Source organism: Drosophila montana, unplaced genomic scaffold (assembly GCF_035044405.1).
Source record: "Drosophila montana isolate Dmon_TW-CO22-7 unplaced genomic scaffold, ASM3504440v1 contig_3833_1, whole genome shotgun sequence".
Classification (NCBI taxonomy): domain Eukaryota; kingdom Metazoa; phylum Arthropoda; class Insecta; order Diptera; family Drosophilidae; genus Drosophila; species Drosophila montana.
In genome coordinates, this window is record NW_026998704.1 from 3,223,840 (window position 1) to 3,368,018 (window position 144,179).

Here is a 144,179-nt window from a genome sequence, read left to right on the forward strand (position 1 = left end):
GCTGAAGACTCATTCTGTGTGCCAATATAGTAATAAATATTTAAAATATTTACTGTATAAGTGCGCCATATGAAAAATGCAAATATGCGGCAATTAAAAAGCGCATTGCAAATGCAACGAATAGCAACAAATAAAAATAGAAATAGGAAAAGAGTGCTTAAATATTTAAAAAACCAACTTTTTTTTTTGGCTCGTTTTAAGGACCCGCCGTCATTTTGCCAGGGTTTTTTTGTGGCCAATAAACAGAAATTATTGTGCTCAAATAAGCGTAAATGCATGTAAATGGCAATTGGCTGTTATTGCTGCTCTTGGTGGTTTTGCTGGTTGTTGTTGCATTGTTGCCAAAAGTGTTGAGCTGCGTTGAGTGGGGCATTGAGTGCAATGAGAATGACGATGACGAGAATGAAAAATGCAGCAGAGCAGCAACTGTTAAGCTGATGTCGGTTGGCGTCGCATATTATTCCAAAAATGAAATGAAATGGAAGTTGTGAGCTGCACACGTTTTATTGGCATCAGCACACGAATGATTTGGCAACAAATCCGAAATCCGAAATCTGGAAGCCAGAAACCCAGAATCTAGCAACCACAAACAATGAAAAGAAGCGGGACAGATGTATAAAAACGCTCGCAATGAATTTTTATAACCAACAAACGACGCACAGGCAAATTAAATCAATCGAAACGAATGCAGTCAACGTCACAATTCACAATTCACATGAAAAATGCTATAAATCGTTGGCGGGTGAGGGGCATACTGACGCCAATGATCGGCTAGACGAACAATCGTTTAGCGGTCTTGTCTGTTCTTTTTTATACCCTGTTCTTGGTCGGCTAAAAGTTATTTTTTACGGCCCGTCAAGACATTGTAAGCATCAGCGCCCGGTGACAGGGGACAATAGAAGGAAACGACACTCAACTTTGAACTGTTTGTTCAAAAACTCATTTAAGAATTTTGATTAATGATTTGAGGACATATAATTGATATAATTGTATACCAGTCGACTGTGGTATACTCTATAATTAAATTGTGCAGCTATAGCTTTAAAAGATATAATCAAAAGACGTAAATATTGATACAATGCATAATTCTTATAAATATCAAGTGGATATAGTAACATGTTAGTCTCAGATCTTAAATGTAAATCTATACCAAATGGAAAAGGACATATTTATAAAAACGTTTAGATGAGTTGCGTTGTCATAGGTCGCATATGACTTAAGTTCTGAACTTGAACAAAATTGCATTAGTATATTTCTAATTAACATTAATGCGAACAGCAAAACATTGATATCAATCATCAATCATGCATTATGGCTGCCAGCACTGAAACTAAATTTAATTTGTAATTTGTAATTTTATTAGCCGCGTTGACAAAGCAAGTGCAAGTTTTTAAGCGAAGGATGCGGCCATTAATGTCAAAGACAGTTAGTGACTGCCTGCCTGACTGACTGACGACGGCCTGCTATTGATTGCTTGAGAGACACACTCTAATTCAATTAATCAATTCATTAGTATACGGCGTCGCACTTTGTCGCGTTGCTGACGTTGTCTGACGTCACAAGCATCTAATAAAGCTAATTTTTTAATGACAACTTAATGCATAATCATTAACTCGCCTCCTTTAATGCAAGACGCTGCCTGTTTTCCACCGGGAAAGTGCTACCAGCTGCTCGGAAAATTGCCTGTTAAAATCATTTGCTTTTTGATAGGCAACCGCGACGCAGCGCAATAATCATTTTTATGTCCAACCAGGGACCACGGCCTAGAAACGGGGCTCGAATGTGGCATTTTAGGATTTCGGCTCCCAATTGGCACTCGAGTATGTCGACAACCAATTGAAGTGGCCGGGAGCTCTTTTTATTGATATCCCGCTGTGGATGATCATTAATTTTTGGAGTTTCTGCTGTTAATTTGTGGGGTTTGGGCAGGGTTTCAGCTATAAAGATGTGACTGGTAAAGCGCTTGTTTTCTGTATGAATCAGTCTTTTACTCCTTTTACGAGGACATCTATGTTTCTGGAGATTAGGGCATGCGTTATTGCCTTTATTTTAATATATAATTTATATAACCTAAAGCTTTCTGACAAAATGGTACAGTAGGAAAGTATGAATAAAGGACTGCTAATTCTTTTTGTATGTGCTGCATCTTGTCGCTAGCCCAATCCCTGCTTTCAGCTCTCAATTGAAATATTTTATAATATATCCGCACTGTGATCCCATTTGCACTTATATAATATTCCAAATCAATTAAGTTACGTATTGAATTTTGCCTGACAAACAGCAAGCGAGAGTCACAGCTCCATTGGCTGGCTAAATCATATGCCACACACGCAGCAAATGTGAACAAAAGCTCAGTCCAATACGGAACGTAACTCGGGACCATTGACAAACCAGTGACAAGCGGGTTGGAGAGACAGTTGGGTTACCAGGCAACGCGGGCAAGAACGCAATCACCGCAATCAACAGAAGTAGACCGCATTTGACCAGAGTATTCCAATCAGCTGTAGTCGGAGACGCCTTCGTGTCCGGGACCTGCTGTGACTTTCGATCTGTCCTGAGACTGCATTCGAATGCCTCCAAAGCTGTGGCATAATGAACAACAACAATGGAGCCGGAAAACTTTCGCTCCATAAGCCAACAACTGGCACAATTTGCTGGCAATGCCGGATAATTAATATGTGTGTGTTTCTGTGAGTGTGTGAAGGTGTGGGTGTGTGGGTGTGTGGGTGTGTGTCTGTGTCGCCATCTCGCTCTCTAATTAATTAATACATGTCGCAAAATGCTTGGCAATAAATTAGGCAACCAGGTGAGTCGGACTATCCACGAAAATGACACATGAAGCTGAAAGCGTGCGCTCAAACTTGGCCTTGGCTTAAGCAGATTTTTTTCTGTTATTTGCTTCCTCGCTCTCTCTTTCTCTCTGTGTGTTTGTGTGTGTGAGCCAAATTTATGGCCAGGCCTTGTGACATTTGAGCTCACATCCTTCGTCAGCTTTTTGGGGGTAGTAAGGCATGCGATATGGGCACGACCCCACGCCCTCGGCGCGTGTGATGACATTTTAAAGTCTCCGCTGCCTTAACATTGTGGCATTGCCTTTAATGGGCTTAACGAGCATCCGTTCCCAATTCCCCAGCACAACGTTAATGAGGAGCCGCAGCAGCCATCACCAGCATCAGCGTCAGCCTCAAACATATTGAATGACAGCGCCAAATTAAAGGCAACCAAATGGGAGAGGGCGATCGTATGACAAACTGTACATCAAACACCTGAGAAGCGAGTGTTGCCGTTGCTTGCTTGCCCCACTGTGCACCACTGTGCAGTATTGACTGACGAGCATCCGAACATCCGAACAGCTGATTGACCTCGGGCAGCAGCGAGGACAGCATCTAATTAAATTTTGTTAAGGCCACTTTACAAGCTAGGTTTTGTAGCTACAACAGTTTTTTATTATTTTGTATTTCCACAGTTTTTTTTTTAATGGATTTTTTTCCTACTTGCAGTTTAGTCTACCGCAATTACAGCAATTAACACTAAGCAATTAAAGGCAACAACAATGCAAATTACGTGCTGCCTGCAACGAGTGTGCGAAATGCAAAAAAGAAGCAAAATATAGTTAGTAAAAATAGAATTAATCTGCAAATGACTAACGAAGTATAAAATACTCTACTTTGCGTTAACAAGAGCATAACAAGCCCATAAATTAGTCTATGAAATAATTTACTTATAAATGGGATACAATTCAACAATTAATATTAATATTAAAACTATACCATTTTAATATATTTCCAATTGTTCAATTGTTTTGCTGGCCGACTCTTAAGGTCTTCACCTCAAACGTGTAGAAAATGATTGGCCTATGCTCTAATCGACATCTGATCAAAATGATCGAAAAAAAAAACAAACTATTTCATTTATTTCTACGAGATTCGGGAAAATTGTGCATATTTGTGGCTAAGCCTACCTTTTGGAACATTCCAGAAATTTTTTAAAGATTACTGATTCCAAATGAAATGAAATGTTAGCAGGTTAAAGCTAAAATTGGTCCGTTCTGCCTGACTGTGGAGATTGTCCGAGCCGGGCAGCGTCTGCTCAGCTTTTCCTGAAAATATAAAATTTGAAACAAGGGTGTTCCAAACTTCTGTGTTTTGATTACAATATTTGCATTTGCCTCGGCTCAACACTTAGCGAATGTACCCTTCTCTTGCCTAGTTCATTAGAACAAATAAACAGTGTAGTGTTCGCAGAGTCAGAGGCAGTCCCTGGCGCTGCCGGAAGCTGTGCGCTGCAATTTTAAATTTAACTGGAAGCAACAGACGGACGAACGGACAGTTGTGTGGCCCAAACCGACGTCGACGTCGACGTCGACGCCAACTGCGACAGTGGCGTCTGTTGTCGGCTTTGGCGGTCGCTGTGTTAAATGCGGACCACAAAATGCAGCACATAGAAGCACTAATTAAGTTAAACATAGACACATGCAAACAGACACAACCCATCTCTCTCTCTCTGTCTCTCTCTCTCTCTCTCTTTCACACTCACACACTCAACACGGACACACACTTACACTCTGGCTGCTGTACGTGCTCGTTGCTCAATAATTAACTGGCAACATGCACGCAAATGTTTTCCATCCTCTGCCACAGCCGCCGCATACTTATGGCCCCCTCTCAGCCGACGTGCTTTTTGTTTACCGAGCTGTCGACTAAAGATTTCGGGCGGCATTGCACTTGAAATTAATTTTTAAAAATAAAACTAAAAGGAAGCAAGTTAAATTGAACAGTGCAAAGCATGTGTCTGCTGCCTGTTGCCTTTAAATATGCGCATTTCCAGTGCTAAGTAAATTAAAATTAAATCGACGCCCTGTTTGCAGCTTGTGGATCCTTCGAGCTGAAGTCATAGTCAAAGCGTAGCTCTCCCACTCGGTCTTTTAATTACGATGCATTTTACTTACATCCTCCTTATGAGGTCTCAAGAGATGTCAAAATGGCCGACAAGCATTTTGCCAACATTGCCAACTCTCGACTCGGCCAACTGCTAGTGGGTTTCATGGCCGGATGGCCAGACACCTGTTACTGCCATTTGCCTCGTTTCAAACTGTGTCCCCTTTGAGCTGAATTAAATGCCAAGAACAATTGTCAGTTGTTATGTTTATGTATAATTCTGTACTTTTCAAACTTATGCAATTGCAAATAATGTAGTAGGTTGTATAATGTATGAAAAATGAAAAATCTTCATGCTTTCCATCTGAAAATAATAGATTTTTGCGCTTTCATAACAATAAACAATCCCTTTGAATCATGCATTCAGTACAATTTAATCTTACATTTCTCATCTTAATTGAATAGGAAATATTTTAAAAATGTGTTGACTTAATTCGGACTTTTATTTTTTTTCTCTTTATTAAATCAATCGACTTAACATGACTGGCGCTCAATTTCTGTTGATTAAAAAATATAGCATTTTATTTATATTAATTCATTTCAAGCCTTTTATGCCTAAACAAAAAGATTACATTGCAAATGTAGTTGAACAAAAATCCGTGCTCCTATTTCCTGAAATATGTATTTTACACGTTCTAGTCATAGATAGAAGCGAATAAAATGTGCAGTGTATTAGTTTATTCAAAATAACCCGCCAATAAAACCCATCGAAACGTGTTGGGGCATATAAAAAGTTGCCACAATATGACAGGCCATTCAATAACTGTGTATCTATGGGGCAGTAAACAGCCACAAACATCACAAAAAACACATAAAAATGCAACAAAAGAATCACAAAAAAAAACCAAAAAAATAAATGAAATGGAAAAAATATGAAATGAAATGAAAACTAAAACAATGCTATGAAAAATGCGGCAAAGAGTTGCCCAGTCATAAATATGTATGGCTGAAAATCGACAAACGAGCGCTGGACTGGGGTTAGGATATATAAATCGCCTGCCTGCTAAGCAAAATGTCAGAGCTATAAATATCATAAAAGAATATTATATATATTATCATACGCGTGTGTGGGTGTGCGTGCTTTGAAATTGTGTGTTAAGAGCACTCCATATAGTCCCAAACTCAACGCCAGTTACCAGCTGCCAATTGCGTATCGGAATGCAGCCCACCCGGCACAAGAGCAACAAAAAACAAAAAGGAAATTTTAATACACGCAATAAAATTAGAACAAAATACGCAGTAAAACTAAATTGAAAAGAAAATCGTTATGGTTGACACAAACAAAAGGAAAGCGATTCGAGCGCGTTAAGCAAAACGCGTTTTAGTGCCAACAGCGACAACAACAATAACACAATCCATATTCATCCCATTCAAGCACACACAAATACGCGCACATACATATGTATAATATCTGAGCGAGTCCCCCCTCACAAGAAATACATTGTTGTTGGCTTGCTAACTTTTGCACAGTTTTTCTTCGGTTTTATTTATTTTTATCCTTTTTGTTGAGATTTTTAAATATTTTTTCATGTGCACTGAAAAAAAAAGTCCAGAAAACTTCTCGGGTTTTCCAATAATTTGATGTTGCGAACTTGTTTTGCATGTGTGTGTGTGTGTGTGTGTGTGTATGCTGGGTTGTTAGCTGCTCTACATATTTCATAAAAAGCAAACAAGCAACAACAATAACAACAACAACTTCTACTACAATATGGTGGCGGTTGGGGCGAGAAGCAAAACCTAAGCAGTTTTCATGCTTTGCAAGGGTCGCGAACTGTTGGCAGCAGTTTGTAAAATATATTTTTATTGCTATTGCACACACACAGACACACATCCAGTCACACACTACAACAATAACGGCGACTCCTTTCGAGCACTGCTAGTTCGTTGTTCGAGGAATGCGCCTTTCTCTCCGTCCCCCTACACCCTTTGACTTTAGCTATTAGAAACGCTGACAAAAAACAGCAACAACAGCAACAGCAGCTACAATAATAACAAAAAAGCATAAAAAAAAAGAACTGAAGCATGGTTTTTGTCATATTTCACTAGCTAGCCAACACACTCATACACATAGAGCAGCATCAGCAGTTAAGGAAGAGGCAGAAGCAGCAGAGACGCAGGTTGTGAGCAGACCACGCATGTTGCGTGTGCGGCTGGTACACTACACAAAAACACTTTCGTTACTACAACAAAGACACGCGCACAGTGGAACAAATAGAATTCGATTGGGACGACTTTTGAAAAACTCCCAAAGTTTAACATGCACTACAACATGTTATTATGCTATCTGCTTATCATATCTTGTTATATATATCACAACTGGGGAAATTCCTATATTTAGAGCAAGACGAATCAAAGAAAAGTAATAGAAATCAGATCTGTTAAATTTCCGTTTAATAAAAGTAAGGCATGCTGAACTATTTTTTTTTAAGCTTGACATTTAAAATCTGAACACGTTTTCTTTTTTGGAAAGCATAAATTCAAAGTTGTTTCCGTATTGCTCCCATTGTGCTTGCTCCGTTTGGGCTTGGACGAGGCTACTTAGTACTATATCGTACATTTAGTTGGTGTTATTTCATGCGCAAAAGTCGCTGGTGTTGTGTTTGCTATTAAAAATGACAGCAGTTGTGTGCGTGTGTGTCTGTGCTGCAGCTGTAAAACGTACACAGACACACACGCACACATGCAGGAAAGCGCACACCAACACATGGCGGTCAGGCAAGAACACGCTTTTAACGCCGAAATGAACTTGTACGCCATGTTTATGAGCTGATAAAAAACAGCTGACCAACATTTGTCGCTGTTGCCAGCTGCAAAGCGACTTAAAGATGTGCTTACTATTTTGGCCTTAAAGTTGCAAAAATATAAAATTCTTTTATAATGTGGCTAATTACTGCTGCTTAGCTGCCGTCAGTCCCTGGTGGTATTTGGCTTACAGCTGACTTATGTGGCCTACTTAACGGCTGGCTCTTAACATTTCTTTACACCTCTATGGTGAGCCATAAAAAAGCTTTACATTGTTTCGCCGAATTTGACACAGTTTTGCATAAACAAAGCTGGCGCGCTCCTTCTAAAGAGCAGAGCTCTGTTAAACGCAGAGAGGCTGTCTAGCGATAAATTACAGCTCTCTGTTAGTTTTTTCACAATTTTTAGCTTAATAAATTATTTATTGTGCTAGGGTAAATACTTTTATATATTACTTATTTATTTAGTTATTTTGTTTTATAGTTATAATTAAATAAAAGACACAATAAAGGTATATACTATTCGATTCGCATAAATGTTTGCTTAACAACTATTTGGCTATATTTTTGTTTTTCTCTCTTTACATTGCCTGTTGTTGTATTTTCACCATTTCAAGCGCACCTGCATTGATTGACAGGCAGGCAACGCCAAATGGGCAACAGGTGTGCATTTGATTGATGTGTGGGTGTCGATGATAATACCTAAATAAAAACAACATGCTTAATACAATGGAAATTATTTTTGTAGATAATTTAAAAATGAGTGCAACGTTAATATGAGCATTATAGTTATATTTTTAGCTTATACATTAACGCTAAACCGCACCTTTTGAGTTTAAAGAATATGTTAGGTCAAAAAGTTTATTATATATTTTTGTATATAAAAACCTTATAAGTAAATACGTTAACTATTTATTAAAGACATATATTCAATGTTTCGCAGTAACATTTAACTCACATTAACATTTTTAGCACAGAACACAGCTGAGTTTTAGAACAATCTGCGTTAGACTCTCTCGTGCAGAGAGCAAGCGCTGCGTGAGAGTGAGAGTGAGAGAGCACACGATGCCGATGGCTTTAGAGAAATGTAAACAAGCTGAGAGCTTGCTATAAAATATGAAATACATGCTTTTATTTGAGTATTTACATTTTTCACAATATCTATTAAGATAATATATACATTATAATAAGGGTTTCCCATAACTTGCCATATTTTGAGTACTTGTTGTCTGTTATGAGCGCTGCAAAGCTTGCTATAAATTATTTCCCTACGGCTGCTGAGTTAACAGGGCGGCAGTTAACAGCATGTTAGCAGCATCCAGCAAACAGCAAATTGGCTGCTGCGCTCGGCTCGCGCGTCGGCAATTTCGCTCTCTCGCTCGCCTCGCTCATTGGCGGCTCAATTGTGGCATTCGGATGCGCTGCTCGGGATGCTGTCGTCGTTTCGGCTGTGGGCACTTTTCTCGTTCGTTCTGCTCTGTGTATACCCTAAAAATCGTTTCAGTGAGAGTTTGCGATCCCGCGGGTACGGTCGAGACTAACGGGATTTTCGATTACTTTGGCGCAACCCGTTTCCGTTTCGAGTTTCGTGTAGTGCGTACCGTTGCGTGCAGCTGGGCACAAGAAATAATATTAGTATAAAATATGTAAAGAATTGCAAAGTTGGCGAGTGTTTCATTAATTCTTTGAGATGTGAAACGCATCAAAATGTGTCTGTCGAAATTGCGCATACGACGCGTTGATTACACTTGAAATCAAAATACATAAAAAAAAAACTCTAAAAGAGAAGCCCATAAAAGAGCCGAATTCCAAAACTTAAAACGTGTCGCGATTTTTGAACGTTTCTTTTGGTGCGTTTATTGTCGCGTGTGCCGCCTATACTTTACACTTAACTAGCTGGCAAAATGTAAGCAGTCGATTTGTTGTAAGCGACAACCAATTTGTTGTCATTGTCACAGTTGTCGTTATCGTTGTTGTCGTTGTTAAATTTACAAATCAACGTTTGTCGACTTTCGTGCGACGTCTGTCGTTGGGGCACTTTCCCAGCCGATCCAATACGATCTGAGTGCGACCCTCCCACGCTCTGACGTCGTTGTCGCCTCGTTCTCAATGAAAATCATTTTCATGGAAAACACTGCGAATGCCACCGAGCAGAAAATCACTGAAAAAAGCGAATCTCGGCAACGGCGTCGTTTGGATTACTTCCCAGTTAGCATGAATGTCGATGTGCGTGTGTGTGCATGGGGGTGTGTGTGTAAGCCGGCACAAAAAAACGATTTTCTGTACTGCTCTTTCAAAAAAGATTTTATTTTGTTAGCTTTAGTTGAAATAGTTTTTGCAAGCCTTTGTTGTTGCTCCCCATACAAATTGTGCAATATTTGTTATTGTTGTGAATTCTATTGAACGTGTCCAGTATTTATAGGGTATTTCTTATGCAACATGCATTGCTGTGCGCTAGTCAGGGTCTTCTCTTCTCGAGTGTTATCAAATTTCATAGCTCAAGTGCTAAATTGCTGGCATTGAAATCCACATAACAAATATGAACTATAATCAAATAGAAAAATGTCAAGCACTGAAAGTGTTGAGTGATGCACATTTGTTCAATTGCTAAATTGTTGAAGTGTGCGTGTAATTTCATTACACACAGCGATTTAAAGGTACTTGAATGCGACAAAAGGCAGCCGCAGCAGATAAATGGGAGATAAAATGATTAAGATTGTGCTACTAGAGGAAATGGATAATGGAGGTTGTCCAGATTGAAAATGGTTAAAATAGAACCGCATGAATTACGCAAAGAAATAAACAAAATAATAAAAAGGGCATTTTTTGTATGTATGCTTGTCATTTATTTTATATTTTTTTGAAAAATATATAATACTTTTAATTATATTAATATATGTATATAATTTAGTTTATTATAATATTCAACAACAATAAAATGAAATTATAATAAATAATGTAAATAAAGAAAACTTTTTTCTGCAGTAAATAATACATAAAATTGTTAAAATAAAACATGAAAATGAACTTAAATAGATAAAAAAAATATTAAATAAAATTAAAAATTTTGATAGCATACAAAATTAAATATCTACTTTTTGGTAGATGCTGTGACATATCAAAAAAAAAATATTTTTTGCATGTGAGTATTGTTAATATTTATGATTTTCAATTAAAAATTGGCATATTATCATACAAAAGTAAGGGGTTTAATTGAAGTAATTTTAACAGAAAAGAGGCATTTAATTATAAATATATTAAATAAATATATATATATGTATATATATACCTACTTACATACATACTTACTTTATCTGTCACTTGAAAACATTGTTTTTATTAGTTCGGAAAGCGGCATCTTTCATCCTATTGAGTTCTATTTGTGTATTTAAATTAGTTTAATATTTTCGTTAGGTTGATGTTTCTTGTAGTGATAATTACAAGTGATAATTTGTATATAAAAACTAGCGAAAGATTTAGCATAGTTTCGAGTCAGACTTTTATTACCTTATTGTCGCCAAAATTATTTAATAAAGTACGTGCAAATTAAAATTCACTTTGTGGCAATTATGTCGCAAGAGCAATCGCGCGCTTAATGCGTTTCCACTTGCACTTGCCAATTAGCCTCAGGCAGAAACAATAATGAATTATTAAAATACAACTAAAACCATTTTCGACACGATTAATTATAGTACGGCAAACAATTGTATGCAACCGATGGACACAAGAGACCACAATGCAGCACAGTGCATGACACATTTAATGGATGGGCCGAGCGCGCATTTGAGAATGGCCAAACATAGTGAATAAATTGCGTATTGAAATGTATTTTAACATGCAATTTATATTGCGGCCAGTGGGTAACCGAAACCCAAACCGAATCCGTAACCGAACACGTAGCTAGAGCAGGCAGCGGACGACAATTGCATTCAATTGCAATTTGCATGTGTCTGTGGCTTAAGCATATCAAATGACCAGCCAATGTTGCCAGATCGTGCTTAGAGTGTGGCAAGGTCACACGCCAAACTGGGGGCGGTAAAGTGTTAAGCAATGTCCTGACATGTCCTGGCATGCAAATGTGCGTTGCCTTCGCGTCCTCCGCCAAAGTACACAACTGAATTAGCAGCAACAACAGCTGCATACGATGATGATGCCAAGTGTTGAACGCTCTGATTGCTGCCACAGCCACTGCTGATGCTCTTTGGGAATTTTAGTATTCATAAAAATGTACTTGAACACACATAGCAAACAGCCAGAGCAGAGGCAGAGGCAGAGGCAAAGGCAGAGGCAGCCATGCATGGATTTTTATAGGCTCACTTAGCGCACATAAACCGCAAAAAGTATGAAAAAAAAAATGGCGCCGACTCTGACGCCTGGCACTTGGGGCTGGTACGAGCAGCATAGCTCAGGGCTAAGCCAAAGGGCTCTTTTGTGCACACATACACACACATATAGCACACACATGCAGCACTCGCATACACATACCTGTAAGGTACGCCATAATAATATTGTAACTTTGCACTTCAAATTGCATTTTAATGCAAACACACTTCATTACATTAGATTGCAACAAGAACAACAACGACGGAAATGGAAAAACGTCGACACACTTTTCAGCATCTGCAGCAGGAAAATACACATCCACATACACACACACACACACACACTTACACTCACACATACACAAACTTGCATACACAGTGCTTGGCATGTTTGTAAATTGAAGTGCACGTCGATCGAGCAAACTGGCACAACGTACTTTACGCAGCCAGGTTACGTATACGCCACGTTATGTGGACAACATCTCGAACCCATATTAGCTAAAGTTGCAAAAGGTTTTTTCTCTATCTTTAAGCCAGTATGAGGCAACAAGTTTTTAAATAAACAGATTTCTGATGCAATATCGCATTTTTAATTTTGTTTGCATTTTCAACATACATTATCAGTAGGGCATTGATTTTTTATGGGTTTTTTTTGCATTACGACTACACTTTCTTATAGCAAATTAAAATATTTTTCTAACGATGGATGATAGATAGCCAAAATTATAAGATCTCTTTCGTTGGGACACGTGATGAAGCTGTAGGGTATCCTTACGCTTAGAAGGAAATTAAATTCCTTATAAGTGGTAGTATTTAGCCACTCAAAGATAAAAATGATACCTAGAATGTATATGTATGTAATATTTAATGAAATATTAATAGTATTTGAGTTTGTCACAATAATTTATTTTTACTTTTAACATAATTATTATTTTAATTTAAGATCTGCCCGCTTTTGGGCAATAATTAATTTTTTTCAAACATTATAAAATCAAGTGTTATTTTTCTTATTGACTCGAGTGTGTATATTAAGGTTTTTGAGAGCTGATCGTACGTGCCCTGCTGAGAGCTTTACTTTCCAAATGGAAAATTTTACATAATTGGGGTGTATTTGTTATGTGAGGTCTTGTAAATATTTGTTGTAGGATGACACGCCTTCCCTTTAGCCTTTATTGAACATTATTTCAAAAATGTTAAGGTTTTTCTACGCATCTTATTACTATTTACCCAATGTAAAATCTGTGAGCATTTTGTGCCTGCTCTTGTCAATTTTGCTTAAGCGATCTACTCCACACCCAACTCTAATTGCTATGCATTATCAGGAACAGTCTAGCTCTTCTTTCATCTCGATCATTACTTCATTGCCATTTCCCCCTCTTGCTTCTGGCGGAATTCTTTATTTTAAGTATCCACGCCGTACCCATCTCAATTTGCTATGCATATGAGGAACTTCTTGCATCTCGAAAAGTAATTGCCGTGCCAAAGCTTCTGGCGTAATTCTTTATTATACATATTCCATTAAACATCAATTAACACCAACAAGTTCTATTTGTTTTATATATTTTATTTCTTATTTGCAGTTGTCGCCTCATATGTTATTCAAAGATTTTATGGTTTTCTAAATTGAATAAAATTTGTCATCCAAAAGTGACCAAATGTTTGACATGGTTTTCCTTTATTTATCAGAAAACTTTCTAAAATTTTATTGCCGAACACTTTTTTAAAAAAAAAAACAGATTTATAAATGTCGCCTGTTTTGGCACTTTTTGCCAATATTTGGCTTCAATTTGAATAAAAATGCATCTGCATATTTTCTGCATAGATATTTTTATGATAGATTTCCAAAAATATTTACATTAATCGCTTAACGACTGGTTGTTTTATTTTAAATATTATTTTTATTTTAATCCATTGGAATGGAAATCCATTTAGGCCGCGTCGAACGAAAACGGGGCAATCTGGCAGCGGGGCGTATGATAAATAAACGTATATAGATTTATTATGCGCCAGTTGCAAAAATTGTATTAAACGCGAACAGTTTTCGATGCGCTCGACTCTCAGCTCTTGGCTGACAGTTGCGGTTGCCACAGCCAGAGTCACATTCGCATTCACAGTCGCATAGTTTAATAAAATTTTATTTATGATCTGCTCTGCTGAGACCATACAAAAAAAAAAAATGAAAATAGAGCAAGGAATACAAATACAAGCTGAAATGGGGCGAGTTTGTCAACAGCGGCAAAATAAAATTAGTGCGCCGAGGGTAAAAGCATTGCCAGCTATGGCGACGTGGCCGATAAAACACAGCAAGTCAATATATCATAAAAGCACGTCGAACTGCCTCGAATGTCGCGCAAAATGGCGGCGCTGTCTGTGTGTGTGTGTCCGTGTAGACTACAAACATGAACGTATACAGTTTCCGATTTCCGTTTTCCTGTTTATCGTTTATTGAGTTTTTGCTACGTAAAAGTAAAAGCATTGCGAGCGCAAAAAACAAACGCCAAGTTTAAAGAGAAATTTGCACTCGTTAGGTCTTTGGCATTACTTTTGCAGTGTCGTCGTCGTCATCTTCGCCAGCTTCGTCATATTGAACTTTGATGCTGGCACGTTCTGTGCGCTTTCTTGCGCTCCTTTTAAAGATCTACACGCGCGCATACTTGGGCACATGTTTTGCCATTCTTTTGGCCCTGCTCAACTTTCCTTGATTCGTCCTTTTGCGCCCCAGCATGTTGCCAGTTTCCAGTTCCCAGTTAGTCCTTGTTCCTTGTACCGAGTGCCTCGTGTGTTGTTAGTCATTTATATGGGCACCATAAATTATAACAAATATGTACGCAAGCGGCATTTTAAATGATTTCCCACAATTCCCCCCTAGCTCTCTCTTTCGCTCGCGTGCCACCGCCGACCTGGACCCAAGTTATAAATATACTTTAATTAAAACCGCTTCAGTGTGAGTGCAATATGTTGTAAAATATTGAGGTGCGGTAGGCATTTTGTACGTGTTGCTGCTTGACGAGGCGCTTGCGGTTTGATTTGTTGCTGTCTAGGCCAAATGTATTGGTATATGCTCAGATGCACATAAGAAAGTTCCTGATGCGGCTGGTTATGTTCCTTGGAACCTGTTTTAGGTATTTATTTGCTTGAGTGTCAGCAAAAGATAATTATTTATTTTAGATATTATAAGACACTTTTATCTTTAATCTATCTTCAATTTAAAATATACCATAGTATACGAATGAGATAAATAGTAGGTTATAAGTTTTTAGTTGCCAGACTACAAAATAAATACTCTACCGAGCATTTGGACTTCCTTAGATACATTTTATTTCCATAAGCATATTGTTTTTTATATATTTGTTTAAATAATTTATTTTATTTGCAAACTGGAATTTTATCTAATAGGTTTAGCACGCATATTTTAGCAAATTTGTCGATTCGCTTATATAAAATATATTGAAAAGCAAACAATTTTCAATGGACTGCAAATACTGTAGCACATTTTATTTGCTTAACATTCAATAATAATAAAGTAAAATGCTTAGCATTTATTTAATTAACAAAAAATAAGCCGTATGCTGGGCCAATCAATAATTCTTTATTTAAAATATTGAATCAAATATTTCCCATCGTTATAATATTTTCCATTTGTTCGTTGGTATAGAATCAATTACAGTTTCACTTGTGCATCAATAAATTACGCTCTAATTTCGAGTGACTTTTTACCATGATGCAAATAAATAAATCGTAAATAAAAACCTTTTTAAAACAAAATCATACAATTTTGCATAATTTGTGAATTTGCTCGCAACACAACAACGGAGAACATAAATTAACGATTTCAGCCACATAAATAACACACACACATAAACGATATAAATATAAAAACAAACAAATTAACCCAATCAAATTCGTAAAATTCAGTTCCCAGTGTGAGTCTGTGTGTGCGAATGCGTGGGTATATGTGTGGGAAAGTGCAGTAAATCTGCTTACAAATTTTGGCAAACCAAAAATAAAGGCAATTAAATAAATTTCAACAACGACAACAACATATTCACTAAATTGCAATAGCAATTTTCCAAAAATATAGCACTACAATATATTTTATTTATTGACATGCCAATAATTTGCTGACCCTCGATCCCACCACATCTCTTTTTTGCAGCCTCCACGAAAATTTGTAAATGGACGTAAATAAAAATGTCAAATTAAATCAAATCAATATATGCACAAATAAGCCCAGTTAACAACAACAACAGCAACAAATGATTGTGGTGTGCGTGTGTGAATTCCAGTAGAGCCCGAAAGTAGGCAACGAAAACTGCCCGACGTATTGCCATTGGCATAAGCGAGCAGCAGCAACGGCAGTCGCATTTCAGACTGAGGCTCCTCTATAGCCATACTGTAGCACCTAGCACACACACACACACACAAGCACAATCAAAGAGCAAGGCAACCATGTGTCTGGCTGTCAGCTGCCTATTGTCCTTGCTGCTGTGCCTCGTCCTGCCCGCGTTCAACGGACATGCAGCGGCAGCAACACGTGCCCGCGTCAGCTCTTCAACGACAATGACACGAAATATTGAAGAGGAGAACGGTAAGTTGACTAATTTGCAACTCTTTTTAAGATCTTTTATTGAATCTTATACAAAATACCCTTTACTTCCTTTTGAAAAAGGGTAGTATTGCTTAAAGGCTTAGTATAAAGACAAATGAATAAAATTTTGGTATTACAGGTAAAAATTTAAATAATATTATCCTCTAATTTTTTCACAGTGTTTGCTTAATAAAGAAGCAGGTTATATTTTTTGTATACCATTAAACGTATTTTAAGATTCTTCTTATATGTATTGGTTGTTAAAATCCTAACAGATATTTTTTGTTGGGAAGAATTCTTATTTAATTGATTACATATTGCTGAAGACTGCATATCAAAGTTTAGCGCCAACGTTACAAAAAAATTTATTAATATATTAGATATACTAGGCAATATATTTCCCGGCTTTGCTCGGTCCAAGTTCTATTGCCTAAAAGTATGACGTTAATGTTCCACCCATTGAAAATACCCTTGTAAACTCAGATCTACCCGTAATATTTTAAGCTCCACGTCATTTTAAATTCATAAATTAAACCTGAAAAAGAATTCCTATTCACACACAAGGAGGAGTAGATTTTGTGAAAGTGGTAAATGCGTTTCAAATAAATTTTCATGAAGAACCTGTGAGTTTGAGTCCGACCGGATAACAAAAAAGTTTCATACAGACGTATTTAGTTAAAATTGAACAATTGTGCTATGCGTTGATCCCCAATCAGTTATTACTTTTATACTTTACTTTATTTATTCCCAAAGTCATATCAGATCATCAGACATAGCTTATACAATCGCTTATGGAATATCTTTTTATATAAGCGATGAACTTGGGCTATTTTTGTTGTATTTTTGTTGAATTTAAATAATTATTGAAATTTCAATTTTTACATGTTTTCGCAGGCTGGGAATAAATATTTATAGTTCACACATACATATAGCAATGAGATCACCAGAAATAATTTAAATCATATTATAAGTAGCGCACTTTTCACAAAGGTAGAATACCGCGCTCCAGCAGCCATAAAGTGTACATAATTAGGCTTACAATGAAAGCCAATGGCAGTAAAAATGGTTTATAGGTCCCTGCAACTTTGCGCCCCTTTAAATCGATAAAATCCGATTTGCATACGTAAATAAATAACGAATATTTAACATATATGTATAATAAAGGAGTCTGGAAATATGGAGCTCTATGTGTGCTTGAAAGTGTATTTAAGGTATGCAATTGGTGAATATGCCCCAAATACGAATGGTTAAATAAACGAATGATAAATTCATATATTTTTAAATAACTTTATATTTTTGTAACAGGGTATACCAAAGTCATATACTTTCGACTGCAGCTGCTGCCTTGGTTTTTTCGGTGTGCTGCCAAAAAATTGATTGCGCCTGGCGGCAAATGTTGCTCCACTTTTTCCACTTTGCGCCCTTGTCTCTGTGTTTGTGTGTGTGAAATTTAATTTGAAGTGAAAAGTTTGGCTGCCGTTAAGCCAGTCTATATATGCGCGAAGGCGTGTGTGTGTGAGTGTGTGTGTGTGTGCAACTTTTATTCAATCAACATAAAGTTTATTGTGTGTGAATACGCGTACGCCTTTGTGGCTGTCAAAGCAGCGTTTCTGTCGCTGCGTTATTGAATAAATGAAATTTCTGGTTTATTTTGACAAAGTTTGCGTGTAAATTTAATACAGTTTAAATTATGTGAAATTGATTTTGATGGCTGCAAAACTTCCCCGTCTTACGGCAGCCAAATGTGCCAAGCTCTTTGTAATCGTCTAATACTCCCCTTCCATTCGAGCGAAGAATAAAAAATAAAAAAAAAAAGAAGAAGCTGGCGAAATAAGCAAAACAAAAGGCAAGAAAACTTACTTTGCACGGCTGTTAATGGTCAGCAGCAGCTGCTGGCAAAGCAATTCAATGGCTTTTAGGGCTTGTTATTCTGTTTGCCTGAGTTATTGCTTGGAGGGGCCGAGATCACTCGCCAGCTGGTCAGCCACCAAAACTTTCGATGGCCATCACTTTCGCCCACTTGCAAGCCAAATAATAATATGTTGCTAATAAATAAGCCAAGCAGGAGCAAGAGACGAACGGAATGCCGAAGGACGCACCATATTTTTGTGTTGCAAGGAAACTTTGCAAAGTTTGTGTTAGTCTTCACTTTTTTTAGCCATCGAAAACTTGGCAAGCAAATTGAACAATAAGCACGACCATTGGGCAGCCATATAAACAAAGTTCGCCAAGTTTATGGATCGCAACAAAAAGAAAGCGAAGCCACCTTGACGCACCGCTAATTGCGCATTGTGGTGCGACTAATCAGGAAGTTAATATAATATGTCTATTACAAAAAGCAAAATTTAAACATTAAACACTTACAAATAATATACAACGGAAGTATGTACATGTACCTGGGACCACAATGCGTATGATTTACTTACTAAATGAATACACAGGCTGGCAGGCTGAGAATGCGGATAAAGAGATTCGCAAGTATTTACATAAACATGCCTCAACTGTGTTCGCTCACTTGACCGTGCAACATGACGTATGAGTTATATGGGAATATATATTTCTCATACGGCGCGTGGGCAGCTGGCAACTAAATTAGAGGCCAGACAACTTCGGGCCAAACCACTCTCGTCCACCACTTGCGCCACAGCACAGCCACATCCACTTGACTGAAGTCAAACGACAGCCGCAGCCTGCAATCGTCCAATTGGAGGAGCAACGCCTACAGCTGGGCTGCATATTGTTCCAGCAGCTTGGGCAATGTTATAGTTTTAGTGCTAAAGTTGGAAATAGTCGAAAACACTTCAGGGGCATAAGCTTATACGCATGTTGCAAGGGTGTAACGGGACGGGCGAGCGGGGATGAGGGATTTAATAAATTTAGACTTTATGTGTTTTCAATTGAATTTTGTTGTTGTTGGCGCTGGCACACAAACTTTTCACTTCGGCATTTCAATGTTTTCCAAGTTAACTGCCGGCCGAAAAACCGCTATGCCTCATACAAAACCACATCCTTTGCCCGCTCGTCGTCGTATTTATCGCATTTCTATGAAAACAGCGTACTCAGAATTTTGGGCAACAACTTTCGAATTATATTTGGTTTCTCTGCTGGGCGTTCGCTCAATTTGTTGTTGTCTGTTTGAGCTAAAAGTTTGCCATTTGTTGCCGCAGCGCAGCTTTATAAATGCTTATTTAGACGCATTTCTGATGAGTTAAGTTTCTGCTGCTGCCGCTGTAAACTTGGCCTGCTGCTCTCCATACATATCCATTGGATATAGATATCATACTATTGCACCATAAGATGCACTTGCCAAAGCGCCAAGTTGTTTGCTAAGCGGCTCGGCTGTGCAAAAGTTTTTGAGGATTTAATGGTAAATTTTCAAGATTTCAGAATCAAATAAAACATGTCTGCGCTCAAAGAAATACATACATATATGTAAGGAATTCGTGCCTAGTTGCGGAATTTGATTAAAGAAAGAAACTATTTTGAATTCGAATGCAAATAAAGAGAATTTTCAATGATACTTTACGGAAATGGATGAAAAAATAAAACTTTTGCTGAGTTTAAATAACATTCTTTTGATGTAATATTTGTGAGAATTTAAAAAAATGTAGTAAAGTATGTCTAAAACATACTATATGAAATATTTTCCTTAAAGTTCTCCTAAATTATCTTTGTAAATGGGTGTTTAGCATTTAGAAAAAAATTTTTGTTAAGCAATGGTTTAATATGTATTTATTTTAATATGCATTTATTTATTATTTTATTATGACCATTATTTTTTTAATATTTTAACTTATAAGTTACAGTTTTTTTTCATTTGTATTTAATTTATTTTTTTTCCTTTTGTTTTTACAGCCTTGCTAAATCTGTTGGCTGGTAAGTTTTCTGTTTGTTGTTTTATCAATGGGTAAAATGCCCGAGCTTAGCACACATGTTAAGCCTATTTTAAGACCACAAAAACCCAAAAACAATTTTCAAACATTTAACAACAATTTTGTGTACGCCATGGACATCAAAATATTATTGATGTTTGGACACCACCCAAACAATTTGCACACAAAATTGACCAGACCAAATAATGGATGCCGCAACAATAACGACAGCAGCAACAACAACAGCAGCTGTTACCACGCCCACCACGCCCACCACACACACACACACACCCAAAGCCAAGAAGCCGAAAGGAAAGCGCTGGTAAAACCCCAAAACAAAAATCAGCGTAGTAATGAAAGATATCAAAAGCAAAAGCCAAAAGCTTCGACATGAAATCGAACCGACTTGCTGGAAAGGATCCCCAACACAACTTTCTGCCGGTCAAAAGTGACGGGCAACAATGGGCAGCCCCGGAGTGCCGCTGCCGCCCGCTATCTACCCCCACTTTCTCTCTCACTTCCATTCAGTTTTATCTCTCTCCCTCCCTGTGCGTGTAGTTTTCGCTGCTAGCCAAAAACTTTCGCCACGAATTCGACTTGAATGGCAAAAATGCCTGCGCTGCTTAAGTCGCTGCCAGTGGGGCGGCATTTTTGGGGCAAGTTTCCTGTAAGCAGAAAGCAGAAAAAATCAGCTGACAGCGCGTTGAATGACAACGGCAAGGAAAAGTCGCCGCTGCGACTTGAGTTTGTCAACGTTTTTCTTGCGAGAGGCGCACATATACACATGCCGCACACACACACTTGAGGCCAACTGTCTGCATGTGCTTTTGGCTCTTGGTGCTCCGAGTAGCCTACTTAGGGCCCAAGCTGATAGCTGGCAGCCTTCCGGCCTGGCCATTCCACTTGAAACGCAGTTGACGCCGGCTGCCGCATGTTGTTGTGATTTCTTGCTGTTTGCAGGGGACATTGTCCTTGTTTGCCTTGGCTGGCCCAAATACCAAGGGGCACGGCCAGAGTTCTGGCACTCCTCATACTTATTCATTTCATGGCTTTACAAGGACATTTATCATTTTCCTAAGTAGACGGCGCGTACGTCACAAAAAGGCAGCCACAATTCGACCACGCCCTCCGCAGTCTATCGTTCATTTCTATATTTCTCATTGGCGAATGTAAAATAAAAAAATAAAAATTGAAATTTTACCCAAATGTTAAATAGAATTCATTTGCCTTAGTTTCAGATTTGCGGTTCTTATACATATTTTTTGCTTGTCTCATTCTATCTCTTATTTCTCTGCCACTCTGCCTTTTCTCTCTTCGTGTTTTTGTTATTCATAGCGCTTTTTGCACTGTTTGTCTCTTGTATTATTTTTGTATATGAATTTCTGTGGCTGTGTGGCCAAGAACTGTGAACGAGGCGTGGGAAAAGTGCCCAATTGGCAGGGCAAAAAAGTGGAAAATTTAAGCCTACTTGAATTTATTTGCGCTCATTAAGCCTGACAGTCGAGATGAGTTCATTTCTTATAGCCACTCGAGCTGACTGATTGCCAGACGGTTAAAGAGTTCAGCGCGCTGCCTATAAATATCTCTTCAAATGGTATTTAAACAGCCAACAATTTAATATCCTTTCAGTTCCATATGCATATGCAATAATATTTTCAACGCAATTTTGGAAAGTAGCCGCCGCCGCGCCTTAAACAGACTCACTAATGAACAAATAAAGCTTAGCGAACCGCAACCGAAAAAAAAAGAAGCAGAACGGCGCACAAGAAATGAAAGTAGGCCCTAATAAATCACGGCCAGAAAAGAAATAATACAAATACCAGGAAAATAAAGCCCCAACCGATGCAGAGACAGAGGCAGCGGCAGCGACAGCGGCCAAGCGAAATGACAAAACATTTTTGCATGGGAATTCATGTTTGACTTATGAGATTTTCTACGCAAATTCCAGCAGCCGAATGTCCAAATGCTATCACACAAAAGCCAAATGACAACAACAAACAGCACTGACAATTAAAGAGACACATCAAATTTATCGAAGTTGAAATACTCTTGTTCAGAATATATACAAAGTTTTTTTTGAACATTTTAATTTGGAATCATTGTGTGAATGGGTTTTCATATAGGCTTAAGCAAAATATTTTAGTCAAAAATATTTACCCCGAACAAAAAGATTTGCGAATAGATACATTTTGATTATATTATAATATATTGACAATTTATTAAAGTTTAGTTTCTTTATAGCCCAACAAAAAATTTTATGTTTTTCAGTTATTGCACATCGACTTACTAAAATAACAAGCAAGAAACTTGACAAAAAACTAGGCAAAAAGAAACTCAATTTTTGCTCTTATATTCTGAAATTTTTCCTATCTTAAATACGTTAATAAGAAACGTTATAAAATTTTGCTGATAACTGTGTAATTGGTGTGTATTTTGGTCAGGAAGTTTAAGATCGAAGCTTTAATAAAATTGTCCAAAATGATAAACTTATCTTTTGGAAATTTGTGTGGCCAAGCTCAGCTGGAAAATGTTTATCAGTTGCACACTGCAAACTTAATAACAAACTTCTAATACCCAACAGAACCAACAAGCGGGCATAGCTCAGAGTATATGTGGGTGTGTGTCAAGCTGGATTCACATAAAGTCAACAAGAAAAATCAAACAACTTTGTTGAGTCTGCTGCTGACCATTCCCTCGGTTCGATTGCCCTATGCCCGAACTCCGTTCCAGCACTATACAGAGTTTATTGTCGGTTTGGCTGTGAGAGTAAAGCAGTTGCCAGTTGCCAACTGGCAACTATTATGCTTTGTTAATCGGCTTAGGCATTTTTGCCTGCCTTACGCTCTGCGTGACGATTTACTTGACAAAGCCAGCAGCTCAGACAAGCAAGTTGGGCTGGTTGGAAGATGTTGCCATGTGGCCTAGGCAGATTGTCTGTACTCTTGGCATTTTGTTCATTTGTCGCACGCGCCATAAACTCAGACCACAGCCGTACAGGACGAGACTCCACCTGAGCTGGAGACAAACTCTGATGAGTTGGCTTTGTTTTTGCAGCCCTCCAAATTTGTGAGGCTTTTGCGGCCTGTGTCTTGCCTCATTTGGCTGGCAGCTTAGGCCAAGGAAGGCACATACACACACACACACACGCACACAAATATACACAAGCCTTAACAAATCCCATTCCTGACCCGATCTGATGCTCCCCTGTGACCTGGGCACAAAAAATCGTTTTGTGTGTTTTCGTTAGCATTCCGTGTGGAATTTGATACTTGATTATTTGTTGCCGCCCTCAAGCGTGCATAATATATCAAAGGAGCGTCAACGTCAACTCGACGAAGGACTCCGAATCAGAATTTACCTCCTAAATTCTGCCCACCCCCTCATCTGACCTGGCCTCCATGCATGTGTAGACGTCAGGCAGGCAGGCGTCGAATTTTGTGTTTTTAGTTACATTTTAGTGTCGGCCGCATGATAAATAAATAAATAAACAGTTGCGGCCTTTTACCTGCAGGCCCCAATATGCTTACGTGCATGCCCTGTCTCGTTGCGTATGCTAAGGAGTCCAAAGTTCTCTTAAAGTTTGTTGCCCCAAAAAAATCAAAATCTCTTAAACGCAAAGTTTGAATTCATTTTGGCTGTGTGAAAAAAATGCAAAAGTTTTCTATTAATCTCTAGCACTTCTCGCTGCTCTCTCTGCGGATTTGCATACTCAGACTGGCTACTGACTTTATAAACAGATGAATGCATAAGTATTTTCGCACACCAACGCAACAGTTGAGCCCGAACTGACCAACAGTGATTGCATAGCTATATGGGCTGTGGATATACATATATTTTGAACAAATTAAAAGTTTAGTCTGATTTTGAATTATCTTAAAGATTAACATTTGTTTATGGACTTAAATTTTAGACCGAATTCCATCAATATGCAAATGCATCAAGGCTCAATATCGCGCAGAAATGATCGCACATTTCTATAACATTTAAAAAGTTCTTTCTTAACGTTTATTTTGTTATTAATTAATTTAAATGATTGATATAAACAACTAATGCTAACTTTTATAAATTTCAATTTGAAATATTAAAACAATTATCTTTTATCTAATAAGCAGCTTGTTATTGAGCTTAAAAAAGCTAAGCTGATTGAAATAAATCATTTAATATTTTATATTTAACGAATTAAATTGGCAAAAACTGTTTACACACACAACTCTCACACACCGTTTAAATTGTCCAGCTTTTTAAAAAAAAAGGATACGTTTATTACATTTATTATAATCGATATCAATTTAAGATGAAATGATGACAAAAAAACGATTACAATAAACTGAGTTTTGCAATCAATATTAAAAATGTATAGATTTATATATTTGTATTATATCAAAAAACTTTTACACTTTTGCTAATACATATGTATTATGAGAGCGAGAGAGAGAGGGATTGAGAAAATCGTTGATAACATAAGATCCGATTGAATCAGTCACTAAGCCCTGTTACACATTGCCAATTAGTGCAGTTAAAGCCCCAAGTTTGAGCCTACCAATTAGCCAGCGCACTAATCATAAATGTTAAGTCGTTAGCAGCTCGACAAATGCATTTAACTTGGACACAGACAGACATTTGGAGGCAGAGAAAGGTCCTGTGTGCGGAGCAACACCTTAAGGGCTTAAAGGGAAAAGCTCCAGGATGCGGCGCCAAAGTTCTGCGTCTGTGTCTGTGTCTGCAAATGACAATCGTAGCTTGCAATTTCATATGTCACCCAAGCAGTAAGCCAAGCACACACACACACACACACACACACACACGCAGACACTCACATATGTAACAATTTGCTTGCTGTGTGTGTTGGGCTTTTCGCTTGTTATGCAACATTTAAGGCCATTTGCATACAAAATCCAAATTAAATTTTGACATTGACTAACTGACCGACACACTGGCGCTAGTTTCTCTGCTCCTGACTTCGATGTGGCAGCCGGAGCATTGCCAGAGCAACTGTGTTGCATACATTCGGGCGTTACGAATGCATGTTGCATGCTTCAGACGCAGCAGTTCATTCGCCTCTCAATTGCTTCTTCTGCTCACACTTTTCGGAGACCCTATACACTGTTGTGCACTTTTTTAATTAGAGAAGAGAATGGGCGAGAAACGCTTTTCTCTGCTTGTCATAACAAAAACTTAATTAAACATGTAATTGTTGCCACAGAGCAGAAGGCAAAGATTTTACAATGGCAGCGCTCATTTCTGTACTCCACTGTATTTGCAGTAGAGTAGCTTGAGGTATATTGGTTTTGAGAGATAGTTGGACACATGAGGTTAAAGTGTTGTCCTTTTGATTGAAGCTTAAATGACCTACTTATAAGCCCGCCTGTATATTGCTACACCTGCAACTCAACTATTTGACGTAGGGCATCATTAAAATCGTTATTATGTGCTCTTGAGCTGCCTGCACATTGCCCGCAGCGTAAAGTTTGATTAACTTGCACCGAAAACAGCTCGAGGAGATGCCATTGTTCGAGTCCTGGCTGGCTAGCCGGGCTGGCGTGGTCCGACTGGCAATTAGCAGCGCGGTTAGCCTCAGCGCTGGCGGGCGTTGCTTCTGGGTGGTGCTGTTCCTGCTGCGAGTGGGCAATGTGTGACACAACGCACCACTCGAAAAGCGCAGCGCTGTGGCACTTGGACCAACGGCCACACGGCACCCGCCAACCGCCCCTCGCCCCGACAGCAACCAGCAGGCACTTCAAAGTACAATAACAATTTTACAATTAAATTTCGCTTTTATTTCGCTTGCCAGATATTGTGGCATTTGCCTGTGTTGTAGTCCTCAATGTAGTTGTCGTTGTACTTAGTTGCTGTTGTAGTTGTAGTCGTAGTTGTAGTTGTCGTTGTCGTTGCAATTGTAGTTGTAGTAGCGCGAACCCTCCCGTCCTAACTCCCACCCACCCTTTGCATGCACTCTTTATTTTATTGCTTCAAATTGTTTGTAGCCATTTCGCATTTGTGCCGCCCGGTTGCGCATCAGCGACGTAGAAACATTTAACTTCTGGAACAAGGAAAAAAATACTATAAAAAATAAAATACAAAAACGAAAAAAAAAAATCAACATTTCGCAGCAACTAAAACCAACTACACTTAAACAAGTAGAACTAAAAACAGCGACGTTGGCGGCGGCGACGACAGCAAAAAAGTTGTCAACTCGCCGTCCACATGGGACAGCAGCTAGAGCTACCGCTCCATCTCTGACTCCGTCGCCATTTCCAGCTCTCAGCATTAGTTCGAGTTCCAGTACTAGTCGAGTTTCGCGCACTTTTACGGCGCACTATTTTGCCCGGGACACAGGACACAGGACACAGGACACGGGACACAGGACATTATAAAGGGGCAAGTGCGCACACAAAATGGGCAAAAGAAAAGCAAAAACTAAAAGCACATTTCAGCGTGAACTCCCACAGCGACCCGTACCAAATGAAATTGCCAACGTGAAAGTGTATAAAAATGCAGGGCCAAACGCACAGGCACGGACAAAGGCAGAGGCAGAGACGGATGCGGAGGCGGAGCGGCGTCTCTCCGTGTGGGCGAGCCCGAAGCATGTCGTGCGTTTGCCGCCTGTTAAACTGTAAAGTAAACGTACAAAATGTTAAATCAAAGCTAAACAAAAGAGGCGTAGCAGGCAAACGCTCCTCAGCCCCAGAGAGAGCCTCTGCTCCCAGTGCTCGCCCGGTCACCCATCCGCCTGCCAGACTCTGGCTTTAGGTACAACCAACAGAGCAACAAGGCGTGAGCAGTCCTGCTGCTTCCACTGGAGCCCTGTAAGTAACTGGACTGCAAGCCAAGTTTGTTTGGTACTTAACTGTGCTGAGTGGCAAATGTTGGGTTTTGTTGGCCTTTTGATTGGCTGCACTCCGGATCATAACAAGACGAACACCTTTAGTCAATTTGGTCTTAACGGGATGATTTCATATGCAAAAATATATATATTACGGAGAATAATAATTCTTATAAATTCAAGAAAATATCGATGTAACAGTGTTGACCATGTGGGGACTTACATTAAATTAAATCATTTTAAAAAAAAATAAAGACGTAATAGGAGGCTCTTTATTTATCTCTTATAATAATAGAAATATGAAAATATATCGATGACAAAGAATCTATAAAAATATCTAAATTTTTTTTTAGTTATTTTTTTTTTAAATTGAACAGCTAGTAATGCTATGCATGTGTAAACCTTATAATTGTAACATACATCAAAAAAGGCTCAAGTTAAATAAAAAAGCTGGGTGGCAACGTACGCGGAAAAGTTTTTATATGACGCGACTTCTTAAAAAATATAAAATATTTAGCTTTCATTATTCACATTTATTGTTGTTGATTTAATGTTCAATCTATTTTCTAGGAAATATGGCTAATATGTAAAATATATACATATATATAATTGAATATACTTTCAACTGTTGATGCAAACTAGTTAATTTTAATTTTATAAAATTAATACAATTTTTCTCATGGTTTAACAAAACCAAAAAATTCCATTATTTATTCTCAAATTAAAAGTAAGTTAATTTTTGCGTGGGTGTCTCTATCTATGTATACAAATGTGTGTGTGTTTTGGTCATGCATTTCTGAGCGCACATTAAGCCTGGCGAGGCATTATTAATGCCGGTTCATTATGAAATTGTGCAACAAATAATAAATCGATTAAGCAAATATTTGTCAGCGCTAAAAATATGTATTTTTCATAGTTTCCTTTCATTCGTTGTTGTTGTTTGAGTTTTCCACAGCCATATGCATTTGTGTGCCATCCATTTTAATATTTCAACAGAACCAGAAATGACGTTGTAAAACCGACTCGGCTATATGTCAAATATGCCACACACTCATACCACTCACTCACACACACACACACACACGCGGACACACACAGAGAGCAATGTGTAGCGCTCTGGTTTTTTAAATTTGCATGTAAATTCCATTGCACGGACATGAAAATGTATTTTGACTTTGCACTGGGATCTACTGCGCGCTGCTACTGCATTTTAATAAATTTATGATTTTATTTACATTTTTTATTATATTTTACTTTTTGCCCGTTTCAAACCACCCGCCGCTGGAAAATGTGTGTCAGACGCTTGACAATTTTACTAGGGCGCAAAAAAATGCGTCGCCCATAAATAACGCACGCATTTTGCTTAAATTTGTTGGATGAGATTTATAAATGTTTTGCCAAATCGACAGAAATTTCGGTGGCAACGATCGCCCGCCACAATTTATTGACAAAATGAAAAAATAATTGAAATATTTGCCAATCAATGGAGCAAACGATAAGACGCAACAAACACGGCGAATTCTCTGGAATTCCCAATAGCTGTCTGCGTCACGTTAATAAGCTCTCTTACCGCCATCCCGAGGCTCCCTTGGCGCGCTACTGCCCGCAGTGAATCCAGCCCAGGCGTTAGCCAAAGTTTTAGTCCTGACGCTCCTGTGACCTTTTGTCTGTGTGCGTGTGTGAGTGTATGCGTGTGTGTATTGCGCGGCTATCGTCGTTCACATTCTGCGCTCGCTGTCAGCCTGTCGTCTTTCGTGTATCGCATGTCTTCTGTCTTATGTCCTTTGTGCCGTTGTCCGGGTGCGCTGTCGATTATCGAGTCGAGATTATTAACCTGTCAGTTAAGCGCTTTATCCTGCCAGCAATAGCAGCGACTTGAACGCATGTCCCTATTGCCTTTGTTATTGCAAAGCTGTGACAGTAACTGCGCAAATAATGTAAGATGTTGTTATTTAGCCGAACGACAACAATTTCCCCCGAAATGCAGCCGCTCATGGCAAATAATAATTATAAAATATATTAAAATTGAATGTTCCTTAAAGTGAATTTAAAAACGTATTTGCAATCAATACAAAATAAATTCAATATGCTGTACATTATTTAACATTCATTGAAAAAATATTGATATTGATTTTGAAGATATGTGAAAGCTATCATAAATTTAAAATACCCCAGAAATATTAAAGAATTTAATTTAGGGGTTTCACATAATGTGCTTAGTTGCCAAAAAATCAAAGACACCTTATCTGAGTTTGATTTGCGGTTCGATAAGAGAGAGAGAGAGAGAGAGAGAGAGAGAGAGAGAGAGAAAAAGAGAAAGAGAGAGAGAGAGAGAAACAGAGAGAGATAGAGAGAGAGAGAAGGAGAGAAAAAGAGAAACAGAGAGAGAGAGAGATTGACATGTCTATATTAAATCTTCAGATAAAGCTGATCATGGTAGTTATTCTTAACAGAGTCAAGCATCTGTCAAGCATTTGGTACATGTACTAATAATTTAAACAATGATAAAGGTGCTAAAAGCATGATTGAAAGTAAAATTAAAGTCAACTGTATCCCAGACACACAACAAACTAAATTTGCTTCTTGATTTCTAATGAATATGTATAAGTATACACCTCTTTATACGGCAGAGTTAGGCTACCGGGTAGTTTGGTAGAGTTCAAAAGGGAGATGTGTGCTTGTGTGTAGGTACTTTTTGCTTTCTGACTGTTGACAGTACCCTCCTCGCCCAGCCCTGTCATTATAAATAATGTCTCGTATTCAATCATATCATTTACCTACACAGATGACAGACAGACGCCGCCTACGCGTGACTGTCTGAAAGGGTATTGCAAACATTCTGCAATTTTACAATATGTCGAAAACGCTTTTTATAAATGTATCTATCATATATCAAAGTTGGCAAGTGGGGTGCAACCCCACCGTATGCCAGATGCTGCTAAATAAAGTGAAATATGATATTAACTGCGTTGCCAGGTGGAGTTTTATATTGCATTCTGCGTGGGATTGAGTTATTTTTCAATACATATACGACATGTGATCTGTATGTGTGACTAAATAATGATTCATGCACCGGGTGAATGCACTTAAGCGGCCACAAATACGCTTGAGGGTTCATAAAGCGGGGTATGAGTTTTATGGCACGCCTTGAAGCCTGCACTCAAAAATTTAAACTACTTTCTTTTAGTGCTTAAGTCCTCGCTATAAAAAGACTCCCAACCCGAGTCCATAGCATTATTTTGTAGGCCGGCTGGTAAACAAAACGTTGAACATTGGACTCCGGACAACAGACATCGGACGATGCTTACCAAATGCAATTTGAGTGAACTCTTGTTGGGTTTCGCTTGCCTGAACAGCAACATGACGATGGCGGTTGTGTCGGGGATTTTCGTTGACCACACACAAATTTTGCATGTGACGGAGACCGCAGCACAGACAGGAATGGGGATAGGCCCGGCATAGGTTGGGCTACGGACAGGACAGCACATAGTTAGTTGTTTTGGCTTGTAGTCGTAAAAAGCCAAAAATGGGTTATATATTCTAGGCAGACACAAAAGCTGCGTTGACAAGGACGTCCACCTACAAACAACAGTTGAACTTTTGCACCCGCCGGCCAAGTGGGCGGGCGCCATCACAAAGAGCTGCCACTTTTAAATGCTGTGTGCTTGGGCAACAAAATGGAACACCCCCCCAAAACTGGACACTCGCTGCGAACTGGAATGTACGAAAAACAACAACAAAATAGAAAAATGAAAAAGACTAAAAAATTTGCATAATTTTGGATGCAGCTGCCTGTGGCTGAGTCGAGTTTTGAGGCCGTCGCTGCTAGCTGCTGTCTGTGCACTGGCTGTGTAAAATGCTCATAAATAAATGAACATGGCCCCAGCCTAGTTGCATTTTTCCTTCTAGCCGGCCAATGCCGGCTGGCTATGGGCCTTGTCTGAGCATGGGGCAAGGGAGGCGGACGCATGTCACTGCCCCGGCCCGGTCGCCATTTATGGCGCGTTGGAACAGCACAAAATAACATGAAATAAATAATAACTTTTTGCAACGACTTTTCCATGGTTATGGCAACGGCTATGGATGCGCATACAGCCTTTCCACTGCTGTTTGCCTTTGTGGTAGTAGCCGAGCCGTTGAGTTAATTAAAATTTAAAAGCCGACCGAGTGGCGGCGGGAATTGCAATTGCCATGTTCAACTTGTGCGACTGTTGTCATTATTGTTGCTACCACTATTATGGGCCCGCTTTAAATGATGTTCCAATATACACGATTCGGGACAGCAGTAAACATTGGGTGGGCTCACGTGCTTATAAATCATATTTTTTGCCGGTCACGATTTGGCTTAATTCAAGCATATTACATTTTGATTTTAAATTGTTGGTAAAATATTTTAATTAGTTAATTAAATGATTTAATATACACTACCAGATAATTAAATAGTCAACAAAATATATAAAATGTTTGACAATGGGAAGATAAGTCTTTCCGAAATAAATCCCGACTTCTTCCTGCTTGTAACCTTTTAGTTTTTCAAAAGCAGTCAGTTACCGATTATCGCCTATGTCTAGACACTGTACAATTACATTTAAACTCTTTTCTTTTCTAAGCTTTGCCAATGATGTTTCCTTCACTGATCCTGGCTATACAACCCTAATAACTCAATACTTGGCAGCGCTTTTTATCCACAGCAAAATCAACAACATTTTTTTACGCAATCAAAGCTGTTCGGCCAGACGCATTAAAATCAAATCGAAATTAGGCGCACAAAGCTATTATTCTTTTGTCCGCTGCACAAGCTTCACCCCACCAGCCTCTCTCTCGCAGCCAACCCCAATTGTGCGCATTATCAGCGCTTAAACATAAGGCCATAACCGAATATAGGAACAAGCTTATCTGCCAATTGCAATCTATACAAATGTCCATTCATATGCGAGCGTATGCGTCTGTGTGTGTGCGTGTACATGTGTGTCGCACACATACATACAAATTATTTATATGCGCAACAACATTTAAAATTGCAAAATTGTCTGTGGCTAAATCGTTTTGTGTTCTGCGTTTTTCGTTTTTTGCTATTCGTTTTCCGCTTTTCCGCCCGACATCTTTACCCACACGCGTGCATTTCTGTTAGATTTCATTTTGCGTGTGGGCCACAACAAAACACAGTCGTTTATGGCTTTTATGTGGTTTTATTTACTGTCCGTCTGTTGGCTTTGTTTTTGCTGCATTTTTAATTTGATGTTTATCAATTTTTAGACCGAAAATGCGAAACAAACGAAGGCGGGCATACAGCAGGCCGGGGCAAAAATATGTATGAGTATGCTAAGTTTAATTTTTCATTATCTGCTTATTAGCCGTCTAATGTGTGTCAACTCTGCAGACAGGCCACGCCCCAGTGGCAAGCACAAAGAAGAAGGAAAACTCGAGCCAAGAGGGGGAATTTACTCGTTTGCTTATATTTTTCTTGTCTGTAGTTCGCTTCAAATGTCATTGAGATTAAATTTTGCGTGAAAGTAGCATTTTAAAAATATATAACTGTGTGTGCGTGTGTGTGTGTGCTTGTGTTTGTGTGAGCTCGCGCGTAACAGCAGCAATTGTTGTTATTTTTATTGTTGTGGCTGGCATTAAAAGCAAAGGGCGCGACTGAAGCAACAGTCGCCCGGCTAAGGCTTAAGACGTGCCATATATTGTACTCTACTTCAAGGCGCACACAGGCAGCTTTATGAAACTCACACACACACACACACACACACACACACAAGCAGCACGTGACGCACTGAGCTTAGGTGGCAGGTGGGCTTTGGCGCACAAAACCAACGGCTCTCCGACTGGATCTGGCTTTGACTGCGGCTCTGGCTTCGACTCTGGCTTTGCCTCAGTCTCGGGCTTTATACTTTGTAAAGCGTTTCGGTGTGTGCGTGTGTGTGTAGGGGAGTGTGTGCCACGCACTTTAGCTGCTTTAAGCAATTGTTTGGCCCGGCTGTTGTGTTGCCTTTTGCTTTGGTTGGCCTTTGTTTGCAGCGTTTGGATATCCCACGTGCCCATTTTCAAGCTTTGTCTCCCACTACCCTTTGTTCACCCGCCAGCCTGTCTGTCTGCCTGTCTGTCCGTTTCTGGGTGTTATGTTTTATCCTTTTTACATTTGCTTGTCTACTGCGATCCCTAATGTGTGTTTGTTTGTTGCGTGTGCTGCTTCCTGTATTGCAAGGCCTTACGATTAAATTAACGTTTCGGATTTGTTAACGTTTAGATGTGTTTTATTTGTATCCAACGTTCGCGCAGCTTTTTGTTTTATTTTCATGTTTTGGTGGCTCGAAAATACATTCGCATCAATATTTTCTTATAAAAGTCCTTACAAGCAACAATGACATCTGCTTTAAATTGTGCAACGGTTAATTATTTACCTGAATTGCATGCCTTACTCAATGCACTTTTCATTTTAATAATATTTCATTTTATAATGTATGTTCTTTATAGGCATACATTTTCATGTTTTATAATATTTTAATTGGATCGAGGAGGCAAATTTATTGCGAATTTTACATACGTAAATTTCCAGTTTGAATTTTAATTGTCATAAATAAATATAAAAATAATAAACTGGTAAGCAGTGGAAATTTTTTATCCGCCTGAACCAGGTAGATTTTGCATGTAAAACGGATTTCATTTTAATTTGCTTAAACCAAATCTGGGACATCAGATGTGCCGGTTAACTAGGCTCGGGGATAAATGCTATTTTCGGTCGTTTTCAACAATTTTCTGTGAATTGCTTTATTCATTTTCCTCGAAATCAATGGGTACCAGTTAATTTTGGGATATTACATATTTGATTGTCGGTTTGCTTGTACATTTAACAGTAGCATGTATATTCTGGAGTACAAAGGTGTATTTGTCAGACCCTTTTTTTGTTAAATTTTGCGAGCAGGAACCTTTTGATAACCATATTTACGTCCACTTTGTGTTGTATTTCATGGGACGTTGTGCAGCCACTCAAAAGATGGGCAAACAGGCGCATTGAAGTGCCGTAAATCCCATATACTATACCATATACATACACATGTACATGTATTTGTATGTGGACAAACAGTTGTATATCGCAGCCCTACATGGCTGCACATTGTACGAGGTTATGGCATGTTATTTTTGTGCCCAACGGCGGTATTCCGTCCGCCTACGTGCATTGTGTGGCTAATAAAGCAAAAAGTAAAAGGCCGCCACAGCAACAACAATAGCGGTAACTATTCGTATTGGAAAAAGAGATATTATATTTTTACTGCATATACATATACGTGCGCGGACACAGCCTCAAATATTGGACACTTTAAGCGTCCCGTTTGTATTACCGCCGTGAGGGATGAGACCGCATATTGTATCCAGGGCCATGTGGTCACACAATACGCCTTTTCACACCTAAGCGACAGCGGCTCTACAAAAAAACCACAATAACAAGAGCAACAATGACAACAACAACGACAACGGCAGCAACAACAGCAACTCGTATATAGTTATTTATAACAATGACGCTGGTCGGCCATGTCAACTGCTCCACAATGGCCAACAACATGAGGCAAACAATGGCGCCTTTTGATTCCCTCCTCGTATGGCTGTGCGGTAAATAAAGATTTAAATAGAATATTTATTAAAAAGAAACATGCAACAAAAAATCGGCCTATGACAGCGGGAAGCAATAAGAAAGAGTATACAAAATGTTAACTAACCTGACTATTAATATTGGGGATAATGCAGGTATACTTAACTATGAGATTCGTCTTAACTGCTTTCAATAAAATTCGATTTGATTCACCTTTATTTCTTCAAAATGTCCCAGCTGTGGGATAAGGTATCGTAACGACTCGTCACGACTGCTAAAACTTTAAAAATTCAAATCGAATCAAGCTAATATTGTTTGACTAATGAGAGATTGATACCGTCCCACAATGATATTATGGTTAACATACAAGCAATCAAAATTAAAGATATGGTAAACGACTATAGAAAAATAGAAATGGAAAGATTGATAGCCTCTAACAAGGCTTTAATGAATAAAATCCTAGATTAAATAACTACGAATAGTAATTATGAAGCTAAATTAATCACGCAGCTTAATATCAAAGATTCCGAAATATTAAATATACGATCTGAGGACATAGTTAATACGAAAAATATGAGCTAGCTTCAAGTTGCATAGCTAAATTTCCAAATATATATATATATGCCTTAAAAGCCCCTGCCATGACGTGCTCTGTGAGTCTGATTGGTTTCGGTTGGGCTGTAGTTCAACATATTCAAGAGAATATTGAAAATTTCCCATGGGATGGCTATCGTTCGGCCTATCATGTTTATAGATCTGATCTGACCGGTTTTCTTATAATATTTCTGTGCAATTCAAAAGTGGTATTTCGACCGTGGGCGATAATTAGAAGACGTAAAATGAAAATTACTCATAATAAATTTATGAATAGCTTTAGCTATAGCAACCTTTGCAGATGAATTACTCGCTTGCTGCCGTGGGCTATGACCTTGTTTACTCCATACTCACACAGTCAAGCGCCAACACTAATACCATCAAAGGGCGTTTTGTGCGCCTCTAAAATGCCATTCCGCTCATTCGACGCAAATGTTGCGCTGTTGAAAAAAGCGTCGTGACACGCATACAAATGTCGCCCACATACACAGACACAGGCGCACGCACAGCGGAAGTGTGCCCTGGCGACATTAGCGTCATTTTGTCGTAATTAATGTGCGCCATATTAGTTGCTATTTGGCCATTTTTCACATACACAAGCACACACATAGCAGGGCTGAGGCAAAACTTTTGCAATTTTAGTTGAAGAATTTTACTCGGCAGCTGCCTGCGAACTTAACAAGAATAAGCGATGCCTGCTGTTACCCAATTCCAGATGGCTTTCTGTAGGTGTTTGCCCTGTATCTCTGTGTGTGAGTGTGTGTGTGTGCTTGTGGGCCTCTGCCGTTGCCTGAGCTTGTGTCTAGACATTCATCTCTACAGAAACATCACAAGCAACACATTTTGCGACTACTTTTCATGCTAAGCATAATTAGCAGCGCTTTGGGGCTGCTGGAATACAAATACAAAACGAAGCACTGGGAATGGTCAGCAACTGTGTCCTTGGAACGTGTATCAAATTTAGACCGCAATCTACCAAGAGGCAGGCCTGTATACATATTATGCGAGGGTTGCAATCAGACTCAATGGACGCCTCTCACAGGGGGCTGAACGTTTCAAGTACATTTTCTAGGAAAATTTATCTTTGAAATTGAATCAGGAATGTCACAAGATTTAAAATATTAATATCAATCGCCAGGTGGCATCCATGTTGCACAAACCACGTTTTTATTATCCCACAAACAAGTATCAAGTTTAAAGCAACATTTACCCAAGCATTTCGAGAGCTGCAGTAAGACTTTGCTTTGTATTTTTATGTGAGTATCATCATCATTAGCAGATAGTTAGGCTTTTCTTCAAAAGAAAACATTTAGATACGACTTACAAAAACATAACACAAATGCGTAACGCTTTCCTTTTACTAAGTATAAACAATTGACTCAATTGAAGATGCGAAACTGATACAAGTATTTGCAGAAATCAAATAAATCAGTAATAAAGGTCAAACCAAGATAGGTTGGGTGAAATATTTTCCTTTTAAGCCTCCATTAAATTTTTTATAAAGATTATTGAAATTCATTTTGTATCAGCCCTCGCAAAACTTTATTATCACGGGCAAATCCGCATATTGCCGTTGTCCGGCGGTTATTCGGCATCCATTGCCACCCCTCCAATTATGTTTTGTCTGCTTTATACCGTTAGTTAGTCAGTTAGTCGCTCGGTGGCTCATTTATGTGGGTGACTAAATGACAGAGGCGGGAGAAGAGGCAGAAGCAGCTCCGCTCGCTTCGCTTCTGTATATTTAAATGATTTGCTGCTAATGCGCCTGTTTATGTTTTATGCTGATGTTGATGTTGATGTTGGGCTGTCCGGCGTTGTCTGCGCAGCGGTTCATGTTTGCTGTGGGTATTTGTATGTGTTTATGTGTGCGCCTATTTGACTTTATGCAATATTTATTTGTGGCATACACACACCCACACACGCACACACACAAAACATGAACACCGCAGTGTTTATATTTCAGCAAACACATCAGAGAGCACCACCAACCGACACTAACAACAACAACAACAACAACAACAACAACAAGAACAACAGCAACACATGTGCGTGGAGCGCATTTAATTTCTATGGCGGAAGTTGACTAGACAGTCGACTGCCTCGCTCAGATTGGTTTGTCTATCCGTATGTGGGCTGTTCACTGTGCGTGTATTTTTTCTGCACGGCTTTCGTGTATGTCAATATTTGTTAGTGGCCTTGGGAAGTCAGACCAAATGCAAACGATGAACTCGAAAAAATGTCACCAACACACTATTGAACTCTTCTATCAGTGGTATGAACAGAAAAAAAAACAAGAAAAAAATAACTAAAACGTGAAAATAACATAATAATTTACAAAAATATTCTTTGATAATCTTCAACAAATCGAGTATCTATTAAAAACAAAGAATTTTCATTGTTGGATTAAAATTTAAGTACCCAAGCCTTTTTCAAAAATTGGAAAGTTATATTATCTACAGTGGGCGCCAAAAATAAAGATGTCATTTAATCTACATATTAAGCAATACATTTGTGTAAGACTCATATAAACTTTTTTAACATATGCGGTCCCAGCTTTTTACAACATATGATAAAAAGCTATGCACGTTGGGCGCCACAAAACATATTTGTGTCAAACACTTATAAAATTATAGGTCAATTTAGCCAGAACTACTCACTTAAATTTGGCTCGTAAATTCTCCAATAAAAACTTTAACTTTAAAGACCTATATAGTAGGCCAAGTCTAGAGAAATATTTGAAAGTTTCACATCGATTTATTTCATTTATTGACATCGGGTTTTTTTTCAATACCAAAATATGTTGCATGTCAGAATGAGACGCTTAATGGGCGCTGGTTGCCGAGCGACGCCACGCCTGTCATAAATCACATGGCAAAAGCCCCAAAAGAAAACTACTTAAAGCGCCATTACAACAAATTTAAAGCAATTTGGAACTTGGGCCAGCTAGCAACCAAAAGTTCAGCCAAAAAACGAGCAAAACTGAAATGAGAGAAGGAGAACGCAAAGGAACAAAAAAAAAAAAACAAATGTTTTGGACACTTTATTATGCGCATTATTCACTGTTGCAATGGTTTATCCCTTTGCTGGACCCGGGGCTCTGTTGTGCTGGCAATTTCTAGTCCATTAACTTTACCCAAAGGTCTACTCAAGAAAAACGCTTGAAGAAATCATTTTTGCTAAAATTATATAAATGTCAAGAGAAAGGCCACGGCAACGGAAACGGTCAAGCCCCGAGCTCCAAACAATGCGCCAACTTCAAGTGTGTCGCTTGTTGAGCCACACGCCAGAAGGGGCCATGCCCAAGACCCCCAACCGCTCGTTGCCCCTTAAAATGCCCATTGTTCAAATCTCTTTCCAATAGCGAGCCGTTTTAGCTTTGTATAAATGTACTCGGAAATTTAAATGCAAGCGGCTTAAAGAAGTCAAAGTAATTGCCTAGTCGCGAACACAATATGATACCACATAGCTCCATGCTCTGATTAGCTGACATTGTGTTTCTCTGTGTGCATTATGGATCTTTATCATGCACTCAACTCAGTTCATTGGCGTGTAAAATGCAACCGTAACCCCATTTCCGACTCGGGCTCGATCTGGGCTGAGCTGAGCAAACATGCCGTACACACCAGCTGGTTAGGCCGGGCCGGGCCTATCATGTGTAAAATTAGCTTATTTTGTAGCGCCCACATGGAAAACCTGGCCATTTACAAACACACAGGCCTCGTACACAGCCGCTGGGCATAAAATAGATTGAGATTGCGATGCCATGTCCGTGGCTGGGCTTGCATAATTCTCGTTGCGCTTAATGCAATTTTTATGTAGCCCGGCATTAACTCAGCGTCAGCGTTAGCGTCAGAGTCAGAGCTCGTTGGGGTAAAAGGGTTGGGGACTGGCTTGCGAATAGGACACATTTCTTTGCCTGTTGGCGCATTAAATTTATATGGGAATTGCGCTGCTCGCCATATGGGACATTGAAAAACTTTGCCTCGACTTTGCTGCACAGCATTTGACTTGCTGCCAAGCATAAATTTTGCAAAACTCAACAAATAACCCGCCAGGCGTTCTGAGAGCAACTGAGAACTGAGACTCTGCACCGAGTGCAGACTGTTGTTGGTCACTGTCAGGTTTCTCTTTTATGCTTTTTTACTGCCTGTCCTCCCCTCTGGCCTTTTACAAATTTATTTTGCGGGCGTGTAGTTTTCAATTTGGCATCAAACTGCCTGCCAAAGGCATATGTGTGTTCTTTTGTGTGTTTGTTCAAGAAAATCAATAGGAATACATTTAAACCGCATAAGGACAGTTATTCGACAAAGGTTGGCCTAAACTCCCACTTTCGGCTGACTCAGCCACGCAAGAATGCAGCCCCAAAAAGCATGCTAATACAATGCCCAAAAAAGACGTCGCAGGACAACTTATGACTATACATGAAAATATAGAGTTGATAAAAATTGAATATATAATTTCATGTTTTGATTGGTTTATTTATTTTCCTCAAACACACAAAAATGTCCATGTTATATTATGTCGATATTTCCATAATTTTTTCTTTTTTAATAATATTAATGTAAATGCTTTAACAAACCAAATCATAATATTAGCAGACTTATCTATTTAATAGTATTTAGTATAATAACATACGATACATAAAAATGTGAAAAATTTGTTCCTCTTCGAGTTATTCCGACATTTTAGTGTGGCAAATTTACATGACTTGAAAAAGTTAACCAACAATTTCTGAAACACCATTAAATTGCATTAGTTTTATAGTTTTCAAAGCTCGAAGTTCAGCACAAACTTGAAACTTGGACGCAATGCGTATGTTAATTCCATCAAGCCGCGACACATGACAAACTACAGCGTCGCAGCTCGCAGTTCGCTTGCATTAAGTTGCCCGCACAACGTGACGTATACGCAATGTCGTGTATGCACTTTGCTTTGGCTGACTCTTGAGCAGTTTTCACTTGCCAACCCGCCGCCCTGGTCCTAGGGCCAACATATAAGTACGTGCCCTCCGCAAGAGCTGCAAAGTGTTTGACCCATTTTCGGTGTGTGTGAGTGTTTGGGTGGGGACTAGTTGCGAGAGCACACAGAGCGTGCCGTCCTTTTTAAATGTGCTTTATTTGTAAGAGTTTAGTGCAACAAAAAGTGTGAAATCAGAAAATGTGTTACGCGCACAAATTCAACTTTAAGATGTGCATATCGATTAAAATATGTTCAGAATTTAATTGTGCGCCACCTTCGCAGTTCCGTTGTCTTCCCAATGCCCAGTGACACACTTCAAGGCAGAAAGGACTTTCGCTCTCGAGATAGTCGTTGGTATGTATAAATATTGCTGCTGGCAGAAGTTATGGGCAGGGAGCAAATGCTTTGGCTGCTGTTGAAGTTGCATACTTTCGAGTGCCATTCAATGAAGTATGCATGCCCCAATGTCCCTTACACCTGTACAGCATCCTTGTCTTTCCCCACCTCTCTCTCTCTCTCGCTCTCACTCATCCACTTATTTATGCATTCGTGCGCACTTTTTCTGTTGCTGCCGCTGCTGCTGCTGCTGCTGATGTTGTAGTGCATTTTAATTTCGTTTGCATATGACAAGCAACGCGCAGTTCAACTACCGGAATCCAGCGCAACTTTTATTCATTTGCCTCACGCTGCTTAAATATGCGCAATTCCCCTGCATACAAGTAACTTATTCCCCCCAACTCCCTGCCAACAGCTGCCATCTGTCGAAGTTTGCTTGCATATTAAATAAAATTCATCGATATCAAAAAACGGGCTTATGAAGTGCATGTCTGCCAGTGCGTAGGAAATATGCATCATAAAAACCAGCTTAAAAATCATTTAATGATAACACATACTCAACCGTATTATGTATTCCATATGCAAAACGTTTAAATTCATGTAAACAACAAGCGCTTTTTAACTGTGCTCTGTGACTGCCTTGGGCCAGATGTCTGCGTTTTCCGACAGCCCCGTCTGCCAGCTGCCAGTTTAATTGACTGCATTTAAATAAGTTTCGAAATCAAAGATGACGGCTCACTTGGCATAAGAGCCACATGGGTTCTAGGGTAAAAATAAATGCACAAAATAATATAAAATATTTTTATTTAATTCAGAGACATGAGTAAAGATTTGATTGACTTCAAAAGATGTGTCAAATAGATCATTATGTTAAGAGTGACACACTGGGCATTCTTTTTATCTAAGCAAAGAATTTATTTTTCATAAATTGTATCCAAAGTCAGCTCGGAAAAAACAAAAACAAACAGATATCCTACTTAAAATTGTTTACGTTCTTACAAGCAAATAGAAAGTAAGTCAAAATAATGGAATAGTTTACTATGTTTGTATAAATTAACAAGTGAAATAATTCAATTGGTGAATTCATTCCCTCTTTTCACTCTTTTAACTATAAAATTATATTTTAACTGATTTATTTATTACATTAACACTTTATCTATGCTTCAAAGCCATGTAAGTAATCTCTAAAATATAAATGTTGTAAAACATTCAAACCATGGGAAAAAAAGCATATTTATAGTATGTTTTCTGTGACTAAAATTTAATAAAATAATTATAAATTAAATATAAAAAAAATAATTTAAATGGAGAGAAATTAATTTTTTGTATATATATTTAAGTATTCTCATACGGCACATTCAGATTTCAATATCTCATTTTTGTTGCTGTCTGGTTGGTTGCTTTTTCGCACTTAAGCTGCGGTCTTATCATTGTTAACCCCAATAAAAAGAAGCAAATTAATGAAACATAAGTCAAACCGGCAGTCAAACAGCACAGAAACATAAAATGCCAATCAAATGCGTATCTCGAATACAGAGCCAGACAAACAGGCAACGATCTGAAACGTTTGCCGGTTTGGCAGGACGAGACGCGAGGCACAAACTGGCGTTGCTGCTGCCCCCTTTCCGTACACTTCAAAGGCGTCGCAACGTTGCACAGTCAATTTGCGTTCGAGATTTATAACTGGTACAATGCGCCGGCTATATAGTAGAAACAGTTCACTCTGCCGACAAGCCCCTTTCGGCTGGGCCTGTTAACGCTTCACTGGCGACGTGTCCTTGAAAAGGCCCCATCAAGCAAGCTCGGCCGGTTTTTGGTGCGGCTCGACGGGCGAATGCCATAAATATTTTTTGCTCGATCAAGTGTACTAATTTAATGTGTTGCCTTGGCTATATGCGAATCGATGACTCGACTGACTTGACTCGGGCGCTATCAACGCTGGCAGGACATTCAAAACAAGATTTATGACAGGCGTGCGCCGGCTTTGGGCTGGGGAAAGTTGTAGCTTCAAGAGCTACTACTGATGGGGGTGGGGGCTGTCAGTGGGGTGGCAAACAGCAACAATAAAATGAAATCAACGTTACGAAACAAGAGAAATGACAACGTTGCTAAATGGTCTTATCTCGGGAAGACCGGAAGGGAGGGCGGTGCCCCGCCCACTGTGCCGTGCGAAGTTTTTTGATTGTCTGCGCTAGAAAAATGAAACTCAACTTGAGTATTTTTAGGTCGCAAATTTGATTAATGTTATGCCATTGTGACTGACGGCTATTAGAAGACCGGGGCGCATGTGTCGAGGGTCGTGATTTGATGCTGCGATTTATATTCCATCCAATAGAAACAAGCGCTGTTCATAATGCTTAAAAGTCTATAATGGCTCAGACTGACTGATGTTACAGGGATATTATTATTAATTACACAGTTGAATCAAAGGTCGCAGCCCGACTTGGGTGCGCATCTGAATTTACAAAAACGTTAGGAAAACTTACCACATGTATGAAATCGTATTAATTTTGTATGTAGCAAACGATCGGTTTGGCTTGCTGAGTTATTTATTTTACATATCCTTTCTCAGCTCTCGCTGGTTCTTCCTTTGGACTTTAATATACATTCGTATACGATTTCGCTTTATGAAGATCAGCTGGAATTATCTACTTGAATCTTTATGGCGATTATTTATAAATGCAGATTATCGAATTCATTAAGATATAAAAATGTGGCAGTTAAAAAAAGTGGCTGACTGAAGATACCCTGTAACGAACGCTTTAACTTCCTAAGTTGATGATCAAGAAAAACACATATGTGTATTCATTTATACTCATTACATTTGCATAGCAAATAAATTATTTGTACCCAATTTCAATAAGCAAATGATATAAAAGTCACATGCATGTAAAATTTGCTTAACATGATATTAAATAATTTTTTGCCTGCTGCAATAATATTAGAAGCGTTGAACACTCTAAATTTGTATTATTCGGGAAATATTGGCGCTTTGCATTTAATTTTCATTTCTTAACAGGCCAAATAAGATGAATTATTAGATTCTCTTCAAACTTAAAGCATGCCTCAAAATAGCTTTTTGGGCTGACATTTTACAATTATTTGTTTTCTTTTCTTTTTTTTTTTCTGCTCTGTCATCTCTTTTGTCTTTGGCTGGCTTTCCAACGTGACATTGTTTTGTGTAGTTTTCCCAAGACTTTCAGCAGGCTGTGGGCATTTTCATTGTATTAGGCAAAAGTTGACCAGGTTGCCAGCAGCTCGTGCCCACGGATCCTGTGTTAATTACGTGTCCTGTGCAAGTAGTGCGCATTTGTCTTTATTATAGGTCGCAACGCCTTGTGCCTTGTGACTACCTGACTACCTGGCAACAAGGCCATCTGCCTGTCGCCTTTATTATCATTGTTACGCCTTTGTTGTTGCTGTGGCTGTTGCTGTTGCTGTCGCTCATTGCTTTTGTTTTTCTGCACTGACATTCAGGCAAACACAAACAGATGAATGCAGAGGGTGTTGGAGAGTGGAAGACGGGCGTGGAAACAGCGCCATAAGCAGAGACATAAGCTATAAGCAGCCCCAAGCAGCAGCATAACTATGAGATCCAACAATACATCATGTATGCAAAATGATGTATGCACGTAAATGGCAGTTGGTGGGGGAAGACGTAGACCCTGAGTATGGTGATGAGGAACAAGTGTTGCGAATTAGGCCAAGGAGAAGCATTAATAAACGCATTTAGTGGCACATGCGGCGTATGCGCAACGCCAAAGAAAAGGCGACACACAAACACACACAGGCGCACACATGCATGGAGCATAAGCTTAGATAATAGCAAGAACAGGATGTTGATGTGGGCAACACATGCAGGCTTATAATTTGCACGTGGCGTGGCAGCTAGTCCCCCTAGCCATAGCCCTACCCATAACCCGATTCCCCCCTCTCTCCCACCAGCTGTACTTATTGTGTCACTGAGCTTGACATACTTTCCACTTAGGCTGCCTTCACTGTTATATATGTGTCTGTGCCTTGCCTTGCCTTGCAAGTTTATCATTTGCAGTCTTAGTTATGCATGTTGGCACGCCTACAGCACCACCAACAGCCACCCCTGAAAGTCATAGTCGTAGTCGCAGTTGTTGACTCTCAAGTTGCTTGCTCAGTTCTCCAGCGACTGAAGGCGAGGCAACATTAGTCGTAATATGTCAGGCTGTTACTTTTACTTGTCTACTTTTAAGTCTGTTATCACAGCAGAGCGAACGGATAGGGAGGTGGGCTTTGCATGGCTTTTAATGCATATCTTAAGGCGCAGCGTATTTAACATGCCACACGCCGCATTTCTAGTTCATTTAAGCTTGTAGCTGGCCGCATTTAGTCAGCCGCTTGTCAACATTTTGCAAGCCTCCAAGCCTATTGTTTACTTTCCTTTGCCGCCCGCAGCCGCACACTCTTACAGCCAACAGCTTAACAATAATAATCAATGTTTATAGGTCAGGCAGGGGGAGTGAGAGAAGGAGAGACCACGCCCACATTGTTGTAACTCCCGCATGCTGCGTATAATTAACGTATAAATTACAAATAGTGTGACGTTAATAATTCGGCGTTAATAGATTTTTCCTCTTTTCCGGCCATTTTCATTTGTTTATTCGCACGCACATTGGGGTCAACAGCAACAGCAGCAGCGGCAGCAGCTGCGTTTGCCCCAAATGGCTGAACGCCTGACTGCCTAAATTATCGATAATCAATGGATTTGGCTTTTATTGTCATTTAGCTGTTGCTGGCCGCACACATTGCTTATACGTCCCGTTGTGCGCGGCATGTGGCTTGGAATAAAGGTTTATCTTAATAATACACACATTTATTCATGCTTAATTACATCTGCGAAGGGCTCACTGTTTTATTAGCCCCCGCTCACCTGTGGCTGGTTTTTTAAAATGCAAAATGCAAGCTGTTGCTTGGCAAAAACTTAATTAAAAACTTAACATAACAAGGGCAAACACTAGTTGTCCAATTAAGTAGGCAAGCAACCCTTTTGAGCTGTTTATTAAAATGTCCAACACACGCTCATTAAAAACAACTCAAAAGTCATGTTCGACCCTCGGCTCGGGCGCTGTCAGGCATTTTGTAAGCATTTAACTGCAAAATCATGCGACAAACTATAAACCAACACAACCGCAACCGAGCCTCCCCAACCCGCTATCATTCACATGTGAAGGCGTGCCCGACAACTGGCAAACAACTAATGAGACACATGCACACTGTGCGGAGAAATGCCAGCAGAAGTTGTCGTTGGCCATTCGACATTCGAATAGCAAACGAATAGACATTAAAAAACAAAGAAGGACAACAACAACAACCAAAACAACAACAAACATTATCAGTTGAGAGCCTTGGAGCGGCCCAGCAGACCCAACAAATGGTACAAAATTGCAGAGGTTGACGTTTAATTTGCCACTTTTATTAACAGCGCTCATATTAGGGACTCATTTATCAGCCCGCCGCTCGCTCCAAAATAACAAAAATAACAAAATGAAACACAGCACAACAACACCGTCAGACATACAACACGTACAACACACACACGCACATACATGGCTGGGCAACCCCCGATCCCAACATGAAACTGTGTAACAGTTGTGGGAATTATTTAATTTAGACACTGCGCCAGACCTCTTGCAATGCCGACGGCCATGGAGACTGCGAGGCTTAGCAACATAGTACAATGGCAAAAATATCATATTAAATAAATGACAGATGAATCACAAAAAAAGTCTATTCAATTCATTTTGAGATAAATAAAAGAGGTTAACATATTTTAAAAATATTTAGTTAATGAAAGTAAGCGGATACACCAAAATATATATTCCTTTTAGTCATAATCAAATTACGATGCCAACAAATTTCTCTATGTTTTATTTTTAATAAAAAATACCTGCGTCTTTTTTAATTCTTAAGCCTTAACTTTTATAAAGTGCGTAACTCCAACCAATTAAAAATGCTCAAGAATACAGCACATGAAAAGCTTTGAAAATCTCGCGAAGGGTACGCAAAAAAAACAGATCTGTTATCATCTATCCCATTTATATAAGCTAAGATCCTAATGTTTGAAGCCTTTCGTTTCTAGCAATATTTAACATTTCCATTTTCATATCACAATTAACACTTCATAAATTATTTAAGGAATACACTATTCAGATCATACCAAACTAGAACTCATACAAAATTCATAATTTCCGTTTCTTAACACCTAATAGATAATAAGGATTTTAAAAACCTACTTCTAATTCGTGGCCCATTGTACGCTCTGTTGAATATCTGGCGCTGGTCTGGGAACTGCTGTTTAACTGCCAAGTTTTTTGCACTCTCATGCCGACGCCAACACTAGAATAGAACAGAACAGAACGGAACAGTTTGGAGCTCTCCTAAGCTATTGCTTTGGGTAGAGCTAGCTAAATTAATGACAATGACTGTGAGCGCTCGAAAGGGAATGGGAATGGGAATGGGAATGGAAATGGGGGTACGGAGTATTGCTAGGCTGGTGTGATGGGGGAATTGGGGGTAGTGTGCTTCAGCGTCATGTACCCACTGATTGTTCTGTGCTGTTGCTGCTACTTTGTTTTCGGTTCTTCTAGTTGTTGCTGCTGTTGTATTTTAGCACTGACACATGACAGAGCGTTTCATTTGTAGTGCGGCGTTGCCAGTGAGGCATGACAAGGAAGTCGGCACCAACACCAACTCGGTACATGGCCAAGGACCGGGCATATCACTTTAGATTGCATTGCAAAAACGCAAAGCATTATGATACTAAGAATGAGCGAGTGCGAGAGCAAAAGTTCTGCACAGCGGTAGGGGGAATATGGTATTACTTTAGCAAAACTCTGGCACAACACTGTTCGAGATAAATTATAAGTAATTGTGTGGCTGGGAATTATGAAGTTATGAAGTGTCGGCATCAATTCCCCTACCAGCTGCAACCTATGGGCCAGCTTAATTGAGTTCCGTGTTTGGCAAACTGAGAATCCCGTGCTGTTGGGTCATGTATTTAACCATTTAGCAAAGCATTAGGGCAGCCACGCCACAAACACTTGGTCGGCACACGCACTCTGCTTAGAGCCTTTAACGCGTCGCTTATAAGCGCCGATTCCAATTCGAAGCGCAAGTCCAACTACATAGCCCAACGCTATGGGCATATATAATTGAGCTGCATGCACGTGCACAAGCAGACAGTCAGACATTCAGACAAACAGACACCAGACATCAGACAGACGATCATTCAGCACGGACATTTGATGAGCCGAGTTTGTATTCAAGTATATGTTGCTGGCTAATTTGCCTGACAGCTTCATAAATGGGTCGCGGATGCTCTGAGCCACTCTAATGTGCTTCTAATTCGACTGGCGACTGGCGCAACGTTGCCTGGGCAATTGAGTTGTTGCTAAAATGTTTTAACAGCTAATCAGCATCGGCATTAAATGCACACTCTGGTCAACTGAAAGCCACACGCGCACATATCTAACATTTATACAAATATGAAAAAAAAAAAATTCAAAATGTAATACAACTTTAATTAACACTGTCAAAGGGATTTTTCAACGAAAAGCCGTTTATACAGATTTCCTTGAAAATTAAAAAAAACGTTCGTCTAACAAAGACTGGATTAAAATTCCTTCTAAATTTTGTTAGCCTTAATTACAAATGCACATAAAGAATAAGAGCAGGTTTAAATAAAGAGTTTCATTAATATAACATTTTCAAATTTAAAGACTTTTTATTTTTGGATTTATAAATTGACGGCTAAAAACTGTGCTTGCCTTGTCTTGTTAGAGGAAAATCAAATGCTCATCTGATTGGCAACAATTTTTATAGTCAGACGAAGTAACACATCGTAAATGGAGCAAAACACACAGTAAGTGAAATATTTATGCGGCCCCCCAAATGCACATGTTAGCATTTGAGTAGTACATATCCAACTGTGTATGTGCATGTATATAAATATATATATATTTATATATATATATATATATATGTATGTATATGTGAGTACAGCGCACATATTTGCCATACATTACGCACACATTACGTGTTGTTGTTTGTTTTGTTATTATTATTATTTTTTTTTTGTTTACTTTGTTTGCCGGCTCTTTTCTTTTCCTCTTTTCGTTTCTCTTCTTCGCATTTAACCCTCCCTAAAGGAAAAGGTTGCGGTCTGTTTTTTATTATTTGAAGCGGGGGGTGGTGGAAAATACAGCTGCATACTTTGCAGCGCATTTTGAAGGCAACGGCAGTTTTCTTTGCTCTCATATATTTTTAATATATTAGCTAGCACAATATTATATTATCCGCATTTATATGTGGAGCCCGCTTTTATATGTGCATGTAAATTTTATTTGTTTTTTACGAGCGCATAAATCAAAGAAAATTGTTTTTTATATGCTTATTTGAAATATATGAAAAATAAATGCGCTCCCTTTTCGACGTTGGGCTATATCATATTTGTATTTTTGTATATCGTACCTATACATATATAATTTTGTTGGTCGACCTTTTTTTCTGGTTTTGTTTTTTAATGGCATTCGGTAAAAGAGTTGTGTGCAGTGAATTTGTGTTGATTTGTGCGAAAAACTGTTATAAAATATTCAGACTACGGGCAGTTAATTAAAAAACATATTTGTCATTCAATATTTTGCAATCTGATACGGAATGCACTCGCCCAAATTTGAGTTTGGGGGCTGCGCGGCCCACGCACAAAACTCGTCAAATAAAAAATCAATACACACACAAATAAATACAGAGATACGAGTACAAAAAACAATCGCCTTGGGGCTTAATTTTTATTTCCAATTTGATGCCTTGCTTTACTTTGTATTTTTATTTTATTTTTTATTTTTCTTCTTTGCGAAACTGATTTCATTAATTTCTAATGCCATCAAAAAATATACGTACAACAGCCCCAGGCTGTATGCACAGCCAGAAAATACATCAATGAATTTGGAACGGCTCAGAAAAGCAAAAATAATTCATATATACATATATATATAAATATAAATATATATATGTATGTATAAAACAAATGAAGGGAACAATAAATATGCCCACAGAAAATGGCAGGCAGCAAAAAAGCAGCAGAAGCAGCTAAAGAAGCAGACAAAAATTATTTCAAACAATAAAACACAAAAAATTACAAAGCGCCCGGACGAATTACAGATAAAAAAAAATAAGTCATCAGTAAAAAACAAAATACAAAATTATATGAAACAAGAGACTTCTGAGGAAATTTTCATTTGGAAATTCCTGGCGTGGCAATTAAGTCAAAATACGGGCGCTGCTGGCTCGAGATTTGTTGTGCGCTTTTTTTCCAGGGTCTTCTCTTCTCGCCTTCTTGGCTTTCTCCCTAAAAAAAATTCATTAGACAGTGTAATTTGTACATTTTATTAAAACAAAGGCAAAAAATGTTGGCTAATTTGTAAATCTTAACGCTCTTTAATGCGTGCCAAAAAAAAAATCATGGAATTTAGTAAAAATGCAATTTAAGCTCACGCAAAACTAGACCATATGTTTTCGAAAGAGTTTGGCAATTGGCGTGTGCTCATATAATTATATCTACGTGCCTTTCGACTTGCGCATTAAATTCATTGGATTATCTTGGGTTCACCTTTTGGCTGCGCATTTGTCTAGTCAGCAACTGCAAACGCATTACCCGATGCCATTCACAGATAAAAGTAAAAGCAGCGACACGAAAAAGACCATTGCTTCAATGAGTTGGTAACACACATACATAACCACACACACACGCTCATACGCAACGTGTTGGTCCTCCTTTTTTTATGCAACAATTTCCAAAAGCTGGCCAAAATCACAGGACGCACACAAAGCGCCATCGTAATGGCCAAGAGGCGAGACCAAGAGAGCAGGCGGAGGCCCGATATGGAGGCCCGCATAAAAGGCACTTGAAATGCAGACAGGCCGAAGGCCCGTTACCTCTTTAAGTATCTATAAAATGAGAATGTTTATAGGAAAAGCGCTTCAGTGACTTGATTTGTGCATTAAACATATGTGTGTGTGCGTGTGTATGTGTCGATTTTTTACACACACTCTTAGCTATTTCCCTACCTGCCTCGCTCTCTCAGCCAGGCATCTAAATGCGCCCTTTTAGCTGGTGACATAAAAAGAAGCCTAGCCAAGATACATATACACATTTCCGGTAGATACTTATAAAGTTGCCATTATACATAGACCAGGCATAATGTAATACGAAAGGGTAGTAGACACACAGTGACTACTAAAAGTTGACAGTTAAGAGCTGTTGGACTGGGCCAACTGCCGGCAGTAAGGGGATTGACAACAGTCAGCAAGTCTCCAGCTTATTTCTCAACTTTTTACTGCACTTTTACGCATACCACATTTAAACATATCCGTTTACATATATTTACACTCAATCCTTTTTATGCCAATAAGTTACGATTTCTCCAGATGACGATTTCTCATACAATCTGCAATATTGATTTAGTTTAGAGTTCAGCAATAATGATTCAAATAGTCCGCGAAACATAAATAAACTATAAAACAAAAAAGCTTGCTTAAGGTTTTATAGCACAAAGTTATCGTTAAAGTAAAATAGTGCAAAAAGGGTTTGATATTGTTATATATTTTTGGCTATAATATTATTATTATTATTGTTTTAACAATCATACGTAGTAGGTCAGCGTCGAGCGAATAAATGCTTTCGTTCTAAAGGGTATTTTAAATGTTCCTCAACTCTGCTCATTTCATTAAAGATATCTAGCCAAGGAAAGCAAGCAAGCTTTTTAAGTGCTTTAAGATCTATACACCTCTTATATTTATTCTGTCAAAAAAAATCACCTTTGAGAAGCCTGACATGGTTATTGGTTAGTGAAAGCCTGACCATTATAATATTTTGCTTTAATTAAGTATCATATTCGATAGGTATTCAGAGACGGCTTGCTCTTCTTCTATTTCTACTGTTAATTTAAGGAGAATGTTGGGATGTCTTCGCAACGCAGAAGATTTAATACCCTCGTTGACATTTTCCTTTTTTCCTTCTGCAGATATATGAGAAAGGTGAAGCTCTTAAGTGCTGTGTTTGATGAAAATATCTTGGAAAACAAAATATTTTCCTATGGAAGATATATGACATAGTGATCAGATCCGCTGGTTCCGACAAATGTACTGCGGAGAAACGGACCTATGCAAAGTCTTAAGCTTTAATACTGAGCGACTAGTTCGCATAGAAACAGGCAGACGGACAAACGAATAGACGGATATCGCTATATCAGCTCGGCTGTTGATGCTGATCTAGATGGGTTCGGAGATGGCTTCCTCTATGCGTTACACATTTCTTGACAAGCTTATTGTAAACTCTACATAGCAAAAATCCACTTGTAATTAATATGCGATCATTTTAATATGTAGTCAATGCATACATATATCGCATAGCAACAAGAAAATCGAACTGTGGAGCAGATCTGTTTGCAGCGCGGTCAGCTGTTCGGCTGGGTTATACCTATTCCACACAGTTGTTCCCACTGGATTACAGCAAAATTAAATTAAATACAAAAATAATTTGCTCAAAATCAGCAGGCATCGAGCAAATGATTTTTGTTTCTCTGCCCGGCCTGGTCGAAAAAGCACTTTCAATAATTGCCACTTTGGCGCACATTAAAGTCAACTTACCCCACGATTGACTACTGCAGCGGGCGGGCCTACAGCCTGTACAGCTGTACTACTCAATGCTCTTCCCATTCCCGTCACGCCGCCCCTGACGCCCTTACATAGGGCATAATCATTATCGTTACAGTTTATTGCACATTAAAAGTGCGCCAGGGCGGCCGCGGCGGCCCCTTTACTTTTATGCCTTGGCCTGGCCAAACACTTGGCAGCATTACATAAAGCAAATGGCTATAAAGTGAAACAAGGAGGGTGAAAGAAAAAACGGAAGACGGTGACTTGACCGTAATTGTCGCCATGTTCGCAGCCTTCTCAGCCGTCTTTGTTCAAATTTACACATGAATAGTTGTACCATAGACCGACCGACCGACCCACCGACCCACCGACAGAACGACCTCCCGCCGGGCGGTAGCCAGTTTAAATTTAATTTAATTGTAGACGAAATTTGGACAAGTCCTTTCTTTGATTTCACGTTCAATTGTACTCGAAATTTTTATTTTTATTTGATTTTTATTTCACATTTTTGCTTGTGATTTTATGGCGTGCTTTTTATGGCATCCCGAAAATATGCCCCAGGGGGCTGTCTCTGTGTGCAGTGCCCTAGAAAAGCGCCCCGTTAACAATTAGTGCGCCCTGCACTGGATTCAATATGATTTACTTAGTATAAAAGCATTTACGAGTATTTGCCTTTTATGCTACAGGGAAGAGGCGTGCCCATAAGTGTCAGCTATTCAAGGGGTTAAAGCTCGTTTGGTTTATGGCTCATGATTTTGGTAAATTATGCAAATGTTTGCACTTATTTGAAACAACATTTTTGCTGCTGCTTATTCTTAGATATATTTTTTATTATTATTTTTCAAATATTGACAAGAATTTTATTTAAATTTTTATTGTCAGTTGTTGCCAATTTCTTGGCTTTGGCTGCAAATTCCAACATTGTCGTCTGCTCGTTGCTTTTCCAGCAGCCCTCACGCCCGTTGCGTTTGCCAGAGCACATTTTTGCCAAATCAGCAAATGTTGCCATTGTCAACTGAGTTCGCCCTGCCACGTTTCGAGTCGCATTTCTATTTTTTCTTTCACTTTTTCCGTCACTGAAGCTGTCGACTTCGTCACTGAGCAATGCCACTAATATGAAAGCAAATTTGCATAATAATTTTTGCCAGATTTTTTTGAGCTCGTGCTCGCTTCTTGTTAAATTTGAAATTGTATTAGTTTTGTTTCTTTTCGTCTTCATTTTATTAAAGGAATTTCCCTTTATAATTTTGCATTCCCTGTGCACCTTGTTGCACACACATTTTTGTTGTAGCTGTAAAGTTCAACAACATTGACACAGCTTAAATTTTAAAATTAAATTTAATTACTACAAATAGCATTATTAATTATAGTCATTTATTTGTGATGGCAGGTCAGAAACAACCTGCTTTTGCTGCTGCTCTGTAAGTGACAAAGTCAGCTGTTTATGGGCTTGTGCGTCGGTTGCATAGCCCCGGGGCGGCAAACAAGTGGCATTATCAGCAATATTTAATTAATGAAATAAATTTGCAAAAAATTATTAAAACGAAATACTATTCGTTGTAAGTGAAATAAAATGGCATAGTAAAAAATAGTATTTAACCCTTAATTAACTTTATTTACATTCGCAAAACAGGCTTTGTGTGCAAATTCCAAAGCCAGCTGCACACTGCTTGCGTAATATAATGGGTTGACTTCTTCGCAGTTTTCAAACATGTTTAATCGTTGACATTTAATTGATTTCATCGGCCCAGAGCTTAGCAATTAAAGTGTACATCACATGCACCAATACTTAAGCTCATTTATTTACACACCTTTGCGTGTTCACATTTTTTTTTTTTGCTATTTCTGCCTTGGCGTGGCAATAAAAATAATTGGCTATAAATGCGCTAAAAGTCAAAACAACGCCAATTTCTGTTGAGCAAAAGGCCAAGCTGCGACTGCTGCTGCTGCTGGGGAAGCATTGCTTTTAATTAATGAAAGCAAGAGAGCCGAGTGCCACTTATACCAGTATAAGCCGCACACAAACATACCCACAAGACCTACACACACACACACACTATTAGCGATTGCCGTTAGTATTTTATGACTATGCCTGGCAGCTGTGAATGCCATCTAATGTGGCAGAGGCACTAGCTGGTTGCGCCACCTTTGGTTGCCGCTTGTCGCAGTCGGTTTCAAGTGCGTTCAGTTATAATTTTATGTGCCATTAATTTGCCACCGTAGATGAGTTTCGCATAAACATTACACACACACGCGCACACACATATGCATAAGCATGTGTACACTTTTAATGCATTTTTGGCATGTGTGTGTGCGGGACTGTGTGTGTGTGTGTGTGTGCGTGCAAGCTAATGAGCCTACTCTGCATTTGGCCCTTTGTTGTTGTTTTGTTTGTTTTGGACTGTGTGTTGTTGTTGCTGCTGCTGCTGCTTTGTCTGGCATATAGGGCTAATGTTGACAAGAACAAACTTTTGCTATTTATAGCTGCAACGGTGACACTTTTAATGGCCGCTCTGCTGCTCCGCGCTCTGCAATTAACGTTGATTGCATTTTTATAGGCCCCCAAATAAAAGAAATAGTGTAGCATACTTTTGCGGGCGCGCAATTAGCCACAAACAGCCAAATCTTTAATGTTCATAGCTTCAGACTAGGAAAAACTAAAATAAATGTTTTGCTTAAATAATATATATAATATAGGGACAAGGGGAATGAAGAATAAAGGAAGAACAAAATACTCGGAATATCACATGATATATTTGTAATAAGCAGATCCCATTGTGTCTTTTACATAGGTCGAAATCTATTCAGCAGCAATAATAAATAAATTGGTATTCTTCTTAGAAATTATATATGTTCTTTTGGCTCTTCTCTGTCAAATAAGAACAAAAGGATATTACCAGCATTATAAAATGAAATATAGTCTTTAAAATAGACTTCCTGAGCTACATGTGGTCAAACAGAAACTGACTTTCAATTTAATGAAAAATACTTTACACGGGCAGCGCCGGCAAAGTACAAATAAAAAATTTCCTTTCCATTTCTCCAACTTTATTGCTTAATTTTCAACCCAGTCGCTGCGTCAAGCTTCATAAAATTGTATAAAGCACATCACACATACATACATATCGTCAGTGTGCACAATAAGCCGTAGACAGCGCAGTATTTATACATATAACTGGGTATATAAGTATTAAGCGAGCGTGTATGTGTATCTTTTTCCAGCCCCGTTGTGTGCATACAGTTTATTCTGCTTGCTTATTACTCGTACGAGTTCCTTTCGAGCTCAGTTTCCTGTAGTTCCGAGACGTAGACGCTGGCTGGTGTCTGCTGTTCAAAATTTACGAGCCGCAAGTCTGGCTCGATGCACGGGCGTAAGTCTTTAATCGAATGCAGTTCATATTTTGCATTATTTAAACGGCACGAACATAAAATCAATCCCAAAGACACACATACACCAGTACCCACTACAAATGGTTGGCTGCACATTCAGCAGAAATTTACCAACAATGCTCTCCACATTTAACGATTGATTTTTGGTAGACCGTTCGGTGGGATTGAATAAAATCATTGTTGCTAGAGTCGAACAATTTAGGTTCGAATTGCGTTGAGGCTGAGTGAAAATCTCTAATTAGCTAATTGCTATAATTAAATGCTTTGCTAATGTTGGCATTTCGTTCAGCTAAATGCAAAGATAATGTAAATTGCGTCAGGCACCCTCAGTGCTTCTCTCTCTCTCTCTCTCTCTCTCTCTCTCTCTCTCTCTCTCTCTCTCTCTCTAACTCTCACTGTGTGAACAAGTGTTTTTGTGTGCGTGCGTGTGCGTGTGTGTGTGTGCCATCATCATCGGGCATCATTATTGCGGTCGCCTGCGATGTCGGCAACGGCTAATGGCAAATCGAACATATTTGCATATGAAATGAGCGAGAAATCGAAACATGGCGGCAGCCAGGCACGAGCCACATCAAAAAAGCAAGCGAAACGATTTCCGGTTTAGATGGCAGTCGCTGTGTGTGTGTGTGTGTGTGTGTGTCTGTGCGCGTGTGTGTACTGAAAGATAACTCATATGTGCCTATGGTTAGTTAGTATGCAAAATTGTTAGCTTTCATAATAACTGTTTATGCTCATAATAAATCAGCCTCTGACTTATTTAGCTGCCCCATTTCACCAGCCCGCCGACTTTTAAATTAAAACAAAGCACACATTGTCAGCGCGTCGTATGAGTGATGCGTCTATTTTTGCTACGCTTTAAGCAATGCGAAATTTGAGCACAATATAAGCAAATTACAAAGTCCGTTGCTCTAAGCCTTTGTGCGCAGCTTAATTACAAAATCAACGTCGGCTGCCAAATGCAAGAGAAAATACTTTACAAATTTTAATAACTTTGTTTGCCCAGGCAACAAGACGAAATTGTTGAGCCTAAGAAATGCAAATTAGTTTACAAGTGATTTAAATAAGATACAAAAAGTGACGAGGGACAAGCAATACAAACAGAGCCTTGGCCGGAAAAGGGCTGCTAACAAAATTTTGAGGCGGCCCGAAAACAAAATTATTTTTAAATTTTGTAAAAGTTAAGTACCAAAAAAATTATACAAAAATGCTGAGCATATAATCGCATAATGTAAAATTAAATGAACTGAGATCAGGATAATGTATACTGGCCTGAGCATTTGATCACAAAATAATAACTGCATGATTATAATGTAATATTTACCATACAAATTTAAAAAAATATATAGATACTAACTAATAAACACAAAGCTAACGCATATAAATACTTTTAATAAATACAGGTATATTTTTTAATTTTTTATTTTTTAATAAATAAGGGGATGTCGGTAATCTCACGACTGAACCCAAAAGCCACTTGCATTTATAAAATGGCAAGCGAATTTAAAGAGCTGGCCCAAAAATAATACAGGCCAACCCCCAAAAAGCATAGCTCAAAAACTGGCGCCGGGGAGCAAATCTAAAAATGTTAACAAAGAAAAAACCCTTGAAACTGAGCGCAGAAAAAAATTAGCATAAAAAAAGGATTTGCGCGCTAATTTCACTTTAATGTAAACGCGGCGACTGCGACGATGACGTTGCCGCCATTACATCACTTTTATCTTTTTGCCCCTGACCACCCACTCAGCTCTTTGTGTGCCTTTTTGTCTTTTATTTATAGCATTATTAGTGGCACTAAGTAAAAGATCGCCGCATTTTTCTTTGCTTTTCCACTTTCCACTTGCCAGTTTCCGGCGTCTCTAGCTTTAGCTCCGGCTCCGGCTCTGGCTTTGGCTTTGGGTTTGGCCTGCCCCAATAACAAAGTGCTAATGCCCCACGCTAATTATGCATCATTTGTAAGACAGTTCAGTGTTGTTTTTTTATTTTTGTATAGATACAAATTCCTTTTTTTTCCATTTCGCTAAAGTTTTTTTTCTTGTCACAACTCATCATGCTTTTGTCTATTATTGTGTTGCTTTCAGGTCCCCCCGTTCTCTCCGAATCCATAATTGGCACAATGGGACGACTGCCCTGCAATGTGACCCCACCCATTTATGAGGATCGTGTGGCTTTGGTAATTTGGTACAAGGTTGGACTCAAAACGCCAATATATAGGTAAGTGCTAAAAATATATTTCGAATGCATGAATCGTGTGAAAATTTGTGTTAACTATTTAAAGCTCAGAAGCTAACAGAAATGTGAATCCCTACAAGCAAGCCAATATTTATCTTTATCATTACCTTTTTTCTTTAAGTACGTTTAAGTGCTTTGGTAATATTGAATTTAGAGGATGAAAAGTTGATCGGAGAATGAAAAGAAATGTTACTTTTAATATTTTGCAAAGAGATTTCATCTGTGAGCCTTAAATAATTCATTTTTATTTCATAAACGACTCAAATAATAGTTCAGCGCAAAAAAATGTATGCGATAGAAACCAACACATCACAAACATGAATTAAATAAATTTGCAATGACTTAATTTAACACATGACTGGCTGAAACGATTCGTAGCAGCTATCGATATTTATCGATAATTAGCTCAATTGATACATTCCTTGTGTGTGACTGAATGCGCTGGATTGAGAGCTTTCCCTTATCAAAAATCAAGCGTCTCCTTTTTCTAACCTTCAAGCTCTTGTGTCAATCGCAGAGGCATCGCTGGAAGCTGGGTCCAGGCCACAAAAATTTCGTCGACCACACACACAGATAAGCACACAGCCACACGCACACACACATAGCTACACGCAGAGGTCCATAAATAAACAAAATTGATTACCACAGACAACTTTTGCGTGCAGAACCCGCTCAACCCACTCGCCAACTGGCAGGCAGGCAGGCAGACAGACAGACAGACAGACAAAAAGATGGAAGGGAGGGTAAATGGAATCTGCACATGTCAGTTTGGTGTTTCTTTGGAGAGGGAAGTGGTTGGGAGGTGGCACTTTTTCATTTTGATTTAATGTCTGCTAATTAAGCAATTTTTTGCATGTTTTTGGGGCTGCTCAACTGCAGCCATTAAATTAGCATAACTAGAAAATTATACACAGGCTGATAGGCTGCCTGAATGGCAGGCAGTTAGACGAGCCTCTAAATTGAGTAAAGTTTTTGGCTGCGAGGACGACCTGAATCAAACCCTCAAGGTTACATTTACAGCATAGAAAAACTTTTTCAATTATTCATGTCGAACATTATGGCATTGTACTTAGTTAGTGGCAGAGACTTTTCCTTTTTGTATCTTATAGATACGTCTGCATACATCAAAGGAGCAAAACTTTAATTGGATTTGTTAGACTCGGACGCATGTGTGTCGCTCTACGTGTGCGTATGCGTATGCGTGTGCGTGTGCGTGTGTGTGTTTGTGTCGAGACAGAGTCGCTGATTAGCTGATTGCTGACTGAGGAGGCTGCCAAGCCGACAGTCAACGCCATTGACATGCGGCTGAAACTAATTGAACTTCAGCACTTCAAGGACTTGCAAATGACTAGAGCGAAAATAGTAATTAGCGTTGCGTAACGACAGTCAGGGCGAGCCAAGTTGCAGGCCACGCTTCAACTCTTGCTTGTAATTAAAAACCACTCAGCAAGTAAATTAATCATAAAACGAAACTTGCCTTTTGCTATTGCCAATCGCATTGGCCATTTTTTTCGCGCTTCAGCTCTTTGCTGGACCATGCCCGCAGCCAAAAAATTTAGTTTACTGATACCTCAACGCCACAATGGCTGCTCAGCTTGCTGGCATTTCGAATTACCATCGATGAACTCGGACTCGAAGCGCTCTTTTTTATTACCAACTGACATGTGAGCAGCCCGTTGCTCGCTTTCTGCTTCTTCCTGCCAGCAGCCTCATTATGCTAGTGCACACTGAGTATTGCATAACTGCGCCAGATGCCTGCAAATCAAAATCGAAATGCAATAAAACACAGACGAACGCTGGCAAGCTGTCAAACAGTGCATAGGGCGCCGCTGGCTTAATAACCGTACTGTGTTCGAGGGTTGCCAAAGTATCTCCCAGATGCACGTATGCACAACACAAACAAGCACAAAAGGCATATATTGGCAAAACAATCAATTTCTGTGCAGACTAAAGAGACGACTATGCATCTAAGCTGCATTCATCATAAATAGTTTCTAAAACAGACAAATTGAATAGCCTCTACCAAGGCTATCAAATTTTACCTAGACATGCAGGAGTGTTGCCTACTTTGAGGCGGTATTTTAAAAATTGCAGCTTCATGGAGTTCAGTCGAGAGCTACTGGTATTTGCAATGCTTGGCATTAAATCGACTGCACTTGTTTGTTTTCTATTTCCTGTTGCAAAAATGATATCGCATAGCTGGAATTTTGAATAGTTAGGTTGAAAGAGACGCATCAATATTATTTCGTCTAGTATTTTTGTAGGGCAACCCAAATGCTCTCTAAGTTTCCCTTAAAATAAAATCTAAGTCACATATAAATGTGCGCATACATTTACAGCAGCTTCGTGTTGACTCTGAGGTAATTCCGGTATTAAACACAGCAGCATCAGTAAAAAAAGTCTGTTTAAACTTTTTAAAGTCAATGGCCAAACATTTCACACGGCAGCTGGAAATACAAAATAAAAAAACTTTAGACTATTGATTGACCGCTGAAATGAGCTCGTAATAGCAACTTTTTTAGCGCCCTCATTGAAAACCACAACAACATAAGGCAAAAAAAAAACAGAATTAATCAATAATCTACAATTACAAACTAAAACAATAAATTACAACAGACGGATGAGGGGTGGAGGTATGGGGTGTGCACATTAAGTGGGATTATTAATTCATTGCAGAACCCAATTACACAGTTTGCAAAAGTTTTGCGCCAGGTAAGAGAGCTTCACGGCGAGCAGCTTTAAAGTTTTTCTTTTCGGTTTAAGAAAAACGCTGAACACAATTTAAGCGCTGTTGTTATCCAGTCTTACATATTTTCCACTTGTTTTCTATTTTCTTTTTAGCGTGGATACTCGCGACTCGAACTTTGCGCAGGGCACGCACTGGTCGGATGAAACGTATCGGGAGCGGCTATCCTTTCACGTGGAAGGACGTGCCGGCACGCTGACCATCAAGTCAACAACAGAGGACGACACGGGCGAGTACCGCTGTCGTGTCGACTTCCAAAAGAGCCCCACACGCAACTCCAAAGTGAATTTAACTGTCATAAGTAAGTATTGAGCACTCCACCATGCAGTAGACCGTGCAGCAGCAGTTGCAATGACATTGTGGTATAATTGAGCAGCTAATTTGTTCAGCGACATATCCTGGCCACCACTCAGCTCTTGGACAAACACATTAGTTACAAAATAAGACGCCAACTGTATGCTCTGTATACTCTGCCAACAACTTTTTTTTCTCAATTTTCCTTTGCTTCGCAAACAGCTTTTAAAGTGCCAACTTGGCGAAAACTTTTCCGCCGCCCTTCCCGCTCTTTAAGCAAAAAGTGCAGCGTGCAAACTTTAGAATTGAATTTTTGCTATTTAAATGGCATTTTCCTACATTTTTATTACCCTTTCCGAAAAGAGTATTTAAATTTACAAAGAATTCTTCAAATATTATAATATATTTGAGATCTAAACAGACAACTTTACAAAGCGATTTATGTACAGCGAAAAAGATTCAATTAATAATAACTGCTGTGGCCCTCAGATAAATGCAAATATAACTTTTGTTTTTACTTCTTATTATGATTTTTGTATATACTAAATGTATTCATTGTAAATTGGTAAACGAAGAAACTTTTATTAGTTAATTATTAGTTAGTTAATTTTCTTTAAAATTAATGTGAAACAGATTAAATGAAGTGTATTTGGCCTTCGGCTAAGCCTCGATTAGGTTCTATTTCTTAATATTATTCTTCTGCCGTCTGGCTGCTACCTGTGTGCGGCTACGGCCCCAGTTTGCAATTTAGCATTAAAATTTATATGCGAGTCCAAAGGCGTTTAGCTGAAATATACGGGCAGGTCTTTGGCTGGTTACAAAAAAAAATATTGTTGGTAAATAGTTGCTGTTGGCGTCGGCAGCGGCAGAGCAGCGGCAGCGACGTCGCTGCTGTTAGATGAAGCGTTAAGCGGCATTGGCCAACGGGGCGTGGTTATGTTTTACAAACTTCTTGAGCATGTTCAGCATGCAATGCTCCACCATCTGTCATTGTATGTGTGCGTGTGTGTGCGTGTGTGTGTGTGTGTGTGTGTGAATGCGTGTGTTTGTGACATGTGAAGCGTAAAACCATAGCTGGATTTAGAACTTTGTTCGTCGGTTGGCAAAAACTTTAAAGAAGATACGAGTATTAGATTAAAAGTTGCCCCAGCCTTGGGTGGACAGTTTAGACAACTTGCCGCTGCTAATGCGAGCGGTAACAAGACGCTGCGGATCTACAGCGGAAGGGATAACAATGCAGAGTGGGGAATAGAGGGAGAAGAGAGGAAAAAGAGGATGCCACTAAGTCCTGGACATGTTTTGCAAATTTGCCAGCAAATATGTTGAACTAAGCTCCGGCTATTATAGCCAGCTGGCAAATAGCTGAAAAAAAAATCAGCAGAAGCATTACTAGCGAAATACAAATATTTTCAAGTGAATAATCGGAGCGTGGCGCGTGCTTTTCGAGCAAACAAGTCAAAATAGTGGCAAGTGGGCAAATAGAACAAGCGAATTTGCGAAAATTAAAAGTTTGCTCAACACGTTGGCGAAAATTTACGGCTATATATTTCACAGCAAGACATGGCCGGGCCGAGAGCATCGTAAAGCCATCGAGCAGTTCTACTCGTGGTCAGGCAAAAAAAAAAAAAAAGAGAAAGCGCAAAGCTGGCTCTGACTTTGAGTTGAACTTTGCAACCTGCAACCTGCAGCCGGCGCGTGGCGTCGGCTGGCTCTAGCAAGGAGTTTAGTCCTGCGAATGAAACATGGCAGCTTGTCGAGACTGCAAAGCAGCTCTTTAATATTTAGACAGCAGTTTCTTTGAGCAGCTTAGTCCAGAAAGCTGTTTTCCAACGCAAAATTAAATAGATTAGAGCCTAAGGCAAGGGTAAGTTCAAGTAGGGTTTTAATAGTTAACAAAATGAGCTTGATTCAACAAAACGTGTAGAGCCTTAATCTGAACAGCTAGCTTTTATAATAAAATTTAGAAATGCATATGCTTTATAATGCTGTTTCTGCTGATCATTTCAACACATTCAATTTCTCAATTATTTTCTTTAACCACTCTGAACTTAATTTCTATCTCCGTATATTTGACAGCTCCGCCTGAATCTATCATCATTCTGGACAGCAAGGGTGCCACCATCAAGGATCATACACTTGGGCCCTACAATGAGGGCTCCAGTGTGAACGTCACGTGCGTGGCCATTGGCGGTAAGTTCATCCATACGTGCCCCACCTCTCCCACGTGATGATGTCGAGGAGTCGACGAGTATTTTGCCAAGTGTTGACGTTGCTTTTTGTGTCTGACAATTAAAAGTGATGAGCATGAAAATGCAGGCAAAGATTTCGCAATTTATTTAATTTCACATTTGCTGAAATGCTGTCGACTGCACGAACCAACGGCCAACAGCCAACAGCCAATACACAACGAGCATCAACAATGCCCACACAAATTGCATTGAGAGCACTTGAAAATTGCTAAAAGCCAAACAAGACAACAAATGAAATAGCGAAAGGCACTTGGGCACACTCACACACTCACACACACACACACAAACATACGACACGCACACGCGCACACAATTTGCAGGGGGCACTTCTTGCACTTGTGAGCACATAAACAAACAGTCAAAGACAGCTGCTAAATCGCTGCGAGCAACTGACAGGGGCAGGGACAGGGATTTGGGGGCAAGCTCAATTCTAAGCCGTATAACAAACATATCAGTTGCACACACACCCAGGAGATATCTGCTCATACCCTCCGCTTGACCCGCTTCTTTTATCCTTGTAGCTACCCGCACACGCACACACATGCACACATACACGCATACACACAGTTGCACTCAATAATTCTCTTCTCTTCTGCTTTGCTGCAGGTCGACCGCAGCCAAGGGTTACCTGGTGGCACGGCAATACAATGTACAATAGCTCCGGAGTGGGCCACCCGCTCTCGGAGCGACGGGTGGGCAATGTTCTGTCGCTGGCCAAGCTGAAGCGCAAAAATCTCCACATGCAGCTGACGTGCCGGGCGGAGAACAATAATTTGACAACGCCAATTATCAGCAGTATTGTCCTCGACATGAACTGTGAGTTTTGCCAAAGGATGCGCTGCTCACATCAGCTAATTAATTAATTTTTATCATTGTGTGCGCTGCAGTGCGTCCTCTTATTGTCAAGTTGCAGGACGAGAATCGTCCGCTTTCGGCGGGAAACTCTTATCAGCTCAGTTGCGTCGTCATCGGCTCACGTCCAGCGCCAACGATTACCTGGTGGAAGGGCAGCACGCCCATGAAGAATACGCATGAAATTGTAAGTACCCAAGCTGAGATGAAAAACCCTTAAGAGTTGAAAAATTGACTGGGTTGGCGAAAACATATTCGACCATAGAATAACCTGTAATTGGCCAAAATAAACATTAATAATTCAGTTAAAGTAGGAGACTACATACAATTGTTACATAAATAAAAAGATTTTTTATTTTAACTCCAGTATAAAAAGCCCGAATAGCCATTTTTTCCAAAAATAAATAATAAATAACTTAATATATAACAATTGTATAATTCACTAGCAAGAAATAGTTCAGCTAGTATTCTAAATAAGGTTTTTTGGCTTGACTAAATTTCTATGTTATATCATATATATCATGTTCAGGAAACAATGCTTTAAAAGATATCTAGGCAATAGAAATTCGCCAATAAAATATACCCCATAACAACTCTGGCTAGGGTGTGCACATTCAAATTTCGAAGCCGGGGGTTGCTTGTTAGACCCAAGATAAGCACCCCTCGCGTCAACCCCCTTCTGGGGACTGCTTGTAGACATGCTTTGTGGTAATTGAAGTTACTTTAACGGCAGTCACGTAGCTGCCTTCAATTAAAAGCAGGGACCGGCCTCAACGACTGTCCATGGCACGTCGCTGAGGGGTGTCCTGCTCCTTTGTCTCGCTTGGCAGCACACACAGAGGACCATTAACTGTTTTGCTATTTCGTTGACTTTGCAGGCCAATCCGGATGGTAATATGACCACATCGGTGCTGACATTCACGCCCACCATCGACGATCGCGGCAAGTTCCTATCCTGTCGTGCCGAGCAGAGCATGATACACGAGTCGGGCTTGGAGGATGGCTGGAAATTGGACATCTATCGTAAGTTTTGTTTACATTGGCATTTGCCTGCATTGCTTATTAACTGCGCGGAATTGACGACATCAAAGTCGCCTAGTTTCAGTCTGTCTGATTTACTTCTAAATTAGCGGCAATGCCAAAGCCGCAGCCAAGGTGGCGTATGCTTAATATTTAATTTGCTTGCCGCAACTTTTTAATGAAAACGAAAGCACAAAGGCACCGCTGCCACGGCCGCTGCCGATATCGACTTTAAATACTTTCATCCAAAAATGCTGCAAAAAGGCAGAGGCTATAATTTTTTGTTTGTTTTCTTTTTTTTTTTTTTTTTTCTTGCCGCTTTTTGTGTGCCAACTTGTGGCAAGTTTGGCAAATTAATTTCTAGCGGCGGCCAGCAAAACTTTGCGCCAAACTTGCGAAACTTTTTAACCCGCCGCAAACACCGCAAGCAGCGACGCCGACTGCGAAGCCATCTTTACGCTTTTACAGTTTTTCGACCTGTTTGCGCAAAATTTAAATGGCAATCCACCTCAGACCCCTCCTCCCGCGTTCCGACCCACTGCACCGCTTCCGTTTCCTGTTTGCCTTTACTGTGCGCTTTGGTTGCTTACCTTTCAAAATGTTTTTTATTTTTTTTATGATGCGCCGCTGCGCCCATTGTATTGAAACTTGTGGTCCATTGGGCAACCCTTTGGGCAGGGATGGGGACTTGTTTGCGGAATTTGATAGATTGCTTAATAAGCTTAATTGATTCGCGCATTCCGCACACCAATTTCGGTTTAATTAAGTTAAAATTTTACTTGTTTAGGTCCGCCCGAACCCAAAACAAATCTTCGCTGTCCATTTCTCCACCACGTATAGATTTACTTTCGCACACTTGGCGCTTTCCATAGACAAAATACAAAATCCTCTGGCCTCAGACTAATTGCCTACAAGCACAAGCCAGGGGCGGGGCCTCGAATTTTCACAACTTTAATTGCCTAATTTGTGAGGCTTACAAAATAATTACACCTTTGTGTGCGGCCGCGTATTTTATTTGCTTTACGCTTTTTATGATTTGCTTGGGGATGGGTAAGCGTGGTGCTTTAAGTAATTTGTGCCTAGTTGCCTTGACATCAAATCGTTTTTGGAAGTCTACTCTACTGCTCAACTTTGATATTTATCATACACATACCCACCTTTTTAGATATACCCGTTGTAAGCCTGGAACTGGGCACAAATTCTCTGAACGCTACGCTGCGAGAGGGCGTAGACGTGTTTTTCGAGTGTAACATTAAGTCAAATCCGTGGATCCACAAAGTCAGCTGGCGACATAATGTAAGTATGAAGCTAATAATAATTTAGAAGCTTACAAAATTTCATCTTATCATGCTTTTTTATAAAGTAATCAACATACCAGTATATGAAAAAATAAAATACAACAAAATAAGAGGCGAAAAAATAGAAATTTCACATAAAATATAATTCAATTTAGGGCTTATGATATGGAACTAGGGATGATGTGTGGATGTGATTTGACTATTTTGTGTTATCTTTAGGATTCTTAACACATATGTGGGATTTGGAAATTAAACCAGAAAAATTGAAAAATTCGTGCATATATGATTTTTCTCTTTGCTTTTTTTGGAATATTGGAATATGTAAAATAATTATAAGTTTACGTTCATGCACTTAAAAAAAATTTTAAGAATTAAAAGTACTTATGTGCTTTTGGAATCCATCGAATGGCCTTCCCTACATTTAAGGAGAGCATTTGTAAATTGATAATTAAAACAATGAACAAAACACGTATAAAATGTCATGGCATGTGTGGCTCAGATATTTAAATGATTCTTGAATCTCAATAGCTCTTGACTCAAGTGTTGTATATCTCCATTTGTGTTAAATAAAGTCGTATGCCTATAATTAACTCTATAATTAACTAAAGGAAGCAGATACTTCACAAATGTGTATATTCAATACGATGGATGTAGTTCACATTCCCATATGTAGTAATTTAAATTAATTCATTTAAAACAAACATTGAAATAAAATCAACAAAATATTTTTTTTGGCTCTTTTTTAAGACTCTGAGTTCGGCTTTAAGTAATTTATATTATTTTAACAGTGTATGCGTCTTATCACATCTACAAACACCATCAATATGGCTAATTTGAAATGACGGCAATTTTATTGCTTAGCTACCTTACCGTTCGCCCCGGGCCCGGTTAATACATGCACAAGTGTTAAGCCAAAGCGGCGAAAAATTGAAATTGAATTACCTCGAGGCAACACAACAAATCGAAAAGCGCAGCTCACACTCCGCCACATAATTGTTGCATATTTTAGGGCTAACAGGCACACGGAAAAAATCCACTAACACCCACACCCAAATCCACACGCATTGCGGCATATAGAAATTTATACAATTTATTATTGAATTATTTAGCTGTAAAAGCACTTAACAATTTATGCAGCCAGGGCCCTAAATTATACAGCCACGCCCCCAGTCGGCACATAGGTCCTTCCATCATGCCGCGGGGCGTATGTGCCGGGCAACATGAAAGTGTTATTAGCCTCAAATTAAATTTATTTCAATACACAGTCATCGCCAAATTGAATTTAACGCAATAAATTATGGAACATATCGAAAATGTAACGTTCCAGGCGAGTTTTCAATTTCAACCGACTCGTAACCCCCACCCATTCTATTGCAGGGCGAGATACTGGCGAATAATCCCGCCGAGGGCATCGTCGTGGCCAACCAGAGCCTTGTGCTACAGAATGCGAGCCGCGCCAGGACTGGCATCTACACCTGCATTGGCAGCAACCGGGAAGGCGATGGCGAAAGTAATCCCGTCCAGTTGGACATCCGCTGTGAGTAGTCGAAAGTACTAATACAGAAATATTTAAATACTTTCCAGCTCAACAGACAAATAGACACAAAAGCTACCAAATTTAAGTTTATTAAATTTCGAGAAATACAATTACAAAATTTGTGAGCAGCCTAACAGCTAATGAAGACTGACAAAACCGAACACTGACAAGTCAAAACAATAAACAAGATACAAAGCACCAGCCATCAGCTTTCATTAGCCTTGCAACTAATTAATGTGCAACATGTTGCACAAGTTCTATTCAACTGTCGTCCATTGACTTAAATAGATGCCAATAAAAAGCGCAAACAACAATAGTTACGAAATAGACAGCACAGTATTTTCTAAATAAATATTAAATAACAACAAAATTGGTTGCCTTTGAAAATTTCCATTGCCTGCTTCTAGGCGCAAATGAATAGCGACAGTAACAGCTGCAGTCGTATCATAGTTTCTATATGTAAGAGTATGTAGAACAGCACAGTTAAGACTTTATAAAAAGTTGCCAATTTCCAACTGCCAGCTGCCAGTTGCCAATTGTCTGTTTCAGTTGCTGCACGGCAAGTTGAGCAGAGCGAGGCGAACGAGTGCTTTTGTTGGACAGTGCTGGCTGTGCCATTTAAACACAAATTGAACTCAAGTTTCGCAATGTTTTGCTTTAATTATGCAAAAGCCTTGCCAATTTGCACAGACACGTACTCATGCTCCACCGCCTTCTTCTTCTTATACTTGTTATTCTTCTTTTTCCATTTGCCAGTTGCGCCTGTGTGCCGTGCCGGGCAACGTACAACTTACAGTTCGGGCCGCCATGAGACCGTCAAAGTTGCATGCGAAATCGATGCGAATCCCGCGGATGCAACATACATCTGGAAATTCAATGCAACACAAGGCGAGACGGCTGATATACCCGCATCGCTGGTTGCCGTCGACCGTGGACGGAGCGTCGCCCACTACACGCCCATGGTGGAGAATGTAAGTACTCGCGGGCAGCCCAAGCATTTCACTTTATTCTCACACTCGAGCCATATAAATCAGTCCATGGGCTCCTCGAATGGGCGGTACATAATTTTCCAAACGAATTGCGGTTTTGAATTTTCAATTAAGGCCGAAAAGGTGTGTCGCCAACGCTGCATAGCATGCATAAATTAAGCCAACGAAATACCATTCCCCATTGTCACTCATGCCAGGCCCCACATGTGCGGTTGCACATACCCATTCATACACACACACACACACACGCACTCGGCTTACTGTGGCTTCTTCTTTTGCATTCGCAGGACTACGGCACGCTTCTGTGCTGGGCCAGCAACGAAATTGGCGATCAAAGCGAACCCTGCGTGTACACAATAACGCCAGCAGGTGAGTACCAACCAAAACATACAGGAAAGGAGCCAACTGACGTGCTTGGGCCACCTGCGTGGGGCCCACGTGTTTGTCCCTTCGGTCTCATTTCCGGACAGCGGCCAGCAACCGCTTAGGAAAGTGTAGCGCTTGGGGTAGTAAAGGTTATGTGACTGTTTTGGGAATACATGTTGGAAACATAGGAACGACAGTTTTTATTTGTTCAGAGTTTCTTAACATTTAATTATTCACAAAATAAACAAGGCTTAAATCTGATCTATTTCTAAAAAAATGAATTTTAGGCAATAATATACTTTCATTATTGAACAGTTGAAAGAAAAGGACCGCGGCTTCGAGAATCAGAAAAAGCATTCTATTCATATAACAACTATTCGAAATAGTTTGGAAAAAATTTCTAAAATATGATTGTTAAAAAGTCAAATCGGTTTATTAGTTGCAGCTCGATATTTTCAAGCTCAACAAAACTGAGATGAAACTAATGGCTACTATCGAAACTATCAATGAAGGCCACTCTCGACTGGTGTTAACCTATCTTCCTTGCATCCTATAGAAGCTTGCGACTTCCAAATGAATGAAACCCCTAATAAAGCCATCATAAATCTGATATATTAAAATTGTCCTCCCTTAGATTGTGTTAGGGTATATAGTTGTTCGCTCTTAACGTTCCCCCTTTTGGTGTTTTTGTTTATGTTTAGTTTGAGTCACAGTTAGCTAGCTGTGCTGATTTGTTGATGACTTTGGCATTTGCGGTGCTTAGCTGGATTAGTCAAATGCTGTTGTTGTTAGCTCGAATGCTGCTGCTGTGGCTTATTGATTCTGAACTCACAATTTATGGAGTGTAGTGTAGTGCAGATACAGCTCCAGCTGCAAGTGCAAATCAGTCACGCCACACGTAGAACTTTAGCAATTTGTTGCTTGACTGCTGAGCTACTACTTTAGCCAGAAAAGTGCAGAATAACAATAAAAAAAAAACATGGATTTTGTGCTTGAACAGGCGAACCGGATCCGTTGGTGAACTGCACGCTGCTCAATCAGACATCGTCGGGCTTCCAAATCGAATGCATTGAGGGCTTTGATGGGGGCCTGCAGCAGGACTTTATCATGGAAGTTTATGTGAATGGAACGACGCGCTTTCCAAAAATTTACAAATCAAAGTGAGTAGATGGCAATCTGAATCACACGCCGTGTGACTTTTGCATTACACAACAAGACTCAACGAGGCGTGGCAAACGCATGGACACAGGACACAAAGTTCTGGGCCAATCCTTCAGCCGAAGCAGTGCTGCAGTAGTTCTCTTGCAATGCTCATTTATCGTTCTCGTTTCTTTTTGTGGTCTTTGCCTGGGACATTCAAATATCGATTCGACGCGCATTACATGGGACACGGACGACAGGAAGCCGTACTTTGAGGTGAGCGGTCTGGTGCCCGGCATGGGCTACAATGTCTTCCTCATAGCGCACAACAGCAAGGGACGCAGCAATGCGACCATATTGCAGGTCTATACACTGAAGGATCCGGAGAAGCAAACGGGTGAGTTGTCAGCCAGGGTATCGCAAAGAGCCCAAATTGACTGCGGGTGCGTATGAAGAGGCAAATGGGTTTGCAATTTCATGCATGTCCTGGTCTGTCCTGCCTGTCCTGCCCGTCCTGCCCGTCCTGCCTGGCCGGGCCGTTCAGGCAGTCGTTGCCTACAAATTAATTGACGCTGGTCTTGCACCATGGAATGCAGTTACAGTTACTCATGACTCCCTGAGCCTGACGGTTTGATTTGTCTTTTAATTTGCTTTAAGTTCTTTGCTTTCACTAACATTTCTTTCTTACGCTTTGGTTGCATGCTTTCAGTTAAAATAACATTTACCAAGTCCTATCAAGCTCTTAAGCCTGCTTATGGCCCAACAGCAACAGCAACAGCAGCAATCACTACCAGTACATCAAAGCCAACAACAAGCGATTGTGCTTGCGAAGATGATAAGTTTGTGGGCGTGGGCAGAGGGGCGTACGATGAAGGTAGTGGCTACTTTGAGCTTAAGATTTTCATTTAATCCTTTATTCTATGCATCGAGTACCAATTCCCATACAAACTTCATGCATATATTTGTTTTTTAGTTAAGCATTTATTTGATTTTGATTTTTTTGACATTATTAATGTTTTTGCTTGATATTTTTTATTTATTTTTGTCATAGTTTTTTCTTCTGTTGAATATATTTTTGTGTTTAAACTGTTTGTTAAATGTATTATTTTAGTTAATTTTATAGCAAATTCTATAATGATTGTCATCAAATTTTAATATCACCTTAAAAAAAATTTAATTTTTTTAAACGTATTTTATTTTCTTTAATCTTATATTTCTTTATACTTTGTGTATGGTATTTTCATTTGACCTATTTGGTATATTTATTCAAATATTTAGTTTAATTTAAATTGATTTTTATTTGTGGCTTCTCATTTTTATTTCAATAAATTTCTATATATATTTATCATTTTACATCTATTGAATTTTTCAATTTTTCACTTATTTTGCATACGAGTTAAATAATTTTCTCTTTAAATTTGCCTAACTAAGTCCGCACAATAAATCCGGATGAATTTCTCGAACAACTGTTTTAGACTTTGGGTTTAGCTTTGGCTACTAAAAATGCTCGACATGCCGCCGGCGGCTGAGACAAAAATTAGCAACCTTAACACTGAGCGGCTTACAACCGACCACACACGTTCTGGACACACATACACGCACTCACACACAAATGCCACCAACACACATGCAGCTCATTAAAGCGGCACTAAATTCCAAGCACGTGCGACAGGAACTGGGACCGACAGCGAAAACAACAACAATGAGGACGGGACCAGGACCAGGACCGGGACTGGAACCGGGACCGGGACCGGGAACGACAACGGAACGTAGTTAGCAGCTCATAAAACAATGCAAAGAAGAAAACAGCAGAACATAGGGGGAAGAACGGGTGGGGCGAGGTGAAGGGGGTAGAAAAAATATGTGAGAATAAAGACAGGCAGAAAATATATGCAATGCATTCTCGTAAAATTATTGTAGCACGCGCTTATCCTGCGAATTTTCTCTTTTCCATTTTTCTCTTCCTACTTTTCCACATCCCCTCCTACTCGTATCACACAGACCAACCGCGTGCCTATGGCCACGTCATCGAGGACATCCGGCCATTCCTTGGCATACTGGCTGGTATTGTGGGCAGCGTATTTCTGGTGGCACTCATCATAGTTGTCGTGGTGCGTGTGCGCGGCTCGTCGGGACGCGATCGCAATAATTACTCGCATCCGGGCAACGGGGGCAGCAGCACAGCCAACGGCAACGGTAACCTCGGCATCCTTGGCAGCAACAACAATGGCAGCCTAGGAATCGGCACACTGGCGCACAATGGGGGCCAATCAGTGCAGGATATGCATCGCATTGGCCGGGAGACGTGTCACGTGACGAGCAGCCTGGATAGCATTGATAAGAATCCGGACATAATACCACAAGGTGAGCTATCGTATTCTATTTTACTGCTGCCCTTGACAACTGACAACTGGCTGGTTCCCAAGTAACTGCTGTGCACCATTTTTCAGATGGACATGATGTGGACGATGAGTGGACAACAAAGGGCCACAATCGTGCCTATGCTACGGCTGCGTTGGCCGAACAGAATGCCGTGATTACCTCCAGCACCTACGATCACATTATGCCCACGTATGCGGTAGTCGATAAAAAGTCTGGCCCGCCCACAGGCCATGGCCAGTATATACAATATAATACGCTTATACCCGTTAGCAAAATGGGCGCTTATGCCAATCAACAGCAGCAGCACCAGCACCAGCAGCAGCAGCAACAGCAGCAACAGAAGGTGAGTTATGCCCGGCTGAGCCCTAATCCGCACTTAGCCGGCAGTCAAACATTTAACCTTTTACAATATGGTCGCGTTGGCAGGCATCTTAATTTATAGCCGGGACAGGTGGCCAACTAGTGGCCACAAATGGACCCACCTGCTTGCCAAGCAGTCGAAAGCACACGAACTATATGAGTATCCCCATCCAAGTGGAGACTCGTCGTGTGCCACGTCGTGTGTTTCTGTTCTTGTTGTTTTGTGCATATTTTAGATTAGGTGGTTTTTATGGCCAGTAAACAGTTCATTATTTAAGCCACAATTGATGGACGCCTTGATGCAGCTTTCCACTCAGCCAGACAAACAGATACAAGACACAGGGTTCATTGAAGCAGCAATCAACTAGTTGCAGCTTTGCTGTAAGCTGTCAACAAAAAGCAAATAAAAGAATATTTTAGAAACTTTGCTCACACATTTTTTACATTTTTTTAAAATGTCTTGAATAAATTTCCACAAATCCAAAGTTTCGGTCTACCCGCAAATTGTACACAAATATATTCCACCAATTTTCCATACTTTTGAGTGGAATATTCTAAAACCCCGACTCTTAAATTTCGATGAGCAAAAAACAGTTTCATCTTTCTAAACCTTGAAATAATCTTTTAATTAAATTAATAGTATTTTCTTGTTTGGATTTATAGCTAGTAATTCCCCCAACCGGTTACTAAAAATAATACCACATGATTTAAAAATCGACAACCAAAATTCATACTAAATCTTTAGCGGCTTCTATGCAATTTCATGGGCAACACCTACAACAAGAATATATTTTATCGTTTGGCTAAAATGCAAGCGAAAATCCGCCCCAAAACACTCGCAGACAAAATCGGTGAAGGTCGCGCAGATAAATAGAAAACAACGAGCTGGGGCGTGGCTGGTGTAGCTGCAGCAAAACCAACATAATTTGAAAATCATTTAAGTAGAAATTTGCTGTGTATATGTGTGTGTGTGTGTGAGTGTGTATGCCACGCCCACTAGCAACAACAAGGACAAGCAGCAAAACGCCCAGCGAGCAGCAGCCGCAGCAGCTGTAGCAATATAAATTTCCCATTTGCGAATTTAATAAAAATAAGTTGCAGGCGGACAAGCGTCCAGACGACCAGCAGCATCGCTAAGGAGCAAAGCCGGCAAAGGATGCGCGCCTTTTTCATCCAACTGTGTGTACGTGTGTGTGTGTGTGTGTGTGTGTGTGTGTGTGTGTGTATGTGTGTGTGTGTGTGTGTGTGTGTGTGTATGTTTATTTGCTTGTGTATATGAATGTTGTTGCTTTTGTTGTTGTTAGCCTGCAAACTCAAAATGCAATAAACGGCAAGTGTGCGCTGTGCTCGACTCGGGGCTGCAGATGCTAACTGGAAGTGGCTGCAGAAGTGAGTTGACGGGGGGCGGGATGGTGAGCCAGCTATTGGGGGCACACAGCCAGACACATTACAAACAGGCGTTGCATGTGAGCATTTTGCAACGGCAGCGGTCGTGGGCGTGGAAATAGCAAATACACATAAAAACCCAACCAGCTTTTTAAGACATTTCAACAAAAAATTGGTAAGGTGTGAAAAACAGAGCTCAGAAATTATTCTCGAGAATTTCTGACAGATTTTAAGGATGATATATAATTTTTACAAACAAACTCCGACGGTCAACAACACCTTGTTGATTTATAGCTGGTAATTGAAGTCAGACATTTTTACAATTGGAAATTCTCTGCTGAACGGTGGAATGCGTTTTTGTAATAAAGCTTTCCATTGACGTTCAAAATAATATTATAATTATTATTTATTATTACGATTATGCATTAACTAAAGTTACCATATCACTGACTTCTAAGTCGTTTCTCTTGAATACGTGATCAGCTAGAATTCATTATGCTATTTTTCGGACAACCTTTATCATTAGAAAAAGTTTGCAATCGATTTTTGTTATCGATAGCATATATCACAAAAGGAATGAATGGTCCAATTCTAAACGGAGGTCAATAAGACAATGTGATATTGAAGTTATGTTATTAAAATTATATGAAAGTATCTCTCGATAGGTGTTAGCGATAACTCCTCTAAGAAAACTAGTGCTTGATCCAATCCTTAACATGGATCCATTATAACATCATCATTTGTAATTAAATTGACAACCAATATCTGCTACCTTTCTATAAGTTGCAAAAGTTTTGACTGATTACATCCTTAATAATTACCAATTACTAGAGTGCTTAAATAAACTTATTTAAATTATTTAAAATTTTCACATTTATCGAGGCTCTGCCAATCATTAGCTGTTATCGGTAACATATGTGATGACTGATCCAATCCTCAACAGACATTCATTGGTAAAGTGCCTTAATGAATATGTTTTAATAAATAAAAATTTCCGCACTCCTGGCATCGATAGCTGTTATCAATATTTTGGTCAGTAGTAATTGCTCCTAACCTTAGAAATTAATCAGTTTAATGTCCAAATGCACATTTTTAATTACATTAAAATTCTCATATATTATCGAACTTGTGTGCGGTGGAACATGCAGCTTAAATAGTGCTCTGCTTCAAGTTATCCTCAGTCTGGCAAGCTTAACACTTGACAATTATGCAACTGCCGGGCAAACTGAAAGCGATTGACTCAACATATTCATACTCTCATCACTCTTTCTCTGTCTCTCTCTCTCCCTCTTTCTGTTTTCTCTGCACAGACTGAGCTCAGCTATAGCGAGCTGGCTGCCCCACTGGTGGGCAACGCCGTCGGCGTTGGCAGTGTCCAACGTTTGACGCCCTATTGCAGCGCCACCTTGGGACGACCCAGGCAGACGGAGCTGAAGCGTGCCGAGCCGAACATCTACTCGCAGGTAAATGTTATGATGGATGATGAAATTTTGGCGGACTTACAGGCGGCCACGGCGTCGGGCAGCAGCTACGTGGCTGGCGCTGTGGTCGATAATGTGGGCGGGTCTGGCGGTCTCTACATGCAGGGCTATGCGACGCGTGTCTGAAGCGCAAGTGTTTCCTTAGTAGTGTTGTTTAGTTCAATGCATTGTTAATTTATTATTATTTTCTTTTTTGTATTATGCTTTAATAAATTCGAAAAACTTTGTTTGTTATTGCATTTACGTGATGTGTTGCGCTTTATTTATGGCTGCCTCAGCTTACCACACATAACTCATTACAGCTGCCACAAGATTTTTAATTACTTCTCAAGAGTTGGGGCAAAATCAATTACTGGCACCACATTCTGAAACTAGGCTAACAAACACACACAGTCACTTCCAGTTTCAGCTGGCAAATCAATAAACTGACAGCTGGCACCAAAAAGTATGCAATGCATTCCACACAAATATTTTTCTTCCATTGACGAAAAATATGCTCGAAATTACGCATACGCCGGGTAACAGGAACAGAATTGAAGACAATTTGATGCAATTGCAATATGATTTGATATATGTACATATATTTGTGAGTGCGTGTGTGTGTGTGTCCGTTTGTGTGTGCGTCCGTTTGTGTGTGTGCGAAACTGAATCAAGCCGGTGCAGCACTTCGCACTGAATATGCATTTGTCACCCTACAAGACGTATACGTAATACATATACTAGTCGAACAGAGCAGGAAACTAAATCTAGTTACGGCATATTGAAGTCTGAATACGCTAACAAAAAGAACATTAGGTTTGTAAAGCGTTCAACGAGAAAGAGAAAAAGATAAAAAAGATTGAAATGAGAATACATTTGAAGAAAATAAAACACAATTTTCAGAAACAATTCCATCATAAGAAAAAAAGAAGCCATATTGATTCATTTAAAAAAAAAGCACACAATAAACTGTGTTCTACAAATATTTGTCATGCTAGTTTTTCAATAATTATATCAGAAAATAAACTACTTCGACTGAGAGAAACTATTTTACTGTGAAACACAAATTGCAACTTTACTTGAGGTGAGTCGGTGCGAGTACTCCACCTGGCATGTTGGTTGGCTTCAAATTTAGACAAGTTTATGTACCGATTTTGCTGGCCAGTGAATGGTGCCTGCTCCTGTTGGTGCTTTGTCTATGGCCTGCTTTGATTTCAACAATTATTGTAATGACTTGAGTTATGTTCATGTTGTGTCCTGTGGCATTTGTAGTTGTGAATGGATGTTTTCGGGGGCTCAGCACCAGGGCAGGCTGCTTTTAAAATGCACTTAAGCTCAATTTTGTATGTGTGCTTGGCTGTGTGTGTGTGTTTTCAATGTGCGCACTGCAAACAACTTTTATGGGGAACAACACAGCAACTACATCCACAACTACAAAAACAACAAACACATTGAATGGCAGCAACAAGGGAGCAGTCGAGGCCAAACCATTCACCTAATGACATTGTATGGCTTTATTGTCATTTATCGAAAAGTTGTACACGACACATTTCTCTGACCAGCAGGCGAAATGTTTGCCGTCGATTTTAGCTCTCTGTTTTATTTTTATGGCAATTATTTTAATTCGATTATATATGTATGTGCTTTGTACAGCTTCAGCTACAGCTTTTGCAGTTGTTTTTATAGTTGTACTTGTTGTTGTTGCTGATGTTGTTTGTTTTAAAAGTTTTCAAACTGCGCTTTGCGGCAGAGTTTTTACAATGTGTGTGTCGGGCCATTGGGGTCTTAACTGGTTGGCAGAAGGGGCGACAAAAACAAATAATTTAATCAGCTTTGACTTTCGTATTGAACAAAAGAAATTTATGACAGCGAAATTGCATTTTAATGCTTGCGCATGATAAATCAATTTAGAAACACAAACTTTCAAGACTTAAGCTGTACAGATTTTATTCTAAGTGAATTTTCAGATAATTTGAAACTTTTTTAAGTGTACATAAAATTCTAGCTATGTTTTGTCAGTGTGTTGTTATATAAAAAACTTATAAACTTAAAATTAAATATATAAATATTTACATATTTTTATGAATCGTTAAATTCGATTTTTAGTGTTTTACCTTGTATAACTAAAATAAACAAACCAGAAGGCAACAGCCTATAAAAAACTCTAAAAAATATTTAAAAAAATATACGTTCCGGTCGGTATTTATGTTTATAATTATATAACATATTGCATGTAAGGGCAGATCAACGTCTAAGAAAATTTGTGAATTTTTTTTTTAAAGCTTTGTGACAATTACAACTTCGAAAAATTATTATTATTAGAAACTATCTTGTAAGAAACCAGTTTTTGTTTTTGACAATATCTTGACCGACCGAGCCTCTCATTTACGAGACTTTGTATGCCTTAGATAATCTTATGAACACCAAAAACTTTTGGTTATCTGTAAGGCTGCTGCATGCGTGTTTAATATGACAGTTTTTCATTTTTTATGTGGACTTAAATAAAATCTACGTGAGCTATCGTTAGAAATATGGGAGCAAATGTTTTATTTTATTTATCATTATTATTCATCTACAAAAGTCTGGGTCTTAGACTGCGATCTATGCCATGCGATTTGAATTTATTTAGCGTTGAAAATTAATTTCATTAAAAGCACGTTGGGGGCATTATGGCAATAGCATAAATTCTGACCATACATTTGTGAACTGGCACACACACATATGCACATTCGCACGTGTATAAGCGTTAATATGCCACGCACAAACATTTAGCTAACTCGAACTCACACTGGCAAATCCTCCCACAGCGGGCTATTATTGTAGCCAGCAAATTGGAGGTGAACGCCAAACGCAGCAATGATAACTAGAAACAACAATAACAAATTCCAACATCAACAACAATCACAATAACAAAAACAAAAGAGGCAGCCCGGTGATGGCGGTGCCTCCATGTGGCACGGGGCAGCCACACATGCGTACACAAGGCACCGCCAGGTGTACATATATAATTTGCGTGTGTAAGTAAACAGAGCAGAGCCACTGTAATTAGCGGCACACACACGGACAACGAGGGTTACTCAGTAAATATTTATAAATCTAAACGAATAATTAATTGTAAGCTAAGAAGTTTTACGAGGTTATTTGAATGTTTTGTTTAATTGAATATATTAAAATTATTAGAAATGCCCCCAATTTTTAAAAGTAATTATATTATTTTAAAAATTGATAAGCCCGCGGAGCTATATTGAAATCAAATACGAAACTCACGCATATTAATCATAACATGCTTCTCTCTCTCTCTCGCTTTCTCTCTTTCTTTCTCTCTCGCTCATCTATGCTCTTTAACCCGCATACATATAGATCGATCTGGCACACCATCCCATGTACTCAACGAGTCCCATGTTTGGAACGAACAGCACCATCACCGGTGTCACCATGTCACATCCATCACAATTGGCCACCTTTTCGCCCACGCCACCGCCACCCATTTTTGCGCACAGCGTAGTCGCTACTGGAGATGGGCTGCTGCAGCCGGTGACGTGCATGGGTCTGGTTGCCACATCCTCAGCAACAGCGCCCGGCAATGGGCCCGTCGTTCAGCAGCAGGCAACGGCCAACGGCGCTGGCGGAAACGGAAGCATCGTTGGCGTCGGCGTTGGCATGAGCCTTTATGGTAGCGATGTGGTAAGTGTCTGTTTGATGTAGTTCTAGTCCCGGCTGGGCAGCTGCTGGGCGGCGACTCCTGGCTGCTTGTTGATAGCAGCCAGTCAAGGAAGTCGCTTAATGTCCAAAACGTTGAAAGCATCAATATGCAAAGTGGGTTTTTGGGGGTTGCAAACATTTATCTTGGGCACGACCAGCTCCATGCCCAAAAATCTTTTGTTCCTTTTCATAAATTGGAGCCACTGGGGCAGAAAATGGATTTTTGCGGTTGGTCTGATAACTGCTCAGGGGATTGCTGAGTAATATGCGCTGTGTGCCGCCTACCCAACCTGAGACGTTAAGAAAAAAAGCACAGCAACAACAATATGAACAACTAAATGTGGTGTTTGTTAATTAGACTACTCAAACGTGAATTTGCTCCTACATTCTTGCACTCAAACCGTTGTTACCACGTACTCCCACTCGTAATTATTCCTATCCTTAACGGCATAGATCTTGGGGGCCCTAAAACTTCTCTGATGGTTTGGTTCGCGGCTTGAGGCAATATACCGGCCTATGGTTCGGTTCGTAAACCTAGTATTCCACATCTGTGAGCCCAGTTTTGGGTTCGATTATTTATCTAAGTAAGTGTATTTATTCATATGAATATTCTAGCTGAAACTACGTTTGTGCAATATCAAAAGCTTATAAGTTATGAAAACATATTTTTTGAAATTAAAAAAGAATAATACCTTTGACATCAAACCCTTTATGAACAAATATGGTTTGTTTTAGGGTTCGGTCCGATTTAACTCGTTATGCAAATACCGGCTTAGGTGCGGTTAAAGGTAGAAAACAAATTGGAATTCATGCTCGGTTCAAATCCGTCTAACAGCCTTGATATCAGGTCACAATTGCGACACTTTAGAGTTCTCAGTTTATTGGCAAAGCGAAATATAGTTTATCGCATTAAATCATCTCTTTTCGTATACCAAGTTTCAGCTTGACTGCTTCAACTTTTGCTTTGCGAGGACCACTTGATCCTTGATGGCTTAAAATTTAAGCCCAAATTCAACGGGAAAAGTTCAAAGCGGTAAATGACCTCAGAGAGTGTACAAAAATGACAGCCGCAGTAAATGTAATACAAAAAGCGGGAGCATAGTTGCCGCCTGCTCTCGCTCATACCCTATCTCGTTTTCTCTGGCTGTCTCTCTCTCTCTCACGCTCATTGTCCCTGTCTTTTGCGCTATAAATATGCCATTATATGTACACTTGGCGTCGCGCATTGCGTTCGTCCTGGCGACTGCTGCAGGCGCAGGCATTGCCGCCATTGCATTGTCCGGGCTTCTTACTGAATTTCGCATCACACGAACTTGGTATGTCTGTCTCTGTCCTTCATATACACAGCATAGCTGACTTTTTTGCAACAGTTTCACGCTAAAGGACACTGCGGTGTGGCAACTTTTGACTCTAATGATTGCAATTATTATAGCCCGCAAAAAAGGACCAACAACAACAACGGAATTTACAATGTACATTTTTTTTTCAACCATTGCCTTTTCTTTACTGCTGAGTGAGTTGTTGTTGTTGTCTATGTGTGTGTGTGTCCCGTGAGTTTTTGAAAAATGCAGACCAAAAGGCAGCGAGGCGCGCAAAAGCCAACCAAAAACACAGGACCAAAACCAGAACAACGAGCAACTGGGTTTGGGACTAGGACTGCGACTGGATCTGGGATCTGAATGTGACTGTTGTGGTGTTGCCTGGGGAGCTGGCGACCAGCAAATGGTTGGATTTGGCACAGCGGTACGCTGAACGAAACCAAATAGCACGCATACGCCCCGTTATCCCGGTCTACCCTGCTACTTTTCGCGCAGTGCACGAGCTATGCGACGAATGCGGGGAATGTGAATTCGTAATAGCTGCGGGTACTCAAATAATGCGCGCCTCGTTAATTTTAAAGCATTGCTCTTTACGTTTATTTATGTTTTCGACCAAGGCCCACGCCACTTTGCTATCTGTTACTTCCTCTTTTTATTTTTTTATTGCTTTCCACTTTCTATTGTGTCTGTGATACTCTTTGGATTAGTCATTTCACAAACATAATAATAATACGCTATTAAGAATAGCGCATAATCCAAGCAATGTTGATATTATAGATATTATTTTCTCATACTTAGGTTTAGTAGTTATAAAAATATTACGATTATTCATAACACTTTTACTTTCCACTCATTTTTATGCTAGGCCAAGCCGCAACTTTTAAAGACCGTGCCAGAGGAGATGCATCATCAATTGAACGGCGACGAGATGCTCATTAGCCAGGATCGCAATCATGGAACGGGTACGCGATTTTGACGCTGAATGAACTCTGAGCAGCAGATGATCTAAGCTAGATACAAATCAAATCAAAAAGTGAAGATGTGCAATGGTGGCAGTATAGGGGGAGCACTTAGTAAAAATAAACTGACTATAAGTTATGTGATGTGCGTGGAAAGAGTTAGAATCTGCAATCAAACTGCCGGCAAAGCATTTAGTGTGGGCGTGGATTGAATTATGAGCGATTGGGTAGCACTTTTTAATGCAGCAAAAGAAAAAAGAGCCAAATAATGTAAAATAAATATTATAACAATAAATATGCATGTAAAACGTTAGGGTTATGCGAGGAAAAAGCCAAACTCAAAGAGGGAAGGAAACACAGAGAAAACTAAAAACAAATTCCATTAGGCTTAAGCGCCCGTGTAAAAATTGAATATTAACATTTAGAGAAAAAAACATAAAAATTTATTATAATTAGCTTAGATGTACGATGTGAACACTGAATTGTTAATATATTTTTAAATAACAGCTTTAAGCGCCAGAATCTAGACAACTTTTAGCTAAGTGAAAACAAATTCATGATTGTTGTTAGTTTATGTTGAGGAGTAAGCAAAGCCCCCAGAGACATTTAACATTTAGCTTGTTCTTACGACATAAATACAATTTATTACACATACATACACACATATAAATCAAATTCATCTAGTCCTAAGGCCCATTTAGCATAGCAGAAAATGTAATTAAAGACAATTTGTTTACATACTCGTCTAACGTCTAACAAAAGGCATAAAGAATTTAAAAGCAAGCTAAATTAAGTGAACTTAATAATAAATGGTTAACTTAACAGAAAATAATTCAATTTAGCAACGCAACGTTTGCATTTATACGTAAAAAAAAAAACGAAAAGAATAACCAATCTTGGTAGCAAAAAGAAAAATTAAACATTTAAAAGAGAAAACTCAACTCTAACTAATAACTTTAAAAAAACAAATACTAACAATAAATGAGAAATAACTAATTAATTAATTTAATTATAAGCAACTGCATGTAAAATATTTAACTGAAAAAACCCTTGAGAACAATGTATTTAGAATTAAGCTAAAATTTATAAAAAAAAAAATAGTTAATAAATTAAATTTAATAAAATGTATTATTAAAAACTATTTTTGGAATTTTATTGCATTCTGCAATCCGTTATTTTTGTTCTGCCCAACCCATTTTTTGGGGTCAGTGGCCAGCTATCAACGCAGCAGCCGATGGCAAACATTTCGGAGCAACATCAGCAAAATGCTGCAATTTGATGTAACCAAACATTTTGCTAACTGTGGGCGGTGGCAACACTGGCTCAATGGGCGTGGCTGTCCCACTGCTCATTGAGTGTGTCATGTGTTTGGCGTGTGCCTTGTAGCAAACACCAAATATTGACAGGGCGCGTGCACAAACACACGGAAACGGAAGTCAAGCTGAGAGCCACGACCACAACAGCAACAACAACAACTGCAGCAATGAGAACAAGTACAACGATAACGACAACGTTGTCGATACATCGTTCAAAAATTGTCAGCCATGTAAATTTTGTATGCGAAAGCACTTAACACCATTTTCGCTTAAGCAGTGCAAACAGACATGGACTCAACTAAACAGAGGGATAATGATAGTGCCTGGCAGGCAACCAGGCAAGCAGGCAGGTGGACAGGTTGAGTTTCCTGGCCGCACAGTCGAGGCTGGCCCAGATCATAGACATCATTTATGACTGGGCCTACACGGAAAGCAAATTATGCAAATTTTGACCGCAGCGTCGATGACTTGTAAATTTTGACGGCGCAGCTTGACTGAAGTCTGTGTAGATTTGAAGATATGCCAAAAGGTAAGTATCGCACAGGAATACCTAAACACACAGGCACACAAACACACAGAGACAAGACAGATGCAAATATTTGGCACGCTGTGAATACCTGCACTTACGCCTCAAGAAGCAGCAGGTAACAGCATCAAATTAATTTTGGCCACATGTCAAAAGGTAAAACCACAGAGAGGATATAACAGCCATAGGCAGCGCAGGCAGGCCAGACATCGGCATGGAATGTAACACGCCAAATAGAAATCAATTAATCAAAATTCGCTACATAAATTATAAATTAAAACGCTGCTTATTCTGCTGCTGCTGCTTCGCCTCGCTGTTGTTAATGCTGTTGCTATTGTTATAATTGTTGTCGGGCAGCCGCCACAGGGGTCATCAATCAAGCGGCAATTAAGCGAGCCAAATGTTGAGTATAAGGGTTTCATTTATTTATATTTATATAAAACCTGACGCGCTCTAAGCGCACCTGACTATACACAAATAGCCTTTCAATTGTTTTTCAAATCATAAATAAATATTTTAAATGAATTGCAATGGGATTTTTATTTAGGTTTTATGACCCAGCACACACACAAACTCACATACATACACACACATAGAATGAACAAATAAATGTCTGCATTTATAGCAGCATTATTTAAACTGGAACAAAACAATTCCCATGCCTATTTTTATAGTCAGTAGGGAATGTGCAATAACTTTTGAAACGAAGGACATACTGAACGAAAGTTGAAGTGTAACAGTTTTTATTATAAATTAAACAATTTTACGACCTCCACTGGTTTCAACATTTCTGTATTACGGCTTACATTTGAGTTGCTAATTTTATGCTAAATATTTCTATTAATATTAAACGCGCTTTTTTTTGATTTTTTTTCTTTTTACAATAAAATATTTATGTTTATTGTAAATATTGGAAAATATAGGAAAATGCAAAAAAGGATCAAAAGATAAAGTCCTGAACTCCTGCGTATTCCGACTTTTCTCCAGCAGCACTTCCCTTTCTGCTTCATACGCACACTTATACATCCTATATTAATACTTCTTCACTTATTTTTATTTTAACAGGGTATTTGCAAAAATGAACCCGCAAAGCATTTAAGAATAAAATGCAGTGTCCACCGAATGTCGAACCCACTCAGAAGACATTACTCCCATATCCGTCAAATGCATAACTTTACACGCTTCCGTTTGACCATTGCATTTAGGATTTTAGCGACCACCATTTGGAGCAGTTGCATCTTTGGACTTGATTGTTATTAGCCGAATTTGTCTGTCTCGCTCGCTCGTCAGTATCTCATTTGCTGTCTTTGCTGCATCTAACGATGATAAATGGCAAACAGAGTTCGTTTGCAATTTGTAATTGGTTAGAGCGAAGTTTTCATGTATTTATGCAACATTTGCTTTTAATTGATTGTTAAAAATGACAAATGACTTTCGGTCTTGCGCGCTGCCCGTGTGATTTATGCGGCGCTCGAGCTAATAAAACGGCTTCAAAGTGTGTGGAAATTAAATAAACGCCATGCAATTAAGCGCATTTTTTTATTATTTTTGGCGCTCGCACACTTAAGCCGCCATTAATGCGACTGTCTGTCTGTGCCAAGGTCCCATTGTCTGCCTGTCTGTCAGCCATTTTGTGCAGCGCACTGCAGCTGGCTGATTTATAAGCCGACACTTGCAACAGAAACGACAACGACAACGACCGCGACGTGCGACCAGTCCGAGCTGACCACCGAAATTTTCTTACCACTGATTTATTTACATTTAAGCAATTTCATCGCCGCGGCCATTGGGTGCCGGAGCGGCAGAAGGAAGGCGGGCTCACCCGGAAATGCACAGCATTGCAACCGGAAATTGGCAAGCAGTTCAGCAACAAAAGGGCGCATCTCGCTCCCCCCTCACTGTGTCTTTCCTTCTGCCTGCAAGAGAAGATTAATGTCGCCGCTTTTATTGTTCGGCCAGTTTGGCCACTCGCTGGCCGTTTTGTACAATTTATTGTAAATAAAAATGACAGAGCCACGAAAATAAAACAAAAGCACACAAAAAAATGGGAGCTTCCAAAGTACATGGCACTTAAGCACTGAGGTATCCAACGGCGACATGAGTTGATTAAAAAGCGTCTGAGTTCTACACTTATGAAGAATTCCCTTCTTAAGAAATGTGAAGTACATCTCTTGCTTGGACATCCTTTAAGTTGTTCAAAAGCTGGTCTTGATTTTACAGAAGTATCCTAACTTAGGCAAAATCGACTTAAAGTGGATTAAGGATAATTTGTACTTAAATTGTACTTGATATCTAGCGATACAAGGATTTCCTATAATAATTTCACTAGTCACTAAAATTAGTAATCGAAGAAGCTAGTGAATTAAATAGGGATTGCTTACCTTCGTTTTATTTATACAAGCTCAAATATATTAAAATAAATGGTACTTAAAACTTGAAACGACTTTATAATTAATAATAATCTTTTAATTGAAAAAATATACCTATTGTTATTAAAGTCTCATTCTTATCAAGAAACGTTTGCCGAGAGCCTTGAGAACCAACATCAAACTACATTTTCATTTCATTTAATGTAAATTGTGGTTTAAATGACACAAAATATGCACACCTTACTTTAAAAGTCTGCAAGATATAAATACAAATATATGTTCAAAATTATCAAACTTCGAATGAATTGTATACCAGTTGGTGTTTGTGTAATCTAAAAGGGAAGGTATGCTCTGTTTAAAAACATACCAATCACTATCTATATTGAATTGTCTAGCAACCACAAAACCATTTTAGAGGCTGACATTGGTTCGCACCGCAAAACTAAATTGGCAGACAAATAAACACAGGCAGCCGCAAGGCTACAAATAATGTGCAGCAAATCTACGCAAATTTCAGGCAAACAAATCCGTTTAATACGACTGCAAACACACGCACGCACGGATACGGGGCATGGGGCATACATTTAGGCGACGACACCTTTGTGACACACGCAGCAGGCAGCTAACAACATTTGAAGGTTAAATAAATTGCCGAGCGACGCTGCCGGGAGGCAAACATATGCCTAGCGCCGGCAGCCATAAATATTTGGGATACCGAAGCAAACAACAAAAAAAAAAGGGTTAAATAAGGACGAGCACATGTACACGGAGAGACAGAGGCAAATGTGAGGCACATTTGCATAGAAAGTACCTGGCGGTGCACATTTCCTGTCTTTTAGCTCCGGTCCCGCTTTCCGGTTAATATGGCGGCGTCAAAACAACATTAAACATGGACCGAGCCCGTGCGCACGCCGCCAACCGGAAGTGAATATAACACGCACTACGTATACGTAATATGGTGCACATAAAATTTGAAAAGCGACGCACAGCATTACAGCTGGGGATCCTTATTCGGGCCTGTGCTCATATGCCCCGCAGTTTACAAATTATTTTTTTAGTACTTTATTCAATGCGCATTAGGCGCGCACTCGGCTTCGGATTTGGGATCGGTCTCTCTGCTTGCGCGGATTTAAATCGTAAATAAATCGTAAAAATGCGACCGAATGTGAATGAGCTTACTTTAGGGTTTTCGTATCGCAGCAGCTGAGATTGGCCGTACTCTCTGCACGTGTCAAAAAGAAAAACTAACTAATGTCGACCTTTTAATTTATGTTGAATTTTTTACGGGCACAGTTCACACAGTTTTCGGGTGCGATGATTAGGTTCCCAAAGTGTTGGCTATTTATAAAAAAAGGATGCGTCGAACGCACATGTGCGTCGATAGGAGAAGCGTGTCCCAAATAAAAGGGCTGAGAGATATTTAAAAATACGATGAGAAATGTTTGTACTGTTGAGTTGTTTTATGCGCTTAAAGATTAAAAGCGAAATTGCCAATATTTAAACGTGAATGGTTAACTAACCTGAACGAAACACATTCTTTACCTTAAACTGTGTAAACAATTATTTTGCTGACAAGAGACTTCAATACTAAGCCGAGTAAGAGCTTGTCTTTTTCGCGTGCAGATATAACTTAGCTGAGCTCCAAAATATCTAAAGCTACTAATATCGAGTAAAAAATTCACTCTTACTCAGGCTAATAGCATTGATTGTATTAGGAGTACAGCAGAATATTTTATTGCCTATTTGCCTTTACCTATAACGTAAATAAACTAAAAATATTCTATTAATATTCTTTTATATTATAAATTTGGTAAATAATTAATATAAGATAACCATATGCATGTTCATAAACTTAGATTTATTTATTAATTATTTTCGTATATTATAAACCTCTATTACAGCCTCCCTTTACACTTGCTAAAAATATGTTAGGTCACAATGTTTACTAAAGGAAGTTACTTAGCCAAAAGACGACTATTATTAGGAATACTGAGAATAGGTATTATTTTTGTTTAAAAATCTTAAGACTGTAGCGTCTCCAGCACCATGGACTGCACAATGCCAATAAAGTTCTTTTCATTTTGAAAAAGAACAGTGTATTTGCAATATGCTGTTTACAATTTTACCAGTTCTTATTTGTGCAATTCCCGCTGAGGGTCCTTCAGCATTTATTGAATGATTTTCAGATGAAAAGTTATGCAATATAATAAATTTATGAGACCTGAGGGTAACTTGATGAACTGCTGCTAGAACCTAATTAGTGGCTATTGTTAATATAATTGTTATTAGCTTGTGTCATATAAAATGTAAATTAGCTTACATGTGTGTCTTGTCATTATTAAAACTCAACTGACGGTTGACCGCATAGCCAGTCTGTCAATTGGCTAATTTAATGCATAAAATTCATTTAACATTTTGTAAATTCATTATTTTGATTGAATGTTTGTAACTGGCTAGTGAAGCAATGCCTGTCGCAGCCATTCACTGACTGATTGCATTGTAAATAAATGCAAATTGCATTTATTTTTACCTATTTTTTGTTGTGATGGTAAACTAATAAGCATAATTTTTGTTGGCATAACTGATATTAAATTGCACATTAAACAGGAAGCAGAGTGCAAATACGAGCCAAAGTGCCGGGTGGTTAAATTTGTAATTTGGTTTATTAAAAGTACTTCATAGATAATTAATAAATAGCGCATCATTTTCACATTGCACTCACACACACACATTCACACCCACACACACACACACAATACGTAACAATAACTGACAGATCATAATGAGATAAGCTGCAGCTAACCAGACATTGCGGCTGAATGCACAAATCAAATAACTACATCTACATTTGTATCCTAATTATTTTTATTCATATTTAATTAGATTTTTTTGCCATAGTAAATATATTTACATTTTTAATTTGTATTAATGCTGTGTCAAAATATATTAATTTACAATTGATTTTAATTAATTTGCATAGGCTACAATTGATTTGCCAGCAACTAGGAAATGTATTGAAGAAGAGTTTTCTGAACCCATAAGCGGCTATAGGTGTGCTCTGCATGTTAACTGAGCTCATATACCCGACTCTTATACTCTATATGAGCGTTGAGTTTTTAAGCTGTATTGATGTAACTTCGTATACATCCGTACTATGTCTGCATATTTTTAATTTGATCAAAAAGACAGTTGTCATTTAGAGGGTTTTTCCTATAAAATACATTTATTTTGACAGCATTTCGATGCAGGCTATTGTTATGAATCATCATATAGGTTCGTATTTCGATTGCAAATAGTACATATGTTAGAATTGGATAGGATGCTATAGCTGCCATAAAAATTAAGTTCCTGTATACTTCTTAAGACATTTTGGATATGCTCGACTTTGGCTATTGCTATCATGCGCCTTACATTTAGATAAAATCTTATGAACATAACACTCCCATGACATATAGCTCTATAGGAATCTATAAGAATTTATAAGAATTCCCAGAGCACGAAATAAAAGATTCATTATTATTCTCCTTAACTGCAAATCGTTGGCGGTTTTTTTACAAAGGTATTTCTTCTTTGGGATTCAAAGACCGCCGCCCGTTATTCTTTTGAATTTTTTTTTGGATTAAACATTTCTTGGCCAATCTCAACACACGAGTCTTAATATGCTTTCAAAGTATACTTTAATATGATTATACATCTGTTTGTAAGGGAATCTAAGCTTCGTCAATCCCAAAACATACAGTATTTTGTTTTTTTAAAAAAATAGCCAAAATTATGCATTCGATTATATACATCAACGATAAACGTATTTGCTTTAAACAGTTATTTAATTGTTATTAAGCTAAAACATTTTTTGGAAATTTTCCAAATTTAAATAAATGCTAAATTGATGAAAGATTAAAATTACAGAAGCCGCTTGAGTCAGCCGCCGAAATTACAGCTTGTTGTCGTTGTCTTAAGTCTATAATTAGCCAAAACGAAAATATTTTTGCAATTATGAAATTTGCATAAAACACTTGATCCTGGCGTTGAACGCCTTTCACTACCAACTCGTTGAAAGCGAATTTCAGAACTGTTCCACACAGCGTATATGTAACGAGGCAAATTACAAAGCTTGAACGATGTTGGGCGTGCCGATTATATGGGCAAAGTTTTTGACGGCCGGCAGCACTAATTGGTTTTTGATTTTGCCTCTGGACATGGCCTCAAATTTGGACCAAATGACTGTGGCTTAGCACTATTGTTGCCATACTTTGAAGGCACACATGCCAACAATTTGCAAAAAGTTAAAACTTAACAAAATTAACCCTTAGCTGTGTTTCAAGCTCTTACGGAATGCGAGAGTTAAGTTTGTGACTCCCCACAGCAGTGTGTATGTGTGTGAGTATGTGTCTGTGTATGCTTTGTAAAGTTGACTACGCTAATATGTCACTTTGTCGTGGCAAAAGTTAACTTTGCCGAGCCAGCCAACAAGCACGCCCACTGGCATTGCCTGCACTTTGGTCTTGCACTCAACTGAGTTTTTCATACCCTTGACCCACAATGTGGATAAAATGGGTATACTACCAGCAAATTTTATACATCTATATCGTATCATAAAGAGAATGTGGCATTGCATTAGTTAGTAGATTGAAGTCACATCCTCGTGCTTCTAATCAGACAGTTTTCGATTTTACATCGCCTTATAAGAACGAATGAGACGAATAGAACAGCTTAACCATAATGAGAGTGACCTGCTCATGAGCATAAACATTAGTAATACATTGTTTGTATTTTCCCATCCTTAGCTTAAGCTACTAGACATAAGTGTGGCTTTTACTATTTTCGTTTCCCCTTTCTTTAATGCTTAATTCTACAAAGGAATTATACACCATTTGAGTACTCCACAATTCTGTTTGCTGGGTGTCTTATAGTCGGGCAAGTAAGCAGGCTTACCTTAAGTTATTTGGTTTGCGCCTGCTGCATGCATGTATAAGCATGTGTGAAACCAAAAACCAAGCCAACAACGTCACACAGCCAGAGCAGCAGGTAGAGAGTGAGAAGAGCATAGAGAGATGGGCAGAGGGGTAGCGACAGAGAAGAGAAAGATAGTGTGAGATAGTCAGAGACACTCACCAGGTTGCGGTTGTTGGCCCGATGTACAAAGCGGTTGGGCTCTTACCTGGTACTGGTACTGGTGCTGGTGCTGGTCCTGGTGCTGGTGCACGTTTCGGCATTAAATTTGCACTAACACAAATTGTCGCTTACTCGTACAAAGAACGCTATATAGAGGTAAAAACTATGAGTGTGTATGTGTGTGTGTGCGTTTGTATCTGTGTGTTGCCTATCTTAAAAGCCATCGCACAAAGACAACATATAAATTGAATTGTTGGCAAGCGAAACGACACGAAATGAAATGAAATTTCAAGAAAATGTCGCTGATTTGAAGTTAGTGGCAGTGCGCTGGCATTGAATATGAAGGTAGCACAGATACTGGGAGAGCTAAGAAAATACGAGCTGTAACTAAGCACAAACACATACACAAACACATACACATTAGCACTCGCACATAGACACGTCTATGTCGATATGTACATTCTAAAGACACATGGTAAACATAATTACTGTCGAGTTTAAGGTGTCAAATGGAATTTGCGGTTACTTTAATTATTGTGTGCAACATACTGACAATTTACCATTAAACATTCATATTTCAAGAGTAAAATTTCAATAGAAATCAACTATTAAAATCTCCACACGCCGAGGTAGGTTGAGTAATGGAGAATTAAATCTCTTTGTGAAGGGCGTGAAAATTGTGAATTCTTCGACGATTTGCTTGAAATCTTATCGATGAATATTAAATGTAAAAATAAAGTAATTATTTTCGCTTTAAGCTAGCGATTATACAAAGCAAATGCTGATGCACCACAAACCACTTAAAACAGCTCCCTTTTACTTAAATCGAGATGAAAATTCCATTTCGAAATATTTTGTAATCAACGTTTTAGTCCTAAGAAATATGTAATAACTATTGTCAGTACATCACTTACAAATAAAGCTGTACAAATAATCTCAATTTTAATTATAGCCTTATTATATGCTTGAACAGCTTGCAAAACTATTTTGCTGTCAATTGTGAAAATCGACTTAACACAGCGGGTCTGAAAATTGAGTAAAATGTAAAATAAGAAGTTAAACTAAAATTTGCATTATGTTACTAAATGAGAATAATAATTGCTTATGCTAATTTCTCAACCAAAAATTACTCAAAGATGCTAGAATATTATATTGTATTTATTCAGAAATTTGTAATGGCTTATGCATTTTTGTATTTACTAAGTAATTGTAATAACACTTAACCCACAATCCAGATCTGACTGCTGTTAGATAATGATTTAGACGACATACGAAAATTTGTTATACTCTGCTCGCAAAATGAAAAGGAGTTCATTGGCATTCAGAACATTGTCCATCTGTATTCAAGCTATAAAATACACTCATCAAAATCTTTTACAATTTTTGATCCATAGTCCAAACTTGTCAAGGGATTCCACATGGCCTTCTCTAACAATCAGAGTATTGCGTGGTCGGTTACACCCACAAGCAACTTGTTTATTTTACGCTTTTCACTCTATGAAATTAAATTTTGTTCATCAGCTGCTGGCCTGCTGAGATTCGTACGTTGGTTGGTCTTTAAAATGCATCTGGAGGTATTTTTATTTATTTTTCACGCTTTTTCACACACATTGCAACTCACAACACACACATTCATATATACACGCATACCGACAGCCTTCACACTTATACACTAATACAATTCTAGCACCTTTTTGATTATAATTTACGAGTAAATGTTGTTGTAGTGAAATTTGTAAACTTTTACCTTGGCAGAGGAAACGGCAGCAGCCGCACAACTTCTTCATATTGCAAACACATTTGCCATGCGCAGGTGAGCGAGTGTATGTGTGCGTGTGTGTGTGTGTGTGCGTGTGTGGCAAAAGTAACTTTTAAAAGGCAAGCAAAAATGTGCTGCTGCTTGTTGTTGTTCTTTTTTGTGGGGTAGCACCAAAAAAGTTTTGCTACATTTTATTAGAATTTAAAATACATGCAGACGCCATAAATTTCATGAGCTGATGCGACAAGCGAAAGTTGCAGAAACTTGCTGTGCATTACTGCTGCTGCTGCTGCTTCTGCTGCTGCTGCTGCCGCTGCGCTGCCCTTAATGCGCCGACTGCTGCATAATTTATGCTCATTAAGCGCAAATGCAATGCTGACCCACATAGGCAATTGACTGCACTTACACGGCCCGACAAAGTAGCCAGCAGCAGCCGAGTCGAACCCAGCAACCGAATCAGCCAACCAACCGACCAGCCCTGCGTCCTCGCCCCTCGACTGGCTGGCTGGCAGGCAAACGGATTCACGCTGGAATAAATGCCTTTTACTGTTTTGGTATGCAAACTTTTTCGCACTCAAATTGCAGCAGCAGCCAGAAACAACAGCAAAAAAAAACTGGAAGCCAGTAAGAGTGCTCTAGTCGGGCGTGATCGACTACGAGATACTCTGAGCCCAGCGCCGAGCTGCATTAACAGCTTCCTTCCACATATAAATAGAAATACATTCGCACACACCTACACACAAACGCATTCATTCATTTTTCTTTCAGAACCGCACAATAGGACATGCTTTTGGCTTAAACTCGGTACCTATTATCCGATCTTTGTCAAATTTTCAGGACAAACTTGGCATTCAAATGTGTGAAAATGCCACATATGGTGTCATCAATTTTGTGGGAAATGTTGGGATGTATTAAAAAGTTAAATATTCTAGAACTGTGTATACATTAATATATTCTAGATTTCTCATAGCTTTCGTGGTTAAATCGACTCGACTGTTGATCAAGAATATAAATTCTTTATGTGGTCGGCCATCTTCTGCCTGTTACATACATTTGCAGGCAGCCATTATAAGCTTCTCTCCCCTATTCAATGTGTTTAGGGTATAAAAAGAAGCGAACACTGTAACTTTCACACGTTCAGCGGGAGTTGAGGCGCAGCTGGATTTGGGGGGCGAGTCTCGTTGGTGGCTCCAACCGCCTGGTTGCACATTTGAATGCCTCAAATTGTTTGCTGTTTTGTAGCTGGCCATTGTTTGAAGCCCAGCGACGATGAGACGCAGAAGAAACCTTCTCCTTATTGTTGTTGTTGCTTTTTTTTGTCACAGTCACAGGAAGTGAAGCCGCCTCGACTTTCTCCTCTGGCGCTATAGCCGAATGAATTGCAATGAAATTTTGAGGCAACGTTACTTTCCACTTTTTTTTACGCTGCATTTCTGGCCGAGACTATAACGATGCCAGCGAGTGGGGACTGGCTCTATTGCTGGTGCCATTTCTGGGATTGCCTTTGGTAAGGGGATTTGTTGTTTGGCTCTGGCTGGCTGGCAACGGCAACGCCTGCCAGGCAGTCGTCAGTCACAACTTTTGTCGTGGTTTGGCGCGAAGCCAAAGCGAATAGTTTCAATGCCCTGTGGCCAAAAAGTTTGACAAGGTTTGATAAGCTAGCAGTCACCTTCAAGCAAGAGATTTAAGGGATACATTTCAATGCTTTTCAATCTCGACAGCAATTCCGAAAGTTGTTTTTCTAACAAGTGTCTCCTGGGATATGAGCTGATCTGCAGCAGGTTAGCATTTGGTAGCAGAAAGCTGGCCATGGAACGGAGTATAGAGTATAACATAGTTCAGCAACTGTTTGGTAGTACGCTTTTCTTTTGATACGCCCGGAAGTTTGGTGTTAGAAATCGAGCGTCGGAACAGACAAACCGACGACAGACGCTCTTACTGCCTGTGCTGCTGCTGGTGGAGCTTGGAATATGGAGTATGGAGTATGGCAATGGTCTCGATGGTCTGCGGCATACGCTGCGCAGTGGTTGGAATTCATTAAAGTCGACGGCTCGCATATGCGTGCAAGTGGCAGGCAGCAATGAATTTTCGGGCAGCAGCCGCTGCTAATTTCCCAGGAATTGAGATTGAGCCACCCGCTCGAGCTGACAAAGGAAAAGCTTTACATACTTTGCCATGCATTTTGGAGTTCGTTTTGCGCTCTCGTGTCCTCCTTTTCTTTTCATGTTTTTTTCTCGTTTTTATTTGGTTGTGTAAGTTATTAACATGACTTTATTAACACTCAATTTGCGGTCGTTGGTCGTTTCGGGGCGCACTTGCATTTTATTTGCACACAAAACATTGCGAAGCATAAAAACAGCAATACACAGCCCGAGTACAGGATCGAAGGAGGAGGGAAGCCGAGGTATGCAGCATCACGACGGCGGCAAAAACGAACAATTTTAAATACACAAGTACCAAAAAGTGGTGCAAAATGTTAAAAATTATAGACACGCCGAACATTTGTTTAAACAACCCGAACACCACAGCACACTGGTGATACTCAAACTGCACGGACTACACATAGCACTGCGGGCTGCCGACGTTGCGGTTGCAGCTGCTTCGCCAATCCCCCACCCCAGGCCCATGTCCATTTCCAGCTGCTGCCTCAACTGTATGCTGGTTATTTGGTGATGCCGTTGCTGCTGTTTTTGCTGCTGTTCTGCAGGTAAGCCCACAGTTGTGCGCCATTTGGCAGATCCAACTATGTATAACCCAAACCACAGAATGACACCAAATAGTTGACACAGCCGGCCACTGAAAAATGAAAAATCAGCTTGATATGTATTGTTTTTCTTTTAGCTGAATAGCTTATTAAAATAAATTGCATTTTGATATAAACACTGAAAATATATTATATATATCCTACGCAAATGACATATTTTCAGCAACAACATAAAAAAACAACCCTTTTCTGATATTTTGCATCCATCCGAATTACTTTCCATAGTATTGGGAATAACATCTATGTAACCTGATTTAACATATTGAATTCAACATTTTAAATGTATGTTTTTTAAGAATGAATAGAAATTATGGAAATATTAGAATACAATGTATACACAATGTTTTAATTAAGTTATAATTTTAGCCGCTCGTATAATTATCAAGACTGCAAATTAAATATTTTGTGGAATGCCGCTGCCATTGCGCATTCCAAACTAAAATAATATTTTTCATTTATTTTGATTACAGAAAATTTTATAAATTGTTTATTTTTTAGGGCTGTCAGGTTACATCTGCGCGATTAAATTAAAAGCCAATAAATTTAGTCAAATTTCATCTCTTGAAAATTTTTACTCAGCTTTATCAATATTAGCAAAATAGGTCATGATCTAAGATATTAAATGAAGTAATTAAAATATTCATAATTCGATTAGATAGATAATTAAAGAAATGCTTGCAAATACAAAAGATACTGGATCTTAAATGAACAAACGAGCTAGTTCGTTCATCTAATGATTCGTTCAATAGAACTCATTCTAAACGATTTCCCACAACTCGAGTAGCTAGTATGTGTAAATGCAGATTTACAGCCATCTTTTTGCTGTGGCCAAACAACTGCAGAATCCATTTGCTTGATTTTTCATGCAATTTTCACGTTAATTACACAGCTGTCACTGCAAATGGAAATTGGATGCGACCCCAGCTGGCAACAGCAAAAATCAGCACCTGTCAGACAATTTACGGGGGTGCCACACTCTGTGTCCATCCATTTCAGACGAATTTTGAGTGCCCAAAAGGCATCAAAGCAGCGCAAAAACTAATTGCAACTACACAAACACAGCAAACCAGCAACAATTATACACAAAATTGAGGCTAAAAAACTTTATTAATTGCAAAAATGCCCTCGCCAGGCAGCGGAAATAGTTGAAATTGAGACTGGAGTGCCCGAGGGCCAGGAATGCGAATACGAGGCTGAGGTGGAATGGTTGGAGCTGCAAAAGTTGACAACTTCATTTGCAACGTTGGGCACCCATTGCCGCTACCACCGCCACCCCGGCCCCCTTTCTCATTGTTCAGGCGCTCGCACCTACTTAACTTTTAATTAAAGCAAACAAAAGCTAAGGCAAGGCAAGGCAAGGACGGTGAGGGCCAGGAGAGGAGCAGTGTGCTGGCTCTGAGAAATATCAAATGACGCCAAGTGACAAAAACCGTAAAACGAAACGTGCAAATAAAATGTTGGCTGTAACAAAAGCTGTCGAAATTAAATGGGCCGCCAAAGCGGAGACGCTGAAAGCCAGCCCAGAGAGACTCACAGTTGAATAGAGACACAGACCGTGAAGCGACAGGGAGAAGGAAGAGTGGGGGCGGCCATTGTCTTTTTGAGCTTTCGCCTTTGATGTTTTCCAAAAAATTTGCATATCATGATACGCAGCTAAGACGCACACAGACACACACCCACACACACTCACACGCACACACACGCACACACAAAAAGACTGCGAATGACACCAGCACTTTGAAACTCGGAGATCAGCAGCAACTTTCACTTTGTGTGCGCTTACAAATTTTGCAAGAAATTTAAATGCTTCAGGAGCCGCCACCACGCCTCTCGAATATTGCCCATTGTCTGGATGATAAGCGATTCCATTCCATGTCCCGAAGCACAAAAAGGGCAAAAAGCAGAAACTTTAAATAACACTTTGCCGCTTAGTTCCAGCCAAGTGTGTTGATGTTTATGGCGTGGGCCAAAACAGCACATACAAAAATAAACTGAACACGCATGTGTAAATGTGTGATAATAAAATTTGTTTTAATAAATATTAAATGCAATGTAATTAATAAAAACAAAAGCATTAAATAGCGTTTAAAAATCGCATAAATTGAACCTTTGTTTGGGCTGCCAGGCTGAGAAACAAGCAATTAAGCTCAGCAAATAGTTTAATTTATTAATTGAATCAATGGGCGACAAAATATAAAAAAATAAAACGTACAAAAAATTAAAGCCCATAAATTGTTGAAATTGCAAATTATGAATATAAGCAATTAAATACTAATGAGTGGTATTAATATTGGCTAAAGTGGTAATAAGTTTAACAAAAAAAAACTTCAATTAAATAGAAATTACAAAAAAATCAACTATGGATAAGCACAGAAATGTTTAATAGCAGCGGCAACATACTATCGTAAATAAAGAAGTAATCAAATATTTAACGCAAATAACAATTTTAATAGTTGATCATTTAACCTACAATGCTCCGAAAATGTTTTTATGGAATATGTGTACACCTAAAGCCAGGTCTTAATTGGCCTAACATATAAAACTATTTATATAAAAATGTATAAATGTATAAAAATATATAACATAGCCAAAAGAAAGAGAAAAGTAGAGAGCAGATAAGAGCAAGGCAGGAGAAATAACGATAGTTAAAGCGAGAGAGAGTGCGAGAGAGAAATTAATGTAAGTTGTGTACAACTTATTAATTTAATGCAAGGCATGAAAGTTTGTAAGTCTTCCTTGAATCCCTGAGAATCGCAGTATTGAAAAGTACGAAGCTTGTAGAATTGTCATAAAAGTGAAGTGTACTTGATCTGCTTTTGAGGAAGGCCAACAGGCACATACTTACACACATATATACATCACGTGTATTTATGTAAATATATACAAATGCACACAAACGAATGAAAAATGTGGAGACAATTTCCTCAGCGTTCGAATTAATATATATATATATATATATATATGTAAAGGTAATTAAACTAGTTATAAGCGTATTACGTTGGAATATTTAATAATTTTCTCAAATCAAATCAAGTTCTCAAAGTTCCAAAATATCTGATGGCCTAGGATTAAAAAATCAAAATTAAGTAAAAATTTTTTAAAATCTTTGAGACATACTTGTGCAAATACAAAACGCTATGAAAATTGTTTAATCATTATATTATTTTCTGCCTAAAACAAGCTACTTGAAACGTTCTCGAGTTGTTTTATCTATTTGTCTATATAAATGAACTAGCGGGTATAACCCGGCCTTGCCCGTGGCACGTATGTTATAAAATCAATGTTTTCAAAAAGCTTTGAAAATGATTTTGAAACTGATGGGACGGGAATCAAAAAACTTTTATGCAAATCGGACAAAACTTAAAATTCACAAAAAAAAAACTTTGAAATGCATTTTCCACCGAAGGAGTTTAGATTTTGCGAAAAATGTGAAACACGTCTCAAATGATTCTTCTTATAGATCTTTGGAAATAAATTTGAACACAACACGTCATCCACCAAATCTTCGACCCCCATTTGCACCAAGGAGGGATGGATTTTCCTAAAAGTGTGAAACACCCCTCAAATGAATTTGAACAAAGATCTTTGAAAATAAGTTTGAGGCCGATCGGATGGTAAACAAAAAATTTACATACAAACTTTTTTCGCGATTTTTCCACACTTGCGGGTGGAATTTCCCGAAACCGCGTCTTAACGTGCACCTGTACGTTGATCACCAATCATTCAGTCAGTCAGTCAGGCAGGACAAAAAGTTTTATATATAGAAATAGAACATATAGGATACATTTTTTGATTAAAAGAAAATATCTTACATAAAAATGGGCATTACTTTTAATCAACATACACCATAAGTGTTAAAAAATTATGATTTAAATATTAAATAGAAATTATTTGCAAAACAAATTGATAACAAAATGACCGCACTAATACACGTCAGCGACACGTGAGTACAGGCACATATCTGTGTGTTTAAGTGTGCTGCGTGCTGAACCTAAAAAATTGGTTGTTTGTTTGTTACAAAAAGACATAAAGAAACAAAGAGAAAGGGAGAGTAAGAGCGCAAGCGAAAGACCGTAACAGAGAGAGAGAGGGGGTAGCTATGGAGTCACGGCCACGCTGCATGGAAATTAAATGGCGTGCCATTTCCGTGTCGTGACTGTCATTTCCGTTTCCTGTATTTATACAAATCACAAAGTAAGCCAAATACATGCCAGGCACGCAAGGCGACGCGACTTGTCTGTGTGCTTTTGTGTGTTTTGGTGCAAGTGTGTGCTTGTATGCTCGACTTTTTTATGGCACCCGAAAAAGTTAAAAATACCGAAAAACGACCATAAACTTAAAATGTCTTTATGAAGCCAACAACAATGAGGCAAGCGCATAAACTTAAAATCAAATAAAATCAAATAAACAAACGTGTAGCAAAATAAAAAATGAGCGAATGGTGTATGTGTGTGTATGGGTGTGATGTGCGGGATGCATATAACAGGATATTAACGAAATGTCAGCATGTTTGACAAAGTGAAAATTACACAAACAACACGGAGACAGCAACATCCACAGAAAGAGAAAAGGCGAAGCCAATGCCCAAAAGTCTCAATGTGTGTGCGAAGTGGGCGCATACAAAATGAGGCAGGACCGAAGGAAGGCAGCCAAAGAACATATAAAAAATAAACCAGAAACAAAAACGAGAAAAAAGCGAACCGCTTAATTAAATTGTTTGCGGGCATTAAAATGACAAAATAAAAATAAAAAGCCAACGAAACGCAAAGCGAAATGAAAACTTGAGCCAAGGCGGGTCACAAGTGTCGCCAGTGTCGTTGTCAAGTGTCGCAATGAAGTCGCCGAGCGGCAGCTGGGAGCGGGTAGCGACACGCGAGGAGCGTCAGGGAGAACGGGGCAAGCCCGACCGACGACCTCATTGTGATGGCGGATTAGCTGCTGACATTCAAGTGAATTGTAAGCGTGTCAAAGCATGGTGAAAGGATTAAACTAAGGATTATAACTGGCGCACAGGCAAACCCACACACATGCATACACAAATCCCAAGCGAGAGTCGATGAAGTTGTCAGCATGTTAAAAGTACATCAAGTGCTCAACTGATGAGCAACAAAATTATAAATGAATTTTTAAGAATGTTATTAATTTTAGATATTTTATAATTCATTAACTAATTGAAAAACAAAATGTGCGACACTATAATAGAAATAGATGCAAAACAAATTTCCAAAGAATGGCAAAAATAAATAAATCATTATTAGAATGTGGGTTCGGTTCAATGTGGCTGCAATTTTTGTAATAAATAAAAAAAAGTTCCAACCTAGATTTACAAATATAATAAGCTAATAAGGGGCCGAGGTCATTTGACTTTCGTTTATTTTTGTTAATTATGTCATGATTTTTCTTTATTAACCCAGTGACCCTCAGCTATACGCTCTAGCATTCATAAATGAAACTGTTAAAAAAAATAGCATCGCCGTGTTAGGAGTCTTATATGCATGGGTGCCAGTAGGGTAATACGAAGATACATAGTGTTCGATATTACAAGATTTAAGCAAAATATTGCATGATATCACAGGGCCTTAGTGGTGTCAACAAGGCCTTGATTATAACTAAAACTATAAATATAAATGAAATATCTGCAACAATGTATTTAAAAAAATGTATATAAATATTGAGCTTTGATAGAATGAGAATAGGTATTAATTAACACAGCATAATATTAATCAAACATATATTCTATATGGAAAAAATACATTTTCTATAATACAAAGCGTAAAAAAATAAAATATAATCTGAGGTGCTTTAAAAGAGACATAAAATATTTTTAAATAATCCTTAAAGAGTTGACCCACAATTAAATAAATATGTATGTATTCATATAGCATACATTTTAATGACAGTTATTTAAGATTAAAGAGCACTCTGTTCTCAATGGCGGCAAAATAAAATCAAGCAGCACTTAAGGCATTTTTATACCGCTCAGAGGACACGCTGCACTTCACTCTGGCGAGCGCCTTGTCATGTTATTTACATTAAATTCATATTAATAAAATTTATATAATGCGATAAACCGACGTCACCGACAACAACAACAACAACAGCTACAACAACAATGACTGCCATTGCGGTGTATCTGAACCGAATGACTTCGGACAGAATTTAAAGGCAACAGTTCTGTGATTTTGTTTGTGTGGCAAATTTAAGAGCTGAACACATATTTGTGTACAAGTCATGTGTGTGTGTGTATGTGTGTGTGTGAGTGAGCGCGCGTATGTGTCTGTTTATGTGCATGCGTGTAAGTGTCCAATATTATGCAATTAATTGCATTGACAGCATTATGAAACCTTTGCGAACAATGCAAACTGACAGCTCCAATAAATGCCCAGAAAGTGGACCAGGACACTGGCTGGCAGACAGACGAGCGGGCAAGCAGGCTGCCGGGCGGAGGTCGGGCAGCGTTCAGGCGTGGCTTTGTCTGGTCACCCATACCGCATGTTAATGTCCACAGCTGAATGTTATTGTTGTTATAGTCATTGTTGTTGTCGCCAGCAGCAATTGCAATTTAGTAGCAAAAAGCCTGGGCAAAGTGTTGCACTCGAGCAATTAACTCGGCGCCCAGTCGGACGCCCAACCAAACCCTGCCCCTTTGCTGCCCATCAATTGCCCAAAATGTCTCCTGGTCAGGTTTCAGCACGCGGCACTCGTACCATGCGGCGTATGCGCAATCAGTTAAAGCGCAAATATTTTATGAGCCATGCGGCAACTGATTTGCATATTTGCCTGAATTTATTGCTGTGTTTTTCTGCACCCCCCGCCAACTGCTGGCATTTGTAATCAGCGTGACCAAAATTTGGATTTAAATGACGAAATTCTCACCGTGAACTCGACATAGAATCACGGCTTATTCAAATACTTTTACAAGCTAGAAAGGGCCGGATAAAATTGTTTAATTTTACTGATTTTACTTATACATATAGGCAGGAAATAAAGTTTAGTAACATATTCTAGCAGTTCAAATAATTGAAACAAATATTATTTAAAGAGAAAAATTATTAAAGGAATAAGTATGTAAAAACAAGACAAGAGACTCTTAAGCTGTAGCTCCTTCACAGCTTCTCTCAAACTGCTACCCTTAGGCCAATCTAATAAATGGATAACTGGACGCTTTGCTATAAAATCTTAATATATCTCAATTTTTTCTGAAAACGAGAAATTCGTATTTTATCGAAGATTGCATAGCCAAGTAATTTAATTAAATTTCCTTAGTTCTTTTAAATTTATATATTGCCACATTGTGGGCCGTATAATCCACCGACTTCGCAGGTCTTGACCCAAACTGTCGTTGGCTCGAATTTAGCTTGATGCTCAGGCTTCGCCTGTCGTTGTCCAGCTTTGTCTTTGATTGAATTAAATTGCCTTGCCCGCTTGTACGGCTGCTAGAAGCTGTAGCTCGTATTTCCTGTTCATGTCGCAATGTTGCAATGTTGCAATGCTGCATGTCTGATCGGTGGCGCAGTTGCTGCTTGTTGGCCAACGTACGCATTCATTCATTCTCGTGTCCTGACAGTTGCCATTGTCATCTCCACTCGAACGTGTTTGGATTTCAAGTCTTGCACAACGCACAGAATCTAACCTAAAGTGTATGGATTGCGTGCAGCAGCAAGGGGCGGGGGCGTGACGAAAATTAAAACCACACGCGACCATAAATAAAAATCCAAACCTGCAAGAGAATCGCTACGAAAAAAATAAATAAATATAAAACAAAAGGAAAAAAATCATTTTAAAAATTGGCACACAAAAAATCTGAAGCCGCATAAAAATTGTTAAACGCCAAGAGCATCAGTAAAAATCGCCCCTGCCCAACAGCCCAAATGCAGCAGCAATTTGGCGCAGATATTGTTTAATTTATTGCATTTTACAGCGTGCCCGTCTTTTGCCTTTTGCTCGCCATGGTTTTTGGTTTCTGTTTTTTGTTTTTTTTTTTTGCAGTCGATGTTATTTTTGTTGTTGCCGTCAATGGCCAACAATAAAGCAAAGGAGTGGCTCGCCTGGTTGGCTAGATGACTGCCAGGCTGATGGGAGGGAGGATTGTTCGGTTTGGGGTCTGGCAGTTTAAGCCTTTTGACAAAAGCATTTTACGCGCTGTGGGCCAGCCTCGCTGGCTGGCTGTTTGAATTTTTATGAAACTGACAATACGACATCGATCATTGGGGCTTCACAGCACGCTGCAACGCCAGCAGAGAAGAGTAACAGGACCAGGGCCAGGGACAGCCGCGCTGTCAACATTCACCGCAGCCGCGGCATACAGGACATTTGTTATTGTTTTTTCGGTCAGCTACCATTTCAGTTTTATATGGCCAGTAATTATTCGCACTCGCCTTGCAGCACTCGCGCTTGTCGTTTTCCCCTTTGTTTAACTTTATTTTGTGCACTGCATTTAATGCAGCAGCCAAGGAAAAAATTCTGAAAGCAGTGAAGGAACGTAAAGGGAATAAACTGAATAAAGTCAGAAAATTGAAAATATGTTTGTCCACTAAGCTAAGAACTATCAATCGGTATTTTGTTATTCATTCGAGTATAAAAGGTTACCTGACACTGAAATGTTGCAAACTGCGGAAGTTCGCCCCAAATATTTGTGCCAACCAATCTTTCCTATAGCAGCTTTATAGAATAGTCGTCCGATATTTACGACATTTTTCCAATAAAAAGTTAATCATCCTTGAACTTTGTTTTTAATGTCAGCTGTATGATATCTTTCTTTCAGCGAACATATTTCTTAAACTTGACTGGTTAGTTTACGTAGAAACAGTCAGGCTAATGGGTAGAGTCGACTATTGCTGCCAATCAATAATATATATTAAATATTTAATAACCATTGCTGCTAACCGATAATAATAATAATTTTATATATTTACCTTATAGCCTCGGCGATTTCTCTTAAAATGCGATAAAAACAATTCTAATTACCGAGCGATGAAAATGTATTGTTATATGGTATATACATAATAAACACATTAGTTTCCAGAAAGCCACCTCTTTGATAGCTACGCTTTGTCATAAGCGAAAGGCGTTTGCACAATCAAGCGGCTCATTAGGCTGATTGAGCGCCCAAATGTATGCTATGCTTGTATGCTAATTTCAAGCTGACACAACAAAAAAAAAACTTGAAAAAATAGGTGAAATCAAGAGGCATAAGAAACATTAAGGTACACGGTCGTTCACTCACTCACACACTCGATCGTGCGAAGAGCCCACAACAAAGAGACAGTGGCTTAGGTAATGCCCACAGAGTAGACAGCCAGGACATCTAAGAGCCCGGTGTGGTTTCACGGGCGCGTTAAGCTGCGCCACTGCCACAGAAATAGAGAGAAAGAGAATCCCACACACACACATGGCCAGGCACACACACTCACATACACGTGCATATTCAATAGGACAAGTGCGTGTAATTGACCCAAATTGTGATGAAATTGTACCAAAGGAGCACTTTGCCAGTTCACCGACTCTCACAGACCCAGAATAGCAGCAGCAGCAGCAGCAGCCCGTGTAGGCGGCCAAGTAAAAGTGAAATCAAACTCAAAAGCTAACCGATACGAGGCGCACAATCAACAACAGCAAACTGCCCAACCAGGAATACCAACCCACCACAAAGCCATAGCCCCAGCCTTATGTCTATAGGTACACCTTGATGGTACTAGCTGCCAAGTCTTGAGAGCCAGCCCGCCTAGCTGGCCTACGGAGCCTACTCAGCTGGCTTTTTTTGCCCCTGACAGGACCACAAAAATTTTGCGCCATTGATTGCATTTGGGCCATTTGTGAGCAATGGTCATAAATGGAGGCAGAGCTGCAGGCATCAGGAATCGAGCATCAGATAGGCGGCGGCTGCCAGATGTTTCTAGTAAGTAATTTTGTGAGGGCTAATGGCAACATTTGCTAATCTTTGACAAGGCTTTGTCAACTTGTTGTCAAATTTCGGCCATGTGCCTCAATAAAATTACAAAAGTTTTGAGCACTCGGGCCAGCAAAGAGTGCTCAAGAGCCAGCAGCACAAACAATGACTGCCAAAGCAGTTAAAGTTGCATTCAGCAAAAGGCGGCACAAACTAAGTAGAAATGCCAACTTAATCGCGAGGCTATACGACACGTGGACGCCCTGTTGCTTAAAATGAAAATGACAATAAATAAAATAAAGTACTCAGTTTTGTAATGGTGTTGTTGAAATATAAGAAATAAATAAATATAGAGAAGATATATTACAAGAGAGATATAATTCTAAAAGAGGCAGGCTAACATTCATAATAAGTTTTTTCTTTAATATGATAAAAATATTAAATAATAATATAAATAAATATTTGAGGTTTAATATTTATTTAAAGCTAAAAATATTGTTACACAAATAAATATATTTAATATATACAAGCATTTAAACATATGAATAATTAATTTTTTTCAATAAGTTTTGCGCCATTCTTATGGCTCTTGATATCGATCTGATTGGAGCCCTGGATTGTGATATATTTAAAAAAATAACAATGATGCAATAAAATTTTGTATTTAACCGTTCCCCTATTATTTCTGCTTGGGAAGAGCTTTATGTTTAAACAAAACTATTTTCGCAGAAAAAAGTGGATCGGTTTGGGATTCTGTAGTTTTTTGATAAATGGTTTTTTTCAAGGTTCTGTTCATAGTAAAAAACCTGGTTGCAGCCCTGCTTAAATACATCAATTTTAATATTTTATATATGTATTTTAAGGAATAAAAAGAAATTTAACTTTTCACATTAGCAGTGCTATGCTGTATAATCTGATTGCTCATATTGTACAACATAGATTGTCATTAAGTGTTTATAGAACTTTGCAAGGGATATCAAATGACGTCTCATCAAGTGTCCAGCTCTAGTGCATGTAACGTACAACTTTGAGTATTAAATGCACCCAAGTTACCCTTTAACGGTGCTGGGCATAAAAACTTTTCCAAGTTATCAACAATTACGCATAAACAAAAAGGAAGCAAAAGTTGCGTTGAAAAAAACACACAGCATAAAAATAAATAAATGCCAGGCAAAGCGGGCGAAAGACATAAGACAAAAGCAAAGTCGGGGACAACGGCAATAAAAAGCAGCTGCAAGTCAGCGCCAGAAGAGATTTTCGGAGCCGTGGCAACTTGATGGCTGTCCTCCGGACAGCGTCTCATTTGCACTCAACTGCAGCTGTCCCCGTTCTACTGCTGCTCCTCCAGCAAACTCCGCTTTGATGGCGGCACAGTCGAAGCAGCTGCCTCACAATTGGGCACTGAGCTGCTTAGCTATTAAGCGCTGTGACAACTTTTTAAGCAACTTAAAAATGAAGTTTCTCAAAGTTGGCCAAGAGTCGCACTAAGAGTTACCTGCAAATGAAGATGAAGACGACGATGCAGATGCACAGCTCGAAGCTTGCACTTTCTGCGTTTCAGTTGCTTTTGTTTAAGTTGTGCGCGCACTGGAATAAATGAAGGTATCAAATTAAAATACGCTCCGCCAGGTGCACAGACAAACACCACACACCAAATGCAGCATCTGCACGTAACTGTGTGTGTTTGCTGTTCTTCTTCTTGGCCTTTGTCTTGGGAAAACAAATGCCAGCTAAAATTCTTATGTTTGTGCTGTCAAAAATTTCAACGATACTGTTCACTCGTTTGGCATTAATTTTATTTGTTTGGCCGTCTGTCGCTGGGCTTTTGCCTTGACGAATCTTAAGCATTTGCATTACCTGTGCAATGGCAAGGTTCGACAGCTTTAGCAGCACATTTCGACTGAGCTCAAAAATACATATTGGAAGAAATAGAATAATTATTTTTACATGCATATGCACAACAAGTAATTGGCTTAAGTCGGGAGTTCCCGACTAGGGGGTATCCTGAACCCTCTTCTACCAACACCAAATGCAGCACTCATTTTAGATTTTTGAATAAAAAAAAAAATATATTCTTTTTCAAATATAGACGATATAAACTAACCTACAAGTCAAGAGCTTCCACGTATTGGTGGTCACATCAAAAAACCACATTGCTTCCTCGGTTTTAAAGCAATTTGTTTGCGTAAAAAGATTGTTCTTTCTAAATAATAGCAAATACAATTAACATATATAAAAATTGTTAATTCATGATGAACCGGAGACCTGCCAGAATGGAAGCCTCTGCAAAAAATGCAGTTTCCTTTCTTTAATCTTTATCAGTCAGTCAGGACAAGCTCTTTTATATATATAGTCAAAATTAACTCAAAATAATAATTCCAATTATTTAAATGACATGTATATATATGTATATGTATCTATATATACCTATAAATATATACAAAGATAAAACATTTAAAACTTTAATAAAACATATATAATAAGTCCTGAGTGTTTATTGTCCTTGCTTCAAAAACTTTTAAATATATTTCTAAAAAACTAAATTTTATATATATTTTTATTATTTTTTTTCCTTTTAACATAACACAATTTTTTTTTAGATGTCGATTAAAAGTCAACAGCATACAACTCACAACGGCTGAGCCTTTACTAATGCTATTGATACTAGCCCTGCATATGTGGCCACTTTCTGGACTGGGGAGAACGCGGGAAGTTACTCGAAATGAATGTGAATTGTGTGACAGACTGGCAAACAGACAGGGCCAACTGATGGAGCATATGTCCAGCTGCACTGACTAACTGGCAGCCAGAGAGGCCATGACAATGGACATAGGTGACCCGACAAATGCAGCCGACGCATCGAGTCAACAACTAAACGCAGACTTACTAAAAAAAAGGGGGGGGCTATTCTCGCACAGGCCCTGCACCCCTCGCTCGCTTCATATTGGCGACATTGCTTCTACCGCTTTGCGAAATGGCGCCAGAGACTGTCGACGCTGCCCGCTGCACTTGTCGCATAATCCACACCATTTTTTCCAACACACTCTCAGCTGCGGCTGCTGCTGCTGCTGCTGTTGCTGTTGCAGTGGCCTGATATCAACACGGATCAAAGCGGCCATCTTTCTTGCACCAACACAATGGCCGCTTCCTGTTGTTGTCGTCTGTTGTTGTTTGTTGCTGTTGTTGCTGTATTTTACAACAATGCGACATCAAGCAGCGAACGCGTAAAGCTTATCATCAACGCATGGCCAGCTGAGCAGAGCACAGCAGCAGCAGCAGCAACAGCAGCAGCAGCAACAGCAGCAGCAGCAACAGCAGCAGCAACAACAACAGCAACAATCAACAACAGCATTTCGTGCTGTTGACACTTTGGATTCGAGAATTTATGCAACTTAAAAGCGGTCAAGTTACGAATTTATGCATGGCACCATGCACAAGCACATACAGACGGGCTCACACTCACACACATAGTGGCACACACATATCACATACACACACACAGACACACATAGACGCAGTTGGTGGGCGCAGACATATAAATATATGTTTGCATGCAGCTTTTTTCTTATTGTTGTTGTTGTTGCTGCCGATGCATAAATTGAGCAGCGCCCGTCCCAGCTCCGCCCCGGGTCCGGCTCCGGCTCCGAATACGGCTCTTGCTGCGCAATCGGAGCTGCAATTGCTCGCCTGACACTTGCTGCTTACAGACATTTAACTCGCCCCCTGATTTTGGCTCTGACGGTTTTAATTTTTATTTTTATTTAAATTTTTTTAAATATATAATCGCCGGATTTTCCCCTCGTTTTTATTTATTTTTTTTTTTTTGTTTTACATACGGCTGCCTGCTTTTGATGTTATTTGTTTTTGGTTGGTGCGCATAAATTGGCAAGTTAACGCATAAGAAGAAAAAACGCCGCCCATACATTCCCAAACGGACAGATATCGGTGGGGATTTGTGTACAAAAACCGTGGAATTTAAATGAGCACAACATAAAATATTTTCAGTCTTTCCAAAGCTTTAAATTCATGAGAAGCAAAGGCAACTATAGAAGACAGGTAGCTCTATAAATCTGCACAATAATGTTTTTGACGTTCCAATTTAAAGAAAATATTATCTTTAAAACCAAAATGTAAGATACAATATTAATAGTCCGGGAATGCTTTAAGTAAAGCTGAAGTTTAAGCGAGTTATAGGCAGAAGCTAATGAGGCTTCTGTTGAGAAATTATCGTAGATCAAAAAAATGTTTTAATGTTGTTAATGTTTTAATACGATTGTTCCTAGTAGACCTATATAATGAAGTAGATTTTAATAACGGGACAAGTTCAAGTTTAAAATATCCTCTATATATACAACACAGACCTTTTTATTGAGCGCTTTTGATTCCGATTCAAAGCATTCTAGTTATAATTTTTTAGGGCATGCGTACTGCATGCAAACGGTTAAAATTAAAAACTAATATTTTAATTGCAAATGAAATTACAATTAGTGTTGCTAGCCCCAATTACCTGGAAACCGCTTTAGGCAGACCCCTTTCTATAGCCTTTCGCTTTGCAAACATCCATCAACACACACTTTTTGTCCATTGGGCACCTTAGCCAACACCAAAAAGCTTTCAGCTGGCCGCAAAGAACGACAAGAACTAGGCCAGCAGCCGGGACTTTCGAGTATAGCGTGCTGACGTGCGGTCTCATCAACATGGCCAGCCCCAAACTCAACCCCAACCTCAACCCCTTAACCCAACAGAATCCCAGAACTCCCACACTGACCAGGCTGGCGTGGAGTCTATGCCCTGCGCTGTTCGCGGCGTCTAAGTGCAGCGCATTGCGCGCATTACATAATAAATTCTCAGCTTATTTGCATAGTTTTGCGGTTGTGAGCAATGTCCAAGCCAAGTTAATGGAATTTCGTAATAAATTTCGCAACGAGTTGGTTAAACAGACTTTAACAGCTCATTGCAGTTGGCACTAAAAACTGTGCTACACTTTTTATAAGAACAGCAGCACCAACATCCAGAGCTTAGATGCACAAGGGGAGGCACAGCAATTACAACAAGTGCCAAATGCACATCAACAACAGTAAAGCACCATGGCAATAACAAAAGCAACAGAGAGCGGGCGCTGCAGCCGAGGATGGAGTTGGAACAGGAGCAAGAGCAGGAGCAGGAGCAGGAGTTGCAGCAGCTAAAGAAATACGCCGCTGCAGACTTTTCAAGAACTGTCGTCGACTGGCGGCTGTCGCCGGAAGCGCAAAGTTGCAGGCAGGCGGCGGAAGCAGCAGCGCAGTAAAAGTCGCACTACTTCTGTGGTTGTCAGTTGTTTTAACAGCTTAGCCACCCTTGCCCCGCACCACAGCTGCACGGTTCAGGTTGTAGATTGCGCCGGAAATGTGCTGTCAATTTACGCGACGTCAACTTTTAAGTTCTGCCCCTTTAGTTTGATTTGCACTTACTCTTAAGTTTGTGGTGTGCTTTGTAATTGCAGTGTACCGGTAAAATTAAACAACTCTTAACAGACCATACAATATAGACTTAAAAAAAAAGGCCTTTTATACCCACGCCCCCTTGTCATATTATGAACTGGCAGCTCGCGTAAGCCTTGCGCGAATTCTGTGCCTACAAAAGGCAAACTTTCAATATTGACAGCAACTGTCAGAAACTAATGCTGTATTTTAATACCCTACTCCGCACAGCACCACACTCTTTCCAAGACTTTTTAAAATTAAGTTCACACACACTTTGCATTGATAAAAGTTTTCTGCAAATTATTTTGCGTTATGCGCGCATCGTGTGCAATCTTTGACAGTTTTGACTGCAATTATTAATTTTTCCCCTTTTTTCAATTTGTCAAGGCAAACGATATCGTAAGCAAAGATTTGAAAGCGCCGCAATAGATTTACGACAGCGTAAGGTTTGACATCTCTCAACTTTAAGTATCACAAGCTGAGCAATACCCTGTAAATGTATGAGTGTATGGCTGATGACACCCTTACGATTTCGGAGGGTTGCAATAAATATTTATTGAATCTGAAAATTGGAAGCTGGTTTTCATAAAAAGAGTCTGGTGTTCTGAGCATTTATCAAAAAATTGGTATATGGGGCTAAAAATTAACTATTACCAACTGGGGGTAATTTAATACATAATTCAAAAAAAAAACTGATTAGGTATCTATACAGTCCAAAAGATCCCGTGATGCTAATCAAAAATTTATAATTCATAGAGTCTTATCTTATACAACTTATTGTGTTTCCATTGATATTATAGTATATGTTTCAAGCTATCATCCCAACTTTTTAAATAGCACTGGCAATTGTACCCTTACACTAAGAGGAAGCCACATCCATGTAGGAGTTCATTGTCAGTCATACCAATATTTTATTATACGAGCTTCATTTAAGAATCCGGTTTTTATTTTAACTTTTCAGCTATGCTAAAGATTTTATTATGCTATTTATTCATTCCTATAAGATACTAAAGACCATAACAGATATCACACATAAAATATTATGCCAAACACTTATGACACAGCCTCAGATACTTTATGACTTTAAAAAGCGGCCTACCTTAACATAAATACTTCAGAGCCAGGCGAAGGCAGACGGCAGAAGAGTCTGGAACTTAAGATAAGGCTGCACAGGCCGTGTTGACAGCACGTGAGGAGAGCAGAGCCAACTGACCGACTAGTCTGGACAGAATTATTACTAATGTCATAGAGCGAGGCGACAAAAATATATAGTCTTTTGGTCCTGGCCGTATCCTGGCTATGCAGAAAAAAGTGTGGCCAAGGGGCAGCAAGAAGGAAGCGCATCAATCACAAAAGAATTATGTTGGGGTAAACAAAAGCATTTGTCATGAGGCAGCAGACAACAACAACAACAACACATGCTGCTGCTGCTGTTGCAAGTGCCAACGGATTGAGGACATTAGCTTGAAAAGCTGCTAGTGGGCAGGGATTCAGGGCCTGGTGGCTGCTCTGTCAACTGTTGGATGGCCAAAACTTTAGCCCGCACACACATGCAGAGAAAAACCAAGGCACATAAATCTGTGCCCGGCAAAAAGGTGTATGTCCATGCTGGAGTGTGTGCGTGTGTGCGTGTGTGTAACTTTTGAGTAATTGCACACATTTAAAATTCTTTTCACACTTGATGCCAAAGGCAAAGCCCACTTGCCCACTTGAACGCTTGTCCGCTGGGCAGCTCTTTGAAATTGAAGTTTGGGGTCAACATTCGCCAATTTCTCATCAAGTATTTATGCATAATTTTACAAAGTGCATACGAGTGGCAGCCACACAGCCTGCGGCATCTTACGGTGGGTAGCTGTAATCGCTTAGCTGTGTCCATATTCTGGCTAAATACTTGGCAGCAGTTATTAAATATTATGCACTTGCTGCAAGTAATTTTCTCAGCCACACCCACACCCGCACCACCACATATTGGCTGTTGGATGCCTTAGACTGCGTGCTAGCTTCGAGCTTCTTGGCTAAAAATTTGCATTTAAATGAGTTTAGCCCAAAGGCAGCGTATCGAAACTAAATATTTGCCATGTGCGCCAAGGCAAACGGCAGAGGAGGTGGCAGTGGCTGCCAGCAGGTTATTTTTACAACTTATGCAACAATGCACACATGTACACAAATATTGTGTCACAGCACACACAACGCCACACACGGAGGGGTGGTGAAATTTTTACCCCAAAGATACGTTTGCATTTTGTTTTTGGAGATGTGCAGAAAGTTCTTAATAAATTTAATTTTAATTTAAAAATCAACTTTAAATTGTCCTTTTAGACGTCCAAAGAAAAATATCTCGTTCCCCTTTCTGTTAGTTGGCTGATTAGCTGGTCTGTACGTTAAACGACATTAAAATCTATGAAGAATGTATTGAAAAAGTAAACAGTTTCAGTTACGTAGCTTAATACTGTTTGTCCGAAATTTACAAATTACTGTACACACCTGTCGATACTTAACATAGAAACTAAGCACATTACAGAGCATTCTGATCCCTTCTTGGCTACAACTCAACTGGACAGTATCAGCTCTGCGAATGTTCGGAGATTTTATCATTACACATAACTAAAATGATAGGCAAATATTTTTAAAAATTACACAAGATCAACTTTTATTAGCTCCGGCAAAGGATATGTTGTTCAATAGAGCAATCTGTATAAAGATGTGCACATAGCCCGGAATACTTATTTAGATTCCACACTTGAACTAAATGATTTCTAAATATAAACAGTTTAATATTTGTCTGTGCAATATTTTGCAAATATCAATTCCCAAGCAAGTGTAGCAAATAATCGTCTTATGCACATCTCTAAAAATGCTTTCACTTTAATTTTCCTTGTTTTGTTATCTGTGAAAAGTTTAAGTGCTAATGCCCAAAAGCCAAAACCAAAGATGTGCCTTAAAGCATTATTCGGCAACCAGCAAAACCAAGGAACAACAATATCTGCAAATAAAATAGAAGCTGCAGCAAGCGGAAAACAAAGTAACCAAAAATGTTTTGCAATTTGTTGCTTATTTTCTTATATTTTTCTAATATTTTACTAAATTACTTACACAATTTTTGGAGCGCAGCTGTTGCCAGAATGAAAACAACAACAAGACCAACACAAATATTTAGAATGCATACAAATGCAAGCAGAGTGCGGAGAGCGGGGGGCGGAAAAACCGTACGGAAAAACTAAGTGGCTTCCGGTCTGGAGGGCGAGGAAAGCTGGAGAAAAACTAAGTGCAAGCTGCACAAAGTCATGGGCCAGGCGGAACAAACTAATTGAAGCTGCTTCGGGCGCACTCGAAAAGTGTGCCAAATTCTGAAGAGCTTGTGGTCTGCCTACTTTAAAATTGACCAAGTTGCCGAATGAAGAAACTCTGCCAGCGATAACAACTGTCAGGCCGCTTACCAACGAACCAATGACCTTTTGACATGAACATGCTAAGCAACAAAAAACAACTAAACAACGTACTTAAAATAACAGAAGAGCAACCAGAACAACAATATAAACAATTGCAAAAGCAAAAAAAAATTGTTCAACAAAATGCCCATCTTTTAAATACTCTGTAAGCCAAAAGTTACAATCTACTTGCAAGAAAATGGTTATGTGTCCGTTAGTTTAATAAAAGAAAAGAGAACTGCCCGCTGAAGCAAGAAAATGCAAGGTAAAGAAAGAAATTTAATATTATATTCTCGCAAGTTAATCTGGCTCATAGGCTTAATGTTGTTTTTTTTTTATTAGTTTGTATATGTATCAGAACCATCCATACATCAGAAACAAATCCAAAATTTAGTTTTTCAGGGTTAGGGTTTCGCTTCATGGTTCATGGCTTATGGTTAAATCGAATTAAGCATTCCCTGTATGACCCAATTCGCCTCAGAACCCGTTGATATTAATCATATGAAATTTAAAGTCTGGCATAGCCTGTGTTACCCTGTGTTTGTAGCGACAACAACTTAACTACATAAACGGCGACTCCCCGATCTTTAGCTGCCGCCCCCCTCTATATATAGTTGCCGCTTTCTATTCATTTGCCGGCGACTGGGGGCACTTTTTGCACAGCGTTGATTTCCGTTGCTGTATGTAAAAGTGCAACTTGAGGCGCACTCGCACTCAAGTGTGTGTTGAGTTGTGTGTGTGTGTGCGTGTGTGCGTGTGTGTGTGGAAGCTTGTGTGTGTCGACTGGCTGCAAGTGGTTAGAAAACTAAACTGTTGCCATGTGACAAGTGGCAGCTTGACGACTACTATAGGAATGAAGGAGATGCCGACGAGGACTCCGGCGACAGCGACGGCATCAACGTCAGCATCAATGACGCTTGACGCGCTCTTTGCAACAAACAAAACGAGGCAGAAAGCTGCACCTGCTGCGATACAACTGAGAAGGCAGATGATGATGATGATGATGACGACGGCGATGACTTTGGCCTGTTGTTGTTTTAGTTAAAAACTCTAGTGCGCACTCAAAATTGCCACAAAAGGCTGCAGCTGCAGCAGCAGCAACAACAACAACAACAAGAGGCAACAACAGACGCCCATTTAAGCACTCAAGTAATGAGTCGCCTCGCCTGCAGGTGCAGGAGTCAAAGGGGTTAAGTACAGGAATTTAAGCAACAAACTCACACATACATGCCCCAGTCGCAAAACAATGTCTATTGAACCCCACGTGGCGGGGTTAAAGTTGAATCTTCTAAGCAAGAGAACACACACACATAGCGAAAGCTGAACAAAACATTCACTTGGTCGCACAATACGTGGAAAATCATTTAATACCGAAATCGGATTATGAGTCTCATATGGGGGCCCAAGTCAATACATAAGACGCTTGAACAGACTGTCAATGCTTGGCCACCAGGCAACGGGCAACAGGCAACAAGCAACAAGCAGCAGCAACAATTGAAAATCATTTGAAACCTTTCAAATGCCGCACAAAAGAAATTGATTTCATTTCAACACTCGCCCCATGCCTGAAGATTTGATTTAAGTTTACACGACGTTCTCCTTAACCCAAGCAGCTGCCGGCCATCACTCGAAGAGAATGAGAATGTGCACGAGCTGGAGCACATCGAGAAATGGGGAGGGGCATGAGCCGGCGTCCATTGCAGCTGTCTGTAGCACTTGCCGCTCAAAGTGAGAGATGCATAAAAGATATGACTGGAAGAAATTCAATAATGTAGGCAGCAGGCGAAAATTGAAGCGAATTGGAGCGCATTTAATCCTCAGCCTGAAAGTAGGCAATGCAAATATAGCGAGCAATTTGCTGAAGAACGCAATTATTCGTGTGAAGAAGGAAGGCAGAAATAACGTCCAAGCCATTCGATTCTAATACAGTTGAGCATGCATTTCCTTAAATAAAAAACGTTTAAACAAAAAACAAACAGCCAAACCAAGCAAAACATTCCTTCTGTTTTTTACGTCGCACTTAGCTCACAGATAAACACTTCGAAGAAACCGATCGATGCCCAACACGAAAATTTTGCTAGTTTTTTATGATATGCAGTCTTTAATCTATTTAAATGCACATTTTCAGGATTCCAGGATTCTCCCTCTCTTGCCGTCGTTTGCATCTTAGTTTAAATCTAGCCCTGACTGCTAAGGCCTTCGGCTCTGTACAGGAACTTCATAGATTAGAATAATAGAGTAAAGAACAGTTTTACCTTTAACCTATTAATCTGTAAGAAATCAACGTTTAGCAGGAAAGAAAAATATAAGCGATTTTGGAATAATTATAATTCACAATGAGTAGTCCAAGCATGTTCAAGAAACTATCGCTAGTGCCAATTGGCAATCGTGCTGATCAAAAACCTAGCAAAATTCAAAGCTATGACAGCTTTTGACAGCATCAATAAATAATTTATGTGCACACCTAAAGTGTACCTAAGCATCCTTTAAGCTTAACGTTGTTTATAAAATGAGCTTAAAGCTGTGGGGCCAACTGTCCTGTTCAAGTATCCGTAAAAATCTTAGATGGGCATATCAAATTAACCCAATTTCGAACACACCCATCACTTGGCGCACCTTTCATACCTTTTTGGCTCAGAGAATGCGGGGACGTGGCTAGAAGCAAGCCTTCCAGTTAGTTAGCTTCCAGCACATTAGGCTTGAATATCAGCTTAACTAATTTGGAAGCTTCCTTAGTAATTCAATTAGCAGTAAATCTTTACAAATAGGAATTTACTGGACACATACACGGACAGACTTTTTTATATAAATTATGTGAAGCTGTGTGCCGAAAATTCCTTGGCTAGTTAATAGTTGTGCCGTTTGGTAACAAAAGGCTTACCTCCGCCCAACCGTGGGCGGATTTATCTATTCTATTTTGTAATTTTTAATTTCGTAACTAATGCGATTATTCACGGCTGACGGCACACGCTGGCAATAAAAATGACCAACGTGTAAGCCACGTTTAACACTCGGTTTATTTTTAGTTAACGGCCCACTCACCACCCAAAAATAAAAGGAAGTAGATGCCCGCCCAACAAAAGTATACGACTCTAAGATACGTTATACGAATATACGAATTGCCTTTACACACATTTGATTTGCAAAGGCGTTTACAAAATTTGGTAAAAATTGCATGAACCTTATATGGGAACTATGATTTCTGCATTTTCTGGCTAGAATCTTTGCTGAACGTGTCCAGCTCGACTCGGCTAACCAAAACATGTTAATTCCTTCGAGATCGGAGAGTTTCCGGTCTGGCTGTTACATACATTTGCGTATTTTTATTATACCCCATGCGCACCTTTAAATGGTATATAATTTATTAATAATAGCTTTTAAATTCTGTTTTATGATTTCTAGGCAAAAAAAAACCTATCTTAAAATTATTTTAAGTTTAAAAGGTAATTATTGTAAAAACAGTTTTTGTTATTTTTTGTTTCATTTGAGTATTTGGAAATCTAAGATACACTGTACCAATTCTTAGTTAGTTTAGGTTGAGTAAGATTATTTAATTGATTAAAGTAACTGGAGATTATATGATAAGTTTAAATGCAATAATTTTTCTAACAATAATATATTTAAATAATACCGGCTGTTATATTTTGATAATGTGAAAGGCAATCTAATTAATATTCTAATAGTTAATTTAATTAGAGAAATAAAGATAAGTGATTAGTTGAATTTTTATATTGTACCAATAATATACAATTAGTGCGGCATTATAATAAATAAATTATATTCTTATTAAAATTTTAATCCTGGCTCTTAGCTCTTTAGCTGAAGAAGAAAGAAGTTATAATTAACCATACAAAAATATTTTAATAAATAAAGTTATTAAAGCCTTTGACATACCCCTTTTGTTCATGTCAAAAGGACACAGGGTATAAAATCCAAACAAAACTATAACTTTTCACACACAAGAGCTTAGCTCGAACTTTAAGCTTCATAGTTACAAGCCAAAATATAATAGAGAGAACAGAAGAATGTAGCTAACTTGCAAGGTACTCAACGGGTATACTCTTCTTTAAATATTCAACATGAAAGCTTTTGAAACTTCATCAAATGCCATAACAATAAAAGTATTATTAGTTGAACAATAAAAATCTTTCATAAATAATCGCCCGAAGATGTGAATTCAAGCTCTTCCTATTTTAAGGTTTGTAATCAAGATATTTTATAAAAAATTTGCCAAGAAAATTTAATTAATTTTATAATTTCAGCCTTTTTCTATTTTTGTTTTCTCATGAAATTATTCAAATATTTATTTGATTTTATTATTATTAAAATTTTTGAATACGCGCTTTTGATGTTCCTCAAACACCAAAATACCCTCGCTATGTCTATTAGGCGGAGTAAAAATTGTCACAAAATGCAGCGAGCCGTGCAAATCGCACAGAAAGTTAAAAATGACCAAAGTCCGTACAGGACACAGCTCTTGGCTTGGGTCTCGCACCCGCTACCGGCACCCTTGACGACCCCAGTCAACTAGCTGTCAGCTCCCAGCCCATGCCAGTGATGACCATTTGTCCAGCCAAGAACTTAAAGCAATGTAGGAGCATCGAACACTTTACATTTAATTGATGCATGTAAGTGAGCTCGACTAGCAGATACCTTAAACTCAGCGACGTGCTGGCGTTACACACATTCTACTTAGCTTCCTTCTACATACGCCGCTTCGGCGCTTATTGCCGAATCTTAAAGAAACTTTCGATCGGGTAAAATATGACATCTAAATGTGTGTAAAAACCAGAGCTTTAAGGTAGGAGACAGAACACTCTGATTGCAGGCTTCCACCTCCAATCACATTCCGGCAAGCTGCAGCGCCTGATTATGGCTCGCTCTCGAATGAGTGTGTTGCCAGTTGCTGCGATGCCAAGCGTTTGTTTTGACGAGCCAACAATGTGGACGTTAAGTATTTCAATGAACTGAGCTACCGTCGTTTGGTGTGGTGTAGTCCAGCAGCAGACACTACACTAATTAGCCCATGTAAAATGCTTAGCGACTCGTGCCGCAATTGCTCAGACACAAATCCGAGAATCTGGCTTTTGTTTAAATATGGGCTTAAGCATTGGCATTGTAAAAATTAATTAGCTTCATTTACCCATGTCTGGCTGAGTAAATAGCCATCTTGAGGGAGGATGCATTGCATCCACTGCTGCAGCATCTCAGCGGATGATGCTCCACGTGCAGTAGCTGTTGCTCAGCCCTTACACGCATATCCCAAAATGTCTTTTGAAATTCCTTTGTGTGCATGCACGTGCCAACAATGTATGCATATTTTGTGGGCGTTTTGTTCTGCGACGCTGATGGTGGGCGGTGGGCGGTCGGGCTTGGTGCGTTGATGGGTGTGGCATCAAAGTGCATGCAAAATACGTGCCATGCATGCCCAAGCCGCGTGCTATTTATTTTTATTACGCAAAGCATCCAAAGTTTTACACACATTACTTTTATTCTCTGCATAGCAAGTTTTTCTAGTCCCGGATAGAGTAGAAAATCGCAAAGGTGGCACCCAAGCGACAAGCTGCTTGAAAAGCTCCGGCTCCACCCCTGACATGTTTAATAAATGGCAAGAGCTGTCAGGAGGCCACATTGTTTGTGTTGCTTAACCTTCAAGAAACTGACTGCAAAACTTTCCCACTCCCCATGATATTATAATCTATGAAATATGAGTTCAAGCTTGTATATTGTGTGTATTAGTATGTATGTGTGTGTGTGTGTGTGTGTGTGTGTAGTAACAGGTATGTGGATGAACTTTCAATGGGGTTTTATATAAATTGTTCTTACACACCGGCAACATATGTTTCAGTTTTACTTAACTGCATCAATATACTTATGACAAGCACTGTTATAATAAATCGAAATATTTGGCTTTCAGTTAAGATTGTCACAATTTACTGTTTCCTTTATTTAATGTAATGCCTTTGCTAAGAAGTTGACATGTATTACATATTGTGCATTCTGAAGAGCATCAGCTTAATTTTCGAAATACAATCAGCTTTTATTAATAATGCTGAGTAATATATTTGTTTCGGATATATTTAAAGCCATAATTTCATAATTTTGGTCTATATCCATAGAAATTATTTCACAAACATTCAATATATTTTATTTGTATTTGACGAGCATATTCATAGCTTTGTTAAACATGTTATTTATGAATTGAAAGAGACTTGGGGTCGCTGGTTTTAAAGAATAAATATGTAACATTGTATAAAACGCATAAAAATCAAATACTTTAAGCTTATATAAACAGAAAAATATGGTTAATAATGTAGTAGAATAGTAAGGTCACATAATAAAACCAACATATAAGAAAAAAGTTGTATTTTCTAATCGATTTTGGTATGCTTTAATTATGCTTATAGTGCTTCGATATTGATTCGAATATCTCAAAATCTATCGGAAGAGTTCATCAAAGAATAACTTAAATTGTGAACAGTCCTCAAGGACATCGCCCCAAAAATGTATGTATAATTGGAAAGAGCATACCACATTCGTAATAACCAGCTTGCTTACTTGTTTACACGACTACAAAATATTTGCCAATTGTGCAGCTATGCTACATATGAAAAATAAATTATGCAACGAGCCAAACGAGCCATACACGTCGCAGCTTCATGGGCCTAATTAGCGAATAGCGTGGCGAAAACGAGGAACCATAATCAAATTACACGAAATGCGTTGAAAATTCTCTTATTTTCATAACAAATCAAAAATCGATACTTAAAAATTGCAGCGCAATTAAAAAGGTCAGTGTCGGAGTGGGAGCAAAGGAGCAGATACCCATAGTTTAGCACCTAGCGATGGCTATAAAAATGTGCAATTTTCACAACACATATTTCCCTTTTGGCAACAAGCCAGCAACAAACAATGAACCAAAATATAAAATAAATAAAAAAGAAAAGAAACAAAAAATTGGTATATAGAAACCAAATAGGATGGCAAAAAATTTGCAGGCCGTAAATAACCGGGGTAGCCAAGTAAACAGCGACTGGCAGCCGCAAAAGCCAAAACTCACTGCGAATGCGAATACGAATACGAATATTCTTGGAATTTTCATTTGTTGTAGCGAGTTTTCGGTTGGAACAGACAGAGGGTGCGGTGTATGTTGTTGGTGTTGGTTACTGGTGTTGAGGTCGCATAGTTAGAAATGCCCCATCCGATGCTGTCAGACCAATTTGTCGCTGTATATGTGTGTGTGTGTGTGTGTGTGTGCGGCATAATGGCCTTGCTGATGCTGCTGCTGCTGCATTGTCGCTTCATTTTTGCTGCAAAGTGTGGCAAAATATGTTGACAGGAAATGTTATGCGAATTTCACTGCGTATAAAATGAAATTTACGTGAGTTTCTGGCGCGTGCTCTCTTCGCTGTTGTTATTGTGCCAGGTTTGCATTTGGTACTAAGTTGACGGCATACTAGAACTTTAACAAAATTACTTAAGCATAAAAATGGTCAACAACTAAAAAAGCAAAAGGCAGAACTATAAACTATAAAGACATTTAACTGAACATAATTGTATTAACACAGTCAATTACATTTAATTAATATGAATGGAAAAAGAGATTAAATACGTACGTAGACACAGAGCTTTTACTTTGCAGGCATGTGAAGAAAACAAAATACAATTACTTTTTTTTTTGGGTATATATATATCAGTATATAGGGCATAGCCGATCTGCCGACTTTGAGATATGTACTGCCTGCAACAGGCATGACAAAAGCTTTGTAACTGGGAGACTAGTTTGCATGGCAACAAGCAGACGGAGAAGGCTATATATGGAATATATATACTTTACTTTCTTAATTAATATTGTGATCATTTTGTACTGATTCTCTCTGATTTAAAGCCCAATTAGACACGCTAGTGCCACAAAACCGTGAAGCGACAAACAAGTCTAGATGCTCTAAATAAACTATGAATACACTATTTGTGTATGGTAAATAAAAAGAGCGTATTAATTACAAGCATGCAATATATTTAATGCACATTAGAAATAAATAAAGCAGATATATAACTCGATTTAAAAATGAATAATAAGACAGTCGAGAAATTTCCGTTGAGTTGCAGTTACTGATTGAAAGCAGAATTAAATACAATGTTTGACAGCACGAAAAACGCATGTGCAATCATTTTTCTTGGTTTTCTACTCATTGCAGTACAGGTAACTCAAGAGTTTACTAGAAATTTTTAAGTTTTGATTACTTACAATCATTTGAATTCAACAGAGTGCCTCTCAGGATGAAGTGATTGACAAATGTTTGGATAAGAACCACATTCCCAAGAATCAGTATGAAAAGCTAATAAAATATGGAACGGTGGACCAAGAAACTGGAGACATTGAAAGGAAATTCAAGTGCTTTATGCATTGTATAGTTAACGAAATGGGTGTACTGGACTCCGACGGATACCTCAGTATGAAGCAGGTGGAAAGTTTGGCAGAGCTACGTGACACCGATCGCATTGCTTTCCGCAAGTGCAACAAAAAGCACCATGGAGAGGCAGATCTCTGCGAATATGCCGCCAATATTATGACGTGCGTAATAGCTGAGCAGTAACAAATCCAAATTTGTGCTGAGAGTCAGAGAGTAAGAATATGCAGTATACTGGGTGGACTTCTTCTCTATAGGTACTCGTAATAAATCAAATGTTGAGCTTTAAAAATCGAATGGGAATAAACTACTTAGTAAATTTAGTAAAGGTTCTTGCAATTATAAGCCCGCGGCCTATCATGAAACCTGTGCTGCTGCTGATGTTGTTTGTTTTGGTTTCGGTTAGCATACAGTTCAACTAACTAAAGGCACAAATTCCTAATAAAATGCTGTGTCGCGATCCGTTTGAATACTGTCTTAAGGTTCATAATATTACCGACAATGAGTATAAACTGTTTGAGGCTTTTGGGAACGAAACCTGCCCGGCAACAAAGTTGAATTAAAATACAAGTGCAACATAGACTGTCAACTGCAGAAAAAGCTGAATCAGCAGGACCGCATGGACTTGCATCTTGTGATTGCCACAAAGAAGGCAGCTGAAGCTATTATTACCCGAATGACAGAAGCACCGGATGAACAGACTGCGTACAGGCTTAAGCTGATTATGTGTGCCTATTTATTCATCCTGTGATTGATAACAAATAACAAAACCTCAACTTCAACAAAGTAGTCGAACTTCAGAAGCAGCATGCAGCACGGAGAACTCGAGCAGTAAAATTAGAAGAAGAAAGTATTTGTTCTTAAATAAATCATATTAAAATATTAAAATATGAGCACGCAATGTAAATAAACACGTATCAAGTTTTATAAATATTTTTATTCAAAAACAAGAAGATAAATTAACTTAATTGTCTACGAATTTATATTGAAAATTATTTGTATACACGTTTTTAAATTGCATAGAACAAAAGTAAGTTGTTTAAATAGCAATTGTATGAATATATTTTTTCTAATGACTCATTAAAGTTAATTGTTCAAATATTGAATGATAATATTTATTTCTACCTGTGCTATATGCAAACTGAAAGCAAATATTAAATCATTAAAATAAAATATATTACACAGTCCGGCGTCCAAAAACAAAAATTTTACTTTTGATGGTTTATTGGAAGTTAAAAAAAAATTATGTCAATTTCAAATGAATATATTTAAATGGTTTGAATTTCGTATTTTTTTCGTTCCTCTTCTTTTGTTACTCTATGTGACCGTTAAGTTTTATCATATGTGATAGACGTCTATCGCTGTTATATATATTTATTAATTTTTTTAGTCACTTTGATCTTGTCAGGAAATTGTAATTTAGAACGTTTAATTCTGAACCCTTATACAAAACTTATGTTATACATAAAAATTAAACAATTATATATTGTTTAGCAATAAAAATCAAACTTTGTTATTGATTTGTTATTGACGTAAATATCAGAACTCTTCATTCATTTTACATTTTTATTAATTTTGGGATAATATTTTGATTTTGTTTATCTTATATAATATATTGTACTGATTTTCGCAGGGTCTTAGGTGCTATTTTCTAAGATGGTGAGCATTTATCATGGAATTGATGAATTTATTATATGTAAATCAAAATAGTAAAACTACAAATTATTTTTTTTTAAATTTTTTTAAAAATAAATAGCTATATTAATTGAAAATTATCTAAATTGTACACATGACTTAAAACTCGACCTGAACACAAGAATAATAATACATCTGCAATCATTTATAGCTAATTTTTTGCGCAATTCATTTAATACAAAGGGAATTGTGCAATTCTCTGTTTTATAACTGGAATGCTAAAAACTGAAATTGATAGATTTATGGATACGCAGATAATAATTAGTTTGTTTACCCATGAAAGAGTTAATTAACATAATCAAGTTAACGTCTTACGCAACTGTTAATTCAAAAGCGCCATTCATAGTTCTGGCTCGTTGAACTTATAAAGGGAAATAATGTGGAGCTCTCACCACGACTCTATAAAAGCCAATGCCAAATTTAGATGAACTGTCAAATGTTTTCGTCCAAGCGAAGTGTTCGAGATCAGTTTATAATTCAAAACACACAGTTTCCAAAAATATTTCAATAGCATAAACCATAAAAGGAGCTAAACTCTAAAATAACCAATAAAAAGGAGCAATAATATGTTAGCCCTAAACTTAACTATAAATGTACTAATAACTCTTGCATTTATGCTGGCTTATGTACAAGTAAGTTATTCCATAAGAATCTGTATGGACATATTACATTATATATATTTGAATTAAATTGTAGAGCTTAAACGTACCCCTTGACGTGGAAGAGAAATGCCAGGCTGAAAATAATGCCACCAGGCCGGAGTTATTATCCAAAATAGATCAGGCACAGGCCGAAGGACATTTGGAAAATGTTGAAATGAAATATATGTGCTATGTGCGTTGCGCAGCTGCCGAGATGAACATTTTGGACGCCAATGGCCTTTTAGATATTGAGCAGTTCCAGAAGTTAGAACACCTAAGGGGTCAAAATATTGCAGTTCTCCACGTGTGTAGCCAAGTGAATAATTTGGAGAAAGATTTATGCATTTACTCATTTAAAATGTTGCATTGCTTTATACAAAACTTTGTCACAACCGAATATCTTAATATAGCTCCGAATAGACAGTAAATATCTGTCTGTCTGTCAGATTTGTTTCAAATATGCGTAACTTGCTTATCATTTCCAAATTTTAATCAGATGTGTAAACACAGAAATTTTGATACTATCAAGTTATTTGTTACTTCCACTTAGTTTTTCTTCGTACCAAAACTAATAAATTGAAATGTGGCTATAAAAACAAACGTCAAATGTTATAAATTAATAAGCTAGCCGCGATGATCTGATTTGCATAATTAAATGAAATTGCACTGTATACCACGGGGCGTATAAATCAAAATAATTGCGTTGGCGTGCGGCTTTAATTGATTTGCGATAACTGTGCATTTCCTATATAATAGTTAGAAATAGCATGCGATATACTTGTTATACAATAATAGTAATAGATGTGTGCTGATATCAGCCTGAAGGCCTTTTTTTTCAAATGTGTTACTGTGTTCCTTGGGTTGTTGTTGCTGCTGGCTGCTACAGTTGTTGTTTGCCGTGTGCCAGGAAAAAACATTTTGCTTTTCACAATGCAATTCCGTTACAGTTTTACGCTGTTTTTCTTTGTGCCAGCAGCGCATGCAGCGGAAGTTGTCACGTTGCATTGCTGCTGTTGCCGTTGTTGCTGTTGTTGTTCTGTGAAAAGAAAAGGCGCACAGCTGCAGCAGCTGCAACACCCACACACTTGACTGGCTCCGGTTTTGCCTCTGGCTGCCATTGTTGGCCCGGCTTTCGATTGTCATTTCAACTTTACGCGCTTTACATGCGTGGGTGCAAATGTAGGTTTGGGGCGTGCCGCATTAGCGGCAAAAAGAAAAATATGGCCATGTATTGTCAACACGCCCGCCCACGCGACGTATGAGTAACGTGGCCGCGTCTGCCACGTTCCTCGTGCCATGTCAACATGCAAAACAACAACGAGGCGGAAGCGCATTGTGAACGCTACACGACTCTTCTATGCAGCGCCCACAAACATGAATAGGTATGGCCGTTGCCTGTTTTTTGGTTGGCGCTCGTTGAAGCTGGTTACGGGAACAGAGCAATTATAATTTCGTAAATCGACGGAAGTTGTATAAAAGCACACAAAAAAAAACCTGCAGCGCGAAGCCCTCAAAATGCAACAAGATGATAATTGGTGCGACGTGCGGAATATGATATAAACATATAAACATTTATGATCTAGTTATATGACGTATTTGAGGATGAATTAAAAGCTATTATGCATCATATGTATATAAATTTCCAAAATTTTGAGAACAAATAATTTATTAAGGAACCAAATTTAAATAATTTGTTTTTGTAATCCCCTGATTTTATTAGAAAATTTAACAGTTTAACAAATAATTTGCGCATATTGCCATATATATATATATACTATATATATATACTCCTTAAAAGTCGGTTTATAAAAGATTAACGATCTGAACCAAAACCAACCAGGATCATTAAAGGAATTTGGTTATACTGAACTCTTTTTTATGTATAGGCATGGAGATATCAGGTATTGCCAATGGATAATATTGCTAATTCTGTTATTCCAAAGAAAAATTAACATTTGAAATGCAAAACGATTTTCCAGTTACCTGTCAGACAGTTACTACACAAAATAAAATAAGTTTTTACAATAAGACATCTTAATTGTTAATACTTACTTAGTTGTCTAAAGCATGAGCATGAGCATGAGTTAAATACGATTTAGTTTCTTATACAGAAAAGAAATTATATTCAGTGAGAAAACTTAACACTGCTCAACACACTTTGGCAATTGTCAATAAAGTGCTTGACATATCTCAAAAACGACACAGAACAACACACTGCGCTCGTAGCCGATTTGAACAGTGCCTTTTCCTTTGCCACAGTTGCAGTTGCAGCTGCTGCTGATGCTGCAACTTCAAGTGTGCTTATCAAGAGACACATGAGGCACTGACGTGCACTCACAACGAAAGGTGAGTGGGGGAAGGAAGTGGGGTGTGGATCACTGGCTAGAGATGACGAGGCGACGAAGCGAAGCGCGTAAGTTTGCAGTTTTTCTGCTGCATTTTCCTTTGGGAAAACTCGCGCAAGTTCTGCATATGACTGCGAACACGTCCCTGTTTGTGTGCGTCTGGCTGTGCCAATGCATGTGTGTGTGAGAGTGTGAGTGCATTTGGGCATGGGTGTGTAAGTTGATTTATGCCACTTTGTACACATGTGTGTGTGTGAGTCTGTAAGTGCAAGGCTGCTGCATAAATGATTTATTGCTATTCCCGCGACAGTTTCGTTTCGCTTTCGTTTGCCACTCTGCAACAACTGGCAACATATGCACACTCGCACACACTCTCACACACCCATACACAGGAGCAGCAAGACAAAGGCTTGCAGACACAAAAACGGTTTCTCTTTTTGCTATAATAAATAATTATAAATGTTTTCTTTCGGCCCCCAACTCCACATGCGCATTAATAAACCTTATAAATATTTAAGTTGCGTGAAAGATTGCAGTGCGAAGGTGACAGTTAACGGAAATGCCGGTAATTGAATGTGCCACATATAAAAGACCCTGAAAGACAACGGCAAGGCAAAGGCAGCTACAGTATGTACGAGGCAAACAGGTGCTAAGCCACGACTACACCATCTATGTAAGTTTGGGCTCACATTTGCATAACGTCGATATAAACCTAGCGCCCTATACCAGATCATTTCTGCCTGTTACATGCAAAAATGATAGCAGATCTAAAGTACACAGCGGCTGCATAAAAAGGTGGAAGCTAATCGAATGTCAACTGACTGCCACTTGACAAAGTGCTTGAAATTATTTTGCAGCTACCGAAGGGCGCTTACAAAATGAACTCCTCTCCGAATACATTTAGTTAACATTTAACATAAGTAAATATAAATAAAAAAAGCCAGGCTTATTATTTGTAATTGACTTATGAGCGAAATATACCTCAGTATAAATTTACTAAAATTTATAAATGTTAATAATCAAAATGTTATTAAAATTGGAATTTCGGTTTCTTAATAATAGACAACAAATCACATTTAAAAAACAATAATTTTTTAAATCTTTGAAAATCCATTTGTGATATGATTTATGCAAAGACGTTTACTACATAATTTCGCTCTTCTATGCGATTCTCATATATTCAAATTTTCATATTTCCCATTCTCTTTCTTTATCTCTGCTCATGTTCTTAACATAGGCAGAGCTTTGTCCTAGTCAGTATATGTATATATATCTCTATATATAAAACTGTTTGTCCTGACTGACTGACTGACTGACTGACTGACTGGTGATCAACGCACAGCCCAAACCGTAACAGCTAGGAAGCTGAAATTTGTTTACCTTACGTGATGTAGGTGCACGTTAAGACGGGGTTTCGGGAAATTCCACCCGCAAGTGTGGAAAAATCGCGAAAAACGTTTGTTTGTAACTTTTTTGTTTACTATCCGATCGGCCTCAAATTTATTTCCAAAGGTCTTGGTTCAAATTCATTTGAGGGATGTTTCGCACTTTTTGGAAAATGCATCCCTGCTTGGTGGAAATGGTCAAAAATTTTGTGGGTGACGGTTCGCCCTCAAATTTATTTCCAAGTATCTATATGAAAATTCATTTGAGACGTGTTTTTCACTTTTCGCAGAATTCAAACTTCTTCGGGGTGAATGCGATTCAAAGATTTTTTGTGCGAAGTTTTAAGTTGTGTCCGAGTTGCTTCAAACTTATTTTCAAAGCTCTACATAAGAACTTAATAAATACATATTTCAGCGATTTGGGAAATACCACCCGCAAGAGTGGTAAATTGGAGGAAAACGGTCCGATCGGCCTCAAACGTATTTTCAAAGATCTTTGTTCAAATTCATTTGAGGGGTGTTTCACACTTTTCGGAAAATCCGTTCCTCCTTGGTGGAAATGGAGGTCAAAAATTTGGTGGGTGACGTTTCGCGCCCAAAATTCGTTTCCAAAGATCTATAAGAAAAATCATTTGAGACGTGTTTCACACTTTTCGCAGAATCCAAACTTCTTCGGGGGGAATGCGATTTAAAGATTTTTTGGGCGACGTTTTAAGTTGTGTCCTATTTGCTTTAAGCTTATTTTCAAAGCTTTCCATAAGAACTTAGTGAATACGTATTTCAGCGAATAGGGAAATTCCACCCGCAACAGTAGTAAATTGGCGGAAAACGGTTGTATGAAAGTTTTTTGTTTGCCATCTGATAGGCCCCAAACTCATTTTCAAAGATCTATGTTCAAATTCATTTGAGGGGTGTTTCACACTTTTTGAAAAATCCATCCCTTCTTGGTGCAAATGGGGGTCGAAGATTTGGTGGATGACCTTTTGTGTTCAAATTTATTTCCAAAGATCTATAAGAAAAATCATTTGAGAAGTGTTTCACATTTTTCGCAAAATCAAAACTCCTTCGGTGGAAAATACATTTCAAAGTTTTTTTGGGTGAATTTTAAGTTTGTTTGTTTCCCGTCCGATCAGTTTCAAAATCATTTTGAAAGCTTTTTAAAAACATTGATTTTATAACATACATGCCACGGGCAAGGCCGGGTTATACCCGCTAGTATTTCTATAAAATACAAAAACTTAACTTAGAAATACTTTCCTTAAATAAAAATAATAATAAATCTCTAAATTATAATAATGTCTATATATATTTTAAGAATAAATATAAATAAAAAAAAGTCCATTAAAAGAAATATTTTTAAAATCGGCTTAAATCAAGGCACAAAATTGAACAATGAACGAGCTTATATATAACACATATTTTAACTATTTGTAGCGTTAAGGGGATTGACAATTTTTGGCAAAAACGCTCAAAGCGCTGCTTCATCTTCTGTTTCTGGCACTGGCAACATCAAAGCTCAACTTTGAGTTTGGCCACCCAAATATCTTTATTTCCGTTTGTTTTCACCAGCATAGCCACAAGATTCCCTTCGCCCACAGGAAGCAGGAAGTGCGCCTCATGCAGCATTTATAAAAAATCTAAAAAAGAAAAACAAAACTCATAGCTCGTGCACAGAGAAATAAAAATACGAAACAAAAGGCGTTGGAGCTAACAAGAAAATTGACGCGTAAAATTGTCACAAAATGTAAATATTAAATATAGTCGTGCAATTGCATAGATTTAATTAAATTTGCAATTTTTGCTTTGAGCTGGCACAAACAAAAATGCCGAAAATTGGCCACAAGCATGCTGGCATTGGGCTATATACAACTGCATGCAGCATATAAATATTTGAAAAATCTTCTCACATGAATAATTTCGTTTAAATTGCATACATAATTTGCAGTCGACAATTTAATAAATATTCCGGGTTTGCCATCGAATTTCCATTTTGCACTTACACTCGCAATGCCAATTGGCAAACATTTTATACCAAACACCAGATAATTCAATGTTGTATTCACACACACGCAAACACACACACACACACACACTTGCAAGCACATAGTCACACATGCACAGCAACTTGCACTGCAGCAGGTTGCATTTCAATATTCGATAAAAAAATTGCAATATTTTGAAGCATATATTGGGAATAGCACTTTGTACAACTGCACGTTTATTTCTGTTTCTTAGGCGCACTCAAATGATAAATTAGCTCAAATTTAACTATGCACCCAATTAAATTTTCAAAGTATCTAATTAAATAGCTGCGAAATTAATGGGCTTCTAAATAATAATAATATTTATATATATATTTCATTTTTTAAGAAAAATGTATTGCATAAATATTTTTTTAAATGAAATATATGTTTATTTGTTTTAATATTTTGTATTTAAGCTTATTTCCTAAAATATAAATAAGAAATGAATTTTCGCTGAAAATATCTCAATTGTAATAAAAGACAGTTCGTTTCAGTAGCACTTACCATGCAATGCAAAGACATATTTACATGTTCTCCAAGTTAAATAAAACAAAAATTGCAGGGAGTGCGTCAATATGCTGACGAAATGCCGCAGCAGCGTTCAATCCCCTTCCCCATTTCAGCAGACCACATATATCAGTATCCATGCAGAGCTCTCTGCATACATCTCCAGTTGTCTGCTTCTGGCTGTCTTGCTGTTGGGTGCCATCAAACAGAAACAGCACAAAAATACGCACACGCATAAAGCGGAAAACATTTTTACACATGTGACTGACGCTGATTGCGTTTGTCACGTCGCCGAAATAAAATTGCAACCCATTCCGCAAACCTGATCTGGATGCCGATCCATTGCCATGCAACTACCTAAGCGAGCCGGAAAGGTGGCAAACACACATACCGAAATGCCGCAAAAGCAATGCCAGCAAAGACGCAGCCGGCAGCATACAAAAGCCGAGCCCAAAACCGTAGTCCACACGCAAACGAAGGCCCCACGTTGGTCTCTGACAGTTGTCAATTTTGGTGTTTTTTTTTGTTTTTGCTGTGCCCCCAAAACTAGGCAACGGAATTGCAGCAAAATCATCATCGATGAACTCAACGTCGCGACGTGTCGACCTCTTTGCACACAAATGCACACACAAGCTTCACACACATGCTCGTATGTGTGTGTGTGTGTGTGGGAAAGGGACTAGGCCGCAGCCTCGGCCTCAGTAGCGGCCACGTTGCGTATACGTAATGTTGCGCATATTGGGTCGCCATCACAGATTGTCGCAGTTGCGGCATATTTGCATAATTTAGCGATTGAATTTGATGTTCAAAAGCAAAACAGCCCAGCTGCTGCTGCTACTGCTGCCGAAGTTTTTCCACACTTCGTGCACACATCAAACGCGCTGTGGATGTATCGATTTGCTTTTTACTTAATAAATAAATAATTGTTCGTTGCATTTGCCCACCGTGGGAGCCAACGTTGTGTGCCATCGACAATAATTGCATGCAACATAATTATAAGCCATTAAAGCACTTAAGCTCCCGGAAAACCAACGGCACCGCCAACAGTGCTGGCTGTCGGCTATGGGGGCTGGGGCGACTGGGCCAGCTTGGGCGAATTGGTCGAGTCATGTTTGCATATGCATAATTATGATGAAAACACATTTAAATGCATTTAATCGGGCGTTCAGTTGGTCACCAGACGCCCACCCACCCGGCCGGCCGGCCGGCCGGCAGGTAGCTTATGGCAATGGCCCACTCAAAGGCTTTTAACGTTTATTGGTTTTTATTAAATATGCGAGTGTGCCATATAATATGAACGGCTCGCCTGGGCCCTTAACTGGTCCACATTGGCCCGGTCCCAACTGTCAAAAGGCATATTTAGTTAGATGCGACAAGGAGAGCTGCTTGTGAATTCCATTTTATTGGTTTAAGTGCACAAATTATTCATTCTGATTCCACTTATAAATGAAGAAGACACTGATCGCCCACAGGCACAAAAATTGTTACTTTTATATTGACGGAAAGAAAGACATACAAAGGGACTATCGCTATAGTATCTGCCAGGGGACATAGATAATCGACAAGCTGTAAACTATGAGCTTTGCCATGTCAAAAATTGCTTCATTTGCAGCCCATTTATGTGCCACGCCTCTCCACCGGCCAGTAAAGCGCACTTTTAACTTTCCAGAGGATCCGCACATTGCCTTAATTAAAGTTGTACTCGGCAGGCGCAATCAACAAAAAAATTGCCTTACAAAAGGAAAGGGCTGCACCATGGCAAAAGGCAACAAGAGCTAAAACACATGTGTGAAAACTGGCAAAGTAAATGGCCAAAACAAATTGCCAAAGTCGGAGCAGCAGCAGCAGCAGCAACAGCAGCAATGGGCGCAGTTTTGAATGGGGCTGAGTTCGGGTTTTTTGCTGGGGTGCCCAAATGGCAATTTATAAAATCCTTTGAAGTGTCGAAAATCAGTAATTGTAGTCAAAGTGCAAATTGATTGCCAGCCAGACACACACTCACACAAGCGCACACACACACTAGCTCGAACACTGCCATGTGCTGGCAAATTTTGAGTGTATTTGTCTCTGTGTGTGTGTGTGTGCCGAAAAATCAGTGTGCTAGCCATGTTTTATTGAGTGTAATTTGTAGTTGCAAATTAATGGCCGCACTTCACTTTTAATTAAAACGCAGCAAAAGAAAAGAACTCAAATATCTGGCATCAAGAAGTTTTCTTGATCCAACGAACTAGGCATGCTCTTTCAAAAATCAAAAATAATAATATTTGAAAACATTTATGTAAGACTTGACTTAAATTATTCAAGAAAAAATACATTTTGAAAAGAGCATTTTAGCACATGCATAAAACAATTTACCTAATTCTTAAGAAACCGTTGAAATTAAAGTAAAAAAATCACAATTTTATTTAAATTAATTTTTTTGAAAACAACGTTATACAGAAACTTGTGAAATACGATTAAAAAAAAACACCCAAATATATATCAACAAAAGGAAAACCTTGTGACCACCACTTTGATCATAAGTTTCGAAAGTATTTAATAAATCAAACATATATTGTATTGAGAGAAATTATAAAAAAGCGCTTAAAATGAACCTAATTAATTTCTTCATTAATTTTCCATAAGCTTGTAATAACCTTCCTATGTGAAAGTATCCCTTTTAGCAACTCATAATAATATCCTCTTGTAGGGTACAATAAATGTATAGCATTCCTGAAAACGGGGCGTGTTCTCTTCTGCAGTATGAGGTTTGGCAAAGTGTTAGATAACTAACTCAATTGCAGGCCGTGCCGGCAAGCGGGATCGGGGCAAGGCGCTGTATATGGTATGTCTGTCCTTTAGTTTTCCCTTTGACTACTTTTATACCGTTCTTCTGATGCTCAGTTTTCTTGAGTTTTCCTTTTTTTCGCTTATCCTTTACCCTATGCCCGTGGGGCAGGCACGTTTTCCCTTTGCTTAAGTGACTTCATAACCCCGAAAGTGGAAGCCACTTTTTAGTGCAGCGCATATGGGTGTACCTGTGTGTGTGCACGTGTGAGTGCGGCAGCTCAGGTGCTTTCCCGTAGCATAACACGCTTGCTGCTCGGCGTTTGCTAAGTTGCTATTTTGAGCTGCTTTGTCGCCTGTTGCATAAAAGCGCTTTAAAGCATACGGAGACGGCGACGGCGATTGTGGCTGCAACTGTGGTTGCCACAGAAAAAGTTTTGAATAAATTTGCGCCATTTGCCAGCGGCGACAACAGCATCAGCATCAACAACAACCACAACAACATAAACAGCAACGGGAAACGCAACAAGGCGAACAAACTAACTTTGTTGACTGGCAGCGCATCGATTTCGTCGGCGTGAAAGGCGGAGGGAGCGCGATGATGTCGCATCCGAGGCATCATCAATTTTGGTTTGAGAGTCTCATCAATAAAACATAACAGCAGCAAATGGAGACACATGCGACAATGCGCATGCAACTGGCTAAAGGATATGAAAATATCAAGGACTGTGCTCTGCACTCCGTTAGCATACGTGGCATACAAAAGCATTGCTAGCTAATTTTCGGGCAAACCCACAAAATAACCCATGCTGACAATCGAGAAACATTTCTGTCGATTTGTCTACTTGTTCTTTGAATAAAAATTAAAACTAAAATTGTGTTCAGAGATGTTGCAAGAAATTCCAAATGTTACTCTTTATCTTAACTTAAAGCTTAATTTAAAACGTAAAAAGGCTTATTAAGTTAACATGTAATTAAAAAAGGTTTTATAAATAAGATACATTTGTCAGAAACAAAATTCACTAAAAGCAATGAAGGGTTGTCATTAATCTACCAGAAATCGCAATCTAATTTGTGTATCTAACAAAAAAAAAAGAACGAAGACGGATTATTAAATGTGAATGAATATTCATATCCAACAAAAAATTTAAAAAAAATTTATTGTCAATTTAAAACAGACGCGACACATTTATCTAAATATTTTAAGGAATTAAAATCGAGGTATTATTATGAATAAGTAAGGAATTTAGATGCTTACTAGAAATTATATTAAGAAGGCAATTAGCAAAGTCTATGCATGGAATTACTTAGTTAAAGAAATGATATTCTTTGCAGTGACAAATTTGACAAAAAACTTTATATATATGTTATATATACTAAAAACTAATAACTTAATAATAATAGTTCCACACTTGCATGACTTATCCAAAGACATTTTTCTTAATATGCCTGTTGGCAATGCCTTAACTCCAATTGCAATGACATCCCTTGACATTTCACTTAGTATAACTGTTGGCAATGCCCTTACTACTACTCTAAATATCAAATGGCAATGCTGCTGCTGAGAAATTTATATATGATTTTCATATATACACTTAATAAGTAATAAATAAATTACGCGTAACTGTGCAAAGCAAACAAAAATATAAGCCCAACACTTGCTTGACTTATCCCTAGACCCTCCGCTCAGAATGTCTGTTGGCAATGCCCCTCCCCCACTCTAAATGACAATTGGCAATGCTGCTTCAGCTTCTCAAGTCCAGTGTGAAGTTTGGCGAGCTGCTGATTTGATTACATTTACACACATCCGACAGTTGCTGGTTTGGCAACGGCAACTGTTTTCCAGAAAAGTGCGCGGTGAAATTTTCTTGTCAACACTTGCAATGGGCCGAGTTTAGTAACACCCTCTGGATGGGGGTCGGGTTGGGTCGGGTCGGGTCGGGGTCAGACAACAATGGCAGCTAGTAGCTTGGCTTTGTTATGGCAGCCTTGCAGTTGGCATGCGAGGCTTTGGCAAGGCGCTGCCTGCTATTTGTAGCTTGGCTGGTTGGCCAGGCGCCAGAATGTGAAGTCTTTGTCTGCTGCCAATTGAATTGAAACTTTATTTTTGTCTGCTTTTTTGCTGTAGTTGTTGTTGCTGTTGAGTATTTGACCCCACAGGTTAGCCCATAATAATATTGGTGATAGGTATGTGCAGCAGTTTTATAATAAAGCCAAGAAAGCCCATAATGAGAAAACCCAGCGTGATGGCCAGCGCAGAGCGTAGAAACTCTTGCCGATCCGGTTTCGTGCAGCGCTTGATCACGCGCGTCGAATCCCTGAAGAAGGCCAACAGTGGCAGGAGGACGCACAGCAGCTGATCCCAGACCAACTGAGTATAGCTGGCCGATGATTTGAACTTGGGCGCTAAATCTAGCAGCAGCCTGCTTAATCTGGAGGACGTTGTCAGATTGTCATTGTGCTGGTTACTCTTCACTTGCTAGGCGAGTTACCTACCCCGACTTTGGCTTCTTTTTCATCCGACGTCGTCGCTGTAAGCGCTGATCCATTTAAACTTCAGTCGTTACTTTTCTGTTGACTTGTATGCCAGCTACAAAGCAATGCCTGCTCTGAATTTTCTTAGTCGGAATTAAGATGCCCCGCCCTTTATGATGGAACTGAAATCTGTCGACGGTTTCTTTCTCTTTAACTTTTCTCATTACAAAAGTTTTACTATTTCCCTTCGCACTCAACAAATACTTAAGAAGGGTTATTCAGGCGACATTTGCACTATTTTCAACTGGCAACTGCATTTTAAAATGCGATTTAATGTTCTAAAAAGATTTTCCAAGCCAATGAAATGACAGAAAAAACCAGTTGAACTGATTATATGAGTAACTTAATAAATTTGTATATTTAAATCAACCTTTAATTCTATATAAAATAATATGCTTGGATTTTGGCTGACTCGAGCTAAACACTAAAATAAAAGGAATACGATTTCTATATAATATTTATATGCTATAAATGGCTGGCTAGATTTCCTGAACACTGGCAAGTGTTCCTGACACAATTCAGTCAAGGTGAAGGATAATGGCACATGGTAATATTTCCTGGCTTTGCCCGAACCAAGTTCTTGTCTTCCAATTTTAATCTTTAGTTTTCCGTGTACCGTATAATTTGTATAATTTGAAGCCTAGAATGATAGTTAAGTCTGGTGAAATACAAAACACTTCAAGGTATTGACTTAAAAAATGAGAAGAAAATTTCCAATTAGGTGGCTGTAATTCAAAAACAGTAGAAGTCACATCCATAGAATCTTATGTGCCTCCTTCTGGTTATTTACTTCCAAATTCTGTTTGTCATTTTAAACATCTGAAATAGTTTTGGGGATTAACTTATTCTAGGGAGGTTATTTAATTTAAAATAATCTTATGCGTGGCACAACTCAAACAAAGATACACGGAATCTCCAAATCGAGCTCTGTCTAATAATAAACCATTTTATATGTTTTCTGCTAAGTATCGCAGTCAAGCTTCTTAACATCGAGCTGATAATTATGAATCTTGAGCATTACATAAATTGCAATTTGGTCTGATTCTGGCTGCTGCTTCTTTGTCAAAGCAATTGCTGGGCAAAGTATATATCGAACAATGAATGCAGCGTCATTTGAACTGGGAGGCGGTGCTTGGGTTGGATCCTAGATTACACACTTAATCAAACTTTATGCAAAGCTGCCTCTGCCACCCACAAAATTTGCAGCAATTTGCTTGCGCTGCACACGCACAGATAGAATGATAAACACAGAGGGGCAAAGGGTTAGGCAGGGGGTGTAGACAAACGGACAGAGGTCTTAAATGCTGCAATTTGTTTTGCTGCCGAATCGTAGCTGTCTTCACTCGAAGCTTAACCAAATGCAGAGAATCATGTACCGCCGCCAGCTTTATTTCCAAAAATGTTGCAAGTACTGCTGCGGCTTCCACTGCTACTGCTGCGGCTGCTACTGCTACTGCTGCTGTTGCTGCTGTTTGACATCCTTGGCTGGCTCGGTTGAGCTCCCAGGACAATTCACTGCGAAATTGCTAGACAAAACTGTGGCGCACAAGGCGGCCGGAATGGCAACAACGATGCTCGTTATGTGTGCAGCATACAGCCTGGCGCAGCGGCTCCATCGGCTCAATCGGCTTCATCTGTATGAGCTGTACGCAACACACACACGCACAAATACACTCGCCTTTATACATATTGTATGTATGCTTATTTATGAATGTGTGCGTGTGTCGGGATTTCATCGTCACCATTGAGATTGAAAAATGTTAAAAATTGCTTTTAAATGCCGCAAAATACAATTTATTATTCAACAGAGGCAAACGCCAAACACTCGAACAATGTCTGCCCTGGGAGTGGGTCCAAGTGGGCGTGCCTTTAGACGTGGACGTGGGCGTGGGTTTGGGCTTGGGCGTAAGCGTGCCTGTGGCTGAAGCTGAAGCTGAGGCGTGACACTGACTCGCTCTATATATGTATGTATATGGCACGGCCATAGGAAAGCTTAACTGTGTTTGGCTGCTTGGCAGTAAATTCAAATAAAGCACACATACACGCACACACACGCACACACAATCAAAGTTGAAAGCAATGGCAACAATTGTAGCTGCAGCTGTTTTGTTTATTACGTATACGCACTGTACGTCGCAACCAGATATGTATTTGGGCGCCATTTTCCCGGCTTAAGCAGGTCAAAAGCCTTTTTCTCCAGCATTTTAAGCCTTGGGCCTCACTATGAACAACGTCAAAATCTCTAAAGATAATTACGAAATATATGTGCCATTGTTTTTTACCTCGCAACAGGGATAGAACCATTCGAATATACAATATAAAGCTGGTAAATCCAACCAGATTTCAGATAGTAGGCCGTTATATGTATATATTGGACTACAAATTAGGGACTTAAAACATTTGGCTCACGTTTGGCTTACGGTTATTGACTTTTTCTTATTGCCTGAGAATGAATTTTTCTACTTAAATTTTTAAGAATAAAATATAAGTCTCAAGTCTTAAATACGAGAGTAAATCTATTTAATAGATTACTACATTATTATGTTAAAAAATTAATGAAGCTTGTAAATAATCGTTTTCTTAAACTCTATTAATAATAGATTCCCAGTTTAGCTAAGATCTTAGTAAATGCGTCTCAAACTCTTTGCTTTCGTGATATTTCCCCAAAATTTTCGGACAGCTTATTATTCCCACACAGAAACACCCACACACAGATACACACAAACACAAATACAAGTACACACAAATTATTAACAACACAGTTGAACGAAAATGATTTAATTGAATTTATTTGCGCGCTAATGCCATTTGCCACAATGCCTCTGGGGCCAGCTGCTAACATCAAAAGACACTGGAAATTAATCAGGCGCACACGCAGCTGAGCCCCGCCCACATGGCCAGCGCCTGCGGCACATATAATTGCATTAATTTATGTGTAAAAGCCACAGAAATTAAAAATAATAATATGTAATATGTATAATCAAAATATTCAAAATGTGCCTCAGCACCAAAAAGTTTCAATATAAATTTTGTGCCAGCTGTCAAATGGTGACTGGCTTGTCCTGGTACGGGTACGGACGAGGGGTTTGGGTGGTCTGGTGGGTGCCGAAGGGGCCTCAGGCTGTAAGCGGCTAACCAGTTGAAAGACTAATTTTCACATTTGAGCTGTAAACTCGTCCTGGAACAAGCAGCCGCCGCTGTCGAGCTGTAAATGCGCGGCTAATGCGCTGCGGACTATCATTTGGCTGGGGCGTTCACATTTGGACGGATGGGCGTTTTGGGCGTGGCTGGCCAGCCAATTTCATGGTTAAATGATTCAGAAACAGAATTACAAAATTAGTCGGCCCGTTAACACAATGTAATTAACTTTTGCGCGACCTCTCTCAATATATTTGATATTTATTTACCAGGCCCGAATGCCACCCCGGGGTGCACTTTGCTTCCTAATGCCACGCGCTCGGGGACAGCTCCCGTTGACAACTTTCAAGCTAAAGAGTATCTAGGATGCGATTCCAATTACCCTATTTCTGCCGCACTTTCCAGCACTCGTCCCGCTTGGCATTCGGCCGCACCGCTATTCAAAGGCAATTTGAAACAAATTTTATTGCAAAAGTTTCGAGCACATGGAGATGGTTCAAGTCCGCCAAAAAGTTGAAGTTGGCGCGTGCCTGCGCCTTGGCTTTGCCCCACAATTAGCTCTACCTAAAAGTATGCAAGTGTCCCATTTGAGAAACACACAAAATACCATCTAATAGGCGTGGCATATTAAAATAACTTTTTCCCAGATCAGGGTATTTTGAAGTCAAGGAGAAACAACTTTCAATAACAATAAATATCTCGGTGTCAAGGCGGCAAAAGAATTTACACCTGAAAAAGGCAATATAAAATGATCGCAATACTTGCACACGTCCGTTTTTAAACATTTTTATACAAAAGAATACTTTGGCTATGCAAAGATTGAAAATACAAAATACTGTAATTAAATATGTTTTCCTTCCGTCACTTTTCAAAATAATACATTCTTGAATATAGAGAACATGCCCAGTAGAATTGCTAAATATGCAAATGTATTTAAAAAACCAAAACATTGGAGGGCGGGACACAGCGAGACAAAGATAAATTCAAAACTTATTATTTGTGTGAATGCATGATCAGATATGATCACAAAACACTATAATGAAAGAATTAAAGCCTGGAAGCAGTACCTGAATTAATGAGAATCGCATAGAAGGGTAATAATGTTATGGTAGTTTTCAAAATGTGTTTAAAGCCGATTGGAGGAAGGAAAAATGTTCTTACGGCTTGAACTGAGCGTTGGCCACCAATAAGCGTTTCAGTCAGTCAATAAATACCCCACAATCAGTTTTGAAGAATTAAATTGGTTCGCTTAAGGCTTAACCCTGATATACCCTTTCTTATGCACTGGAAATAATAATATTAGCTAGTTTAACATTATTCGAATTCTTTCATTTTCCAAAGGTACCTATAAGGGGCTTAAAACATCATTTTGCTCTAAATACAAATTTTCTAATGATACGATAATTAAATAAAATAATTTTAAAAGAAATAACAATCAAATTGCTTCTTTTTTTTTTGGTCTGTCTGAATTAAGAATTCGTAATTCAGTAAGTATTCAGTCGACTTTTCGAAGAAAACACATTCAACTACTTAGATATACATACATATATATATATATCTATCCACATGTTGTAGCTGGCGCGTTGTCCAAGCTTGGATGCACTGCCAAATCAAACCTCGAAAAACCTGCGCAATGATTGCTAAAAAGAAAGAACAACTATTGCCAGCCACTGCCATTACCAATTTTTGCGCTTAACGCTTCACTGAGCAAATCACTGAAAGACTGAGATATGGAGACGCAACGGGAGCGGCACTGCGAAAGAGAAATGGGGAGGCGTGTGTTTCCGTATTCTGTCCCTGCTTATGCCATCAGCATGTCATCATGGCAAAATCAGACGACATGCAACATTGCATAAAGATTTGTCACAGCTAAAGCTCCCAAAATGCAATGCAAGACAACCGACATCGACAACACGCAGTGAGTGCCAGTTCGAACTCAGCAGATAGCGATAGATGCACAGACACAGACACCCGAATAGAGATGGAGCCATAAGTGGCGACGGAGACGGCGACGGCAACACCGAGCGATGAGCTCAAATCGCATTTGCGCATGTTGAATTTCGACAAACAACAACATGCTGAAACTGAAACTGAAGCTAGCGCCAATGCCGATGCCGATGCCGTTGCCGATGCTGCCACACAGCAGTTGCACGAGGGTAGCTCGTGAAATATGCCCATCACAACTTGGAATGGATCACAATTAATTTCAATTTATGTTTAAAGAGTAAACTATGAATAATCTTTAGATTATCAAACTAGGTTTGTAAAAAGCTGAATTTTAATAAATAAAACTAAATAATTTGTTTAATAATTTAATATTTAAACAAAAATGTAAGCCAGAATATCCTTCTGAATCTCTAACAATATAGTACATATACAAGTACAAATTAACTAAGTTCGAAATCGCATTGCAAAAAAACAAACTAAATTATTTTGAGCCTAGATTAAATATTATAAATACATTGAAGATAAATTAAAAATTTTAATTTTTAAACTTGAAAAAACAAATGGTTTTTGTTAAGGGAACTACATGTCAAACTAAACGTAAAGCTATCAAATATTTGAGTTGGTCGCTTTAATTTTTTAGAAAATTCTGAACAACAACTAAATGGATATAGAAAAATGTACTTAAATGAAACATTTAAGTTTTGAAGTAGAGCTAACCCTATTTAGATAAAGTTATGGTAGGTTTTCATATGTTAATGAAAATATTACAAATTATTAATATTAATAAATATATTAAATAGTTCTCAAATGCTAAAAATATTTTTAATAAAATAAATAAATGAAACAGCAGCAACTTTTGTATACAAGAAAAATATTAGCAACCGTTTAATTAATAAAGATCGATTATCATTCGCAAGCACGGTGCCTGCCGCGGTTGTAAACGCACAAAGGTAGGCTTTGGTTTTGCTGCCTTTACCGTCTTTAAATTGCTTAAAATTCGCAAAATGGAGACAAGGGCTTGCAGGCCTAGAATCGGTAGCAAATTTGTCTGGTAATAGAATCGAAGGATTCTTGAAATAGTGAAACACATTAAGGTCACTTCTGTAGTTTAAGTCCTCTTTTTGTTGGTTCTTATAACCTTTAAAAAACTATACTTGAAGTTAGCTGGCTTGAGGTAAAACTTGTGAATAAATTATAAAATAATGCTTTTATTCTAAGCTAATATATTGAAGTAATCATACAACAAATAAAAATTAGTGTTATTTACATGATAGTTTTTGTACTTTTGTGACTGAGGAGAAGACGAAAATTTTCAAAAGACTCCTCTGCTAAAAGAGTACTCATAAGTCACTTACCTAAGGAATAATTTAGCCTAGCCCTCTCTATATATTATTACCATTATCAACAATAGATTAAGCTACCCTCGCAGCACTAGCTAGGCTAAGCGGCAGCAACTTGCAGCAAATTCAATTTCGTGCAGCTCGATTGCATTGCGGCACATTGGCCCGAAGACTGTGTGTACGTGTGTGTGTGTGTGTGTGTGTGTGTGAATGCCTGGCTTTTGGCACTGCTCAATCGATTCGCATTGCATTTCAATATATAAATATTTATACACAAGTAAATTTGCGCACAGCTGACAAACGCCAAATGAAGATATATGAAGCTAGTCGCAGGCTGAGCGAGTGCTGCTAGCTTTCCGTGCTCCCAATCCCGAATCCGTGGCAGTTCGTGTCCGTCAGTGGCTACTTGTAACCGTTTCGTAAATCGTTAAGCTTCGCATTTGTTTTGCTTTTGACTCGTTCCTGTTGCGGGCCTAATTCGTTTTATTACCAAATTCTGTCTATGTCCATGCCCGTATATACATATACATGAGCATGGACATACATATAAATCATGGCTAAGCCTTTATGACATATGCTAAAATTTAACACGGTGGCCAACGTAGCAGCAGGAACCAGCAGTAGCCCATTTCTAGCCCATGACAGCCCATTTTCATCGTCATCGTCGGCTCCACCTTTGTGAGCACATGAC

The 144,179-nt window shown here is 38.9% G+C and overlaps 3 protein-coding genes and 1 long non-coding RNA gene across 9 annotated transcripts; 3 read left to right on the top strand and 1 right to left on the bottom strand.

Annotated features, from left to right (window-relative positions):
* Positions 1-9,193: 9,193 nt before the first annotated feature.
* side-VIII (sidestep VIII) lies at positions 9,194-82,993 on the top strand. Of its 6 annotated transcripts, none has more exons than XM_064695828.1 (21): positions 9,194-9,584; positions 16,157-16,588; positions 20,444-20,464; positions 57,920-58,052; positions 60,912-61,117; positions 63,187-63,300; positions 63,966-64,175; positions 64,247-64,398; positions 65,090-65,234; positions 66,397-66,527; positions 67,907-68,066; positions 68,823-69,037; positions 69,343-69,424; positions 70,422-70,581; positions 70,822-70,958; positions 71,271-71,435; positions 72,563-72,925; positions 73,012-73,286; positions 76,000-76,290; positions 79,510-79,833; positions 82,036-82,992. In XM_064695828.1, exons 2-21 carry the CDS (start codon positions 16,450-16,452, stop codon positions 82,144-82,146), a joined length of 3,534 nt encoding a protein of 1,177 aa, XP_064551898.1. In that variant the 5' UTR covers positions 9,194-9,584; positions 16,157-16,449; the 3' UTR covers positions 82,147-82,992. The 6 variants fall into 6 exon arrangements, with proteins under 6 accessions (XP_064551898.1, XP_064551892.1, XP_064551893.1 ...); XM_064695822.1 differs by having other exon boundaries at positions 76,000-76,152; positions 82,036-82,990; XM_064695823.1 differs by lacking the exon at positions 20,444-20,464 and having other exon boundaries at positions 76,000-76,152.
* On the top strand, positions 73,297-75,080 carry LOC135437763 (uncharacterized). Its single transcript, XR_010437741.1, has 2 exons — positions 73,297-74,864; positions 74,916-75,080. It is a non-coding gene; the product is annotated as an uncharacterized LOC135437763 (long non-coding RNA).
* A 39,813-nt stretch (positions 82,994-122,806) lies between the features above and the next one.
* On the top strand, positions 122,807-123,462 carry Obp57c (Odorant-binding protein 57c). Its single transcript, XM_064695859.1, has 2 exons — positions 122,807-122,957; positions 123,022-123,462. The coding sequence occupies exons 1-2, from the start codon at positions 122,892-122,894 to the stop codon at positions 123,349-123,351; spliced, it is 396 nt and encodes a 131-aa protein (XP_064551929.1). The 5' UTR covers positions 122,807-122,891; the 3' UTR covers positions 123,352-123,462.
* A 12,747-nt stretch (positions 123,463-136,209) lies between these two features.
* LOC135437788 (protein transport protein Sec61 subunit gamma) lies at positions 136,210-137,375 on the bottom strand. Its single transcript, XM_064695855.1, has 2 exons — positions 137,025-137,375; positions 136,210-136,960 (listed from the first exon to the last, which is right to left on the bottom strand). Exons 1-2 carry the CDS (start codon positions 137,075-137,077, stop codon positions 136,690-136,692), a joined length of 324 nt encoding a protein of 107 aa, XP_064551925.1. The 5' UTR covers positions 137,078-137,375; the 3' UTR covers positions 136,210-136,689.
* Positions 137,376-144,179: the final 6,804 nt, after the last annotated feature.

Bases quoted from the DNA above. Each gene is read 5' to 3' on its own strand.
- side-VIII (XM_064695828.1), top strand. From the start codon at position 16,450: ATGTGTCTGGCTGTCAGCTGCCTATTGTCCTTGCTGCTGTGCCTCGTC. The intron at 69,425-70,421 runs GTGAGTACCAAC...GTGCTTGAACAG, and splicing joins GTACACAATAACGCCAGCAG to GCGAACCGGATCCGTTGGTG. The intron at 76,291-79,509 runs GTCTGAAGCGCA...GCATACATATAG, and splicing joins TGCAGGGCTATGCGACGCGT to ATCGATCTGGCACACCATCC.
- Obp57c (XM_064695859.1), top strand. From the start codon at position 122,892: ATGTTTGACAGCACGAAAAACGCATGTGCAATCATTTTTCTTGGTTTT. The intron at 122,958-123,021 runs GTAACTCAAGAG...TGAATTCAACAG, and splicing joins TTCTACTCATTGCAGTACAG to AGTGCCTCTCAGGATGAAGT.
- LOC135437788 (XM_064695855.1), bottom strand. From the start codon at position 137,077: ATGGATCAGCGCTTACAGCGACGACGTCGGATGAAAAAGAAGCCAAAG. The intron at 136,961-137,024 runs GTAGGTAACTCG...AACGTCCTCCAG, and splicing joins AAAAAGAAGCCAAAGTCGGG to ATTAAGCAGGCTGCTGCTAG.